Source organism: Emydura macquarii, unplaced genomic scaffold, assembly GCF_026122565.2.
Source record: "Emydura macquarii macquarii isolate MOO-44397 ecotype Brisbane River unplaced genomic scaffold, CSIRO-AGI_Emac_v2 contig_2205, whole genome shotgun sequence".
Lineage (NCBI taxonomy): Eukaryota > Metazoa > Chordata > Testudines > Chelidae > Emydura > Emydura macquarii.
In genome coordinates this window covers 37,937,552-38,081,730 of record NW_027132342.1, presented here as the reverse complement: position 1 = coordinate 38,081,730, position 144,179 = coordinate 37,937,552, and the positions used below count along the sequence as shown (strand labels likewise).

The 144,179-nt window shown below is 41.9% G+C and overlaps 2 protein-coding genes across 3 annotated transcripts; both read right to left on the bottom strand.

The window, feature by feature from the left end:
• Positions 1–55,543: 55,543 nt before the first annotated feature.
• Positions 55,544–60,986, bottom strand: PHLDA1 (pleckstrin homology like domain family A member 1). The gene has a single exon (XM_067559915.1). It carries the CDS (start codon positions 60,462–60,464, stop codon positions 60,024–60,026), a length of 441 nt encoding a protein of 146 aa, XP_067416016.1. The 5' UTR covers positions 60,465–60,986; the 3' UTR covers positions 55,544–60,023.
• A 14,556-nt stretch (positions 60,987–75,542) lies between these two features.
• NAP1L1 (nucleosome assembly protein 1 like 1) lies at positions 75,543–128,288 on the bottom strand. 2 transcript variants are annotated; one of them, XM_067559913.1, is made up of 15 exons: positions 128,170–128,288; positions 101,435–101,470; positions 100,370–100,458; positions 97,565–97,667; positions 89,241–89,382; positions 88,600–88,680; positions 88,186–88,314; positions 87,403–87,474; positions 86,459–86,598; positions 84,692–84,837; positions 84,589–84,608; positions 83,242–83,364; positions 81,592–81,624; positions 81,056–81,106; positions 75,543–76,263 (listed from the first exon to the last, which is right to left on the bottom strand). In XM_067559913.1, the coding sequence occupies exons 2-15, from the start codon at positions 101,449–101,451 to the stop codon at positions 76,228–76,230; spliced, it is 1,182 nt and encodes a 393-aa protein (XP_067416014.1). In that variant the 5' UTR covers positions 101,452–101,470; positions 128,170–128,288; the 3' UTR covers positions 75,543–76,227. The 2 variants fall into 2 exon arrangements, with proteins under 2 accessions (XP_067416014.1, XP_067416015.1); XM_067559914.1 differs by having other exon boundaries at positions 88,186–88,311.
• Between the last annotated feature and the right edge of the window lie 15,891 nt (positions 128,289–144,179).

Genomic DNA, 144,179 nt, shown 5'->3' with positions numbered 1-144,179 from the left:
TAGCTCTGAAGCCTAATGAAGACAACAAAATGCGCCACTGGGAAATCGTTAAGAGTGAACACAGACACGCAAGGGATGCGCATGTCCATTGTGCCTGGAATCATTTGAAAGGAAGTACCACAGGAGTATGGTTGCAAATTTAGTATGCAAATCAATGGCAGCCCTCGGGTGTAAGTCACTGCTTTTTGTAGGTTCAAGGGTATTCTTTAGCCTGTGACCCGGGCGGGGAAGGGGGATGTCAGTGCAGAACCACACTGGGGGAATTCTGGGAAAGATTGTGCCTCATCAATTCTGCTTCTTAGGAATGTGGGGGATTTCACCTGCTACCCTATTTTCTTAGGATGGGGCAGCACACACCCCCCCTGCATAGCTGCCCAGCTTTGGTGGTGGGCACAGAGAAGCCAGGCTGTGGTCTGCCTCCTCCAATCAATTTCTAGAGTAAGTTGTACTCAGGGGATGCTAGGAAGGAGCAATTGCTGCGTTTGAGAGATAACTACAGGTGGGAATGGCCCAGGTACAGGAGGAGGTTTCCTCTCCCTGCCCCCTAGCACATCTTTGCAAAGACAGCAGTGACAGCCTGAGCCTGTGTGTTTTTAGACACAGTGATACCACATCACAAGCTGACAGGAACACAGTGTGTGCAGGTGACATGCCACCAGTGGGTACCTCATGTTCTCTACTACTCCAATCAGTTTTGAGTATGTCTGTACATCTGTGCTATCCTAATTGTTCTTGTCTTTACTGCTTTCTTCATTTCCCCTCTGGGCATTTTAAGTCAACTCCAGCCTGTCTCAGCTTGGTTCTCTCTTTCAAAACTGACTGCTCGGTTTTAGGAATTGTTTTCTAAGTAACCTTGGCCCTTTTTGCTGAAGGAATCAAATTTCCATATGGAAATTTCCAATTCTCCTCCCTTCTGCTCTAATCATCTCCTATCTCCATGTGTACAAATATACATAGAGTTGTCCTGTACAGACTAAATGATCTTATAAAGGAAGTATTTGAATATATATATATAATGTGTGTGTGTGTGTGTGTGTGTGTGTCTATCTGCAGTGCTTGCTAGTCAATATAATAACTGTAGTTAAACAGAGGAAGGGAGTTGAATGAATCCTGTAGTTTAAAAAAAAAAAATACTGAAGTTGTAGCTTTCATTAACACACTCTGAGCATCTGGAAACTAACCAGATGGATCATTTTAATACATACGTTAAAAGCCACACACTGGTTTAAATATTCATGCCAACCACATTTCTCCTTTCCCCAAGACAACATTATATGCTTTTGTTTCCAAAAGCTTATATTTGCCTTTAAAAGTTTTGAGGCTGGTGTCTATTCTGTATGATGGATAGTTGATCAAGTCAGCTCCAAGGAAGCAGATGGAGGCTTGTGCTTCAAGGCACAGCTTTGATCGACACAGTTGACCACAACTGGTTAGCTGCAATTGTTATGCAGTGCAGGATTCAGCTTTTATGTAAAAGAAAAGCATTCACAAATCCCATCAGAAATCAGCATATATTCACAACTTTTCACTTACATTCAGAAAAATCCATTTCTGTCTGTTTTCATTAGACTGCACTTCAGACTGACTCAGCAATGGCGCTTATAAAGACAGTAATTAACTCACTCAGTGTCGGCACACAAATTACATGAATAATTCAGTGTACTACAATCTGTTTGATCTTCTGCATCACCAACTAACTGCTTACATTAACCACCCAGTGTATGTGTCACATCCATTCACAACTGATATCTAAATAAGTAATGTGTAATAGATCAAATATTAAGGGACATGTAAGTGGTTCATAAACAGAGTCAGTTGGGCCAAATTCCCAGCTAGTTGAGCTACACTGATTTACAACAGGTCAACTGCACTATAGAGATTTATACCAGCTGAGGATCAGGCACTTAGCCTTTAACAAATAAAGATAGCTAGAAACGCCAGCCATAATGTAGTTTATTCAAAAAATCACTTTAAGAAAAAATAGTCATTTTATTGTGTTTATTTATTTAGGGGCGATGGGGAGGGTACATGGGGCTACTTTCGGTACTGCATGGAAGAAAGAAGTTCATTCCGTCAAAACCCTAAACATATAGGGCCAAATCCTGAGCCATGCTTCTCCTTTTGAAGGCAATGGGAGTTTGATATTCTCAGCACCTCATGCGATTTGACCCATAGATTTAAGTTTCTCTGGACCTTTTCCCCCCAGGAGGCTGAATAAAGAATATGACAATATAAATAGATAAGTCTCCTTCAGGCAATACACTGTATGTAAGTTGCAGGTGGTGTTGGCTTCATTTGATTGTGTTTACTGTTTTCTGTCACCAGAGCAGCTGTAAGCACATTTAGCACATTCCCCTTTGAATAAAAACTACATTCACATTTGATTTGTGCACCTGGTTTCAGTTTCAGCTTTGGGCCCAATTCCGATGTAAATTTGCCTCAGTGGAGTAATGCCTGCTTACATTCGGGTAGGGTTTGGTACTTTATCTTCAAAGAGGCAAAGATGGTTTTTATATATTGAGAATACAGGGAACAGAGGGGGTATGCCCTGAGTTGGGAAGAAGAATCCAACTGACTACTAGCTATTAACGGAGGCATTTCATTTGATCTGTTTATACATGTTTGCTTTTTGTAATTGAAAAGATAATGTTTTTAAATAGATTATGGCCATTTTATCTCTATCCCAGTCTCTCTCGAATGGAAATGGTATAGTCCATGAGGAGTAGGGCCTGGGGGTGGGAGTGTGCGGCTATCATTTTCACCTCTGTTTTCTTTTTAAAAAATTGACATTTTCAGAGCTTCATGGGGAGGCTGGGCCTCACTTTTAGCTACTTTAAAATAATAAAACCCCCTTTTTTTGCACTTATAATCAAGTTTCCATATGGAACATTAATGGAGCTGTGCAGCACATTAGAGGCAGGTGTTATCCTTGTCTGTGAACAGGGGATAAACTCAGCGATTATGGGCCCAATCCAAAACCCACCATTATCAACTGAAAGATCCATTGGGTCAAATCCTGGCACTATTCACGTCCAACACTCCAACCTTGCATAAGGCCATTAGTTACATGTACAAAATTACCTCGGGAGCCTGTGATAGTCAGAAATGACAGTCAATAGTATGCTACCAACACAGGATTGTGTGATAAAACCCAGGGATCATGGTAGTCAAGAATGTTTTTTCCTTTTAACACCACAGTAAGTCTTTCTAGCATACTAATCAAACATACATATGTAATATGTCAATATATACCAACTGTTACTAAATTGAAACTAGCTGCTGCCTATATTTGCAGTTGAGCAGTGTCTGAAAGAGCTATAGGACTGTACAAAGACAGATTTCCTTAAGGCAACACATCCTACAAAACAGCAGCTGGGCAATGGCACAAACAAGCAGTACTGTTTTCTTCCTTTATGAAGTACCCCATCTTTTAGATTCTCTGTCTTTAAAGTATGTTGTTATGGGCAGCCTATCATTTTCTCCCTCAAGCAGAGAAATTTGATTCAGTCTGTGTGTAAGTGATGGCCTGTCCCAAACAGAACTACTGTAAACCTTTCTCTGTTGGGATTTTGTGATGCGGGCTACCATCTACTAGGAAGTGAAACAGTAAGTTCACTTTAGGCCATTGATTAAACTGAAACTCCAACCTCAGAAAAAACAGTTCATCGTCTGCTTTTCTCTTGCATTTTTTCCTCACCTGCCCTATCAGTTTGACTGAATGGTAATGAAGAAAAGAAGGATATCAGTGTAACTGAGGAACTAGTGCAAGTCACTTCTTTACGAGCCGTGAAGTTTACCTTAACACACTGATCAATCAGGTAGCCGGTTAACCTTTCACTTATGGTGGTGTCACTGAAATTGATGGAGTGACTGCTCTAAAGCCTGTGTACAAGCAGAATTAAGCCCAGAAGATCGTGCTGCAGGGATAAAATCCTGGCCCCAGGAAAGTCAAGGGTAAAACTCCCATTGACATCAATGGGGCCAGGATTTCACCCTGAGTGTTAACTTTCTGACTGAAGAAGCCTAATGCATTCATCTGACTTACAAACCAGAAAGCCCAGACACCTAAGAGTTAATGGGCCTAGGAATAGAATATTGAGTCTATTCATAACTGAAGCACAGTTTCAGGTTTTCCTGATAATGGCCCTGGGTTAAATTATTTAAACTAGACTGAGAAAGCAGTCATAATGGGTGTTAGTGATTTCTCACAGGAATAAAATATGTCATGTAAACTATATAGCTCAGACAACATTTTCCTATATAAGTGAATGTATTCTTGTGGTTACAGTTCCAGACACTAAGCAGAGAAGACAATGAATGGGTGGACAAGGAAATGAAATACCCTTTCATCCGGGAGAGGTCGCATCCAGGTCATGGTTGAGGTACCCTGCTACTGACAGTGTTGTACCTAATCTTTAAACAGAACAAATTATTTTTCAGTACTATTGTAATGATACCTCAGATGGGTCACTGTCCAAGGGGACTGAACCTCGGACTCTGGACCTAAAACAGGAGCTTCTACTACCCAAGCTAAAGGACCAGGCCCAGCAGCCCTCTCAAACAGGAGTGTGTGGTCTAGCCACTGGACAGGGACAAAGCTATGCTGCATTAAAGTCATACTGTCATTTCAACGAGTTTCAAATTCATGTCTAGGTCCGTATCTTGTAAAGATGATTTTTCTCCAATGATTGCAAAAGAATATTAAGGTATGTGGTTGTCAGGCATGAGACTCAGAACTTTTAGGCAGCAGCTTTTTGCTGCTGTTATTTATATATTAACAAACACATACAACTAACTCTGGAGAACTAATGAAAGAAGAGTTATTAGCTGCTCTTGTAGGATGTTTCACAACTGGCATATCATTCTCAAGCTTTTTCCAATACACGTGAGCACTTCCATCCTCTTAAGATGTAAGTAATAAATATTGAGAGTGGGCAGGCCCCAGTAGTTCTGAGTTCACTTGGAGGTTCAGATTTTGCAATTGATCTCGTTCTTCTCCATCCCCTCCAAGCAGATCATAAGGCTTTTCTGAATTAGTCATCGAGAAGTGGCTGTGCCTACCCCTTTCTCCAACTTGGCATGAGATGGTGACACAACATCAAGATGCAAGCATCCGGAAGCAGCTAACTCCCAAGATTCGGCTTCAGCTTGGCAAATGTAAATGCAGCTGGTTTGCATTTTCCCCCAAACTCCAGTCAGCCTAACGAGAAGGTCTGTCAACTAGAGATTAGACAAAACGGAGTTGGAGTTAGTATTTCTAGGTTGTTCCCATCTTCACCATTGACTAGTTGTGTTGCTTTGGTCGAGTCTGTAACCTCTGTTTCTCCCTTTATACCTCTATAAACTAGGCTGCTGTGCAAGGCTTAGAGCCCCAATTGTTATTTCATAGTTCAGATGTGGCCAGCTTTCCATTATAACCTTCATTTTCCTTACATGAGCCTGGTTCACTTTAAAAATAAGCTAGATTGGAAAGATTGCAAGGTCAGTCTAGCAGAGCTTTATGCAAATTACCCTCCTGTGTATGCCAACATTTCATCACTGTTGAAGCTGAATCAGCTTGTTAAGGAAAAGGATGAAAGTTTCATTCAAATGAGCAAAGGTGATCAAACAGGTGTCTTAACGGAAGATAAAGGAGGCATGTCAAAGAAAGCTGGGTGGTCTAATGATTATTTCAGATGTCTGGCATCTAGGAGCCTAGCGCTTCCACTAACTAGTTGTGTGATTTTTGGCCCTGTTCTGGATTTACCCAATTCTAAAGTGGGGAAAAAAAATCATACTTGCCTCATATGAGCATTGTGAAGTGCAATTAGTGTTCATAAAGTGCGTTGAGATCTTCAGATGAAAGTTACTGCAGATATACCAGACAAAGGAAAAGATGAAGGAGTGCTTATTAGGGTGTCAATAACATAAGCACAAACTGATTTGATGTCACTTCCAGGAGTGGAAAGAATAAATTTATATCCTTAATTTTGCATATGCACCACAGTACTCCCCTCTGTGGCCATGGTGTCAGATGCACATACAGGTACTTCTGCATGAGTATTGCAATACCAGCTGTATCCTTGGGTTACTTGGTACCCCTAGGTTTGGCAACAAGTGATACCAAATGGGAGGCTCTATGATCGCCATTCTAAGATCTCAGTGGTTTATTCATCGGCTCTAGTTGCTAATAGCAGTCGACCTCAAGGATATAAGAATGCCCTCACTACAACAAAACATTTACACTAGTTTATATCACTGCCAAGTTTTTATCTCTTGCTTTTCTTTTGGATTAAATTAATAAATATTTACACATCTATGCTCCTATAATAGAGTATTGAATGGCACACCATTTGCTCCAAAGGGACTGCTGAAATGAGTAACATAGTTGTTATGACTGAGTGACTCTGATTCCTGCTTAATGCTAATTAAAACTTTTGTCTTTAACCTGTGTGAAAACAAAAATCCAGAACTGGTTATGTTGCAGTGTTTAGCTGCACAGTTTAATGTCAGAATCCTGGTATCTGAAGTTCATACAGTCTGGGCATAGGAATTCAGAGTAAGAGTTTAAAAATATGACCAGTAACAGAATGATTAATAGCCCCTAAGCAGTGCTAGATATTAACCATAAGAAAGATGTAGATAGATTGCAGGCTGGACCCAGATCTTGTCTCTAGCAGCTAGGCTGTGCCCTGTGAATCATTCCCTCAGAGCATAGATCTATAGTGAAGCTGTTCTATGGCAGTTACTACCAACTCAGGGATCATGCAACATAAATAAAAATAAAATAAAAATACTAACAACATTACACTAGTTCCACCATCGATAGGATTTACCAATACAAGAAGTTCATATTTGATGAATGTTAGTAAATAGCAAAAAGCATTACCCAGAAAGGCCTTTTACTCAAAAAATAGAAAAAAATGGAAGTGAATATAAGAAAGTCCAAGTATGAGGCTCAGTCCTGCAACCATTACCCTGGAAAAACACTGTGTTCAGACTAAATTTCAAAGGGAGTGCAGATTAAAATGCCAGCCATGGGACTGAATACTGAACACGAACCAGAATATCAGAACTGCGGCTCTCTCTCAAGAAGATAAAATGGACACTTTGATGATAAAGAGGTAAAACCCTGAAGTTATGAGGCAATCATCACATCCAAGATTAAATAAACCCCCTTTCCTTGAATCTTAGAGTTTGCACCCATGACCCAGTTATTACCATATTGACGGAGAGCACCCTCGGGTTGTTATACAAAAATGCATTCTCCATTCCTTCACTCTTGCCTTCTGCTTGGCTAATAATGCCACTGCTGTGGTTTGCTATTGCTCTCAAACTTTCCCATCTAAATATCCACTAAAAGCATGATGCATCATTGCATTCGGAGGCTGTTCAAGGCAATCTGCTGCCCTAGGCAAGGATTCAGTGTGCCCCCCACTCACCTCATTGAAATTTAGCCCAGCTGTCCACCCCTCCCCATCTTGATGAGGGGAAGGGAAGGCAGTCAGGGCAAATATGAGTGAGAGGCATTGCAGCCTGGCACATTGCACTGCCACCCCTCCTTCATGACAGAAGGGCAGCCAAGCCAAATCTGTTGCCCTAGGCAGTTGCTTAGAAATCTGCCACCCTAGGGAGCTGCCTAGCTTGCTTATAGCTAGAGCAGCCTCTGGTTACACTAGATAACTTCCCAGTAATGGCTACTATTGTATGATTATGTATAGGAACTTAGAGTTCTCTTCTTTTAGGAAATGCTTGATGAGAGAGCACAGTAGATTTGGAGGAAGGGAAGAAGTATGAATGTAGCAGTGACTTGGCTTACTCCTGTGTAGGCTTGAAGGAGGATCACTCACCTCTAGCTCCCTTTTAATATCACAATCAAACCTTCACTAGACCATCTAATGCTCACCCATCTTTCACAACGGCTTGCCCCAGAAGAACCGTCACCCTTGCTTTATTATGATTGCTACTTAAAATCCAAGGTTAGGTAAAACAACAGAGGACGGATGACACATTGAAGCAGCCATATTTGTTGTTGATATGTTGTTGGGCAATAGCCAGTCAGAACACAGGGGTGTTCAATACACAATTGGAGTGGTAAGGTTATTGTAAACCATGCAAACCCATGCCTTACTGGCTGTTTCTCACACAGATTGCAGCAATTTGCAGCCTGGTTGAGAAACATTTGCAATTATAACCCATTGCCCAAACAGAAAACAGGGAATTAGAATAATTTAAAAGTTATTATATAAAGCTTTATAATATAAAGAGGAAGCATTGGGCACAAGTTCCCTTTTATAACAGCAGGTGGGCCAGGATGACTCACAAACTGTGCACATTATTACTTTTAGCCACCACACCAAGTTTGTTCTTTAAGGGAATGTAATGTACCTTTTAATAAAGTGTGTTAAAGGACAAAGCTCTCCAAAGAGAAACATTCTTTGTGATGAAAGATTGGGCAGTGTAAGCTGGTGGCACGGTCCAGCCAGGGCGTCGCGACCCTTCCTTAGGCCCAGGCTCCAAGGAAGGCCACAGCACCTTGGTCTAGGGGAACAAGTTTAGCGAATTACAAGTCTTTAGCCCCGGTCTCAGGCGGGGTGGGCTTCTCTTGCAGTCTGTAGCCCCCTGGCCCTCCCGTAGGGGATGGCTGGTAAGGAGTCTGGTGCCCCCAGACCTCAGACAGGGCGGGGCAGGTGGAGGCATCTATAGCCCCCCGCCTTCCAACGGGCAGGGCTAGCAAGGAGTCTGGTGCCCCTGGCCTTCCCACAGGGGGGGCTAGCCAACAGTCGGGTGCCCTGGGCCCTCAGGCAGGGCGGGGCGGCCAAGCAGTTTATAGCTCCCGGCCTTCCCACAGGCAGGGCTAGCAGCAGTCTATGGCCCCCAGTCCTCAGGCAGGTGGGGCAGGCGAATCAGTTTACAGTCCCTGGCCCACAAACCAGGCAGGGCTGAGGAGTCAGTCAATGGCCCCCGACCTTCCAGCAGGCAGAGCAGGCAAAATATTCTGGAGCCCCCAGCCTTGCAGGCAGGCGGGCCTAGTAGGGCTTGGTATCCTCTGCCTCCAAGATCAGAGGGTAACAAGCACTCCCAGAGTGGTTAGAGAAAGGGGGAGGAGGACGCAGGCCCACCCAACTCCACTGCATCCCAGCCCAGGACCCTGTCAGCGGCAAAGCCATTTGCCACCGAGTCAGCGGGAATCCAACCGTAACACGCTGACGGGGGGTTAGCCCCTGACTCAGCCACTTGCTAGTCGGCTGTCCCTGGGCCACTTCCACCCTGTCCCCAGGTACCTGCAGGTCATAGTCTCCCTCCGGGTCACTGGGGTACACAGCAAGCGGCAGTCCCACCAGTCCCTCACCATCGACTGGCAGCAGGTCCAGAAACTCCTGTGCATCATCAGCGGAGGGCAGCTCCTCCAGGTCCCAGGGGTTCCTCCGGTCCACAGGGTTCAGTCCGCTCCAGGGGGTTCCCGATGTCAAGCAACTCCTCCAGGTCAGGGCCGGCCTCAGGGGGTTTTTCCCACCCAGTAGTCTCGGGTGGCTCATCCCAGCTACTATGGCCCAGCAGCCCTACCCAATCACTAGGGCTCAGCAGTCCTCTCCAGTCACTCAGGCCTGGCAATCCTAACCAGTCATTAGGGTCCAGCAGCCCTTTCCAGTTACTCAGGTGCCAGCAATCCAGGTAGGCTTCCGGTGGGGCGGTTGCTCCAAACAGCCGCAGGGCCTGGGTTAGGCCTAGACCACAGCCTCTGGGAAGACACATCTGCCTCCAGCAGCAACTTCCCCCTGACTGAGCTGCTGGGCCTGCCTTTTGTACTGGCCCTTCCTGTCCTGGCTCCGCCCCTTTTCTCCTGGGTTGTTTGGCCTGCAGAGCCTTGTTCTGCCCACCAGGGGCATGCAACCCTTCCTTGGGCCCAGGCTCTGAGGAAGGCCACAGCGCCTTGCTACAGGAGGCAATGTTATTCACCCAAAGCAGAACTAACTCGAGATTTCAAACAGAATCAAGGTGTAGCAGGTACATTGCTTCCATGTTAGAGAGCAACAGACCCCTTCCAGAAAGTTCATAACATCACATCTTTTAGATTTTGTTTTAAGAGATGAGAAGTAACTCCCCACCACCACAGCTTTCGGAAGGGACTTGTGGGAAACCCATGGTATTAATGCCTTTGGAGAACATAACACAGATGGGAATCGGGGGTTTTCAGCCAATCAGAGTAACCCCAATTATGCTGAATATCACAGGCCAGGTTCTGATGCAACTATCCCACTCTCAAAAGAGAAACAAAGGCTCTATCTTGTCCCCTTTTCCAGATTATAAACAAGTTCCAAATAAAAAGCCTCCCCTTTCAAGGATAGAAGCATGATCCAACAGAAGCCAGCCTCACAGCTTTGAAATACAAGCAAAACTCCCTAAATTAAGTCCAGCCTCTTCTCTACAGTGGCAATGCCTCTCTTCTTCCACCAATAAGGTGTATAAGTGAGGGCTTCAAGGTTAACAAACCCCAGCTGCACTTGCCCTACAGCCACATAACTCCCTTCCTGTCTGGTTCCAAACCCGCTACAGCCCTGACAAGAAAAATGGTTTGGGGATGGGAGGAGGGGCTTTGGCTGTATCAGGTCAGCCACAGTCACCTACCCAGATGGATCATATACCCTCTCATACAGTGGTTGTTACATAGCCTAAAGCTTAGGCCAGGTAAATAGAAAGAGAAGCAGATACTGATCGTCACTAAAGACCTGATTCTGTGAGGTACTGAGTGCCTTGAACTCCCATTGACTTCAGTGGGAATGAGGGTGCTCAGCACTTCACAGGATCCAACACAACCCATGGATATCTTGTAGTCCGACAATATATTTTACCGTCTGATTGTATATCATTATATGTATTTCAGCGTAAAATAAACCTTGTCATTCAAGTTCTTTAGTTCAGAGTCCGTACCTGGGTCTCCTGGTTCATTTCTGGAAGCCGAGTTGAGCAGCTGTATTTCTCTAGCTCTGCAGTGTCTATTTTTAATCAACTTTATGTCATAAAATGTCAGCTGTTTATTTGCCATCCTCAGAGGCTTAACTGTAGAGCTGAAAATAAGAACATCCCGAGACTGTGTTGTTTTCTCAAGTGCTACCATCCAAGGAAACTGGAAATACGCAGGAACAGAAACAATTAGAATAAGTTACTTTTGGTTCTGTTTATTCTTCTGTACCTTGACATTTGAAACTGACACACCTGAGAAGAATATAATGATGGAGCTAGAACCTGCTGAGCAAATTAGACCAGTGAGACTTTTTACTGAACATTTGAAACTCGATTGGTTCAGGTTTGGATCTAATAAAAAGCAGGGATTAAAGCTGGCTAAGATCTACTTTCTCCAGGCATGCCTCATTCCTTTCTGACTTGTTGGCTAATAAAAACGCCTCTGTACAACAGCTGCTCATCCAAAAAGCTGTTCCTTTCTATGGTGAAATATCTTACCAGAGAACAAGGTCAAAGACTCTTCCCATCCCATAACTGCAACATTAGTGCTCTAGGTCCCCTTTGGTTTATTTTAATTCAGTGAATTAAACAAAACAGAACTTTTTTTTTTTCTGGGAGAATAATGCTTTCCTTAAGAAGCAGGAGTCACAGCAGTCTGCCTATTCAGATGTACCCATATGGGTTATTCTAATATGTGTTTTGCTCATGCAATCTATTTTAGATATTCATGTGGTATCTACAGTGTGTCCAGACACTGGGTGTTAAATCATTCTGTAATATGGTTCATTTGCCATTCAGCTGTAACCTCTGTAGGAGAGGATCTATGAATGACCTATTTAGGAGGACGTTGGGTAGATGACTGTGGATGAACCATAATTAAGATTACACTCCAGAGTTCCCTTTTAACCAGATCAGCTTGGAGCCAAAACATCCAAGGCCAGGCCCAAACGTGATTCTTAAGCTTGTGGCTGAAGTCATGCCTCTTTGGCAATGTATTGTCTCCACCACTCCTTGTAGCCAGGGTGTTTTGCTTATGCAGCATGATTTATTATCACCACCCAGCCAGCTAAAGTTCTCTAGCAAATCTACATTCAGGAGGGAGGGAAGGAAGAAAGAAAGATTTTATTTTTTTAAAGAAACTTTCACCAGAAAATCTCTCTTGACTTTTGGATTAAACTTTACAACAACTGAACTAATAACTAAAATGCTTCATGCTTCACACTTCCACAAGCCAGCCTGCGTGCTTCAAACAAGCAGAACAATGGAGCAGGTAAAACTTTGTATTTTATCTGTGACAATAAATCCCTGTGTTTTGGAGTTTCAAAGCTCTTGGTGCTTCTGGCTTAGGCACAGAGCAACTCACTGTCTTTTCTTCTGGTGACTCATTTAGCATTCCTCAGGGAAGAATGATCACTATCAGAATATCGAAAGCAGACTCTATTCATTACAGTGGGTCAATATGTGAGGGGAAATTCATGGGGGAGAGATGGAAATGAGCCACTTACGGGTGGATCAAGTACCAGTGGCCAAAGTAGGAGTCCAAGGCAGCACAGCTCCTCACCCTGTGCTAAATGCAGAAGAAGGGCTCCCCCTTCTCCCATCTTCATGGCTTGGGGGAGTGCTGCTCTCTCTCCTTACCTGGTGATGTTAGACTCACCATGCAGAGGAATCTTCAGTGGAAGCAGCAGGTCCTGAGCTAGTGGATAGTGTAGGAGCAGCACCTCATGGAAGGTGTCCCCACCTAGCATCCCCTATTCATAGCCTGTCCTCTGCAGAAACATCTGTCCCTCACTGTTGTGATGTGATGGCATTTTACACCCACTTGCCCTCACTGTGCAGGTGCTAACAACTACACAAGGCGGTGGATAGTCAGGTCCCATTCACCATCACTATAAGGAATAAAATAGAGATGGGGAAAAAATCAACAATACAGTGTTTTCAAAGGTATTAGCCCCTTAATTGAAGGAGATTTTTATCAATCATTTTAAAATGAAATATAGATCAGTGAACCTGAGGTATGTCCCATTAGATAAGTAATGAAAACTAATCGTTTGTCAGACCCATTCATTCCTTGTTCCTGCAGTTAAATCATGTGGAATGAGCCCCATTGTCTTCAGTGGGTCTTCACATTAGTGGAAGTGTCCATCCGCATGGATCTGACTGCAGGATTGGGACCTTCAACTGTGATCTATTGTTCATAGAATTTTTAAAGACAACCTAAAAGCAAAGTGGGAATGCTTCTTGAGATATCCTTTGGGTTTTAATTTAGTTCTAATTCTTGAAAAAGTGCATTTTTGTTTAAAATGCACATTTCCCCCTCACTGTGGTTTTGAAACCATTTTCTGCTATTTCAAAATTGTGACACACTGCATTAGGTGGTCTCATCCCATTGCAATGTGGAGTGGAAGGGTGGAGGGACGCTGAGCCACCCCAACTGCAATGTTTTGTTGATGTCAGTAGGGTCGGACTGACTGCCTGGGAAAGAAAGGACAGCAAAATAAGCGTGGGAAGGATTTCCAAGAAGAATTTGTCCAAACCATTTCTGAAAAGAGATGACAACATTATTACTCAAATACAGGAAGCTAAAGATTGTAATGAATGACGAAAGCCAAGTACTAATTACACAGGGTGGCGGAAATAGCTTAAATATGATTTTCCTCTTACTTTTTTAACATCGATTATTCATTATGGGTGATATCACTGTGCTTGTGTCTGTGTCTCTCTCCCTTTCACACACACCCTGGACTGGCACTCTTTCAAGTCCAATGCCTCAGGCTCTTTCCAAAGCTGCATATAGTGTCCTGTAGAGAAAACTACAACCATTGGTTCCTTACCAGAACTCAAACACTGCCACATTCAAGCCTCCCTGGCATTTCAGAGGTTAATATAGTGCCATCGGGAAATCAGATAGCAACAAAAGAGCACTTTATAAAGAGAAAGTCTCAAAAACATTAGGGCCTGCTTCAAAGTGTATTTAGTTAATTAATTAATTTATTCATTCAGTCTGTTTATATAAACTACAAATACCTCTGGACAGAACTTTATGCGCTGGCATTCAAACCCAGAATCCAGCTGTTTGAAATGACACATGCCTATTCCCACCATCAGCGTAAAATGCACACCGACCAAGCAGCTGAAGGGAAGAAGCCTGTCTCTCTGAGTGTGCAGTCTCCCCTTTTTTCAAGCCATTCTGCCAACTTTATTGCAAAGAGCAGTTTTGAAGTTTTGCGATAATGTGATGCTTCCATCTACATCTGCTGTCAATTTACAGCCATTTCCTGTGACACAGTTTAGCAAGTGAAAGAAGCATAGGAGTGCAGTGATTTTTTTAAAGTGAGCATACACATATGAAGGGTGCCTTCCTCACTGCCCTGCAGCCTGATGTCTTGTATTTATCAGTAGAACAAATGCATCCTGAGAGAGACAAGGTGGGTGAGGTAATATATTTTACTGAACCAATTTCTGACCTAAAGAAGAGCTCAGTGTAGCTCAGAAACTTGTTTTTTTCATGAAACAAAAGTTGATCCAATAAAAGATATTACCTGACTCCCACCCCCTTTGTCTCTCTAATATCCAGGGACCAATACAGCTACAACAACACCGCAATGGAAAATACATCCTGGGCAGTGGCAGTGTAAGCTTCCGCACAGAACCTCACCAGTGTGGCTCAACAGTGAGATGCTCCTGATGGTCATTCACTGCCAATTGAACTCCCTAGGACTGACTCTGATCCCCTCATGGAGGCATGCCTTTACTCAGAATATGATCATTGACAGAGTCAGTGTACGTAGGGCCTGATTCAACTCTCACTGATTTCAGTGGAAGTTAGATCACAGCCTTACAGAGATCTAGGAGGGTGCTTATTAAGAAAACTACCCAGTGCTAAGATAAAAGAAAATAGGAGTCTAAAAACGAGCCCTCTAAATCCTTTTGCAAGCATCTAAGTAAGTGATTTTATTTTCAAAAGTGCTGAGCACTCAATATTGAGCATTGAAGTCAATGATAGCTACTGGGTTGCTCGCCACTTTTGAAAAATTAAGCCACTCTTTTTGGAGTCTAAATATGGATTTAGGCATCTAAGTTTAGGGTTATAATTTAAAAATCTTGGTGCCCTCCTTCTCTGAACAAAAATACAACATAGCGGCATGTTCCTAGCCCTATATCCTCACATGACTCCCTGAAGTGAGTGTAGGTGCATGGTATTAGCAGGTCATTCACATGCAAAAGTCTGGAACATTTACAGACAAGTTTCTCCACATGCAAAAGGGTGATTTTTAAAAGAACCAGGGTGGCAGAAGAGAGCGAGAAGGGGTGAAGTTGGCAATACAGAGGCTATTGACTCAAATAAAAAAAAATCGCTCCTGAGACAAATCAGACTCAAGGTCTATTCAAGTTGGAAGTGGCCCTTTGAGAGCAGGAAACAAATGACAGCCAAAAATAGAAGCTCTCCAGTCTAAGATATCACAAGTGGGAGGTGATCTGAGGCTGTGTGATAACGTCACTTTAAAACAATGTTGTATAACCAGGAGAAGGGCCCAATCAGTTCAATGAACTTTAAGTAACTCTGAACCCGGGGAGATCTGTTGGTACCCAAGATATTTTCCCCGCCCAATCTGCCTCAGTATTAGAGCCTCCGAAGCTAAGCAGGACTAGTCTAGGCCAGTACTTGGGTCAGGAGCAGTGGATTATGTGCACCAGGAGCCAGTTCTGCCACTACAAGCACCTTCCTTAAATTCCCCGGGTGCCCACTATAATCAACCCTCCAGCCCTGATGATGATGTCACCAGCTTGATGCTAGCTCCTCCTCTCTTTGTCTTCCACTCAGTGGGGAAGAAAGTCCCTCCCACCCCTGCTGCGTCAGGTGTGTCTATGCAGCAAAGAAAAACCCACTGCTGGCCCATACCAGCCGACTTGGGCTGGTGGGGCTCGTGCTGCAGGGCTATTTCATTGCTGTGTAGACTTCCAGGCTCAGGCTCTGGGACCCTCCCACCTTGCAGGATCCTAGAGCTCAGGCTCCAGCCCAAGCCCATACATCTACACAGCAATGCAACAGCCCCACAGCCCGAGCAGGCTGGCACAGACCAGATATGGGTGTCTACTTGCTGTGTAGACATACCCTCAAAGGCTCCCCTACTGGCTTATCGTCCTTGCAGCATTTAGTAACGCCCCTGCAAGTTCCCCATGCTTTGCTTCCCAGCCTAGTGGGTAGCTGTTCTTGAGCATAGCTCCCTCATGCTAGTAACAGGCGGCTGCACTTGTGTTGGAGCTGAACTCACTTGTGGATGCAGGGAGGCAGAGCACATGACAAGGCTTGCAAAGAGAATGCTAAAACCTGAAAGACCTAATGAAGGAGGGGAACCAGGAGAGAAAGAGAAACGGCAGAGTATTGAATGGGGGAGAAGGGAAAGGGCAGTTGTTTTGTTTCATCCCAGAGATGGCTGCATTTCAATCCAATGCTAAGTGGTGTGCTTATATTAAAAATACATGTGTTGTGGTGCTATCCAGGTGATAAATTGCAGAGCCCACTGGTGAACTACAAGAGCTTAAAAAACTTGCCTTGGAGCTTCCATGAGAAGACTCTTAACTTTAACTTTTTTACTAGCCCTTTTCCCTATGATGACATTATAAAACGTTTTCAAGACTCTTTCATTGGTACCCCTCTATGTCACCTGACACTGCTGGGCATCTTGTAATTAATAAATCACCACCTTTAATTTATGCAAGAATAAGTCTGAATGGGGTGGGTGGAAAAGACCTGAAATCAAAATAATCACTCATTGGATCAAGCACTGGAACAAATTACCTAGGGAGTTGGTGGAATCTCCATCACTGGAGGTTTTTAAGAACAGGTTAGACAAACACCTGTCAGAGATGGTCTAGAAGATGCCTTAATGCAGGGGACAGGACTAGATAAGCTATCGAGGTCCCTTCCAGTTCTACATGTCTATGATTCTGTTGCAGATGTTCTTAAAATAAAACTAAACCCAAAACGTTGTAAAGAAAAATTCATGTCAATGCAACAGCCACTATTTTTTTGCAACTATATACAATTACTTTCCTCTTAACTACATGACAGTGGAGTTATCCCAAACAGCATTAGAGTGGATGATATTAGATAGGGATTATGGCATTAATGATATGGTTTGAAAGGGAATGTGTGATTTCTTTTATATCCTTTATGGCTGTGACTAATAATTGCTTCCTGTCTCACAGCTACACAACACCCAGAGAGTTTCTCCCTGATGTTTGGCAGGAATGTAATTATAGCATCACAGTGTAAAGTTCAGTCAAAGGAGTGTATTGATTTGTGTATAAATGAGATATCCCATCTTTTTCTAGCTCTATTTGCTGGAAATATTAAGTTCTTTTTAAAAAAAAGTCATAATCATGCAAAAATCCCTTATTTAAGAAAGGCCCATCAGCTTCTCCCAACATAGCATCAAAAACATATGTACACAAAATAGCATGCTGACTCTGATCATATGGAAGACGTTACAGAGATCCCCAGGGACCAACATTCTCACCTTCCCCACTGCATTTCATATCTTAAGTTCATCAGACCCTTTCATTTCATGTGCATGTGAAGAGTGACAATAGTTTCCTTATATAAAGTAATGTATCTACTGCAGCAGAACCTTGCTACTTCACTTCACTGACTAGACCCATTGTGAACTACTAAGTGTTGTAAATAAACCAATAAATAAAGCAATACCATACAAAAGCTAAGGGTATTTTGCTCTTCGTTTGAAACTAATTACTTTGCTCATTTGGAGAGAAATCCAACCCCCACCTCTCAGCTGAGGTTCCCAGGGCTGTGCGGCCAGTGTTGTTCTAATGTGAAAGAGCAGAAGAGGGGCTGAATTTGGGATGGCCAAATCATGGAAGTCTGATTCAAATCCCATTGAAATCAATGGAAAGGGTCCTATTGAGTTCAATGAGTTTTAGATCTGGTCCTATAAGCACATCCTGTGCATGGCATGGCACATGGGGCTCCCTGGGCAACAGTGCAGAGATGGTGGTCCAGGGAAAATGAAGTCATTTCCATAGCAGGTTAGCCTTTCATGAGGCTAACATTCTTAGTCTTCCACAGCTTGGATGGCTTGCAATGACACAGGGCTTGTCAACACTGCAAGCTGGGGTATGACAGTATAGCATACTAGCCTGCCATGTGCTAACTGGCCATGTGGACCCTGCTGCTACTCTCTCAAAGTTCTGTGGTGCACATTGATATACTGCTGAAATGGAGCACACTGAAGAAAGTCTGATTTGAACTGACATTCTAATACGTTTTTGTTGTTTCATTGTTTCAAGGAAGTATTTCTTCATACAACGCACAGGCAACCTATGGAACTCCTTGCTGGAGGATGTTGTGAAGGCCAAGCCTATAACTAGAAAAGTTCATGAGGATAGGTCCATCAATGGCTATTAGCCAGATAGGCAGGGATTGCTGTTTGCCAGAGGCTGAGAATGGGCAATGGGATGGATCACTTGATGATTACCTGTTCTATTCATTCCCCTGAGGCACCTGGCATTGGCCACTGTCGGAAGACAGGATACTGGGCTAGATGGACTATTGGTCTGACCCAGTATGTCCGTTCTTCTCATTCAGCAGTATTCAAATTACTGGTACTAAATACAGCAGAGCCGCAAAACTTCAGGCCTTGTCTACCCAGTGTACCATCAGTGTCCCACTTGATCTCTACAGGTATAAATAAAGCAGTATGGACGCAGTTATACTGGTTAAAAGTGCTTACACCTGTATAATTTATTACTGTAAGAGAAGGAGAGTAAGAACACAGCTACAAGCTCCCTAATGTAGCTGTTCTAAGCTGACTCTCCCATTGGCTTAACGACTCCAGCCCCTGGGAATGGCAGTAGCTATGTTGGTGGGAGAAGCTCTCCACACCGGTGCTTATGTCGGTGTAACTTATGTTGCTCAGAGGGTTGATTTATTCAGACCCCTAAGTGACATAAGTTATGCTGACATAAGCTGCAGTGTAGACATAGACTAAGCTAAACTGGTGTGATGCACCTTTATGTCAATCTAACTGCATCCACATTATGGACTGGTATAACTATTTCTGAAAAAAATAATCACACCCCTACCCACATAGCTATCCCAGTACAAAATCTGCATGTAAACCCAGCTTTAGATTGAACTAAATACCCACCACTGAGTATTCACTTGACATTGACTGGTTTGGGAACATTTATAGCCCCCTGACTTTGCCTGAAGCGCCTAACTATTAAAACTTATCTTCATCAGCTGAGAGGGAATAATTCATAAGTTATTATTGCATTAATGCTATTCGTCACACTGCAGGGTGGGTTTTTTTTTTTTAATTTATTTTGGTCTAATGAGTTACTTTCATATTATACATGCTTTCATGAAGCCCTGTCAGATGTTGTAATTAATGCATACTAACAGCCTCCTAGCCAGACTATGCTGCAGAAGGATTAGAAGTTGATCAGTTCTGACATGCCATCATTCTTGAACAATAGGCCTGATGACTGTTCAGAAATAAATGCAATGGCCCATGTGAGATCATTATGCATATCATGTGACAACAACAAGATGTGCTAGGATTGGTTGACTAGGATTTGTGGTACTCTGTTAAAAATATAGTTATAAAAATGCCTGATTAACTAATATAATTACCTTATCTCTAATTGCTCTTTTATTTGAGTAATTGCTTTCCCATTCAATCTCTACTGAGTAGGCCAATTAAGCAGGAAAAGCTATTGCAATAAAAATACATGAAGAGAGTTTAGGGAAAAAACATACAAAACAACATGTATTTCTTTTTTTTAAAAAAAGATTGTAATTTATGTGAACCAAAACAAAACAGACTGTGCAAATACCTTCAATTTCCAGGTAATAAGGCAGGGGCAGTTATGGACTGAGATTATTATAAGTGATAAATGAGCCAATACACATAATTGCTATTATTTATACTTTGCTGGCCAAGGTATCAGGCTGCATAAGTAGAGGGACAAAATCAAAGGCCATAATCCTGCAAAGGCTTATGCACATAAATAGTCCGATTGAGCTTGAAGAGACAACATATGCAAGTAAAGTTGCTTTTTTACTTAAGGGCTATATTCGCACAATTATTTAAGAACTTAAAGGTGCAGCTGAGCAACTGGAGGGATTTTTCAAAAGCACCTGAGCAGTTAGATGTCTAACTCCAACTGAAATCAATGGGAGCAAGGCACCTAACCTGTTTAGGTGCTTTTGAAATTCACATTAGGCATCCATCTGCATCATTAGGTGCCTAAATGACTTTGCCAATCTGGCCCTCAGGGCAGGTCTACGCTTAAAACACTGCAGCTCTTCAGTGAAAACACTACTATGCCAACAGGGACCTTCTCCCATCAGGGTAGTTAATCCATCTCCATAAGAGGTGGTAACTATGCCAACGGAGGAAGCCCTCCCATTCACATAGCACTGCCTACACTGGGGGTTAGGTCAGTATAACTGCATGGCTCAAGGATGTGGATTTTTCACACTCCTGAGCAACATAGTTATACCAATGTAAATGTATAGTGTAGACCCAGCCTAGGTGCATGCAGGATTGGGGCCTAAATTACAAGATGGGGCAATGTTTTCTGTAAAAAAGTATTAGTTAGTCCACATCTGCTGGTGTATATAGTTCTAGCCATCTTCTCAGAGGAAGGATTAGAGCTAGTAAATGCCTTAACAAAATGTTCATGAATATTCACTCAAGCAAGAAGATGAATTAATTTTTGCTGTGTTCATGTCCCTTTAGTGTTCACTTCTTCTGATCATTCTGTGAATTAATTTACTCATTGGAAAGTTCACTGAAACTGCAAATCTTAAAAGAACTTACAGAATATTTGCAGAAAGTGAATTTGAAATATGTAACTGCAAGTATTTGCATCAAATGGCTGAGCGGTTACACATATCCAATGGGAACAGAGAAACATGTCAAGTGACCTCTTTATCCAAAACCACAAAAGGGGATCCCAGGGAAGGACATAGTTGCGTCAAATTGATGTAAGCATTCAAATATTTGAGGGAGTGTTCTTTGTAGAATTACTCAGCTTTACCCTTAACACTATTTAGTACACCATTATATTCTCCTAAAGCTTTGCCCAAAGTATATAGTCATTAATATCCATTAAAGATCATGGTATTTGAACCTTTGTTGTTAACTGAATTCCAGATATCTGTGGCCAAATTCTGGAATAACTGTTCTGGTTTTACTTTGTTCTTATTCAATGAAAGGATCAATTTACATAAATTAGAGTTTATTCTGGTAACAAATGAGTAAAATCTGAGAAGGAACTTCAAGGATTTAGCCTCTGGACCTGGTTAGTAATGTTTACTCTGTAATTAATTTGGATTCTAATAGTTAGTGGTTAGGCATCTGTTCCAGCAAGCCCAGAGATAAACCTATTGCTTTTAAAGATTTCTTGCTCTGACAATAGGGACCTAAAGTTCAAGATAATATTGGGCACTAAAATACAGCCAGTTCATTCACCTTCCTTTCGAAAACCTTTCACCCTGGAAGAAGGTTAAAGTACTTTTGTTCCCTAAGAAGGAATTCGGTGACAACAGTTGAAGAAGGAAATCTGATATGGCATTAATTATCTGTCTACAAATCTAAATATTGCACAATAAAAAATGTAAATAGTACCATTTAACATTTAACTTGCATTTAAACTCTCAGAAACAGGAAAAGTATTTCCTTGTCACAAGACTTCAAACAGTTCTTATATGGACCAATTAGTGAGAGTAATGTGCACAACTTTGTGTCTTTAGAGTCAAAACACTTGACAATGTTCTAAGAAAATGTAATGGGTCATGAGGACATCAGAGTGAATGAGACAAGTTAGATGCTAAATATTATGGCAAAGATTTTTAAAAAATAGGAGCCTGCAGTTAGGTTCCCAGGTCCACACTTAGGCACCAGCCTGATTTTCAAATACTGCCTCTGACAGCTCCAGCTGAAATTAACAGGAGCTGTTGGGTGCTCAGAACTTTTGAAAATCAGGCAACTATCTGAGGATAGACTAGGGAACCTAACTAGGTTCTTATTTTTAAAAAACTTGGCCTACAGTTCTTGGCTTCTGAGGTGCAAATGTGGTGTAGTGGTTAAAAGCCAGGACTGGGAATCAGAACATCTGATATCTACACCCAGCGCTACCACTGACTTTCTGTGTGACCTGGAGCAAGTCATTCCATCTCTCTGTGCTTCCATTTTTCTATCCTGAAATGAAGATACCAATACTTACCTACCTCACAAGTCCATTGTGAGATTTAGGGTCTAGTCTTTCTCTACTGACATCAATGGGAAAATACCCAATGAGAGTTGGATTGTGCCCTTTATTCATACATTTATAAAACATTGAGAGCCTCAGATGGAAGACACTATAAAAGTCCAGAATATTATCTGAAGGCATAGGGCTGGCGTTAAGAATTTGAGAGAAACCAAAAAGAGAGAAACTATTTATGGGGAACAATACCTCTTCACTCTCTTTATATATGACCCGAATTTGTATACTTTGCTCATCACCATGGTAATCTGAGTCCTACTTAAATAAGGTATGTACCACTAGCAATGCAATGATCGGTGTGCTCACAAAAAAGACACCCCACCCTTCCCAGTCCCACATGAAATCTGGGACTGTTGCACAGACTGTGGCTGGGGGAGGTCTAAAAATCAGCTCTGTTAAGACATCTGGAAGTTAATATTACTGATGCAAATTATGGTAAACATAAATAATAAGCACAGGGGAAGGAAGAGAGAGAATCATTAAGCTCCTTGGCAATGAAACAGGAGAAGGAGACGTGCAAAGAAGAGAATGCAATATAATGCAAAGTAGGGAATATGGTGAGAAAAGCATGAATGTGTTTCGCAATGGTTTTCATGTCACTCGGCATCCAGAAGACAACAAGCTACATTAATGTCCTCATATTTAAATGCTGTCATTACATAGACTGCATTTTAATTGCCCTGAGATAGCAAACTATATCTGTTATATGTTGCCTAAAGGCATCCTACTCTAGTTTCCTTGCAACAACAACCTGCTATCAAGGCAAAGAAAATACATAAAGCAAACCTTATAATTAAGCAGATAACAGCTCCTCTAATCTTTTGTTCAAGGGGGAAAATAGACAAGAGATACATCAGCTAGCGCAGTCAGATGCTCCAGGCTAAACTGCATTTGTTTTTTTATACCATGGTGTGTGGCATATGACCATGCACCAGTGTCTACCACAGGAAAAGGGCACATCCTGGCCTCCTGACCCAAGGGTGTGTGCCTCTAGGGCAGTCAGGTTTCAGTATTCATGTGATGAGGAACAAAGAAGCCCTTTATGCAGCAGTAATTGCACTTTGGATTTCAGTTTTATTTCCAAATATGAGCTGAAAGCAGCCATAAGCAGGCTTTTTAATATGCCCTGGCAAAGATGAAAGCCAGAGAGAGAGAGAGAAAGGCAGTGTCTGTGGAAGAAAGGCTAATTTACATTAAATGATTATCGTTAAAGAGAGAAATAGCAAAGAAGTAATTTTTTAATTATAAAGAAATAATGTCAATCTGGAGAAATATGTAGAATTCCATCTTATTTTTTAAATCTGCAAGTTGCTTTTTTATAATAAAACCCAAACTAGCCAGTTTGGGAGGCAAAAAGTACCTATTTGCTATCATTGCTCAGAGCAGAATTTACTGTGCTGGTTGTGCTTTAGGAGGGAAAAGTGGGAAAATACTTTTGTTCTCTCAGTAGATTACTATATCTAAAGGATATTCTCTGCTCATCAGTGCAGACATAAATATCATATACATGAATGCTAGAAATAAAATAGTTGGCAGGTAGACAGAACTTTTTATCCTGAAAGATCCCAAAATATTTTGCAAACTTTACTGTGAAGATATAGTTTAAAAAACATTACATATAAAGCTATTCTAAACACATTGTGTGTGTTTATGCATACATATTCAAATGAGTGCAAAAACACACACACAAATTGGTATATGCTTCCTCTTCCTTGAGGGCATTTATCTATAAAAAAAGTGGCTGAAGAGATTTTTACTCAAATGTTCCAAAAAATTCACCTTTAGGCTGATACAAAGCATAGTAGTATAGACCCCCAAAGGTGACCTTTTTCAGAGTTCCAAGCATCTCAAGGGAGAGATTTAAAATGGAAATTGTAACCTGAGCTTTAGCTTTGGTGATACACAGAAAGATAAGATCCAGTGAATTCCCCATATCATATTTTACCTCTGATCCTTCAGATACCAATATGGGTGTGTAACTTTCAGAGTATGAGTAGTCCCATAGTAACCCTCATCGGCTGCTGTCAGTGGGACCACTCATTTGTAAAGTTACTGATATGTATTCGTGTTTGCAGGATTGGGGCCAAGACTTAGCCCATGCTTAACTTTCAGCTTTTGAGGAGTTCCATTGAATGAAATGAGACCACCCATATGCTTAAAGTTAAACATGTGCTTACGGTTCAACTGGATCATTTACATTGACAGAGCCAGGTCAAACACATCTGAAAAGCTATCAGCCCCACTCATGGTACAGCGATGAATATGGACCACAAAGGCCCAAATCCAGACTCCTTACTTACATGAATTATCCCTCTGAAGTCTACGGACTACATGTGCGAGTATAGGCTACAAAACAGGATCCTTTATATTAGTGCATTTTGCCAATGTGTGGAATGAAGCTCAGGTCTGAGAGCCTTTTCTGTATTTCATCCAACAGCAGGCCAATTATTGCATAAAAAATAATCATGACAACTTTTTAAAATACTCACTTCAACATGAATTTCATAGATTCTACGGCCAGGAGGGACCACTGTGATCATCTTAGTCTCACCTGCTATATATAATAGGCCATAATTTCTGCATCAAGCCCAAAACATCTGTTTGCATAAAGCTTATCACTGAGAAAGAAATCCAGTCTTGATTTAAAGATTGCAAGTGATGGAAAATCCATATCCCTAGGTAAAGTTGATCCAATGATTATTTACCCTCATTGTTAAAATTGTCCACCTTGTTTCCAGTTTAAATTTGTCTAGCTTCATCTTCCAACCACTGGATCTCATTATGCTTTTTTCTGATAGATTAAACAGCTGTTTGCTAATTATATCCATCCGCACTGTCAACTTTGTCACTTTAGAAAAATTCCTTTTCTTTCTCAGAAGGGAGATGAGAGGTAAGAAAAGCCAGCAGCACTGAGAAGCTGGGTAGAAGAGGAAATGAAGCAGCACCGATGGCAGGGAGAAAACAGAAGAGTTCCAAGACCTGAGTCCACAGAACATATAAAACAAATTGGCAATTTTAGAACAGCAGAGCTAAAATTTCACCAGTTGGTTCTGGTTACTACATAAACCACAAGGCCAGGTTGCTGCATTTATCCTTTATGATGTCAGGAAAACACTTCAATGAAATTATTTACAGCCCTATAATTCACAGCTGACTGTCTTAACTTCTTCATGGAAACACTGAAATACCATAAGAAATTATTGTTTCTCCCTTTAAACTAATCAATGCCATGAGTTCTAACAACTATATTAAGCATGATTGTTACCTACATAGGTTACTCAAGAATAATTTCACAGACTGTATCATTATGAAATTTTACAGTATTTCCCATGTACTGGTGCAGAGCTATATGGCTGCACCTGTCCAGCATTTTTTGTGCCCTGCAAAATATAATGGGCTAAATTCATTCTGGTGTAAGTCCATCAATACAATGCTGCTTTTTTAATTGCCCGTAGAACTTGTCCTTAAGCTGTTTAAGCCCCAGCGTTAGAAGGCTTTGAGAGTTACACAGTGGTATATGCATAAATCAGACTGTCAGCTATTAAACAATATGTGTAAGTATCACTGGAATGTGACGTTCAGGACTACGGGTTTATATTTACATCTGTAGAAATAAGGATTTGGTTTAATTAACTATATAGAGGACCCAGGAAAGTGTAACAAAAATTGATGCTCTTAATACATTGAGCTAATGAAGTTTAACTCGGGAATAAATTTGTTTCTTTGGGCCAAAATGCTAAATCTTGCTATTTTCTTCTTCTGAGTGTTCTCCAATTCATGTAATGACCTCATCTCTTCAAATACAAATATGAAACCAAAGTGGAAATGGAGGGAAAAGGGATTGACAGGGAGCATAGTGAGGGGGAAATGATCTCCATGCATTTAAAAAACTAGTAATTCTGTTTAGGTTAGAAGAATAAAAGGAAATTATTTTTCTACTTTTCAACATTCACTCTGCCCTTTAAGATGATGTCTGGTTTGGGCTAAGACCTTCATGCCAAAAACTTGGAATCTTTCCTCTACAAATAGGTCTTAATTTCCCTAAGTTACCTATTTTGAATCAGATTCAGGAGTAAGAGACAACTCCTGTAAAAGTGTATTTTTAATATCCCTGACTGGGGAGAAAATGGTGAGATTTGTATTAAATCTAGACACAGTGGACTTAAAAAACATCAGCTTATCAGTCATACATTTAGACAAGAAAGATGCTTCACTGTCATATCTCTAATACATAAATGCAGATGATAATAATCCTAGGAATCCCAGGTAAAAAACCAACCAAACAAGATTGGTATGGGAAAAGGTTCAGATAAAAAACGGAAAAGGAAAGCCTAAAGAACAAAGGTGAAATCTTGTCCCTGTTGAAATCAATGGTAAATTTACCATTAACTTCAGTGGGGCCAGGATTTCAACCCAAATCTAGAATCACCACACATTTCTAGGTTATTAGAAATACAAGGGACATCTTATCTTAGGTTCCTGATCCAGGAGCTATTTCTCTGAGTCTGCCCTCATCCTGTAAGGAAGAAAAAAAGTGGTAACTTACCTTTAACTAGACAAAGTGAGTGGACTATATAGATTCAGAAACTAACCCTTCAGCATACAACTAGGAGTCACACTAGTTTGCCTAGAAAGTCTCTGATGTTGGAGATTAAAATAAATAAAATATTCATAAATATTTTTATAGCCAGCTCATCAGACCACAGATTATTTTGCTCTTTCACTAATATAGATCTACATTTTCCACCTGTCATTGGTCAAGAATTTTTGACATTAATGGATTTTATTGCAATACTTTTGGACTTCAGCATTTTCCATCGTACTAAATCTGAAGATCTGAGTAAAGATACGATACAAAATAAAAGGAAAAATGTCCTGCAAAAAAGGACACATAACTGTTAGTAGAAATATATTGACCAAGAACAAGAAAGGTATACATCATTGAAAGGACAGAAGCACCAAGTAAATATTTTCCTAATGGCTAATGCTGGTGTTAATATGTCCTGGGTCTTGCGGGCTGTGCTGTACAATATCTATAGGTCTGATTCTGATTCTTTACATTATTAACTTACTCCTCATGTAATCTCATGAGTTCCTAAGGTCTTACTTCAATTTGAGGAGTAAGGCACTAACCAATGTGAGCAAGCATGGCAAAAATGGGCCTAAAAAGAGAGGGGAAACTTTGTTACATTAGTCCGCACTGAACACTGGAATCAGAACTGAGAACAAATCTTCCCATTAATCACATCAATTGCTATTATATTTCTGAGCATAATTAAGTTCATTTTTAAATGAAACTCACGGTTTCCCGATGAAAAATGAGCAGTATCAGGCAGCAGAAAAGTTGAAAGCCACTCTGAAAGTGTGCCAGCTAAATGGGTCAAGAGAGGTTCATGGTGGCATAGTAGCGATTGCTTCGGTAGGCGGTCGGGAAGGGTTAGGCAGTCCTTAAGGCCTTGATCCAAGGCCTACTGAAATCAATAGAAGTTTTTTCATTTACTTTAATAGAAGTAGTGCCAGGCTTTAAAGGGAAGCAACGACCTCAGTGGGAGTAGCAGGGAAACTGGTAGAGAGAGAAACTCTTGAAGGAGGGGAGAGATGACCTAAGTGAAAGTAAGGAATGACTGAGAAAGAGGTAAACTCATGGGGCTGCTAAGAAGCAAGGGAGGATCGTGAATTACCTTGAGACACTAATGGCCTCAGAGGCAGTAAGGAGGATGCCAGTAAAGGGTACCAAAGGGAGGGCGCACACTGGGCATTTGAAGGAGAGGAGTTCTCAAGTGGAATGGAAGCTTTGCTTCCTGCTGGAAGGTGATTTTTCTTTTATCTCCTACCTGTGCTTTCCTGACTGTAAAATGATTGTTATGAATTCAGGTATGTGCACAATTGTAGGCCAAGTGCTAACTGTTTTATGCATTATTAGTCAGTTAATGGCCATTGTTTCCCTAGGTTTCTTGTGGATGAAAAATTGCAAACACACTGAACAACAAAAATCATCCGTTCCATTACTTGTCATTTTCAGTACTTTACTGACTGAGACATTCCAGAGACATTTCCAAATTGCTTACACATTTTTCAGCAACTAGACTGGAGTTCCTGCAACATATTCTCTTTGTGCCTGTAGTCTGGGGCTTGGTTCCACTGTTAATTGCCTTTGCTGATCTCTTCCAGCACTAAAGGGAGTTATTGACTTATTCCTGTTGCTAGATTACCCACAAATATTTTGTGTATCTTCTAGATTCAGAACCTTCCTAAGCCCCTGTTCAAGAAAGCACATAAGCATGTGCTCAAGTTTATTCCTATTCAGAATCACACTTAAGCATGTTTAATTTTTAAGTATGTGATTGGGTCCCATTAACTTAACTCTAGCCCACATTTTAGGGGAAGATATAATGATCAGGACAGGAATGTGCATTAAAATATTCAGAGTACTAGAATTTTCTTCTCATTTAAAGATGTTAAATCATTATGGCCCAGATTCTGCCACCCTCATTCACTTTGAATAAAATCTGACTCAGTAAACCCCAGTGAAATCCAGAAGACTACTTAATGGTGAATGAGTAGGACAACTCAAGGGGTAAGGTACTACTCATCATGCATAACTGTGGTCCGATATAACAGATTGTTACATTTTTCCATTGTTTGGCTTTCTGAAAATGTAGATTCTTGTTTTCAAAAACATTCAGACCAAACACTTTTCTTGGATTTTCTAAAGTGTGCCCTGTTCCCTTTCCGTATTCTCCCCGTTACAATATTCCCAAAACTAAGCTCTGTAGCACCGGGGTTTTATAATCTATTTATCAGAGCTCAAGTAAAGTATTTGTTTATATGAATGGGGACAGTGATAAACTTAACTCGTAAGCTTTTGGGGCAGGGACCATCTTTTTATTTTGTATTCGTAGAGTGCCTGGCACAATGGGGTCCTTGTTAATGACTGGGGCTCCTAGGTGTTACAGTAATACAAATAAATCAATACTTAAAATATTAATAATAATAAATGGGGTAGGTGGTTGGAGTAGGAGAAGTTAACTGTAGCTACTTAAATCATCCTCAGGAAAAAAATCATAAATGAGAGTTTAGAATCTCTGCCAAAAGTACTATCACTTCAGTTATGTGTTAAATTGAAAGAGGAGCAATATAAATTGTGGTCACTGAATCAATATAACTAGCTACAGAGTTGGATAGTCTTACCAAATGGCACTCTATAAAAAGACTTGCTACCACATGGCACAGTCAGCTGCATATTTTAAATATGGGCATGTTTTCCGTAAGTAAAGAATGATCAAATGAAGGTACATATTGGTAAAACTTTCTTAGAAAAAAAATCATGTATATTTTAGTAGTTTATTGTTGAGACTAATGGATGATGTACTAGGAAATGAGTGTGAGATAATGTTTTCAAAATAGCCCAGGACAGTTTCCTGGTATTCCTATGAGTAATGTCCATCCTTATCAGCTTATTATGTGATTCATGCCCAGTAGTGATTGAAACAGTAACTGTCAAAATGCTAACAAAAAGATCAGTGACAACCCCATTATGAGGGAACATGGAGAAGACAGCTCAGGCAGGCTGTTGTCAGGTGAAAATCTAACTTTGATCATTCCTGGAGAGCAGTGGTTACAGTGGGTTTTTATGTTTCTCCCTGTGAAAGCTGCCATTGTCTTTAGTGGTTTCCCATTGACTGTTCTGTGATGGGGCAATGGTAGACAACTGAACCCAGCATTACATCACAGGCTAACCAGTGATGGGTGGCAGCTCCCTTCTGCATGAATAGGCTGTCACTAAGTAATATTACTTCCTGGTGACTTCTTTGAACCTTAAGTCCATAAGGGCATAAACTTCAATATAGTTACATTATTCCTTTAATATGAGCCAGACACACATCATTTCATGATTATTAACCTTGATAAGTTGCAAGCTTTCAATAGTGACCTACATGTTACCCTTCATAGATAAATACCCTGTAAGAAACGTATTTGATGTAGTGAGTTTGTCAGGTCTGAGACAAGAGTTGTTTGCAAAGAACAGGGAACCCTTTGCTAAGGGGTCTTTGTGTGACACCCCTTCAGCAGTTTTACCCTCTCTGTAATCATGGCTAAGGCTAAAATCTTGTCATGGTTATTTTTGGTAAAAGTCACAGACAGGTCATGGCCAACACATAAAATTCACAGGAGCCCGTGACCTGTCTGTGACTGTTACCAAAAAATAATGGGGGCTGGGGTTGAGGCCAAGGAGGGATAAGATCCCTATTCCCACTGTGGGACAGGGAGGGTCCAGCAATTGCTGCCAGCCCGGTCCCATCAGCACTGGGGCTCCAAGCTCCCCCTTGGTGGCTTGGAGCTCCAGGATCCACCCTTACCTGCAGCTGGAGGCTGCAGGGTCTGCCAGCTGAGGTTGGAGGCTGTGGGGTGTGCCCACCGCCCATGGCAGCTGATAGCTGCAGGGTGCCCCCGGGTCCATACCACCTGCAGCAGCTCGGAGCTGGGGGGCCGCACTGACCGCCCCAACAGACAGCAGCAGGGTACCTACTGCACCTGTGGCAGCTCAGAGCCGTGGGGTCCCTACTGCCGCCAAGTCCCTGCCAACCATGGCAGCTCAGAGCTGGGGGGCCCCTGCCGGCAACAGCTTGGAGTTGGGGGCCCCCTGCAATGGCTAAGAGCTGCGTCCCTCCCCTCCCACTGAGAGCTCTGTGGTCCTCGCTGCCTGTGGTGGCTGAGGGCTCCCAGGTCCCTGTAGCCCCCAGAAGCTGACAGCTTCAGCTCTGTTGTCCCAGGACACAGGGCGTAAGCTGAAGAGCGTAATTTCATGGCGGTGTCTGGAAGTCACAGAATCGCGACCTCCGTGACAGACTCGCAGCTTTAATCATGGTTAGGATAAAGCAATACTGACCATACCTTATGGTTTATCCCATTACCACATTACTGCCTCTCCTGCTGCAAGAATGTACCCGCACAGCAAAGCTATTATTAGCACCCAAATACTGTACAGTGTAGCACTCCTCTGCTGTGTTAAACATTCCACTGTCCTGGATGAATGTCAGGACTTCCATTTGCTCACAATAGCCAAATGAATGGTATAAACTATGACAGGGAGAGCTGCCATTAGTGTGGAAAAGGGCCAGGTGACTAGCTGGGAGGGCAAAGGGTGCATCCAAAATTATTTCACTGCCCTGCACACCCTGCTAAGCTGGATAAATGGTCTGACACGCTGCCCAGCAGACTGCAGACTCACGCAGACAGCTGTGAAAAGCAGAAAGTAAAAAACTGCTGAAAAACTGCATATGCTTACAAACCCAAATGTCACTGTATGCACAGACAGAGGAAAACAAAGCATCTGCTGATTATAATTCATGTTATCAATGTGCTGGTATCACATGACCTTGGAACCAATATTTAGAGCAGCAATTGAAATGACCTTCCAAATCCTAAAAATATAGCAGGTTATATCTAAAGGGGTATTTGTTTAATAACTGGTTACTCTAGACAGATAGAAAATATTTTGAATTTTAATCAGCAGATGCTTTGATTTCCTTTGTGCATGAAGTGACTTTTGGGTTACTAAAATTGTGTTTGTTGCATTATTCACAAGAAGAGAATTATTTTCTCTTGCATGAAGGAATTTATTAGGTAAATAGAAGTTTGCCATATCCGGACAGTCCTTCAAACCTAGATAATCTCCTACATGAATCACTTCCTCTGAAGTTAAGGAGATGGAGGTATACAATCATATCATTACACACATTCATATAAAAGGTACAAAAGGCCTTTTCTTTTTATTTAATAGCAGGAGAATGAAATAATCTTTTGAATAGAATAGTTTCATTGTTCTGCCCACATACTGTATTTGTCGAACTGACATTAGTACTAGTGAAGAGAAGAGGAAAAGAAAAGTGGATGAGAGCAATAAATGTATGTTAAATTTGGGATCTCCTTATGGAGCTCACTATCTGACTATATTTTGGTAAACTTGACAAACAAAAAGATCTAACCAATTACACAAACAACTGAGAAAAGTTCATTATAATTCTATTGCAAATCTTAATATCACTCATACATCACCTTCCCATTAATGATCATGAAATCCACATTCTCATTTTAATTTATTTTTAAGACTAATCCCTTAGGGCCCAATTTTGTGTTTTATGGAGGCAAAACTCCCACTGCATAAAAGTAAAGAATCAGGCTCAAAGCAGTACATGTCTGGCAGTGGCTTGTGGGAACTTGGTTCTTGGACAACATGAGAAGCTGATTAATGTCTCCGTAGAACTAAAATTCCTGGATGAAATTCTAGCCCCATTAAAGTCAATGGCAAACCACTCATTGACTTCAATGAGGCCAGAATTTCACCACACATTTTCAAAAGCGACTCAATCTGCCCTCTAAAATTGTAAGTGCAAATTCTCACATCCAAGATTTTGCCTGATCTAGCTGCATAACTTTTGTGTGCAAGTACACTTTGTGCACACAAATCTGAGTTTTTCCAGGGCACAGTAACTTAGAAAATGCATTCAAAGGTGCATTTGAAGAACAAAGATGAAGAGAGCCTATGTGTTGCAGTTATTTAGTTCAGTACTGCCAATCTTCCAAATCTTTAGACAGAGCATCAAATTCCAAGGACCACACCACGTCGTCTACTTTGTATCCCAGATCTTTTCAAGAAAACTTTTGGAGCTTTCTCAGAACTCCAACCCCACACACCAGAATTCAGATAAGGGCGGTATAATACATTACTGTATGGAGCACTTTGTGAGGTCAACCCTGATTAAATTACACAAGCACTAAGGTCTCAGCAGTCTCCTGCATGATGTTATTAGACATTCAGTTCAATAAATTCTAGAGACTACCAGCTATTATTCTTCCCTTTTATTTTGATGAGATCAATAACCTTTATAAAATAATTTACATGAATTAATAACTCTAGAGGAAAGCTTTTAAAATATTTCCAGACAAAAACTGCATGAAGAAGAAGTAAGGTTGAGAGGACATATCAGTCAACTAAGGGTAAATAAATTGCAAGAATATTGCACTCATCTGAAAAACAAGCATCACAAACCTAGGAAATTCAGAATTAAGCTTAAACTTAAAGGAAATCCAAATACATTAAGGTATAGAAATATGGAGTTAAGGCACCCAGACAGCCTTAACATTGCCCTGTAGTGACAACATGCAATAACCATCCAATCATTTTGGTGTTTAAATTATATTTAAATGATTTTAAAAGACACGTCCGTTTTCATATTTCCATCCCTCAGGACATGATTGTGCAGTGTAATAAAATTGTGCTAGATCATTCTTCAAGCATGCTGACCAGAGTAAAGGGTAGTGCATAATTGCACCCAGAATTCCCTGACAGTAGTTAAAGTAGGTTGAAACAGCAGGGATAGCTCTCACAGCACCAGCTGTGCTTTTAGCAGTGCTCCTTCTTGCTCCCCCTTATTCCTGCTCCCTGATTGTGCTGGGATGAGGGAGAGGGGGAGTGATTTGCAACACCTCTTTATGGAAAGCAGCATATGCTCCTTCTGCTTGGCTAGTCAGCTACAATGGTTGGCACCTGGAGCCAGATGGGGCCATGACTCCACCTGCTCCCTGCCCAGTTGTTTCAAAGGGAAAATACTTGGGGTCCCACCATTGTGCTCCCCTAAATTGTCAGAGTGGTGATTCAGGATGCACAAAGGACCCTGCTATGAGCCTGCATTAGACAAGGGCACAGTCTAGCCCTTAATAAATGTTGTTACTATGATCCTTTCTGTGGGTCAGACTCCACCACCCTTACTACTCATGCTGAGTCGCAGCTGCCTCTGCAAGTAATTCTAGAGAAGTCAATGGGACTACCTGTGAAGTAAAGTCCTGCTTGTAGAGTCAGGGTGGCAGAATCTGGTCCTGGGTTCTTACACCGATGCCTGGCATTAACATTAACAATAGGGCCAAATGGAATTAAAATCAAGTAAAACCTACATGAATTTTGGAGAAAATCCTCCAAGATTGTTGCAAATCAAGAGCCAGATCCCGCTTGCCTGACTCATTCAAATGATCTCGTTGAAGCCAGTGAGATTGAGGCTCTTGTAGAGTGGGATTTGGCTCTATAAAGGGAAATCCCCACATGTTCTGCCAAAATTCCTCAGTGGTTTCTCTATCCCTGCTTGTTAAATGCTCTCCGGTTGTAACACGATTGATAGATTAATTAGTGTGTCCAGTTTTGAGCAGACCAGCTGTCCGTTTTCAGAACATGAAATCCTTTGAGAATGCCTATAAGAAAACATACTCTGTCTTCTAGGAACAAAGCAGGTTTCTTTCAATATCCAGATAAACTGTAACTCATTTAGCTTATAATTCTTGACAACAGATTCCGGTCACTGAATGTATTGTTTTCATAGGCTTAGCCTTTTTTCTTCCTCCTCCTCTGATACCTTATACTTTCAGTTTAAATGTGAGACACAGCTGTCTCTGCCAGCAGGGGTTCATATTATAAACTTCACAAAGCGTTACACGACAGGTGTTCTACCAGCCCATTGCATAACCATTTTCCTCAGTGCAATGAAACAATGTACTGTGCAGTGACCAAAAAAAAAAAAAAGAAAAAGAAAAAGAAAACATTTGCTCATGAGATGTAAGACTTGACTGAGTTCCCCCTTAAAGGAAGAGTCTCTCTTACATTGGCTCCCTTACAAATGGATGGGTGAAATTAGTCACCAACCAAATGAAAAATATGCCTCACATTAGTATGATTGTGTAAACATGGACTAACTGGAGGGCATATTTCTCATGGAGAGAGTTTTGCTATGGGAGATACATCTCCCATTTATCCCATCATTGCTTTGTTTTCTCCCCTGACAACAATGATAAATAAACAAATGGAGCAAGGCTCTAGCTGAACCTTATGGGCAAAAGTAATGCTGAAGAGGCTTCCTTTCCTTCCTACAATGCTGAAAATGGCTGCTAACAAATACAGAGGCTGATCCTTTCTGTCAGGCCAAAGCAACAAGCAAACATTCTTTGAATGTCTTTATATACTGTGATTACGTACTGCACATCCAATATGTACTTAAAAGAGGCACATTTGACACTTGGTACCAAAAGCTCTCAACTTGATCAGATTAGGAGACAGGTCTACCAGCTCAAGCAATGGTTCAACACAGAACAGCATACTTGTTTCTGACCATTAGTCTCCAGGCCAACAGTGGGGATAGCAACCGAAACAGTAATTTCATGGGGAAATTCACTGAACTCTATAGGAAGTGATATATGAATTCTGGGACAAGGATCCAGGTCTCCAGCTTCTACTACATCTTCTGCCACTGAACTAAAAAATTTACTGTTTCTCTCTCTCACACGCACACACGTCTAGAGACTCTTGAACCTAATCCACAATTCTTCATGGGCTTTCTTTCAAGTGTATTTCTAACTATTTGACATCACTAACACTTAATATTGCTAATCCTCATCTGTACCTAAAGCCCAAGTGTTTACTTCTGTTTGCTTTTAACCAGCATTCATTTAATGTTAAGAATGTATTTTAAATTTCATAGCCCCTCCCACTGTAGCCAGAATCCATCAAAGCAGCTCCCCCACCATCCCTACCTTCATACAGGAAGTGAAACTAAGAGCTGTGAAATTCAATATGCAAGTCAGTTTGTCTTACCCAATGCCCATGTGGATAAAACAAGCATAAATTGGCCCTATTGTGGAAAGTTAATTTTTAAAAAGTCATGTGAATTTACCAACACTAGGGATTAAACACGTCTAAAAGCAAAGACAGGAGAAAATAAATAGTTGTTTGGGAATGATGGCCACCTTAAGTGTAATTAGTGGCTATAGCATCGCCAGCTTCATCCCTTTGGGCTCCACTGCCTTCACTAGACCACAGGACTCCTGCTGTGTATTTTAAATATAAGGAAGTGCCAGTCTCCAAACAGGGCAGTGTTAAATTCCATTCTTTCATTGGAATTGTTATTAGGTCACCCTCCACTCATACAGGAAGCCACAAACGTTGATTTCATTTAATATTTTCCATTTTTAAATAAAAACCTTCCCTCTCTTTGCCATATTTGGGCTCCCCTTGACTTGTCCCTCCCCTTTCACAGCTGGCTGTGGATTCATGGGCATTTAAATCACCATTAGCTCTATGGAACAGCTGTCCACATTACTAAAATCACCACACCTACTGGTGGACTAAGCATGGCCAGAGACTGATTGGGCAAAGAGGCTAAGTTATCTTCTTCTTCCTAGTAGCCAGAAAAGAAGCACATTAGCCAGGCAGTGCAATGAAGCTTGTGCTGTTATTGCTAGTATTGCACCTGATCTGCAGATAGACGCTTCTCAAATTGCCCATACATGAGCACAAAATTCTCAATAAATCCTTTCAAGCCTTGCTTTAACACTGGCTGGATGTATACTATCAATATAGATGTAGGAAAAGGAACTTCTCAATGTGCCTTAAAGCTTTCAGTGTGGTTGGGTTCTCCTTTACTTGCGGTTTGCACTTGCTGACAAGGAACACACCATATGGGATCCCATTGTACCTAATCTCCTCCCTAATTAGATTTTCTGTCTTACATTTACAATTACTGCCATAGGCCAGTGGCCTCATGATGCTGGAGTGCAAGGTCAAGTGGAAAGCCAAGGGTGCCTTTGGAACAATGTTTTGATTGATGTCCTATCAGGGAAACAGCTGGGACTATTACTTGGAAAAGCCTCACCCATAAGCTTACAGTACTTTAGTTAGTCAACATACTTCCCTTCTGCTTTTAGTGCCTTGAACCTCTGCCTTTAATTGCTGCGAATGACAAGATCTATTACAACACAGGAGTTTCTGCATGATGGCATATGGGCTGGGAGTATTTTCATTAAAGATGGCCTACAGCAAGTAGGGAAATGGCATCTGAATCATGTGAGGCTGTTTGAGCCAATCAGGTGCTGAGCAGCTGGATTTTGCTGGCTACTGCAATGTGCCTAAGAAGAAAGTTTAGTTGCACTCACTTCTGTCATCTTCATCACTTCCAGGAATGCAGGTGTCAGGCCCAAGGATAAGTCAAAGCATCCCTCTACTGTGCTAGTCAAAATGAAGAATTACATTACAAATCACAGCCCTCAACCAAACTGATGCAGCAACAGAAAGCAAGGAGAAAAGAAAGGGCCAGTAATAGTAAATGGGTCCTTTCCATAGTGACGCTTTATTGATTTTAGATTCTGTAGCTGAGCAAATCCTCTGAAAGAAATCGAGGACTAAACTTTTACCCCAGCTTCCAATATTTGAACTAAAGCTGCATCTCTGGTCTTATTCTAGGCATTTCATTGATGGTAATTAATCAGTGTTATGGCAAATGAACAATAATAAATGCATTAAAATAAATTGTGTGGTATATCCCTGTCCCTTAGCCTGTGTCTGTCTTCTCAGTTTAGATTGTAAACACGTTGGTGCAGGGATTGTCATACTCTGTGTCTGTATAGCACCTACCACGATGGAGCCCCATTCTCAGTTGTCACTTGGGCACTATCATAATAACCATAATGATAAGATGACCCTGCACTTTGCACTTATAGAGCAGTTTCCTGCTGAAGACCCCTTAGATATGTCAGTGTTCAGTGTAAATTAATATCAGCCCTGGAATGAACAGTAGCTTTAAGTGACATTGTGAATAACCCTCCCTTCACAGTGAAGATAATATACCACAGGATACCCTGACTGTAGTCATCTAAGCATGGTACCAATTGCTATCACCATCTCCCTCATCTGCATTCTTATTCAAGCATATTTCACCTGCAAGAAGACAAAAGCACTATTTGGGTCCAATAAGAAAAGGGGAAGGGCTTAAGGCTGGTCTGGCTCCCTGCTCTAGGCCATGTTGGGTTTAGTAGCCCACTCCCTCACATCAGTGAACTTCAGCACTGTCTGCAGAAGAGGCAGGTTTCTTTAACATACCTGTTATATCCTACAGTTCTGAATCGGTAAACTAAAGAAAGGTTTTGAGACGAGGAAGGTTAAATGATATCAGGGCCTTGGCCGTGTTGACTAAGGGTCAGTTGTGGCCCCGGGGGCTCCGCTTGGAGAATATCACTGCTCTGTGCTGCTTCTCACTGACTCACTCTGCAAGCCATGCTCACTGCTGCAACAAAGAGGAAATGATTCATAATTCCTGACCTTTACCTCTACTCCCCCCAATCCCTCCCACAAAGTGAGGCACTAACAGAACTGGAGCCCTGGCAATCACAGCAAGACAAACCAGATTCTGACAATGACCCTTGGCTGCTAGAGACACATTAGAGAGATGCACTGTTTGGGGGGGGGGAGGGGGGGGGGAATGCTGGTAAAAACAGACTATTTAGCCTGGAAGGAGATGAGACTACAGAGGTATTGGCAGGAACACAGCTGCCCCCTGCTCAGTTGCCTAGCAACCCTATGAGCTCAGCTGGGCCCAATAAACCCTCACTAAGTGATAGTGCTCCCTGATTGGTCAGAAGAGGTAACAGATCCTCATTTAAGCCCCCTTGCAACAGAAGCACTATGGCTGCTCAATATGTTCCATATCCACCCCAGCTGTGCCAGACCTACTTCCTGTCTAGGTTTGCCTGCTCCTCTCTAGCCTGCCTGGTCTCTTCTTAACTCACTAGTTTGTCTCCTGACCATGCCTCTGGCTCTGCCCTCACTCCCAGCTCTGACCATTGGCTTGTCTCCAGAACATGCCTCTGGCTATGTCTTCTGATCCTCCTCTGACCACTAGGCCAGACTCCTGCTCTGACCAGCAGGCTGCACAGCCTACCCCTCAGTCCAAGGGCACAGTCAAACTAATCTGTCCTTCCTTTTCATCCTTTTGCTTAATACCATTACAAGCTATACCTCTTCACTGATGAAGTTAAATGGAAGAAAATGTAGAGCCAATCAATGAAAAACATCTTTATGTAAGGTACAGTCAACCTATGGAACTCATGCCACAGGGAGGCCATCCATCATAGCAATCATACTTTGCACTTCTATTGCAATTCATGGGTGCAGAAGGATGAGGTGGACAGAGCCTGGTGACATCATTCTCTCTCGTTCCATATTCTCCTTGAAGGGCTTGAATGCAACAAAGCACCTAAGCAGGTGCTTAACTTTAAGCACATGCACTACTTACATATTTATAGTTAAATACAAGCTTACGTTCTTTGCTGTGCTGGGCCCTAAATCCCAAAACTCTCTTCCTCCTAGACAGAATGAAGCACAGGCAAGAATCTCCTCTATGGCTCAACCAGCTAGAGTTACTGACGTCTCCTCTTTTCTTCTTCTCCCAAACTCTGAAATGCACAGGAGCGGTAACAAGCTGGCCAGTTCTGATCTTACAGCGTGCTGTGTCTACACACTGCAATGTGTTACATAACTACCAACTCACACCACGAGCTATTACTGCTAATGAAATGTTATAAAAATGAAAACAGGTGAGCCAACCAAAGTGGTTTGGTTTGGGTTAGTTGGTTTTTTAAAAACCACACTTTCTAGCAAGGGTGCCTAAAGTTTGCACAAATGATAGTCATAGCCTTAAGGCCATAGGAAATCTTTGCACAAAACTGCATGGAATGCAGCTGCCTTTGTCTTTAATATAAAGGAATAATACATTTTGCATATATCTTTTTTACAAGCTGTGTCCCAGAACGCTTTGCAGAGCTAATTAATACAGATATATTGTTAAAGGAAGGGTAATAAAGTGAGAGAGAAACTAAAAGGAACCAAAAGAGATGGAAACAAGTTTTGAGTTGAGACTTAAAAGGAGATGAAGACTCAGGGTATGTCTACACTGCCAGGGCTGCACTGATTGATGCAGCAGGTTCGACTGAGTGGGCAGTGGAGACCCGCTCAATCGATCCCGGAACTGCCTTCTGGCCAACGCAATAAATCCACCCCACCCGCTGAAAAAAGTAAGGCTACATCGACCAGAGGCATCTCCAATTGACACAGCACAGGGGAGACACTGCGGTAAGCAAATGTAAGTAAGTCGATGGGAGATATGCAAGCTACAGTACATATCTCGTGTATCTCCCATCGACGGCCGTCGGCAGTGTAGACCAGACCTCGGTGAGGAGGAGAGGTATAGGAGTTCCAGATGGCAGCAGAGGCAGAGCAAGGCACTTGCACCAAAAGCAATGCTACTGGGCTGAGAAGCTCAGCAGAACTTTTCTGCTCAGATCAAAATGGAGGCCGAAAGCCTTTATTAAAGATCAGGTCAACTTGTGGGGTGCATAGAAGAACTGATTGCACCATACTCCGAATTTGGACTACATTTTTGCCATCCATCATACTGTCTTGATCCTCATTAGCAGTCTAGTCTCCATCAACCAACAAATAATAGACTAAGCATCATTTCCAAAAGGATTTCTCATGAACGGTTTACAGTTTAATGTCCCAAGTATGCATTTGGGTCTCAGAACACAGGAAATCAAAACACTAGAAGCAATAGCAACAGTAACCATATATCTACCTCTTCCCCATCTGATGCTGAATTTGACCCCCACCACTCAAGAGAAGAATTTCCAGGGATGCATAGCATGCCCAATAAAACCATAATCAGAAACATCTCATTAAGCAGGCAGAAATGTCACAGAGAGCTAGTGAGCAAGCTCTACTATTCAAATTTAAGTTCATAGAGTCTTCCTGAGACCTGCTGCTGCAGTGAATGGTAGTAAAGACAAACCACTCAAACTCCATTTTTAAGGTTTGCAACTACTGACCAGCTAGACTGTCTATCTGCCTAGTTTTTTATAAGTAAAATACAGTGTACATGCCACAATTGGTTGGAGCTAACCAAAAAGATTCTCAAACTTAGGATGTTTTATTCAATAACTTTTAAAGGAAAAATATAAAAGCTTAGATAGGCCAGTGATATGCATTTACAGAGCTAGGGAGAGGTAGTTGATAGAATGGAAAAATTAATTGGTGAAAATTTTCAAACAAATTCAAGCTTCATGTGTTCAAAATCTCCGAAATAAACCTAAACATTAGCCCAAGCCACAGAGATCTAGACGTGTATTTTAGCTATGTCATTTTTCAGGAGTCTTTCTTTGTAACTGGGAATTTTATTCAGCCCATTATAGAAGTAGGGGCCCCATGTAAAATTTGGATCTGGTTCAGATTGACTGTGGGGTGCGTGGAAAAATTGATTGCACCATACTCCAAGTTTGGACTACGTTTTTTGCTATCCATCATATTGAGTCTTGATCATTTGAAATCTAGTCTCCATCAACCAACAAATAATAGATTAAGCATTGTTTCCAACAGGATCTCTCATGAACAATTTACAGTTGAAAGTCTTGAGTATGTATTTGGGTCTCAGCACCACCCATCCAAAGCTCAGCACTGTTTAGGTGTGGGGCTTTGGTTTAAGTCTAATTCCACCTCTAAACAGAACTGAAACCTGCAAAGGTGTTTTTTCTATGAAACATGTAGCTTGAAAATTATGAGCCAAATTCAGAGGTGGTGTGTCAGGAGAACGTATATGACACTCACACCCACCTACCAAACTCAGTTCTGTCCTCAGTTACGCAGGTATAATTCCCATTGCAGCCAGTTGGGTCCTCCTAAACCTGAGAGAGTATATGCAATGTACACAATGAAGGGGGCTGGGGAAAAAAACACACTCCCTCTAGAGACCAGGGCTTAAGCATATTTTTTTGGGGCCCAGTACAAACTTGTAACACAGGCCCTCTCCCACACACATAATGGGGGTTGCAGCCTGGCCTCCCAGAGCCTCCAGGCCCCGGTAAAGTGTACCCTTGTCCCCCACTCCCCCATGTGGGGGCCCGGCTAGAGATATCTGTGAATTTGGCTTTGTGACTCATGGCAGGGAGAGCAATCCTCCCTCCTATCAGCAGTGTGGACAGGATGGGTGGATGGGAGCGGCAGTGGGGGAAGAAGTAGCACCAGACAGCATTGCTAAGGGCATTCATTCAAGTAGTGGTGCAGAGAAGGGCTGCAGCTGGCAAATGCTATAGTATGGGTAAGGAATGAAGTCAGGTATCATAGCAAGGACACTAGAGAAGACAGATCAACTTAGTGGAAGAAAAGAGAGGTTTTAAGTGGAAATCCAGATCTTGGAGCTGAGAGTGAAGTTTTGAGGGAAGGAGAAAAGAAGACGTGGAGACAGCTAAAGAGCCCAGTTGTGCTCTCAGTCCCATGAATGGGAGATCAAAGTAATGACTAACTTCAGTGGAAGCTGTCTGGAGTGGAACACGACTGTGAGTGCCAACCTCAGGGCAGACTGTCAACAAGCAGGACTGATACCGCAGACTGGAAGCATGATATGTTCTATAATTAGATTTCATCAACCCAGTAACAAATTTGAACGCCTGAAGCATTATAACAGTCTTATCATGGAGTTATAGCCAGTCCCCTTTCCAATCTATCTTTCCACCCAGGCAAGCTGGACTTAGTGATAAATGGTCACTTATGCCAAACGTCACAAAATGTTCAGGTTGCTCCGAGTCCCAAGAGACCAGTCACTTACCCCAGGTCAACTTGTACCTCAGATCTCACCCCAAAGACAATGTTTGTAGCCAATCCTGTAATAAACTAACTAAAGGTTTATTAACAAGGAAAAATAAATGAGAGTTATTTACAGGTTAAAGCAGGCAACATGTATTACAAATGACTTACAGTCCATGGTTTCAAAGGGTGACAGATGTAGTAATGTAATGTCTTTTAGGGCTCACCCAGAGGATCTCTGCTTTTGTTTCCTAGCTCCAGCCCTGTGAGAGTCCAAACAGCAAAGAGATGAAGAATTTTCATGCCAGCTATCTTTATGTCCTTCCAGAATTCAAGTTGATATGACAAGTTTCCTTGCACATAGTATCTTTATAGCTGTGAGAGGACCTAGCCCAGTCTTTGTATGTGATGATCCACAATGGGCCACTTAATTTTGATAGTCCTCTTGAAGGGTGGGGGAACTACTCTTCCTCCATGGATTCATATATTCAGGGCAAGCATTTTTACATTTATAAATCAAAACTGTATCCCTTATAGCCTGGGATACAGACATTACAAGTGAGATTAATGCATGTGGCAATTTACAAGCATTTTATAGAATCTAAACACAAAATATACCCTTACAGATCTAACATCTGTCTTGAACAATACTAATATGCTTGTCTGGTTCCAGCTATGAATTTGTCAGTGCTCAGCTAACACCTACAGTCTTGGCAGGAGTGGGAACCTGAACTACCAGCATCACAAGAGGTACTTAGGATTTACACTGGTATAAATGAGACCAGGCTCTGGCCCAAGAGCAGGTGTAGACTGTGGAGGGAAAAGAAAGTATAATTACCAAGATACATAGAGAAAAAACTTGTTAGGACCCTGTTGGTTGGTTTTATTCCTCTCTGGGGCTGGCAAGAGTAGCCAGGCATCTCATTTTAAGGATGGCTCCTGGAAAGTTAGCATGCTGGGCAAACTGTATGAGCAGGCTGGCCAGGAATAACATCCAATGGACTAAAGCTTTTGTAGCATTTCTTCCCCTTCATTCAGTACAGCACCACATCACAGTAGCTCTGGAGTCAGTACATTATAGATTTCCATTCCTCCACAATGTATTATGGAATTAAATTCCCACATACAGAGCCCTAACTATACACTCTGCCAGGGCAGAACTCTCTCTTTCCTCTTAACTGTATGGGATGCTTCATGTGCATCGAGAGAGAAGGTCGAAGAAGGCACATTCTGCTAAGCTGCAGAATCGTTCCATGCTATAGAGTTGACACTGAGGAATCCTACACGTGGATCCAACCACCCTGGATAGGCCCATCTCTGTATCATAGTCAGAAGACTAATAAATGCTTTTTCAAAAAAGCATGAGGAGCTGGTCATTCCTAAAGTTTTCCTCAGCACAAGTCTTGCCCCACAGGTGTCTTTAATTTATACAACATGCAAGCAAATAATGCATGCATGAGCTGGGGCAAAGGTATGTAGCAGACTGAGATGCATGAAGTTGACTGCCATTACTAGAAGTGCATTTTTAGCTGGGCTCAGGGAGCTAGTGCATGAGGATTTGAATGGACTTAACTTTAATGGGAGCAATATGGCTCAGTCCTTGTACAGTGAACATTCCAACACAAATGTTCCCCTTATATTAAAGCTTATCTGAAGTTGCTGCATGTTGTTACTACTATTATTTGTCAATGATGTGGCAAGAAACTCATGAAATTATATTAGCGGCACGTTATGTTGCCTTTTAAAAGATGATAAAGCCTGTTAGTATTGCAGGCCATGAATAGTGGAAAAGACGGCACGATTTAATAGTTTATGAACAATGTATATATTTTATTATCAAAAGCCAATTTTGAATGTGCACAGGAGATCTGGAAAAATGCAACTCAGTCGTCCATAGGTGCTGGTGCTGTTGGAACAACAGCGGAGGTCTAGATTCTCAAGTGCTCAGCACACACAGCTGCAGACAGATTTTAAAATCCTCTCCCACTTCGGCACCAAAACCAGAGCCAGATTTTCAAAAGTATTTCACCTCCAGCAGCTTCCATGGTGACATTTATGTCCAGAGAGTCAAAAGAATTCATCATGTCAGATGCTGAGTTTTTGAAAATCTGACCACTTATTGTGGTGCCTAGCTCTCCCGAACATCTTGCTCACAGAGTTTATAAGTTCTAACAGGAGACCAGATAGACTTAAAAACCATTCCTTTCTATCAAGCCACTGGGATTTGCTTTACAATTGACAAATGACTGTGTGTGTGTTGGTTAGCTTTTTAAAATACCCTAGAGTGAATGTAAGTAAGTCTCTTGTAACAAAAGCCAAAAAGAAAATTGCGTAATGAAATAAATTCTAATCAGCTTTCAGATAAAAAGCCAAATTGACATAGCAGTGTGCAGACTTTAAAAGACACTTTCAAGGCCACAAAGTGAAATGCACAGTTTTGATTGAGAAGATACAGCTCTCTGCATCTGTCTAGACATTTTCTTAACAAAATTAAATACCTTTTATCCAAACAGAAAAGGTTTCAGTTACGCAGCACAGGAAAGTCCCCCATTACATTCTCCGTTTTAATTCTGTTCCATGAAGTTAGGTTTAACAGTAGAAATCTTAAACAACAATGTATTCTTTATACAGGCTGAGAATATACAGTATCACACATTTCAAAATGAAATCTATACTTCGGGTGAAATCCTTGCCCTATTGAATTCAACAGAGTTTTGCCATTTACTTTAATGGGGTCAGGATTTCACCCTTAAAGCTAAATTAATCTATATTTCCCTGAATTCCCAATTAGCTTTCTTTGGCTGCTCCTTCTAAATATTTGGAAGGGTTTATTAATTTAATCTAGTTTTCTCCAAAGCATAGGAAATATTCTATAACTAAAATATAGAAACATTCATACATAAGGTCAGGACCAGAAAAACCTACGTGTTAAATGCTTTCAGGATTGTTTGGTTGATTCTTTTAGATTTGTTCTTAGGTTATAAATCCCACATTTCTGGGCTTGTTGCTATTAAATAGCTGATGGCATTCTGTAGCAAAAGCCCCCTCTATTTGTTCTTAGACATTTGGTGTAGAGAGCACATCACCTTACTGTAGATTGTAAATGACTGTCATTATATAAATCTATATAGCGTCCCAGTGGTAATTAGAAAGCCAGCAACTGTGGATTGCTTCAACTCTGAATACAATGGACCTGATTGTCCTCTAACTTATACTGGTGTAAATCAGGAGTTACTCCACTGAAGTCAATGGAATTAAACCAATGAAAGCTGGACTGAGAGTCCAAGTAATTTCTGTAGTCTCCATTTGATTGTTTTGATGTCCTTTAGACAGGCTCCCTCTTACACTATCACTGTATCTAATTATATTAATAGCAAGTAGGAGTGAGAGCTCTGGGGCTCCCGCAGCCTCGGGACTTTTAAATGAATAATCACACCATCTGGAGTCACAGTATGTCTTAAGCCATTTGACAAATGCACCACTCCCATCACACAGAACTGAAATGTTCCATGTGCTGCTGGACTGTAATAAGGAAAAGTATACAGCAAAGGAAACATTTATGTCCTGTTAACAGATAGTGTGTCCTTCCCCCTTAGATGGCCTGCTAGAGTAGGAGATCAAATTACTAAGGATGCCACATGGTTACTCAAAGCAATGGATGTGAACTCTTCAGCCTCCTCATTCATTAACCTTACACACACAATCTTTGTGTGAAACTGGAGAATGGTAGAACTCAGCAAAACAACACAGGAAAGTTTTTAATTCCTCCATCAGTGACACTGACGACAGCCTCTTTTCCGTTACCCCAGTAGGGCATCTGGAGTCCACCCGTGCTGTGCTGATTCAGTTATACCATTACCCAACATAACTAAATTACTTACATCTTTTGACAGAGGGCTGTAGATGACATTTATCTGTAGCCATCTGCAACAAGGCTTTCTACATTCCAGAAATAATTTAAACATTTGTCACCTTATCTTAAAAATGTCACACAGAAAACAGCACACAGAGGTGATACTTAACACTTTTTCTCAGAGAACTGAATACCTCTTGGTTAAATGAGCACAGGAAATATGGTTGCCCTGTGAAAACTAATATAAACAGAAAAATCTAAACTGCCAAAGAAGGTCTGATCTCCATACAGTGTCAAAAGAACTAGTATTTGTGGACTTCTCACTGGCATTATCCTCTGCTTCTGGTTTACCTTTAAGACTGTCTTTTTTAAACTGCAGAGGGGTTTGCCAAGCACATTTTATACTGAGGAGACTTATGGGCCCCATCCAGTCATTTTCAGCAAAACCTTCAAAATATTTTAATCAGCAATTGCTTTTATTTTGTGTGTGTGCGCACACATGCACATACATATTTACACACATACACTCTCTCTCTCTTATATATATATATATATATATATATATATATATATATTAGGCTTAAACCTCAGCACTAATCTAAAACTGCTTTGCTTTCCAATTCTTTATTATTTTCAAAGTTGAAAAAGTTCAGATCAGAAATTCCCTTCCCTTTTTGTGAGCAGCAACAGACTCACCACAGCTAAAATCTCTCTTGGGGGCTGCATATTTCTGGCAGTCTAACAGATTAGTTACTAGGAAGTCTGCACAGGTTAAAATAAGCCTCCAAAATCTTTGCTTATCATTTATTATATATTACATGGCTTCATGTGACCTGTTAGATGCTGCAATATAAATTACAAAATAATTATACACCAGATTACTGCAAAATATGAATGGCACTGGGGAACCAGATGGCCCTCACAGCACAATCTCCTCTTTCAGACAGCCCTCTAAGCACAATTTATTGTAATACAAATAGACAATAATATTTACAAATGTATATATTAGACAGAACCCTTTGAGCAATACTTTATTTTGTTGTTTCCTTTCAGCCCATTCACTGTTTATTTTAATTATTGCATATGTCTAATACACAGTGCAATGGTTTAGACTGAGGAGCAATCAGATCAGCTGATTAACATGTTGTGCAGGATAGTTATTACATCCCCACAAAAGTCAGAATGGCCGACAGCTAACTCATTAGGCAAACTACTGGAAAATAACAGCTAATGTGGCTTTTTACTGTTATATAGATAGCTTCTGGGTTCTGGAAGTAGCCTTCCTCCTTGTGCCTCGACACGTGAACTGTGTATTTATGACTCCACAGCCGAGATTCAGCATGATATATACATATAATCTTTGTGGCTTCAAAAGAAGTACTTGCATTTGAAAGTTAGGCACACGCTTAAGTACCTTGATGAATTAGGGCCCTTATGCCTTCCCCCAATTGTGTATTTCTCCCAACCTAAATATACTGCTATATTTATACTATATTATACTATGGCTTATAGTAATATTTTCTTTCCAAAATGTATCCCAAACCTTATGCATCGAGGTCCTGGCTACCACTGACTTCAATGGGCTTTGGATCAGGAACCTTTTGAGCCTTGTACTACTGCTGCATAAAACAAGAAGTTAAAGAAAGACAAGAATAAGGCACAATATTAGAAGAACTGTTGGAAGTGCCACATAACAAATAAACAGTGCTTTGAAAATCTTTCTTGCTTTCAGTTTCCCATAATTTATTGTTGCCCATGGCCATCAAAACAAAGAAAGAATATGACCACTGTAAATGCAAACCGGATTACGTCTTCATCAATAGCATTCAGGAAATAACATTTGCAGCTGTGAGAGGGGAAGAGTGAGCCAGTCTCGTTAGTATTTAAAAAAGCTTATAACAAACCCTTATATAAAGATGTGGAAAGGACACTAGCACATAATTGTCACTGTAACATTTTTACCTCCGCCAGTGTCACTTGATGCAGAGTTTTGATTCTTCTTTTGAAAGCCAGCGTAGTTATAAAGACTCGGGAACTTCTCCCTTAAGAGCAGGAGATGCCAAAAGACTATTCTAAGCCAACTTCCACACCTCCCAACCGTGAGCAAGGTGACATTTCTACTCTTTACCATGGCCTAAAATGTGGGAGGGTTGTGACAGCTGATTTAAGAGCACGTACCAGCTGTGCTGAAGTTTCATTTTTCAAGGGCAGACCTAATACACAGCATACCTGAGGCCAATCAAAATATACGATTTCTTTCTGAGACACTAATCTCATCAATACAACACACAAGAAGAGAGCTCGGGGACAGCAGTTAGCATTATGTGTTACAGACATCTCCCTGTACCTTGTGTGTTTAGTTCAAAGAGAGTAGGGAAGAGAAAGGAGGAAGAAAACAAGACATAGCCAAATCTAGGAGGAGACTGAATTATTTACTCCACACACATAAAATAATAATAATAATTTTGCTAGATATGAGGTTCCCAGCTAATCTTAATGAGTACATGTCATACGTTGATGATTTAAAAGCCTTACAATAATGTTATTTAGTTAGGAAAATTAACCATTACAACACCAGGCCATGCTGAGTGAAAGCTAGAGTTAGAAGGCAATAAGACATTTGACAATATGTAAATATGGACTAAGTGCTAGATTCACAAAAGGACTTAGGAACCTAACTGCCACTTTAGGCACCTGAATCCCAGATACAGGCCCCAGTGGGATTCACAAAGCCCCCACTCAGCTGCCTCTGAACCCCGTAGGCACCTCAACTTGCTTGGCTCATAAGTTTTCAGGGTAAAAGTTCCCTAAGTGCCAATGATTCAGCCTCTGGACACGTGCACCATTGCCTCACTATAGGCCTAAGCCCCAGTGTAATGCTTGAACTGGGGAGCCGATGCCGTTCCTCCACATAACTCACCTGCGGGCCCAACCCAGTAAGCATGTTCAGAACTCACCTACTGGATCAGGCCACTGTGGATGAGGTTACACCAAATAGCTGTGGGGTGGTGAGTCCCCCCCCTCATAATTTTTAGCCCAGTGGTTAGGGTACTCACCTGGGATGCAGGAGGCCCCTGGTTCCAGCCCCCCCTGTGCCTGAGACAGGATTTGAACAGGGATCTAACAATGATGGCATCTTAATTCAGGTGCATACAGTGTAAGTAAACGGAGTCCTTCCCACTCCTCGTTTTTATCCCCTCTCTGACTCATGAAAATAAAAGCATGTGTTATTACACGGCCAATCATCAGGTATCTCTATCTCATATTTACTAACTCTTCAGCGTGTGGTCTATTGCACTGATCATGCATTTTAGTTGTGCAGTGTCATTAATACATACTTCATGTTTATGATTGAGTCTCCAAATTGATTGGCAGATCAAGCCTCTGTATCTCCTTGTGCTCAAAATGGATAGTTTTCTTTAGAGAACCCCATACAAATCCCAGACTTTTCCCAGGCTCTCTCAGTGCCCTGGTTAAGAATGCTGACAATCTGCTGTCAAAGACTGAGGCTGTCAGCATTACTTCCCTATTGCTGATCTTTCAGTCATCACTTGTATAAAAGACAAGCATGCAGCCCACTGCCTTGTGACAAGAGTGGAGACTTTGTTAAAGAGCCAAGTACTAGGAATGAATCTCAGGGAAACATAACGTAGTGAAACAGGACATAATAACCATAAAGTGAGACAACAGACTACCATGTGCATTTGTGTTTCAAGACATCACTTCACGATTTGCTAACATTAATAAATATTGCTAAAAAAGCAGACTAAAGTTTAACTTTTCCTTTAAGGGATCTCTCAAGAATAATTTTTCTTATGTTCACCTTACTTATATGCAGAAAAGCTTCTAACAATGTCATCTGCACATTGCAAGAACTTCTGGCACAGGAGAAAGTCTGAAATATTTTTCAACTCTGCAGACAATTTAAGGGGCTGTTTCCAAAAGTGGGTAAGCTAGCTTTACAGAATTCCATTAACGTTCTGCAGTGGCTTAAGATAAACCTGTTGTCGACCAGCTACTCTAACCTCATGTTTTCAACTCTTTCAGGGAGAGGAAGGGAGGGAGATAAGTAATGAACTTTTCTGTCAAAATTAATTCAGCTCACTATTTTTAATTTATAGCTCAAAGCAAATTGGACAAATTTTGCCAGGTGAGTATTTAAACAAAACAAATAGGGAAAATATTCCATCTTTATTATTTAACTATTTTCTTTTTAGTTAGTTCAATCAGTTCTATGACTGAAAAAACAAGTTTAGGATAGAATTCTTATCTGAATAGTCTTTTGAAATTATTATGCTGCTAATAACCTCCACTTGTCTTTGGAATATGAGATAAATGGAGGGACTTTAATAACTCAGGAAACTGGTAATCATCTACAGGCCCTTTCAACCTAGTTCACTGGTTGGACAGTGGCTAGTGTTGGTAATAATCAGAAGCTGATTTCATAACCTAAAGCCATCTGATGATTGTTCTGAGTCTCATCTCCCTCCAGTTTCTAACAGACAGGTACCAGTTGTGGAAAATTTTGTGATACAGATACTTAGGTGGTAGAATCATGTAACTTAGGACCCAAACTAAAGACCTCTGATGTTGTGGGAGTCTTTCAATGGATTTTAGTATGGCCTATGGAACAGACGGTTAATGAGCATGGAGAATGGACTACTTCATCCCTGTGAGAAGAATTCACTCTCATTCAGGGTGGAGGCACATTGGCAAAGAAGGTCACATTGTTGCATGTCCTATGCCTGTTCGCTGGTTAAAGAGATTACATTATTCACCAACACTGAAGAAGAAGGATTATCTGGTGTCAGAGGTCCAATACTGGGTATCTAGAAGATCTGGGTTCTAGTCCTGTCTCTATTGTGTGAGGCTACCCCTGGGAGACCATGGGTAAGTGACTCAAACTCTATGCACCCAATTTTGTCATCTGTAAAATGCTACTATAAATAAGTGGGATGAGGGCCTTGCACTGATGTAAGAGAAGAGAATTATACACAGGGCTAATGCCTTGTGAAGTAAAGATCTTTGGAGCTGCCCTTTAATCTTTTTCTGGTCTTTGATTCAAAGAATTCTAGAACCATTATTTTTATCAGACCATGCATTTTATCTTCATAAATTGCAATAAATGCTAATGGTAAAAATGGACTGTTCAGTTACATACAACACAGAAAAAAACAAAACTACAATCAATTTGACAATCCCATTTTACACACACTCTGACCCAATACTTGACTGTAATAAGTGATGATCAAAAACATATGTCCAGTCATATATACCAGGAATATTTACAAAATAGTGCCAAGACTTTTAATACAAAAGTAGTGATTTCCTCATCTTACTGTAAACCGGGAATGGACTATGCCAAAATGTGTTGTAATGTTGGCTCTTTTACATACTAACCACAAAGTACAGTGTGTTTTATTGTAATGGTTTGTCATTCCATATATATTTGTTAGTGTAATCAGCAATACAAGATAAAATTGCAAAATAGGGTCAATGCAAATTGTTTTGTTTATGTAGAGATTCAGTGTTGTCATGGTACATTTTACACAAAAGGTAAATCATCAAAATATTATCCAAACAGACATTTCCTGCCAATCTCTGGATATCACTGGTAGCTTATGTATCAAAATGATTTGAAATTACATACAATCACTCTTTTTAAAGTGGCTGTGATTTATCTCTAGAGGAATAAATTATTCCGGTTAGGTTTGATTTTTTCTTTTTTTTACTATGTAGCTGAGTACCATCTTTTTGGATTTTATTACAAAGCCTTCTAGTGACAATTGAGAAGTGTGGCAATCAAGCCAGAGCATACACTGCAGTGCAGGTACTTCATGAGAGTTATATCTGGCAAAATGATTTCATTGCCCTGGAACTTGTTTATGAAATGATGCCACCCTGATACATCACGGAGGTAGTTCCTTTGTATATTCAAAGCATGCAAAGAATGCATCAAAGAATGCAAAATTTGGGCAAGCCCCTTAACAACCTTCAAAGTAAGTAGGTATTGAGGGTACACAGCTCTTCGCAGGATCAAGTCCTTAGCTCTTCATTTTTCCACACTCATAAGAAGAAAGCAGTGCTGTGAGCATATCAAAGTATAGCCAGTAATGTGTTTCCAGTGTCTATATTTCACAATCCAAAATCTCTAAATGAAAAAAATGGATAGAAACTTATTAAAAAACCCAAGATCCTTCTGTCTGCCCACAACATTTTTAATAACTTTTAAAGAAAATTGCTTAGAAGATCCTAAGGTATCAGTTTTTATTACCGTTGATGCTATTAGAAGAGTATAGGTGAAAAGACTATTTAGCTATGTTTTTAAAAGGGCAGAGTTGTTTATACTTAGAAAACAAGTCATTCCATGTTCCAATTATCTTTGTCCAACTTTTGCTGTAGAAATTGAAAGTAAAAACCCAGAATAATTAAAGTTAGTCTCATCACAGCATCTAATTGCAAACGAGTAAATCATGGGAAAAGTGTCTTGTTTTAAAAAAAGGAAGCCACCATTTTCACAATGATGCCAAAGTAATACTGAAAGCATGTAGGAATCAAAGTGTCACTGTTCTAAATTCCCTCATTTAGAAAATGATTGAATTTAAGAGATGATTTAATCATTTAAGTTCGCATAAAATATAAACAAACCAAAAAAACCCACACATAAATAAAAAGAATGAAATGCATATATGCATTTACGCATAGCACCAAAAGTGTGCTTATGGGGCCAAAGTCCATTTTAGTGAACCAAAAGTTTCCCATTGATTTCAGTGGTTTCAGATCAGGCTTATAAATCCAACCTTTACATCTTGCAGTGATTCATAATGTTTTCATATAGTGTTCTTTCCATCCTACTTTACATTCAAGTAAACTCTCTCTAGAAGGTATTATTAAAATGATAGCTATTACGGAGGAAGACAACAGCCCAGTTCACCTAGATTAACTTCATTCTGTGCACAACACCCACACAAGACCTATCTACCACTGAAATCTGATTTACAGCAGCACAATAGGCAGGGCCAGCCTTAATAGGTGGGCAATGTGGGTGACTGGCCAGGACACTGAGGTCATGGGGGATGCAGTGGTCAAGAGGCAAAAAGCAGAGCAGGCCTGGGATGCAAGATGGCAGAAGGGAGCTCAGAGCAATGGGGGGAGGCAGTGGGGGTCTGGGTCAATGGGGAGATAGGTGGGAAGCCCAGGGAGGCAGAGAGGGCTAGGGTGATAGGGAGAGCCCAGGGAAGCAGCAGAGGCCAGGAGTGATGCAGGGGAGTCCAGGGAGGCAGTAGCGGCCAGAGGTGCCAAAATACAAGTGTGGCCAAGGCGCCATTTTCCCTATAGCCAGCCCTGACAATAGGACTTACATGGGACTCCAGTGGGCATAGATCTTGTAAGTGGCAACTTACACAGAGACTAATGTCATCCTTAGTGGAGATACTGAAAATGACAAATAATTAATAGATTTTAAGGTCAGAAGGGATTACTGGGCTCATCTAGTCTGACCTTCTGCATGACACAGGCCATAGGACTTCCCCAAAATAATTACTCTTTGAACCAGAGCACATCTTTTAGTAAAACAGCCCATCTTGATTTAAAAATTGCTAGTGATGGAAAATCCACTACGAGCAACCCTGGATAAATTGATCTCATGATTAATTATCCTGGCTGTTAACAATTTGTCTAGCTTCAACTTCCACCCATTGGATCTTGTTTTACCTTTGTCTGCTAGACTGAAGAGCCCAATATCAAATATTTGTACCCAATGTAGATACTTGTAAACTCTGACAAATCACCCCTTAACCTTCTCTTTGTTAAATGAATAGATTGAGTTTCTTTTCTTTTATTATGTATTCCTATTCCTTTTTGTTAAGATATTTTTCTTTAAACATTTTTTAAGGTATAGTATTACAAGGTAATAACTGATATCGGCCTTTAAAAGCTATGAGCAACATTTTCAACCACAGGAGCTTAAAATTTAAGCAACTCAATCTACAGACACCTAAATAAAAGTGGCCTGATATTTAAAGTTGTTGAACACCTGCAGTTCAGAGGGAGATGGGGAAGGTTGGCACCTCTAAAATCATGCCGTTTATGGATCAAAATTCCTACATTTTAGCCTACAGTTGAAAAATTTGGCCTGTACTTCTCTTGAAACACACATTAGAACAGATATTTTTTGGTGATTCACAAATAAAAGAGAATGCCAAATGTGTGTTATTATATATGCTTATGAGAGAGCCAGATAATGAATTGTGTGACTGAATTTAATATAATTTATAAGGTGCTCAATATCAAAGGTCATTGTAACACAGCTTAACTTCACTCAGATAGCTCAACACACCTGAACTGTTCTCATTCCACAGAGATCCCAAAAGCAACAGCAGTAGTTGCACATTTTTCTTTTCACATATAGGGAACCAGTGCTGTAAGAAGATACGCCTAATGTTTGAAGTGTCCTTCCCGGGCTACTTAAAGGTTACTTGAAATTCCATGAGAGGCTTTTAGATGCTGATAGAAGAGCATCAAGGCAAATCTCATGCTATTCTTTAGACTCTTACTCAGATTCCCTACTTCATACACAGAAATTAACACACTCACTGGTAAAGATTACAGTCTTAAGAGGCTTCTGTCCTGCAATTTGTTGCATGTGGGTGGACTTCTGTGCCAGGCAGAGCTTCCCTGAACTCAAAGAGGCTCTGTGTGGGTGCTGCAATCCACCCATGCACAAGCTGCAACATCGGGTCGTTACTTTTCTATCCGCAGCACAGCAGAGGCGTGACTGGATGACAATGTTAATTCAATCAGCATTTCTTTTAGGAAAGCTTTACGTAGACAGTTGTTTTGAACTCATGTGGTCTTTCAAAAAAACAACCCACAAGCCTCTTTTAGAGCCTGTTGAAGCCTTTCATTGACGTCAGTGGGCTCTAGTTCCACCCCTCAAACATTTTTAAGCTAAGAAGCTATAGCCCCAAAGGATAGATCCGTCAACACGGCAACAGTTCATTTCAATAGATGCCACTTTATTTGAAATGGAATGCATTTTGAAAAAGATGAAAAAATAATTCACATCTCTCAGAAATCATTTGAGTCGTATTTACACACAAATTTGACAACACTGATATTGCAGCGCACAACAGGATATGCTAGAAAACATTTGGTACATCACTGCAGCTAATGGTCAGAAGCCAGCAGTTACATATCATGAACTTTAAAGAAGAGAAGCTACTTCAGGAGGTCATGGAGATCACATTTGGTTGATCTTGTTTCTGAATACAAAGTTATGAAGCTACAGAATGGTCACCACAGCTTGAATTTCCCTGCTTAATCCTGCCCCTCCTTATGCAGGCACATTCAGTTTGCACCAGTGTCTTCCACTAAGACATATAAAGGTTGACCACCTTATTAACCAGCTTTCCACATGGCTGCGAGCTATATTGAGCATCTCCTTTTGTTTTACTGGCACTGTAATTTATTTTCTATTTAATGCATTTAATTCCTATGCCCATTCTATCCTTCCTTCTTTAAAGGGCGGGGCTATCATGGTTACTTTCCTGGTGAACCTCGAATAGGATTATACATGGATGGCGCAGAACTCACTGGACGTATTTGAGTAGTTACCACTGACAAAGAACATGTAGGTGACAATCAATATTTAACTAGGTAGGGCCAATGAAAACTATTCAGTAGGAAAAGAACAAAATAAACGTTTATCTTTACATGTCCAGCTGAATTTTTGGTCCAAAATTGCTACTGTTTTCAAGAAGCCTGTAATAAATTTAGTACTTGAGAAAGTGGCCAGATTGAATGCCCCAGAGACTGAAATCTTATTGATACTGGTATGGTATGAGCAGCATGTGCAAGGTTGCTCTCAAACGGCCTCAGTCTTGACCTGAGGGAATGAATGCCCTCATCCCAGCCAAACACTGGGCCTTCTACTTACACTAAAAGCACAGATGCCAACTCAGAAGTGGATTTTGTGACATGCTCACCGGTCACACCAGCAATTGTGCTGACAGCAGTGTTTTAAAAAAATATAACGGGGAATAAGTAAAGCATCTGACAATATCAACAAGCAACAGTTTGTTCATGATAAAGATTATTACATTTAAAATAGCTATTCAAATAGTACAGGAAGAGTCTGTCTCAAACCAACATAAACCAAGAAATGCAACATGAAAGAGGACACTTTGATCTCAAGCTGGAGGGAAAATGTATCAAAGTGTGAGCTAATGATAACATCAAAATTGATTCTGAAAGTCTTGCCCTGCATTAGTTTGAGACAGAACCTTAAAGTTATTTAAACCTTATGTCCTTTTTTGTTTCTAAAGCACAAACGCTTGGAGGGAAAAATGATCAAATGAATGATTTAGGGTCTGATCCAAAGTCCACTACTGTCAATGGAAATCTTTCTACCATCAGAAAGAGTCTTGACTTCAGTGGGCCTTGAATCAGCCATGTGTAGGATAGGAATGACTGCATCTTCCAGGGAAATACGTATCTTGGATCACAGAGACATATTTTGAATAATTACATTTATTCTTTATCAGGTTCAATACGTGTTGTGGTAGGTGAATTTTCTGTGATACAGGTGTATATCTGAAAGGGTGGATTAGCTACCTGATAAACTGTAATTAATGGCTCTGAAAAGGAGGTCACATTTTACCACTAATCAATATTTAGGCACTTTTTGAAAGGTAGATGTTTTACACAGTAAAGGGCAATGGTTCTGAAGAAGCCACTACAAGTTACAGTCTATTCTGTAGGTCTCCGCTCTAGCACAATTATCTAAGAGTTCGCAGAATGAGAATGGCCAATGTATTGAGATGGGAAAACTAGCTACTGTACTTGCAGGGTATCTTTTCATCTCCTTTCTCCCCATGTCCCAGACTGAGGGTCCAATCCTGCAAGGTGCTGAACATCTTCAATTTCAAAGAAATGACTTTCTGAGGGCAATTGTAACCTGCCATTCCAATCTAGTCCACATATATCCTTACAAAGGACCTGATCTCCAATAGCCCCATGGAACTGTTCACATAAGGGTTTGCAAGACTGAGCTTAATTCTGCAAACACTTATGATCATGTTTAACTTCATTCACATGCATAGTCCCAATGACATGCATGGGTCTACTTACATGTTTGCAGGATCAGGGCTAAAGAAAATGTTCCTTCACCCTGGAAGGGGCTCAGCACCCTCAACTCCCCGTAAGATTAAGGGGAGCAGAATGAACTCAGCACCTTGCAGGACTGGACTCAGTTTGGGATGGGGAGTAAATTAAAAGACATCCTTCAAATGCAGCCGTCAGCTTAAGATCTCACTGTGTCATTTTCAGGTTTTTTTTTAGCCAGTTACTAAAAACAATATGAAGTAGGCATTTTTTTAAAGTGAAGCTAAGATTTTGTTTACATGTGTATCGCTTATAAATAGGCAGAGCAGTTTCCCTACCAAGTTGGTAAAAAGAAATAGTTCCATGGCTGAGGCTCTGAACCTTGACTTAGAGATAACAGGCCATATTGTACTATCCTATTTCTGAGAACTCAACATTTATTTCAAAACAGAGAGTGTTAGCTGTAGCAGTGCGAAATGGGAAATGAACCACCACATTAAGGGCCCAATCCAGTAAAGCACACAAGCACAGGCTTTTCTGGATCAGGGTCTAGTAGCCTCGTACTGATCCCGCTGAAATCAACAGCAAAACTCTGTGATTTCAACAGGAGCAGGAAAACATAGCCTAGCGCTTTATTTTCTAACTTCACTGGGTTCATTAACATAATACACACAAGATCCCAACACATCTCTCAACATCTGGTTATATTACAGATCTGCATAAACCTGTTTATCTCAGCAATACACCATTTTTCAGTTTATGAAAACTATGACTGAAATGATTCATTTAAACACTTTAAGACATTTACAAGATGGGCTTTAAACTGTGGGCTATTTCAATGCAAGCCATCAGAAATCTATCAGAAAAACGTGACTAAGGTCAAGAACATAGCCCTTTCATAAACCTTCTGTATGGACAGAGCTCTGAACTCAAATGTACAGAAGTTTTAACAAACAGTTCTCAGCTCTTACAACCATTTTCATAACATAAAATAAGCGAGCACATAAAACTGATATAATTTTAACATGACATACTCTCATATCACAAATCAAATTGGTCAGAGTTTGCTCTTTAACCGCTGCAGGTGATAAATGAAGCCAAGGTATTTTATCTAATAATAATGTATCAGATTATTTTTTCTGTGTAACTGAGATGCATATAACATGTAATACTCTTCCCACATATTTATGTTTAAAAAAGAATAACAACCTTGACAATCAGGTTCCAACCCTTGGAGAGAAGCAATTTCTTGCGCATTAAGATCTTCATCCTAATTCTAAACCATATTTTCCATTTTAATATAATGACAGTTCCTAAAATAATATTTTGGGTAGAAATGAAAACTGTTGTAGAATGCCATGTAGAAAACCACCTAAAATTCGTAGTCATTAAATCATTGGCTTCTCCCACAACCTCCCGCCAAAGGTTTGCAATAAAGTAGGGAGCTAAAGTGTGCTTTGAATTTTGATTTGACATTTGTTTTTTGGATAACGGCCTACATTCAGAAATGTCTTGCAAACAAGCCTTTAAAAAAATCCCTAATAAATAGCCATAAAATAAAATACTTAGAAATAAATTTACAGTATGTCATGTCTCCTAGAAGTCTCATCAGGCCAGATGATCGTTTCCAGGGTTCATAAATAGTAGTCAGAGTCCATATGACTCGGAAAGTTTTCCCCCCATCAAGGAACGGATTGTGCAGAAAACCAGCTGGGTTTTCAGGTTGTTAAACTGATGCTCTCTAGGCTCCCTGCTCTCCTTGGGTTGCCAAGTTTTTTGATCAACTGAAAGAGGTTCACAATAGACACGTGCTCAGGCTCACTTCCTGAAGCGCTGCTTTAATTCAACCTGTGATAAAATAATGCAGACTGAAGGGAAATCGGAATGAGCTGACACATGGTCTGCGCACAGACAGCCAACGTGTGTGTGTGTGTCAGAGAGTGTGTGTGAGAGAGAGAGATTCCTGCAACAGCGAACCAGGCAAAAATGGATGGGCAGGAGGCTGAGGATCATGCGGGCGGCCTCCTGGGGCAGGAGGAAAGTCCGAGGAAACTCTTCACTCTCTCTCCTGTCAGTAGCTCGGCACAAAAGGCAGCGCCACCCCGCCCGTCTCTGAAACGCCTCGCAGGGGCTGGGCACGACTGCCCGGGCTGGGAGCAGAGAAAACGATTCCCCTCGCTCGCACCCAGCCGGATCGAGTCCCCGGCTGGAAAGTTAGCCACGGGCTGATTTTTAAGAGGCTCCCGGCTCCTCGGGAGCCCACAACCGCAAGAGGCCGGGGGAAGCCTGCAGCCGCTCCGGCTCCCTGCTGGTCACCCCCCGCCCCGCCCGCGGATCCCAGGCTCCGGTCCCCGGGTCCCTCCGGCGCCCGCCCTAGGCGGAGTTGGAGGCGCTGCGGTGGCGGTGGCCGTGCTGCTGCACCAGGTGCTGCTGCTTCTGGCGGGTGGACTTGACGGCCAGGATGGCCTGGCGGTTCTTGTACTGCACCAGCTGCAGCGTGATCTCGGCGTTCCAGCCCTGCTCCTGCGGGCCCCGAAAGTCGATCTCCTTCCCCTCGGCCATCACCACGGTGAAGTACACGTACTTGCCCTTCCGCTCCACGCAGTCCACCGTCTTCATGTTGGAGAAGTGCAGCTCCTTGATCTTGGCGGCGGCGGCCGGGGGTCCCGGCGGCGGCGGCAGCGGCGGCTTGGGGGGGACGAGGAGAAGCCCTTCCTCGGTGAGGATGCAGCGCTTCTTCTTCCAGAGCTGCAGCAGCCCGTCGCTCCGCTTCTCCAGCACGCCCTCCTTCACCGCCTTGCAGCTCTCCAGCATCCTCCCGGCATGGGCCGGCTTCTTGCGCCTCTCCTGGCCGCCGAGCCTCCTCCCGCGGGAGCCGTAGGGGCGGACGGCAGCCGGCTCCCTCTCCTCCCCGCGCCCCCGGAGCGGATGGCGGCGAGCGGCCGGACTCCGGCAGAGCCGGGGCGATCCTGACCCTACCGTGGCGTGTGGGAGCAGCGATCTGCCGCGCGAAGCCGGGGCCCGGCTCTGGGCGCTCAGTCTGGCTGCCCGGGCTCCGCCAGCCGGCCAGGGCAGCTTTGCGCCTCCCTCCCCAGCTTTTCGCGGCGTGGTTTTCCCAGCGCAGAGTGACACCCGGCGGGCGGAGGGGAAGCCCAAGCCCGGCTCCGGCAAACGCCGCGTTCCTTTCTCACGCCCCCGCTTCCCTGGGTTTCCTTCCAAATATGGGGCTGCCTCTCTGCACGCTTCCCGGCAGGCGTCTCCCTTCGGTGTCACCCTGGAGCGGGGGTTGGCCCTAGTTCTTCTGACTAGAGGGGTCAAGCGCCCTGGGAAATCAGCTCACACCCTCCACCTTCAGTTCATCACTCACGAGCAGTCATGATTGAGTCCGGGCTATTTTAGCTCCTGCTCACAGTTTGCTACCAGCTCCATTTATTATTGTGTAGCGTCATCAGCGGCCTAGCCCTCCTCAGAAACAACTGAGATCAAAGGCTGAAAGCTCTGGATAAAAGCTAGGTGTCCTTAATACTAAATAATTACCAAGAGGCAGGGCTTAAGCCATTTACAGTAGGAGGGCCCACTCCTGCAAAGCTCCCACGTTCACTAACACGAATGGACATACTCCATCGAAGTATTCTCCCAGGGCACAAACCTTTATGCCTGGTTCTAGTTCACCCTAGAAATGGAATAAGAAACAAATGTGAAGTACGGCCATTAGCATTTACAATGGTGTTAATTAACATGTTAATTGGCCATCTACCATATGCTACAACAGGACCAAAATCTCCAGTCCCGACACAGCCTAAAAGTGAAAAGGGAAAGGAAAAACAGATTAAAAACAAAAAACTTACAAAGGGTTGCTCTACACTTAAAATTAGATTGATGTAGTTGTGTTGTTCAGGGTTGTGAAAAACGTCATGCCTTGAGCACTGCCATTATTAGGTTGACCTCACCCCTAGGTAGATGGAAGAATTGGTCTGTTGAGGTGTCCCACAATGCCCATCCTGACCACGCTGGTCAGCAGTTTGAACTCCACTGACCTGAAAGTACACAAGTATGTGCCTCTCTCCTCCTTCCCCTTCTCTCCCCCCCCCCCCCGTTTTAAAGGCCTGGGAAATTTTGAAATTCCTCATTCTGTTTGCTGAGCATGCACAGTTCACACAGCATCTTAGGCCCAGCTGACCATACCGGCTTTCCACAGCAGATGCTTTCCCGAGTGGAGTACACTGGAGCTGTTAGACCTGCTGAATGTGTGGGGAGAGGAGTCTGTGCAGTCGCAGCTTCACTCCACCCATAGGAACTTTGATACCTACGGGCTGATTGCTAGTGGCATGCGGGAGAAGGGAGACACAGTAGTGCCAGGCTAAGATCGAGCTGAGGCACGTGTATCAGAAAGCAAGGGAGGCCAACCGGCACGCTGGTGTGGTGCCAAAGACATGCCACATCTATAAGAAGTTGCATGCCATCCTTGGCGGAGACCCCACCTCCACCACCAAGAGCCCTATGGATACCTCAGAAGGACTGGAGCAGCAGCGAGCAGATGACGAAGTGGCGGACAAGGAAGTGGAGCTGGAGGACGATGTGGAGCCCAGGTCAAGGTCATCCATTGGCATGGCGGCTTCTTTTCTACTCCATAGGGGTCTAGGCAGGCTTAGCAGTCTGGCTCTGGCACGCATTATGCAGGAAAGAGGAGCTCCAATAAGTGCTCATTTTGCTTCGATACGGCACGGAGCAAAGTGCATTTACTGTGTTATATGGTAAAGGAGGGATAAGGGACAGAAATTAACAGAGCCTGTGCATCTACGCATGACAGAAAGTTTGTTAATGTACATGGGGCTGCCTCAGGAGTCCTCCATAAAGATCTCTAGGAAACTTCCCTGTAGGTATTCTGTAATCCTGTGCTAAAAGTTTCTTGGCAGAGCTGCCTTATTTCTCCCCCACTGTAGGAAACCTTGCCGGGCCACCTGGCAATTATTTCTGCAGGGACCCGAGTGGCACACAGGTGAGCAGCATACGGAGCCGGGCTGAAGCCACATGCATGCAGGAAAGTCACCCTTGCAGCATGAGTTACCCTTAGGAGTGAGCTATTGGGTTCGATTACCCTAGCCTGTGGGAAATGGTACCAATATTCAGAATACTCTCCCTAGCCACTTGTAGTAACCTCCTTCATAAACTACCCCCACCCGTTGGCCCTTCCTGCCAAGCCCCCCTTGCTACCACGCCCCGGGTGAACTTACCGTATTTGGGACTCAAGCCGAGCTGTGTGCTAGGCAAGGGACAAAGAGGTGTGTGTAACTTTGGTGATTCACGGTTGTGAACACCGTCACAATACTGGCTCTGTTCATTGTTTCTTTGGCTTATGGAGATGTGCCCTTGAGGACCTACTCCGCCACAGATGGAGCACCTCCGTCAGCTAAAATGGTGAACCAGGAGGAATAAAGAGGATTATTTTGCAAAGTGCTGCAGTCAACAGATACAGCCAGGGGTGTATGCAAGAATTTATATTCCAGCATTTCTGTGCTCCCAGCGGGGCCTAGAGGAGGGGAGGAACGCATGCCTAGACCCCAAGGGAGTGAAGCCACTCTGTGTTCCCATGCCAATTATTTGGGGGGACAAGTACCCCTGCTTGCCCCCTCTTGTGTACGCCCTGGATACAGCACATAGCAAAACAAGAGCATGAAGTGAGACAATTAATGAAAACCTCAGGCTGGATAGCCTGGAAAGGATAGGGGGTAGGCGTGGATGATAAACTCCCGGAGGGCCAGACAGAGCTCCTTCATTACGCTGCAGTCTGAGCACAACCATGCATGACGCCCCCTGCAGCCAATACAGAATTCCATTCCATGCCCTCCCCAACTCCCCCATCACATTCCTCGGATGTTCCTGCTCCCTCACAGTACCCCATGCACTCCATGCCAACAGAGTGGTTTCCCGCCGAAAGCTGGAGTTACATCACAGCTGTCAGAGCCCTAGCCCCGAGTCTGTTCCTCAGTGCTACGTCCCCCGTTGGACAAAAATTTGTATTTTGTCTTGTTATTAAATGTGAGTCTTTATAGGACACAAATAGAGATTTTATTTCAAACAATCGGTCAGTGCTAACATTCAAACAGTGGCTAGAGGTAGGAATATTTGCTTAGTACAAATAAATGTTCAGGAAGCCAGCACTACAGGGGTCATTCAAGGTGGAAAGTAAACATTGCCTGGCCGAATGCATCACATAAAAACACATTACTGGGAATCATTGTTAAAATGATTCAAAGCCTCTCTGATTCAAATAGCCTCCCCCTGGGCCCCTCTATTTGCCCTTGAATTTGGCTGGTCAGAATCAGCAGCCAGCCACTGAGTCAGTGGTCCACCCTTGGGGAAACTTTTGCTCCTTTGTTTTGCAAATATGCTGCGGAATAGAGCAGTCTGCAATGACCACTGCAATAGTTTCCTCACTGAGGCCTAACCAGCCAAAAAGATAGTGCCAGTGACCTTTTAATTGGCCAAAAGCACATTAAATGGTCATTTGGCACCTGGTAAGCCTGTTGTTGAAGCACTCCTGGATGCTGTCTAGGTTCCTGCTGTAAGCTTCATGAGCCATGGGAGCAAGGGATAGGCGGGGTTTCCAAGGATTACTATGGGCATTTCCACATCCCCCATTGGAATTTTCTGATCTGGAAAGAAAGCCCCAGTATGCAGCTTTCTATACACTCCAATGTTCCAAAAGATGCATGGATCATGCACCTTCCCTGACCACCCCGCATTGATGTCAATGAAACAGCCCCGGTGAGCCAACAGCACCTGCAAGACGACAGAGAAGTGGCTCTTTGGTTGATGTACTCCATCGCAGGATGATCTGGGGTCAAAATTGGGATATGCATTCTATCGCCTCCCTGCAGTTAGGGCATCCCATTGCCTGAAAGCCATCAATTATTTCCTGCACATTGGCGTGAGTCATAGTCCCTTGTAGCAGGAGGCGATTAATAGCCCAGTGCACTTGCCTCACCGCAATCTCCACAGTGGACTTTCCAACTCCAAACTGATTTATGACTGACTGGTGGCAGTCTGGAGTTGCCAGCTTCCACATGGAGATCGCCGCTCGCTTTTCCACAGTGAGTGCAGCTCTCATTCTGGTGTCCTTGTGCCAGAGTGCTGAGGTAAGTGCTGCTCCTGGTTCCAGGAGGTGGATTTGCACAGCTGAAAGTTCTGCAGCCACTGTTTGTTATCCCATATATGCATCACTATGTGATCCCACCACTCAGTGCTTGTTTCCCAAGCCGAGTACTGATGGTCCACCACGGAAAACTGTTCCATAAATGCCAACAGCAATCTTGAATTATTTGTTTCCATGGCAGACAGCAGGGCAGGCATCACCAATTCACTCTCTTTCACAGCTCATGAAATACTGCAGGATCGGCCACATTGTGTTCTGCTCAGCAGCTCAGGATCCATGCTGTCAGGCAGAGATGGCAGGCGCACAGTTTACAAGGGCTGTAGAAAAATGGCACAAAACAAAGTCAGAAGCGTCACAGGATGGCGAGCATGTCCCCACGCTATACCGTGATCCGTTCCCAGCTGCACAGGGTAACAGAGGGTGGTGAGTTGCACAGCAGGTTAGCTACCTACAATGCAATGCTCTGTCGATGCAAGAGTAATGACTGTGGACGTGTTTTGTTGACACAAGGAGTGTTGTGTGGATGTGCACAACCAGTAGTGTTAAAGCAGCTTATGATCAGCAATGTAACTTAAGTCAACTTAACTCTGTAGTGTAGACATGGCCTAAATTACTTGGACATACAGTAAGATAAAATTTTGTACAGCTGAAGACCCAAGTATTTACTTTCAAAGTGGAGCAAATTCCATGTTTCCTAGACCGATGTGTCGGAATTAGACAAGACTTTATGAAACAGAACTCCTTTACTGCTTTTTTAATTAATGTTTGAGAAGAACAAAGTATAACATTTAACTACACTGGATGCCTCAATACAGTTTTGATCTGTAAACTGTTATTCCTGCAAAAGTACCCACTCACACTGCTGTAATGGTGATGGTTCCCAGGGCACCCAGGACTGTGAGTTACCTTGTTACACCCGGCCTCCAGCGTGAAGGATTCGGTCTTGCTTGTACCTAACTGCGTGTTCCTAATATGACCAGTCTTTCAGCCACTCAAGCACTCTCCTCTGGGCTATGCCAGCCCTATATTTGCCTTGCAGGTTAACAGAGGTGCACCCCAGTCCTCAAGTCCCTTTGAATCATACCCCTGATATCCAGCCTGACAGTGGCTACTCACGGAAATTCCAGATCCTTCACACCCAAAGATGCAGCATATCCCAGTTCACAAGTTTTACTTTAAACCATCCATCTGGTAAACCACACAGCACTTGTGAGCACTTATAATAAAACAAAAACAGGTTTATTTAAGTGAGAATAAAGATTTAACTAGAAAAAAAAAGTGGTTGAAACAAAGGGTTACAATACAAAATCAAACTGCTAACCTTACAGATTGATCAATGTATATGAAGTAAGTTTTCCCTCCAAAGTTCAGTCTGTTATGGAGATGGCAGGTTTCACAAGACATAGGATCCAAACCTTCTTGAAAGCCCCCTGCTCTTCAAGGGGTTTCCTCAGTGAATGGATCCCAAGTGCTGCTCCCTCCTCTGTGTTGAAAATAGTCTTTTGTTTCTACTCATACAGGGCGAACCTCTATCTGTCCTCATCTTCTTTTTCCACTTCAAAGTGGTTTCAATTGTTTGTAGTTATCTCTGATGGTTTCCCACTGATAGGCTTGGGAAAGAGCAAGGCATTACCTCCTTTGCTAAACAGGGTGAGGTGACAAGTCCCCCTCCTTGAATGGGCCAGCACAGATACAGTGACTAATTTTTACTCCAGTCCATAAAGCACACTTTAAATATAAAGATGAAAGCTATTTGCAAGGAACAGGGGAATCTTTGCCAAGGGGCATCTGTGTCACAATTCTATCCAAAGCTCTACCTGTTTTACTGTAATTCTAACAAATCCTATGCAAGGTTTGTATACACTCCTAGTTTGCTACGCTCTTTGGATATAGATGATGTACAGATGCCTCCTAGCGCCAAACTTTAATACTGCACTAAGGAAGAATTTTGAACTTAATCCTTAAAAATATAAATGATAGGCCTTCTCATTCCTCTTGCATTTTCAATATTGCACCTGTGTACACAATATTATAAGACTCCTAACTTTGAAAGTCAGAGACCGATGTTCCTGAATACCTGTAGAAATTATTGTGAAAGCTTGTGGGAAATCTGGCAATTTTGTGGTATCTACAGAGCAGGTAGTCCAAAAAGACCACAGAAAGAAAAAGACACACTGTTGCCAATGTTTTCCAAGTGGTTTTGTATTTCCTCTTCAGATTTGTTTCAATGAGGGGAGTTGCTCTTATCTAGTTTCTTTTGGAGAAAGGGGATTTGGTGGTACAATGTATTAACTTGAGTTTCACTAAAGGCTCTTACTGGAGAGGCCCACGGTTTCTTCAAATGTTCATAAATATCTATTGTGGGGTATCATAAATGTGACTTGCGTGACAGTCAGATTATGCAGAATCCATGGAAGGGAAAAAAGAAAAGTTTCTAGCCCTCATAGCTGTAAAAATCACCTTCCGATTATGTAGCGAGTATAAACTGATAATGAAGTCTGCAGACAGCTTGAAACATTAAGTCAGATGTGTGAATTCCCATGTCCTGCTATTAACCACATTTGGGCATGAACTGTTTCACCCAGCCAATGACCCGTCAATATCAACATTAACTATTCCATTACTGATCAATTAAAGGAGATGTAATTGGAAAGTAACAGAGTGAAGTCTGCAAAGAATGTGCATGGGGAGTTGCTGGAGGGGGAAAAAAGCAGAGGGAAAAACTGGATACAAGCGAAGATAGAAGGAAACAGCTAAAGGAAGACGGAAAAGGAAGAGAAACAAAAGGCAGAAGCGGCATAACAAGAAGCAGTTTTTCTCACTAGTATGACAATAAGGTACAGAATAAATAAAAGTGTAGTTGCTTCATGAAATGTGGTCTCCTCTTGATCTTTATACAAACCTCCTACTGATGTCAGTCAGGCATCCACTGTGGACTGAAGAGGAGTAAGAATTTCTATATTTATAGCCCATAATCAAATCTGGTCCACTTCCCTGATTGAGTTTGATCCTCTTGATGTATAGACATGAATTCCATAAAACAAAATACAATATAAAAGACTTCCCATAGATCTAAAATATAACTATGGCCCTGCCAAATTCAGGGTCCATTTTGGTCAATTCATGGTCATAGCAGTTTAAAAATAGTCAATTTTATGGTTTCAGATGTTTTCATCTGAGATTGCAGGGTGTTGTAACCCTGATTAGATTATTTTATATGCCAAGCTTTGCTCAGCAAAGGAGGTGGTGGGATTTCTGGGAGCTGTTTCTAGCTCCATCTCCCTGACTCTCATGGCCAGCCCAGGCCCTGATACAACTTAAATTTATACTTAAAGTTATACCACTGGCTTGGAGGTCTTAATAGACCCTTCCACTTTGGAACTCCTACACCCTTAGTCCTGGTCAACGTGTGTACAATTTAGGCTTGGTCTATGCTTAAAATTTAGACAGCTACGTTGCTCAAGGGTATGAATAATTCACATCCTGAGTGCCATAGCTATGCCAGCCTAGTACTTGCTGTAGTCAGGGCTAGGTCCATGGAAGAATGTTTCCATTGACATAGCTACCGCTGCACGGGGCGTGATGGATTATCTACAGCAACGGAAAAACCTTTTCCTTTGCTGAAGGAAGCTTTTACATTACAGCACTCCAGTAACACAGCTACCGTGATATAGCAATGCTGCTATTACACCAATAGTGCACATGGCCTAAAGCTCCGTAATGGCTCCCTTAGCCAGTGAAGAAATGCCAGACCAGGGATTGGGGCAGAGGAGGGGGCTGTGACACAGATGCACTTCTAGGGATTCTCTGACAGAGTGATTCTCTGCTGGGCATTTGCAGCTGGGTTATGGTCCTTTTGCACCACGTGAGTGGTGTAGAGGGGTCATGTAACAAGGTTACTTACCGGTAACTGATGTTCTTTGAGATGGGTTGCTCATGTCCATTTCACTATAGGTGAGTGCACACTTCCATGCACAGTCCCCGGAACTTTTTTCCCCTTAGCAGATCCTGTAGGGCCAGCTCCGGCGGCCCCTGGAGCCCCGCACACATGCCGTGGTATATGAGACGCTGCCGGCCCTATGCTCCCTCAGTCCCGTCTTTCTGACAACTCTGGCTGCTGGGATGGGAGAGGATGGGGGAAGGTTTTAGAATGGACATGAGCAACACATCTTGAAGAACATCAGTTACTGGTAAATAACCTTGTTTTCTTCTTCGAGTGATTGCTCATATCCATTCCACTATAGGTGACTAACAAGCAATACCTTTGGAGGTGGGTGGGAGTTACCGGTGAGCTGCCCTCAGCACCGCTCTGCTGAATCCTGTGTCCTCTCTCGCCTGCTGGACAATGGCATAGTGGGACGTGAAGGTATGCACCGACAACCAGGTGGTGGCTTTGCAGATGTTCTGCAGGTGCACTCTCTCCAGGAAGTCTGTAGACGAGGCTTGAGCTCTAGTTGAGTGCACTGTGATGGTTCCCGGAAGCGGCACCTTCGCCTGCTCGTAGCAGAACTTGATGCATGATGTAATCCACGAGGAGATGCACTGGGTGAAGACAAGTGAGCCTTTCATCCAGTCATCCACTGCAACAAAGAATTGCATCGATTTCCGAAACGGCTTTTTACACTCGATGTAGAAGGCCAGGGCTCGTCTCACGTCCAGCGAATGCCATCTCCTCTCCTCCTCTGAACCGTGTGGTTTGGGAAAAAACACGGGGAGAAAAATATCTTGGTTACAATGAAATTGGGAAACCATCTTGGGCAGGAAGGCCGGATGCGGCCTCAATTGCACCTTGTCCTTATAGAACACTGTATAAGGGGGCTCTGAGGTCAAGGCCCTAATCTCGAAGACCCTCCTAGCTGAGGTAATGGACACCAGGAAGGCTACCTTCCATGAAAACTATGAGCAGAGGACATGAAGCCATGGGTTCGAAGGGGGGCCCCCCCGAGAGTCCCAAGAGGACCAGGTTGAGATCCCAAGGAGGCACCGGGTCACAGACCTGCGGATAAAGTTTCTCCACCCCCTTGAGGAATCTGACCAACGTGGAATGGGAGAACAGGGATCTCCCCTCTAGCAGCTGATGGAAGGCTGAAATGGCTGCCAGGTGAACCTTCAGCAAGGCCAGCACCAGACCCTGGAGTTTTAGCTGGAGCAGGTACTCCAGGATTGCCTGTATAGGTGAGAGGCTGGGTGGAATACCCCAGGACTCCGCCCAACAGGTAAATCACCTCCACTTAGCCCAATACACGACCTGCGTGGAAGGTTTCCTGCTGCGAAGCAGGACTTGTTGGACCTGCATCGAGCAGGCTCTCTCTGCCTCCATCAGCCACAGAGCCTCCAGGCCATGAGGTGCAGGGAGTCCACGTCCGGGTGCACCAGGCGACCCTGGTCCTGGGATAGAAAGTCATGCCTCTTCAGGAGCTCCAGGGGTGGGGTGATCGAAAGGTCCAGTTGCATGCTGAACCAGTGCTGTCTCAGCCAGGCTGGAGCGATGAATATAACCTCCGCTCTGTCCCTCTATTTTCAGCAGGACCTTGGGCAGGAGCGGAATGGGTGGGAACTCATACATGAGGGTCCCCATCCAGTCGATGAGGAATGCATTGGAAATCGACCCAGTCTTGCGACCCCGAAGCGAGCAGAACCTCAGACACTTCGGTTTCCGGGCCTACACAAACAGGTCCAGTTTGGGAACTCCCCACTTCTGGAAAATCATGGACGCCACCTCTGGGTGTAGCGACCAGTCGTGGTGTGGTAGAAATGACCTGCTGAGGTGATCCGCCTCGTCATTCCTCACTGCCGGAAGGTAAGAGACCATCAAGCAGAAATCGTGCCTCACAGCCAGGTCCCACAGACGGATAGCTTCCTCACACAGGGCTGAGGAGCGCGCCTCCCCTGCCTGTTTATGTAAAACATGGCTGCGGTGTTGTCCGTCAGCACCTGCACCACTCTGCCTGTCAGGAATCGGAGGAACACCTGGCATGCTAGGCGAATGGCCCTCAACTCCTTCACGCTGATGTGCAGGCACCTCTCCTCCCAGAGTGCCTAGGTTGGCGCTGATGTGGGCTCCCCATTCTACGTCTGACGCATCAGAAATTAGGGTGACCGACGGGACCAGTTCCCTGAACGGAACGCCCTTCATCACTGCTATGGGAGTCTGCCACCAGTTTAGGGAGGCTAAGACGGGTGGGGGAACTGTGACCACCCGGTCCAATGGGTGTCTGCTCGGAACATATACCAAGGCCAACCATGCCTGAAGCAGTCTGAGCCTCAGGCAAGCTAGTCTCACTACATACATGCAGGCCTCCATGTGGCCTAACAGCTGTAGGCAGTACCTGGCTGTTGTTGTGGGGCATCGGTGCAGTTGAGAGATGATAGAGACCATCTCATCGAAATGTGGCTGAAGCAGGTAGGCTCTGGCCTGGGAGGTGCCCAGGGTGGCCCCAATGAATTCGATACATTGCACTGGGGTTAATGTGGACTTCTGCTCGTTTATGAGCAGCCCCAGTCTGCTGCACGTGGAGCAAGTGAGGGTCACGCTGTCCTGCACTTGGGACCTGGACCTGCCGCTGATCAGCCGATCGTCCAGGTAAGGAAAGATTTGCACACCCTTTTGTCTCAGGTGGGCCGCCACTACTGCCCTGCATTTGGTGAACATCCTTGGAGTTGAAGAGAGGCCAAAGGGTAGGGCTGTAAATTGATAGTGGGAGCCAGCCACCATGAAGCGAAGAAAGCACCTCTGGCTGGTGAGGATAGACACATGAAAGCATGCATCCTTGAGATTGAGGGCAGCATACCAGTCTCCTGGATCCAGGGAAGGGATATGGAAGCTAGGGAAACCATGCAAAACCTGAGTTGTTTGACATATTTGTTTAGATGACGCAGGTCTAAGATGGGTCTCAGACCCCCCCCTTCACCTTGGGGATGAAGAAGTACCTCGAATAGAACCCTCTCCCCCTTTTGCCTTGAGGGACCATTTCCACCGCTCCCAGGTTGCTTTCCTGCAAGAGGAGTTGCTCATGAGAGGGGTCCCTGAAGAGGGACAGAGGCTGAGAGTTGCTTGGGAGGAGAGGGGGGAGAAGGGGGAAGGTAGATGTAAACTGCAGGGCATAGCCCCCTGAGACTATCCCAAGGACCCAACGGTCCATAGTGATTTTTGCCCATTCAGGGTAGAAGGGCCTTACCCTGTTTAGGAAGGGGCGGAACGGATCCAGGAGAGCAGTCGGGGTGCCACCTTTGGGCACACCCTCAAAATTGTCTCCTTTGATTGCCCAACCTCCTGAGGACAAGCTAGGGGGCTGATTTCTTCTTCTTCTAAACCCCCTATTTCTATCCCTATAGGGTTGAAAAGGCCTGGGCAGAGGCCTTGGTTGCTGCTGCGCCTGGGGCCGTGACTGACGCCTGGAAAACTGGGGCATGTAAAGGCCCAGGGAGCAAAGCATGGCCCTGGAGTCCTTAAGACCGTGCAACTTCACATCGGGCTGGTTCGAGAATAGGGCCAACCCATTAAAGGGGAGGTTCTGGATAGACTGTTGCACCTCCTGGGACAGGCGGAGGATTGCAGGCACGAGCACCTTTGCATATAGATGGCTGAGGCTATGGCCCTGCCCACCGAGCCAGCAGCGTCACAGGCTGTCTGGAGCGCTGCTCTAGCTACCGCGTTTCCTCCTCCACAATAGATTTATTCCACGGCAAGCCTTCAGTTTAGGATTGCCAACCATCAGGCCCCCCTGGGCAGATATAATTTCAACCTGTGGAACTCCCTCAGGCCATGCCCCGAGGCCCTGCCCCAGGACCAGGCTGCAGACTTTAATACTTTCTCCAAAACAAGTCCAGCTTCTTATCGTCCTTGTTCTTGGGAGTGGACCTGGCTGGTTAGCCACATCTACCACCAGGGTTCCTGGGGCGGGGTGCGTGAACAAATATTCAAACCCCTCGGCCGGGATGTAATATTTCTTCTCGGCCACCTTTGACACAGGGGCGACTGAGGAAGGGGTTTGCCACAGGGCCTTCACAATCTTAAGGACCCCTTCATGGATTGGGAGGGCCACTTGCACTGGGACAGCCACCGCCAGCATATTAGAGAGCCTATTGTGGCCTCTTTTAGCTCCTCCACCTCCAGTCCCAGGTTTGGAGGCCACCCTTTTGAGCAGCTCCTGGTGCACCCTGAAATCCTCCAATGGCGCAGTGATCCCGGGAGACTGCCTCGTCATGTGAGGAGGAAGAGGACTGGTGTCAATGGGCCTTCTCCTGTGCTGGAGGCATGGACTGCACCCCAGACTATTTAATGGATTGGGGCCCCGGCCCCACCTGGATACCCTATAGGGTCCAATAAGGCCATTATTGCGGCCATTGTCCCTGGGCCCAAACGGGGGCTGACTGCCACAAGTTCTGACGCTTCGTGGAGGTGTCAACTCGCTCAACAACTGTCCTCCCGGGAGACCCCAAAGCATCGTCAGTTTCAGACCTGGACTGGCAGTGCCATGTTCGTTCTCAGTCCCAAGCGCCTTTCCGTGCCGGGGACTGGCCTCTCAACGCGTCTGACCTGGAGGACGATGAGGACTGCTTCTGTTGCTGCAAGTGGTGCCGATGAGCAGGGGCATGCTCCAAAGGGCTAGAGGTACCAGAGCGTCGTCTCAGTACTGATGATTTCCGCTTCCTCTTGCCCTGTGGCTCTACAGACACCTTCAGTGACTGAGGTCAGCACCGTCCCAAATTCCTCTGTACAGAGCCAAGCTCTGGCGACTAGGTTCCACGCCACCTCGGTGCGGGCGAACTCATCAGTGCCGGGGATGTGGAACAGGAGCTGTCAGAGCACCGCCTGGCAGACCTCAACCAGTGCCGCCTCCTAGCACGCGCTGCCACAAGTGCCAGGGATCGATGTCCGTGCCGAGAGGGAGACTCCACATCCCGTGCCTGGGCATGTCGGCTTGACGCCGCCGACCTGGAGCGACTACTAGGGGAGCAGTTCTGCTCTACCTTCGGAGACCGTCCGGCAGGAGATCTTCCTCCCCGTACCAGAGATCTCCACCGCCACTGAGGGAGACCCAATGTGGGTTTCCCTGTGACACCGGCCCCTTCTCAAATAAGAGGAATAGTACTTGCTGTGAGCAAGGCTAGTTCCAGCAACAGTCACGGGCAGAGAGAAGGAACTGAGGGGTGTAGGGCTGGCAGCGCCTCATACTGTAGCACGGAGCCGGCCCTACGGGATCTGCTAAGGGGAAAAAAGCTCCAGGTAACCGTGCACGGAAGCATGCACACACCTATAGTGGAATGGACAAGAGCAAACACTCAAACTCCAAAATTTCAATGAGAATTGTCTATATGGTCCTCAGCTGTTGGTATCAATCTGGCTTGTAATATGTAATGCTACACAAGTCTCATAGGCTGCTGTACATCAATATATGTAGTGATACTTTTATCTTTACTCACCACATAGAGGCAATAAGAAATTAGTGTTGGTAAAATACTCTGACAGCCTCATATAAAAATGGCTATGACATATTAGAAACAGGGAGTGGAAGGAAAACAGTATTTCAGAAAGCCACAAACAGCCTGGATTTTACTTAGAGAAGAGGGAAAGATTGTAAAGAAAAGGCAGTAGTTGTACAAACATGGAATTCTACCAACTTTCAGTGCAACAAGCATTACATTTTTGCAGCCCAGTTTTATGAATAAGTAGTTTTACAGCTTGTGTTTCGTATAAGAAAATATTTAGTTTCTAGAACAGGACAGGTGAGAACAGCAGAAGAAAAAGGGGTGATTTGCTGTGAGTGGAGGAATGCCAAAAGTAAAACAAATAACATTAAGTGTAAATGATTAAAATTGATGCAGTAAGAATTGCAAAAGGGCAGAGGCTAATTTTATGAAAAGGGACACAGTAACGGTAGAGCCCTTTATGTCCCAATCTCTTCCAAATTGATAAGTCAATAAGGGTGTTTACTTTAAGCAAGAAGGGGGTGGGGAGGTAGAGCGCATGTGCAGACATGGACAACGACAAAATAGCTATTCGTGGAATTCAGGTGGCTCTGCTTTCATCCTCAAAAATATTCAACCTACCACACAGGTCTTAAGCTGCTGCTGCACTTCCTGCTAGCTATCTCCATATGTATCAACGGTGTGTATTTTTCTTATTCCTCCTATACACACACACATCGTTGCTATTGCACTCAGAAAACCTGAATCAATTTCCTGGATTCATAATTTGAAGATAAACAGCAGCGCTTGGAGAACTGTCTATACTGACTCATTAAAAGGGTTACTGTTTTTGCTATCCATGTAGTATTTAGGGGAATCTATACATTAGGTCTATTGAGCAATTTAAATATAAACCAGAGTTCATGTGATCAAGTGGTGATCTCTAAAGTGCACTAAGGCATTATGAAAAGAGTTTTGTACATTTTTATTCCATGCTTCCAGACTTGTCATTTGGGAAAACAAATTCAGTTTCAGCTGCAGTTAAATATCTGTATAGACACTGTATGTTGACTGTAGTCAACTAAATATGTAGCTCAAATTCACAAGTGGCAACATGACCTTATTATCCCCATTATATTGACACTGAAAAGCCTGAATAAAACTATCCAGGAGAATAGTACAGTTGAGCTGCTGTTTTAAATGGCTGAGTATTAAACAGTTTATCTAGTAAAAAAAAAACAAAAAAAAAAAACCAACTGCCGCATGTAAGCTGTTGGCATTTTACAAGTACAGATGTACACACAGCATAATAAAACAAGACTAACTTCTGAAAATACTAGGTTTTATTCACACCCCAGTGGTAAACAATAACCTTAATATGATTACTAGGTTTCTTTGTAGATCACTATGTCACATAAAATACAAAACCCATAGCATAAGCAAGCAGACAGTTATAACATTTAATGTGGTCTTGTTGAAAGTTAAATGAATTATGCTAGTCTTCTGAAGTAGTCAAATCCAAAAAAAATGCATCATCTCCTAGTTAGTACAAGTCACTGCCATTTCTCTAACAAAGTAATGAAGGCACAGCTAGTTCAAGCAGACAAACCCATTCAAACTACTGGGCTGAAAATACTTTGGTTGGTTCTTCAGGAGAGGATTTTCTCTAAACAAATATTGGTCTCAGTTAACAGTTCTGATAATCTTCACAGCTGCAGTCTAATAGCTACATGACGAAAGACTTCACAAGAACCAAACTATGTAGCAATGAATTAACATATTCATGCTTTAGGGGATTTACTGCATTCTACATATTGGCAGAAAATTATACTATTAAAATGCTAGGTAGAATGAACCTACATTTTAAAACGTACTTGTGTGTTTGATTTCATTTTAACAAATTTTTTATTTAATTCTACCAAGAAAATACAAAACATAAGGCTGTAAGTAACTAATAGTTGTTTAGGCTATTACAGTGCAGGTAATCCTCAAGGCCACATACACTCTGCTTCACTGCTGCTTGCATTCTGCTGGGTTTTGGTCCTTCTGTTGAGGAGTAAAAAAATAAGTCAGTGTACAGATGTCAAATCAAGTTATTTTTCTAAGCCACCTATCAAAGCTGCCAAGCAAGTGCTTTCAAGTTTCGATTAAAGCTCTAAGAATTAACAGCTTATCTTTTAAGAGCCTTGCACCTTCTCTCCCCTTGTCCCCACAGCACAGAGTATTGAGAAACTCTACCACATCCTATGCAAATCTCTGTGCACTAAGCAATTTAAAGCAATTTAAATTTGAACAGACAAATTCAAGAGGATACCTTCTGAGTTTTGCCTTTGGATGGGGGCTGCACCAGCCATTAGCTGCACAAACCACTCATAAGTACGGTAAGATGGTATAGTTTGGAAAAAAAATGAGGGAAAGAGAATGGGAACAAAACTGGCCTGGCACAGAAATGGAAGAGGTGCCCATACCAAGAGTCTGAGCCAAGGAGGACTTATTCTAACCTTATGAGCACAGGCAGCCCACATATGCAGGCTCACCCCAGGGGTCATCGTGCATTTGTATAATGACATGAGGGGTAACCTGGTGAGGGTAACACACTTAAGTCTCCATCAAGGCTCCCAAGGTATAAAATCTACAGAAATAAACAGATTCCATGATGTTTATGGCATCTACGGCCATATTTCTCAGCATCTGACATGACTGATGTATACATAAACCACTCTGTGGCTGCACTGTTTAAGAGTAGAGTTATTTTTGCTGTCATCCTGGGTTAACAGAGAAGCCAAATACTCCTTATAAAGGACAAACATTCACATTAATACCAGTAGTGGAGAGCTTAGTTGCTCTAATGTCTTCCCTCAGGAGACAAGTCACCCTTTAAAAACCTGGCTCATGATCTGCATAATTAAGAAAAGCACAAAATCCTGAAAATTGAGAATGGTCACTGAGATGACATGTTGAATATCCTTCACGTGTAAGTGATTTAGTGACCCAGCTGTGGGGTGATGGAACTAGATTGCGGCAGCATAGCTGAGTGAGCCAGCAGAACCTGGCCTCTAGACATCACAAATAGGCTGTTCGCTAGTTTGCTAGTGGGAAGTAGAGAAATTATTAAAAGAAAATTACAAACAATACAGTGGGGTGAGTAATAAGATGTGTAGTGGATTATATGACACTCAGAATCAGCCTAGGTAACACTGACAGTACTTTTATTATAACACTTAGAAGTCTCAATCAAGGAACAGTGTCAGTCAATTGTAGTGATAGAAGAACTGGGACAGAGCTTTCATACCCATCCCAGTAAGTTTACATGGATGTACTAAGCACAGTATCTAGGGCAGTGCATTGCAACCTTTTTTCGTGTACGGATCCCTAAACATTTCAGATGGAGCTACGGACCCCTTTGAAAATTCAACCTGTGATCCACAGAGCCCTACCATAAAAGTCTTAGATTGAAAACTAACTGAACAGAATTCAACTATAAACGTTGCACTTGTTTGGCACCGCATTTGACGTAACATGAGAAAGAAGCCCACAGTTTAGCACCCTATGGTAACGGGCAATGACAACACTTCTGGGTTTTGATCACATACTTTTGATTGATCAGAAAAAACAGAATGCCTTCTCTGGGATCTGAAACCTCATTTTCATAGCCACCTTTTGGGAACCCCTTAGACAGTCTCCGGACCTCATGTTGAAAACTATTGATCTAGGAAGATTGTAAATTGCTGCATTCTCTGCCTAGCAACTATATGCTAATGTTTAGAAAGGATGCTGGAGACTCAATCTACAGAAACATAAATGGAAGAGAATGCTTAAAGCAACTTCTTGCAATGTTATACTGGCCCCACCCACACTGGTCAGCCAGCCAAACATGAGTAAATAGACCGACCTGTGAAACCATAACAGAAGCAAATCTGAGATGAACACAGTCCTCTACAGTCAACCCAGCAACTGGCATAAACAACAGTTAGTGTTACATCAACATGCAGAGGAGTTGGTGAATGATGACAAACAGGATTGTGAGATTGCTCAGCTTTTGATAGTGATTGTTGGGCATTCTGGAGTGAAGCAGAGGCAAAAAACCCTTAATACTCCAGGTGCATGGGAGGATGCACAAAGGTAATTTTTCCATGGCTTCTCACTGTGTGCAGTTGATGGTGCATGTGGGAATGTCCTGTAGGTGTGTTTTAATATGAAGAGCAAGTACATCTTACCAACCTGATTCCTTTTTTGCTGCCAGGCCATATACAGCCTTCTGTTTTGTTTAGTGCAGCAGGTCTCCACCTGCCCCCTTTTTAAAGGGCCTACTAACTTCCCACCTTAGCCTCCTAAAGCACCCCTCTCCCCCCCTTTATTTATTTATTTTTGTTTGTTTGTTTAAGAATCTGGCTCTATAGCATCTATGTCTGGGGAACAGAGGTGTTCAATCCCACATCCCAATAGACAGACTCCCAATAGAATCCTTGACGACAACATCTCTCCCCCTTTACGTCCCCCGCATTTGTTAGTCATCCCCGTGGTCCTCAACCATAAGCCTTGGCCCTTGCCCTGTTTCTGTTCTATTTCTTGATGCTGCAGCAGTAGCAACTGCCATCTTGTATGCTCAGCAGTTAGCATAAGAGGGAGAGGATTTTCAGTCAAGTGTGGTCTACACAAACGTGATAAGAAGATCATTTACATATACAGATGAGATACTGAGGTTGGGCCTGCACAGGATCGTATGCAAAAGGCATTTGCATGTCAGTTTGACCACTACTCCCCCCTGCTAGCCTAAGCAACAAAACCACAGCATCCCTCAGTTTCCTCCGAAACAGCATTTGGACTCTGGCAACCTAGCAACAGCCAATATCTGACCAACATACAAGGTCAAACGAACAGTTAGCTAATTCGCATCTCACTGCAGGTGCATGAGCCCTACTTGTCTCAGTTTGCAAATAATCAATTTGTTGATTATTTCTGTTAGGGTAAATGAAAGCAGTTCAGCAGGAAGGGCATTATGTATTACTTTGCTCTCCGTAACAACTGCCTTTTTTGATCATGGGCAATGAAGGGTACAGTGGAATGCAGGTGGTTAGATGCATCAGTGCAAATGTGAAGCTGTTTTGTCTGACCTTATTTGATAGTCCAATAATGGACTATCTAATCCAAGCCCCGCAAACACTACTGAGACGCAAATCTGATATATCCATATGGCCTGCTGATCTTTCAGTGTGTTATGTCGACCCCTCCTTCACCTCTGCCCATGGAAGCTAGCACTCTGTATAAATTCTATGGGGTGGGTTGGTACTATCCTTGAACAACTCAACTTGCAAAGTTGGCTGATTGCTCAAAATCTCTAAACTGTGCAGAGTTGACAGGGAGGGAAAGGTAGAGTAGAATTATCTATAGATTTCTGCTACTGCATACCTGCAACAAGGAGAGCATCTCTAGTACCTGGCATTTCCAAGAGTATCCCATCACATAGCCTTTTTGCAGATCAAAGTAGATCTTGCCGTATTGTGGGTGACTGTCACTAGGTGACTATAATAGCACTAGTCCAAAAAGGATAATGGACATTTTTCAGAGTAATCTTGCATTTTTATATACAAAAATGTATCATTTGGGGAGAAAGTATGATATAGTTGCAAAAAAGGGGAATACTCGTCAGACAAAAGGCAATATTTGTTGTGCAACTAGCCTGAGCAGGTATCTAACCAATTACCCAGTTTCACCTGAGCAACAGTGGCGTTTCCAATGTCATGCGTATTTGAGTTTGGTTTGGTCATCCCTCACAATTAATGTACTTCCTATTACCCAATGGACACCATAATGACCCTACCTTGACTTTCTGGTGCTGCAAGCGCCGATCAGAAATAGCTGGATAAATGCTACCTACTATGACAACTAGGTTTAAAAAAATCTCAGTGGCTCATTTAGAATAAGGAACTGATCTAGAGTAAGAGCCTGCATTTTCAGATGTCCTGCACTGCCCAAACTAAATTATGAAAATTTGCATGAATTTTGGAGTATGCAAAACAAAGGATTAACAATCCCTGCTGCACATCCATATTGCACTCTTCTGAAGTTCTCCTGAAGTGTCTACTCTCTATATAGTACACATCTGTATTCTTTCCCTTTTTTAGGAAGGGGGGGGGGGGGCAGGGAGACTGGAATGAGATGGGCTCTCAGCCAAGCAATGTATTCCCTGCCACAAAGGAAGGGTTTACGTCCAGTTACATGTCAGCAGGAAAGCTACACCTATTTTCCTTTAGAAGACTGTCGCAGGTTCTGCTCAGTATAGGAGGATGATCATCTTCAGGAAAGACAGCCCAAATCCTCTCTTTACTCTAAGTCTTAAAATACAGCTTCAGCGCCACTCAAGAAATTTCACCCAAATGAAAGGGTATGTTCTCCTTGATGGTGCAACCAAATACAGGCTACATTTTGTCATAGTAAATAGCACCCAAAAAAAAAAAAAATCTTGCCCAACTAAAATCAAAGACGTTAAAAGTCCTCATTTAAGATCAGTTAAGTTGTATTTTCTTTATGAACAGGAAAGCTTTTACTTACTAAAAAAGTTGCTTATGCATATTTTTAAAAACTAATTTTGTGATCATACTTCAGTTTCTTTAAAAAGAGATCCCTGGCCACATGTATAAAGTGTTACTAAAACAAAATTAGAGTGACAAGTATGTTGCTTTGCAAATCTTAGAAGGTAAAAAGTGGAGTATATTAAAACCATTTCAGAGAATAGTTTAGTCAAAGCATGTTTTATGAATTGTATTATTGCAGATTAAATAGTTGCTTTAAATTATGCAACATATTTTAATGAAATACATTCAATGGTACTACTCACCTTCGGGTCATAATCCGGATCATTTTCCTCATCTGCTTCTTCCTCCCCTTCCTAAAAGGATAGAGCATCAAGTAGGAAGTGCTCTTGTTCAGATTAAATACATATAGCGCAGTTAACATGTTAAACATTACTCAGATGGTCATAAGTTTTCCTCCGTGCAGAAATGAAAAGAACTTTGAATGAGATATTTGTGTTTACCCATACTCCGCTTTTAGAGTAAATTTCTACATCACATTTAGGAATAAATTCTGCCCTTAAATATACTTGCTGCTAGTGCAAGTTGTGCAGTCTGAGGACAGACTAATGTCTGGCATGTTTGCTTTTATCATTGCTTCAGACTTCAGTAAAACATCTGAACCAATGTTTTTATACAGATTGGACGAATACTGCAGAATGTTTGCCATTTACAGTTAAATTAAACAAACTTAAGGAATTTGCCATCTGCTGCAGCCACCATCCCATCAAAGATGAAAAACTTCCTTCAAAATGAAGTATTCATATGTCATTTTATTTATCTAACCCATCTTGTAACTCACCTCATCATCTGCCTCCTCACCTTCTTCATCATACTAAGAAAGGAAGAAAAAGTTTATAGTACAGTATTATAAACATCATCCTAGATGTTAAGCAGGTTTATGTAAGTTGTGTGGAAGAAGAATTTCCAAGTTAAAATTAAGTACCAAAGGGGGCATTTAAGATAATTCAGCTTTGCCAAAAACCTTTCTAGATCATGGTTAAAGTGATCAATATACTTCATACTGAAGCCATCTTACTAAGCAGTTAAGAATTTAAAATAAGCTTTGTCAAAGAAAGCCATCTCCTACTTTAAGGATAAAACTTACTCTTAACACCATAGTTAACTGTTAACACAATTATATATATTATTATGGTGGGGTTAAAAGCCACACCTTTTGCAAATGTTACTTGACACTTCCACTAACGAGACCCTGTTTTCAGTTGCTTATAACTTTGCCAAACTAATATTCTGGATTGATGTTTTCAATGTCGATTGTCAGCCTGAATTTTTTAAAGAATACACCGAGGAGATACAGTTTTGTCAATGTTAATAAATGGTGACTTTTTCTTTAAAAAGTTCTCAAAGCTTTGGAGCAGATATTTGAAAATTTGGCAGTAGTGAGCCAGGGATGTGCCTTTTGTTATCTCCACATTTAGCCAAGATAAAAGTTTGCAAACTTCAATTTTTCATACACACTGTAGAAACTTGCTAGAGTTTAGTAAGTAGAATTTCCAAAGGCTCTGTCCTCACTGTGCATAGCTCAAGCTGATAGTTCCTTGTGCTGACCAGACTATACATGTGCCATGTCACAGGGCAGCAGTGCATGTTCTAGCTCAGGGCTACAGGAGTGAGGCTGAACTTTCCTTGGAAGTGCTGCTCCACACTGGGATGGGTGGGGCCAATCACTGGAATAAGAACAGGGGGGCTCAGTGACACTCCCTGCCACAGGCAGCCGTTGCTTAGGAAATAGCTTAATTTGGAAGCAGAAGGGAATAAAAACGGGACTGGAAATAGGAGAAGGAGAGAAAAGATTGAGACAATCTGGCGAAATAGGGACTGAAAGCCAGGGCATGGGGAACAGACTGGATAAGCAACTAGGGTCTGTGGAGGGAGAACTCAAACAAGCAAGGAGGCAGGCAGGGATAGGACAGGGGGAGAGGGAGTGAGCTTGCAGGGGGGCCTGGGCAAAAAGAATGAAGGGTGGGTAGGGGAAATAGGCAGAAGAATTTGTGCCCAGTAGAGCACAATCCCCTTCCACAGACAGAAGAGAAACCCAAGACAGAGTCTCACCACTTTTCCCGTGTCAGGAAATATCTGTGAACCCCAGTTGCAAAGTGTGTCTCATCCCCATCCAAGTGATGGTCAACAGAGGGTGACAATCTACTGCTGCTATCAGTTAACTTCCTCAGCACAAGTGGCAGTGGATCTAAACTTTGGTTACAACACTACTGATGATCCATGTCTCAATAATGGCCACAGGATAGAATTTGTTTATTTCGGTTTGCTTTTTTAAAAACTTAGGAAGCTCTGCACTAAAAAACTTGTTGAGAACATTAAGACTGCAAAGTCAAGAATTCAGGTTAAGAAGTGACAATTAAGATTGCTTGTGCAATCTTAATCTGACACCCTTGTGTGTATATATTATGATACAGTTTAAAACATAACTTACATCATCATCATCATCTTCAATAGCTTCCCCTGTAAAATACAATACTGATCGTGGGACTATACGCTCACGTAAAAAGTGGCCGATTTCAAAATCTGCAGCAAGGATTGCTTCAGCATCATCATCCTGCATATGATATTAAAAGAAACAGTCAAGTGGTAAATTCATAACATTTATTTTAGGAGTCTAAACACAAAATAAATGTCAGACTGATGTGACCAGGTATTAAAGAGCTCAGCACAATGGGCTTATGTTCAGGGACACCCACATTTATTTGATCATAACCACAACTTGCAAACTGTGGTAAATAGACCCTGCATTTCTCCACATTTAAAAAAAATAACCTGCATAAAGTCTGAGATTTTGTACAAATTAACATAGAAACCTCAATATATTAAGTTCCTTAGTTTAAATCAAAATTTTCATCCAGTCTTGTATTAAAAAGAAAGTTTCCCCAATGTTTTAGATCCTCCAGATCATTTTAGGGCCCTTCACCACCTTCCTAAAATTCTGTTAAGTACTAAAACCACTCAAGTATCTGACAAATATGGTAACTGAATGCTTTACAGACTCGCATCTTACTCCTAAAGTATATTTCTGTCAAACAAGTCAACCACAGTGATAGTATTATATATTCACCCATCATTCAGTTAACATGATATTTAAGTTGGGTTGTCAGCGTAAATCTAACTGTCAATGAGATGAGTAGGGCACTTGAAGCATTAAGTTTTCACTCCTGTTGTCTACAGATTCAGGTAATCAGCACTCCACTTGCATCTGGAAAACCACCTTCAATGTTTATGAATAGGTTTTCAAGAAATGTTATGTAAATATGGCTTTTTTTGGAAAGTGGTAGCCAAGATGAACACTAGAGCTGACAAAGTATTTGTGGGCACCTGGAGTTTCACCAGTTTTAGCAGTGGTGGAAAGAGTAAGTGGATAGGGTAGACAGCATTTATGGGGTAACTAGCAAAGTAGGTTAATTAAAATCTTTCTCCTTTGGAGATTTTAGTTCAACACTCACCTTAGGCTGGTATTATTGGTTCCTCACTTTCATGAGCCCCAAGTTTAACAGCTACAAGACAACTCTGGTTTATCCTTCACAAGTATCAACAAGCCTAAAATATACTAAGTAGAACTCTTAGTACTTAAGAGTGCTTTTATCTAACCTGAATACATCTTCCTGTGAAGTAAGCCAGAATATATACTAAATAGGATTTACTAGAGCAGTGTTCCTTATTACATGAAGAAATAGCTAGAATAGTTTAATATCTTTCCAAATTATAGCTTACATAGCACACATTCTTGCCAAATTTGGTGTATTGAATTTCTTCTTGGTATACAACTTACCAGGTCTCCACTTTCAGGAACTGCAAGAAAGAGGAGGAAAAAATAAGTAATTTAAAAGATTTTTTAAAATTTAAAATCGCAAATGAATCCAGACAATATTTACCTTCAGGTGGACTAAAGAAATTGAAGAAAGAGTCATTGGAGACAGTTTTTGTCACTGTTCTAACTGTTCCACGTCCCTTGTGTTTCTGCTTCTTTTTAATGGTTTTCAAAGTAACATTTTTTCCTTTTTTCCAGTCTATTTGGCACCTGCAGAAAATAAGGAAAATAGCTATTAATTGGGACATGCTTACAACTTCATGTTGTTTTTAGGTACTCAAGTTACCACTGCTCTAAGTTAATAATAGTTAATAATTTTTAAGTACAGCTAGTGGAGTATTTTAAAGTGATCCTGAAATTATTCAATATTTGGAGGAAAACTGTGGACTAGCCATAGCTCTCAACGGTACTTCATTTTGAAGTGTATCACTCATTTTAGTCCCAAAATTCCCTCTAATCCAGAGATTTCCCTGCATCCCCCTTCTTTTCTTGTTGAAAATATTTACATCAGAAAAAGAATGAAACTGAGGTTATAGAAAGATATTTATGCTTAGGGAGGTAATCCCACAGCACTTATTTCCTGTATGAATAATTTTTTGGGCCCCTCATACATTAGGTTTCACTTTTAAGCCTTGCAGGTGGAAGGATATGAGCATAGCTCAGTTTTACTCTAGAATAAGACTATGAAGCCCATTAATTTGCTCAACACTTTTATAAGACTATCCCTAACCCATGAACTTTGTCAACATTGACCAGGAGCCAAATGACCAGGTGCCACTTTTCTTTCATGAATCACTGACATGCTGCACAAAGTACTTTTTCAGGAGGGATTTGAATAGGGGCTGGTAATTTAGTTGGCACCAGTGTGACGGCTTTTTAATTATAAAGGTCACAAAAAAGAGGTTGAAACATGAGAACATCTACCAAATATGTTAATGATACTAGACTAGGGTGGAGGAGGAAAATGAGGAAAAGGAAATATAGCTGTGGCAGAGGTGTGCAAAATCTCAGGTGGCTAAGAATTGTTACTTGCTAATGTGTTGATTGCCTCTACAGCTGCTCACTTGCTTACATGTGTAGCCATGGCACTTTGTAGATAGTAACCATTGGTGCTAAATACACAACCTACCAAGGACAGACAAGAGATGAACCCCATTCAGTTTCTCTCTCTAAATAATGAACTTAAGACCCAAAAATAGTTGGGAAGGAAGACAGGGAGTTTAGGCAAACAGCAAAAAAATCAAATCAGTAAATGTTCGTTCTTGAAGCATTGATTGTATGGATCTCCATGTTTGATGGATATCACAGGTGATCCTATACTCAGAAATTATAAGTTTGAGGAGTCTCAATTTAACAATGATTGTAGTTCTCCTGAACTGCCTGTTTGATCTAGAAGATCAATTCAGGGAGTGATGCTGTATAAGATTTGGAAAGAACAATGGTTCAACATCAGAGGAGTAGACATGCAGGGTGTCAACATGTTAACTCTATTCATGTGTACAGGAGCCAGTTTTTCTTTTTTTTGCTTATACACAATTTCAGAGGTGTTTGAGGCTGTGGTTGTATTAAAGAGCTGGTTGGGGCTTCATGTGCCCCTCATTTACCCCATATTGTTCCCCCCCCAAAGTCAACAAGGTTCTGACCATTGTTGCCTACCACATCTGAAATTTTAGAACTGACTGGATGCAGTGTTCAAACGTTATATTTAATGCATAGCCAAACAGAGACATGCCAGCGAGTTGAGTGTAAGGCCACTGCAAGCTCAGCCAAATATTCAAGAAAACCACCTTTTCACAGTTTAACTACTTTCAAATTCCATATTAATACTTACCCTGTACAACCCATAATTTCTGGCCCATCAAAGGAGAAGGGATCAGAATCATCTGGCTCTGATCTCATTCTGTACGACTTTGTCAACACTTCATTTGTGAAGTAGTCATTTGATTCAAAGTGAAATTCTAACATGAAACTCTTAAAACAATTGCAGAAAGACAGCGTCATTAGCAACTGAGCAACATTTACTCATCTTTAATTTCAATCACAATGATGAACATCTAATATCCAAGAAACAAATATGCCACATCAGTGTACGGCTCCTTTCCAATAATAAAGTGGCTTAATGTCAATTCCGCCTAATAAATTTGACTGAAAATTTTAAAACAATTTCCATCCCCAAGTTAAGAAAACTTTAAATTATTGTAATTTCATACTGGCATCTAGGATTATGATTTTTATCTTCTGCCTTGCACCTTTTGAAGTGAGATCATCTAATGAACAGTGATCTTTATGTAGAGCTAATGTAGAGCTACGCCTATAGACTACTATAGAAATAATTAAAATCACTTCACTTTTTTGCAAACCATCTAATTTCTTGCAAGCAACACAGGTAATCAGTTCAAGGACATAATTTATCAGCAACTACGTTTTTGAAATACTGTCCAAATCTGAAAGTGAAACTTCTAGTTGCAAACACTGGCTAAAACTAGGTTTTGTATCTAATTGATTAAACTGTCATAATACAGGAGACATGGCTGTTATATATATATATATATATATATATATATATATATATATATATATATATATATATATATATATATATATGACTGTATTAACAGTAAATTGTGTCATTTCACAGTAAGGACAGACTAAAAATTCTTCAGACTCCAAAAGGCACCATCAAATATCTGAAGGGCACAGAGCCCCACTCTGCGCCCCCAAGTCAATTTTAATATCATGCAGAATTACACAATTTGTCTAAGATGTTAAACTTACCATAGGCTGACCGGCTTCTGAGAACTTTACTTTAATATCTTTTAAGTGTTTCAGGATAGGTTCATCATGTTCCTTTAAATAAAATTATTTTAAAATCAATACATGACATTTTTTCCACACAAACAGCATTTGCGTTAGCCACAAAATAAAAATAAAAAGCATTGGGGTGAAAGGTAAACACGTATATTTATGTATTTTTTTGGGGTCTAAAAACTGGGTGTTTATACAGTGGTTTTAGATTTTTTACCGTAAAACATTTTTTTTCAAATTTCGCCCCAAAATTAAGATACATGGGAGCGTCTTATACATGGGGATGGTATATTTAGGTTTTTTTTTTTTTTTTTTTTTTTTAAAACATTAGCTAAGAACCTGTGATGGGCTTTAAAAGTATTTTTATATAAATATTTGACCAGCAGAGGGCAACAGTAAAATAATAAAGAGGCAGAGTTAAGAATTAAATTATAAGACAAGCCTCTTCAATCTTATTCAAGCATAAAAGGCAGTTTTATCATCCTTTGATATGCAATTCATTGCTGAATATATGAAGACCAGTGTAAGGAATGTAACTGGCAACTAAAGAATAAGATATGTCAGGCTGAACAGGCATGAGAGCTGGTATATCATTCCATTGACAAAGCACTTGGAAATGGGATACAAGCAATTTTGAGTCTACCAGCAGAAATACTAAACAGCCAAATTATATCACTATTTCCATAACTTTAGGAGCACACTAGTACAAATTTTAAGACTTATGATTACATTTAACTTTAGGTCTCCACCTACCTGAACCATATCACTGAGCAAGTCAACATTCTTAAATACTGTCAGCCAAAACTCAGGAATTCCTTTAGGGTCTTCTTTTTCTTCATCTTTTTTCTCCTCTTCAAGTTTGGCCTTCTCTTTCATTTCCTCCTTGATAAAATAAAAATGTTAACCTTTCTAAAATTTAAAGAGAGCCATATCCCAAGTACCAGATACTCATTAAAGCACTTGATTTTATGCTAAGGTCAGTGTGCCCATAACTAAAAGCCAAGCTTCACAACTACTTTACAGTAAGCTTCATAGAGCCACAAAAAGCTATTATGATAACTTCACTGCTGGCATTTTTAATTTTGCTACTGCATTGGGTCTCCTTAGTGTGTTAAAGCCTGAAATATTCAAGCAATTGTTCTTTTCAGATATAGTGGAGATACTCACTGAAATTTCTTCTTCTGTATCTGCTTTCCATTCACATTCTTCCTCTGTAGGTTCATAAATTGCATTGATGATTTCACTTCGCTGGAAAATAAAACCATGAAGTCATAGTATAACTTTAATTTAAGTAAACCACCTGTATAATTTATTAATATTGTATCTGAAGTATCCAATGCCCATAATAAATCACTCCTCCCAGTAAGTTGTATGTTTTTGCAATTAGTAAATTTACTTTATCAAAGCTCATGCTTTGGGGGAAGATAATCCTTTTGCTTCTTGACCTCATTTGCCACTCAGTAACCTTACTTTACTCCTATCCCACTCCAAAATAACCACCCAGTGCAAAGAGAGGCCCCACTTCTGACATCTGGTGACAAAAGCCTGGATACAACGCTCAGAACTGAAACTGTTTTGGTAACCATGGGCCCTGAAACCCTTAAACACACTGGGTTAGGGTTACTCACTCGGCTGGTCCTACCGGAGTCAATTCACTTATAGGAGTGAGGGGTTCATCTGGCCCCACCTGGGACTAACACCATAGAGCTACAGATATGCAACATTGTTTATTCCCATTGCAATCCTCTCTTTTGGGATTTTAGTTAACTGGAGATTTCAAATAAAAGTCAAAGTAGCAGAGTCATTACCTTATCAAACAAAGGTTGATAGAGAGCCGCATACTTTCTTTCCAGCTCATGAACTTCCTCGTAGAACTTTGCTTCTATCTGTGCACACTTAACTTGAAGATTCTTGAGAGCATTCACACGTCTCTTAACTACCTTAGGCAAGCTGAAAGTTTGTTGTACAGTATTATGATGATTATTATTAACAGAAGTGTTCTGTAAACCCACTGACCCCTTCTTGATCATCCCCCCACTCCCCATAGCCACCTTCCATAGTACAGGTAGGTTTTGTTTTATGCTGTGTTGTTACAATACTTTTCATACTTAAGTTTTTGATAGAAGAAGAACTGAGAACATGACTTACTATACCAGGCTGATTCAGGGTTAGTGCAAACTCAAACTAATCTGAGGTTTCATTAAGGCGAGGGGCAAAGCATTCAAAAAACTGAAACAAACATTAAGTTTTATTACATACGGTTTTGACTAAAGATCCTAAGCAATATTAGGCTGCTATCTAAATAGTAGGGTATTAACTGAATTTAAAGTAATTAGATGATTTTCAAGGCATTGCTTTTCTTCCCTGCAGAGATAGGCCAATGTATCAAGATTACAAGCTACATTTTTTCTACTTCATTAGGGGAAATCAAGTAACTTCAGGATTTACATCTGTATATTAGCCAGCTGAGAGGCAAGAGGCTGGTGCAACATTTCAGAACACATTATATAATATTCCCACAAATGGAAAGGACTTTTCCTAGACAGACCAATGTGTTAAGTAAACATGTTGGACTAGTGTTGAAGTGACCCTGATGATAAAAGTCAGTTTCAACTCCTTGAATTGCTAGCTTTACTTGTAATGAACTGGGTGCTCTCCTTGCATCTGGGCCCCAATGATGATGTACATTAAAAAATGAAGGCCCAGATGTTCAGCTATAGCTAAAGTGGATATAGTGCAACTTATTGGCAAGGTGGGTTGCCAACGTGGCCTCAGAATTTCCCCAGTCCTGGACTGGCTGTGCACTGGGCCAGTCCCTCCAGCTTTTGGCTGAAGCAGGCTCTCTAAATTACACTGGCTAACTCCAATTGGCTTCCCCAGGGGAATCAGCAGAATGTACCACTGTCCCAGCTTTGCCCTCTAAGCGGTCATAAGAGTGTGCAATGTAAGAGCCACTATACCATAGGATCCCATTATGTTGCAGTAATCCACCTGGGACCACTTACACTGGCTTCATGCTTATGTCCCAATAGCAGAGGCGGACAAAGTGACCACACCACAACCAAGGATCTGGACCCAAGTATTTTGTGAAAACTTTAAGAAAAAAAAGGTACATTACTTGAACCTGAGAACGATGGGGTGTATTCTCAAGTAATGTGCTCAACTTGAAACAATTATACACATCAGTAATATTTACGCCACTGGGAGTATAAAATTAAAATTTTGCTATTTGCTCTGTGTGGCTATTCAAACTGTGTAGTAAGGCTTGAGGTTGTTTTCAGCTAACAAGTTGCAGGTTGAAATTCATTTAAATGGCTAACAAGCATACCTGAGCCTCAAGGACAATGGCTAGTGCAGTGTTTCTTAACCTGGGGGTTTAGAGGGGTCGCAAGTGCAGAGCTGGTATTGGGGGTGGCAAGAAAGGCAATTGCCTGGAGCCACAGGGGCGCCATGAAACTAAGCTACATGCCTCAGCCCCGTGGGGGTGGGACTCAGGCTTCAGGGGTACAGTAGTTTGGAAAGGTTAAGAACCACTGGGCTAGTGTAAACATCTGATGGCTCAGGAAGCCAGATGTCCTCTTAGTGATTCTAATTCCAATGAGAACAGCACATTTGCTTTTAGAATGTCGGTCTCTCCTGCCACCTATCTGTAAGGACCCCCCCCCCTTCTTCCTCTGCCCTACCCCCACCCCGAGTGTAGCCCTAGGATCCTTGAAGTAAGTAGAATGATTAAAGTGTCTTTGCATGTATGTAATGACTATTATCACTAATGTTCATTATCACTTGTTCTCTCAGGATGGGACAATGTCTGTATTTGTAAGTGAATAGATAAAGAATTTAAAACGTACTATGTAATCGATAAGAAAGCGTATATAATTGACCACTAACATCATGAAGTTGAAGCTGATTTATCAGACTTCCCGGTATCATGAATAAACCTGTTCAGTATGGTCTGTGCTGCCTGATTCTTGGAGAAAACACTGTAAAGCACGAAGGATTCTAAGTGTGAGATAATTAAATTTGTGGGAAAATATTTCTCAACACAGGACAAAAGGAAAAAAGTTAAAACCCTTTCATTACCTTCCTATAAGTGACAAAAGCGTGATTTACGCGTGGATATTTTAAAAATATTTTATGCACTTTTACAAAGAAAATCTGAAAGGCTATCTACACAAAAGGTGTGTGTATTTAAAACTATTTTAGGAACTAGAAAAGACTGAGGGGTGTTGACATTTGCCTGCTTTATTAAACTGGTGGGCTATATTGATCAGAATAGACTGCAGCCAGAATGCTTTTATTCTTCTTCTCACCTTCAGCTTAAAGACGACGAGACAACTCAAGGATCTGTTAAGCACTGGATGTTACAAAATTAAGTAGTTTGACAACATTGGTATCTAACCCTACACTACTCCCATTTTATTTACAGGTTTGGAGACTCCTGCAACACTAGCTTAGTTTTAAAATGCAGAATCACCAGCCTTCCTCACTATCATCCTTATGGTAAACCATAACATACCACCCCTGACTAGTAAGATCTCAATTAACATGAAACAAATGAGCTTCTCACAGGTCACCAATAATTCAGCATCTGGCTTTTGCTGAAGTAGAGATCTGCAATATTCACTATCCAACAAACTTATTCATTAAGGTTCAGAAAAAGTTCTTACCTACCCATTATGACATTTACACTCAGTTATGTTACTTTCATATTCTTTAAAAGAGATGTTCTAAAATTTAATGTCAAATTTATCACTAATGCTCTGCTGTAATTTGAAGTTGAAGGAACAGCAAAGTGAAAAAGCAAAATATTAGTTGTGTAAAGATATTACGATAAAAATAGTAGAAAAACTGTTGAGACAGCATATGATAATCACTCCTTTGATGCTATATGCAAAATGTTAGTCTAGAGTCTAAGGACACTGGACAAGTCCAAGCAACTGTACATAAAACATCAAGAAACAGATACATCAGTTTCTCTGCATTCAGAGGCTGTCAAGGCTAATAATGGACATCTAATGCAAATTGAAACCAGATTAATTTAATATAGGTTAACCACTTTTATGGGAGAATCTGGATTCCTGAGTATAAAACATATCTGATATAAAAGTAAAATGCAGAACTGCTAGTGCCAACTAGTTTCAAACCTCAACTGAGATTTATATATCCATTACCTTTACGTACCCTGGCTTTTCACATAGGCAGTGTCACCTATAAGCAGTTTTATAAAAAGATAACATCTAGGCAATAGCTCCACAGAAAGGCAACAGGTCCAAAAGAATCAAAGCGGAAGGAACAGAACAGATGGAAGAGGACCCAGTTAGCATTTGTTCCTCTGAATGCAAGCCAACTTAATAAACGTATGGTCAAATGAGAAGCAGTTTGACTATTTCCTCAGGAGCTTTGTCTGACCTACAGAAAGACTTCAGATCAGCTTGACCAGCAAAGCTTCACTGGCATTAGTATAAACATGGACAGGGAGCAACTGACTGGTTACAATAGAGTAAGTAATGCTTTTCCATCAGAAAATCCCCAATCTTTCAAAATCCAAATGTTCCACAGGAATGTATTGATTTCATCTGAATTCCAACAGAACTTCCAATGGAAGCTTGCTTGGTTTCCTGCCAACTTGCTTGCCTGCTCAGCTCTTCAGCAACTGGACTTCCAGACAGAGTGCATCAGAACAACCCGCCCAGAGCTTTGGAAACATTCTGAGAAGGTTGAAACAAAATGTTTCCACTTTTTCAAAACAGAACTTTGACATTCCTGTTCAGGAAATTTCAAAATTGTTTTTTACTCTGTTTTGAATAGAAGGGATTTTTTTAAGTTCCCCATGGAGGAGATATTCCAGTTTCCAGCAAGCTTTTACAAAGCCTTGGAGGAATTTGTAACCGTTTTGCAAAAAAATAATCATTTTGAGTGGTCTATGGCACCCATCAGCCCTTTGGAGGAAATCACATTAAAACGTTATTTGAAAAAGGCTTTGCTTCTCCAGTTAGGCTTGTCGCAAGCCTTACCTGTTTATTCTCATTCCCAATAGAGTACACTGAGAATACATGGACATAGGAGTTAACAGGATTTTTAGCCTTAAAGTTTCCCACCAGTTGGATAGCTCAAGGGGATAAACAGTAGTCCTTTAAACAAGATCCACTTAGCCAGTGTCAGCTTGAGTCCCACCATGGGTAGACATCTGGAAAAGTTTGGGAGGCATATTGATAAAATCTGTCAGTCAGGGTTGAGGGGAGGGGAAGAATAAAAGTATTTCTGTAAAAAACACAGACATGAATGTTTGCTGGCAGGGAAGGGGTATTTTAGGGGAAAATAGGAATAGGGGGTTTGGGGCTGCACTGAGAGAAGGTGGATAAATAGGGATGAGTGGTTGGGAAAGTAGGAAGGCTTGGGGGACCGGGATACTTGGAAGAGGGCATGACGGAATGGAATGGAAGGGGCCCCTGTCAGCCCTACATTCTCCCCTTCTGTTTACTAGGATCTGGGGAACGGTTGTCAGATCATCTCCCTGCCCCGCCCATGTGAGCTAGGATCTAGGGATCTGTTCCCCTGTGCGGTGTCTAAACCCCACACTCTGCCTCCAGGTATATCAGGATCTGGGGGGCTGCTCATCTATGGGGCTCTAACCCCCTCCAACAACCCACATGAGCCAGTTTCTGGGGGTCTGAGCCCCTTTCTCTGTCCCTGTGTGACAACCAGGATCTGGGGGACTCTGCTCCACATGTAAACCCAATTCTGAGGGCTTGTCTTTCTGGAGTGGTCTGAACCCCTCTCCATACTACCCATGTGAGCAAGGAGCTGGAAAAGCCCTGCTCCCCTAGGTGAGAAGCTTAGAACAGGCATGCTTGGAGCATGCAAAGATCATATTGCTGAGACAGACAAGCTGAGAACTGGTCTGCTTCACACACATCAGAAACTCTCCTGCACTGAGGGGGAGAGGGTAGGGGTAAGGAAACACTTACTGACATGGCTGGACCAGTGTCTCTCAGTTGTTTCAGTCTGTACTTGTCTCTACTAGGTATTCTCTTTCATCTGAGAGCATCTGATTGAGATGAGTCACTTAAGCCCTCTCAGAGCCTGCAACTTTAAAGTCTGAGACCCACTATGGGCAGCAGTCTGAGAATGAACTGTAAACAACTGGGAGGGGGGAGGGAGGAGAGATCTGCCTCAGATTTTTTTCTTATTGTTTCAGAGAAATGTAATCTGAGTACAGCAGGATATTCAGAAGATACTAAAACTGTTTTTCAGAAGAAAATAAATTAGACAAGTGAACGCTCACTGGGAGGAGAGGGGTGACTGGGATGCAAGAGTAGGTGGTAACGGGAGGAGGAGGCTGGGTCTGCATCAAGGGATTATGAGGAAGGGGATAAGTGGGAATCAGTGGTAGGGGAGGGAAGAAGATGGGAGGTTGGCAAATATGAAGGGGGGCAAAGAAAGTTGGGGGTTCAGGTTTGGAGGGGCCTGTCAGCACTGAACTCTCCCCCCTTCCATGTGTGTGCTGGGATCTAGGGAATCCCTAACCCCTCTGCAGCGGCCTGAGACCCTCTCTCTGCCCACTATGTATTCCAGAATCTGGGGGACCCACTCCTCTTGCGGTGTCTGAGCCCTTCTCCCTACCCTTCTTCTGAGCTGGAGTGGGGGGAATGAAAGCAATGCAAATGTAAGCATCTGAAATCCAAAAAATGACTAGTTAAGATATATATCAGCCTTGCAGCCCTGTGTGAGGCATAGGGGAGCACTGGCCAGAATATGGAGGGAAGGGCTGATTAGATGGACCTGGGACAAGACTGGCGAAGTCCGACTGTAGCACAGGCAGGAGTGCCAGATGGAGGTGGGTAGCGAGAGTGAGGGGCCAAGTTCAGCGTGCAGCTCAGGCTACGCAATAACCATGAAAGCGTGTGGCCCTCCAGTAAGCCTTTGCCCGTGATGCATGTGCAGTAGCATAGGTCAGGAGACAGCAAGGAGTAACTTCTTACAAGTTAATGGCTTCTACAGCAATAGCTAATAGCTTAATGGGATGGGAAGGAGAGGGGGAGCTGGAAACAAGGAGGGTGGAGAAGGACAGACACACCAGTCTTCTCAACGCTTTGAGGTTTGGTCTACACTACAGACCCATATTGGTATAACTACGTCGCTCAGTGGGTATGAAAAATCCCCCCCCCGAGCGACGTAGTTATACCAACACTCCCCTGGGTAGACAGCACTATGTTAGCGAGAGAGCTTCCTCCACTGACATAGCTTCTGCCTCTCAGGGAAGTGGATTAGCTATGCAGACAGGAGAGCTATCACGTCATCTTAGAGTGTCTTAATTAAAGTGCTACAGCAGCACCAATGCAGTGTTTTAAGTTACTATAACAACCAAGTAATAAGACTGTCAAGGTACTGGGACAGATTATGGATGAGATTTCTCACACTGGCCCTGTTTGCAACTACACATTGCAAACATTTCAAAGAACTGTCATTGTCCCCACAAAATATACAGGAAGGGGGAGAAGCACTGAGGAAATCACATAGCAACCATATGGCCCAGCGGAAAGATCATTGAGTGGGACTACTCCTAGCTTTGTCACTGGCCTGCTGGAGGAATGTGGGCAAGTCACTTAACCTCTTTGTGCTTCAGTTTCCCCATCTGTAAAATGGGGATAATGATGTAACTACTGATATATCATGTATCAACTGATATAGTTGATATCTACTATATAAAAAGCTAGATCTTTTGATTATTACTACCTAGCCACAGTACCTTATCAGCTGTAAACCTAGATAAAACTACATCTGCCCAAAAGGACCATTAACTCCTACCAACAACCATTTCATTCTGTTTTAAAAAAAAAAACTAGGCTATTAAGTAGCATAAATATCATTAACCCAAAGTTAAGGTTGCCTGGTGGTAGCTCATGCCCCTCTAGAATGTCAAGTTCAGGAAAAACCAACTTCTGAAAAAGAAACAGAGTCAAGGTAAACACCAATGCAACTTTAACTCTGCCCTCTTTGAGCAGTGCCCCATAATGCCCATAACTCATTCTTTGTCCCTCTAATGGACAGGCATTACTTGCACTTGCCATACACTCAAACACAGATTACCCCCCCGGACAGAATACCATGTTTTAACCACCACATCATACCCTTCTACAATCCACTGACACCTGCACATGCCACCCAAACCTGTACTTTCTCTGACCCATCATTACATCCACAGGCTGCTCTCATATCCCACCTGATGACAACACCCATTGCAAGACAAACCCAGTGCTCTGCTTCTGACACAACCTACTTCAATACAGAACTGGGTAATGCAGAGTAGAACCTGAAGGTACATATGTATCTTTCCTTTGACAATACACATGGGGGAAGGGAAGAAGGAAAGGGAGACAGACCCAGATCTCCTCCTATCACAATCACAGCTCTTCCATGCTGCTCCAACATATTTCTCCACCATTCAATACAGATATAACTAACAGTGAATGCAGCTGGAGTCCATGCAGATAATGCCCAGAGGCTATGGCTAACTCCAGGGTGACAAGAGTTAAGGCTGTGCGAGCATTTACCGTAACTATTTCCTGGCTTTCCAAAGTTTGAATTTTATTGAATTCTACATTCTGGAAATGCACGAGCTATCAACTTGGCAACCTTAACTCTGCATTAATGATGTTTTTTGCCATTTAATCATTTTACAAATCTTTCTGATCATACTGTAACAAGGATACTAGAAAACAATCACTAAGTGACCAGATTACAGAAACTGATCCACTTTTCAAAAAGTAATTCCAACTCTTTCAGCAATAGATACAAGACTGTGAAAGCAACCTCAAATAGAAAAGCCAAACTTAAAGTGATTTGCAAAGGTATGTTAACATGTCAGCACTACTTTAAACGCTTTATCAAGCTTCCCACCTTCCCTTCAAACCATAAGGAAATTCAGTTTCCGCTTTCTTCCATTCTAAAGGTTTCTGTATGCCTTCAGACTAAAAGTTAGTTTCTCTGATATATTTGGCGAAGGCAAGTAGCTTAGGGTGTGTTACTACTATTTGTCTGGAAGCGAAAAGACTGAATGGTGTGAACACTTCCACAGAGAGCAAGATTATAAAAAAACCAGATACTATAACTACTGAATGAGAACATGTACCTTTCTATATATCCTGTAGATGTTCCTACCAGACCATCAAGTCTTTCCTGAAGGGCTGCAAGAATCTGAGGATTTTGCATCATCTGCACAGTCAGCTGCCGAGCTAAGTAAAACCAAGAAGAGGAGAGATTTTGCAAATGCATTATGCTAATCTTGTAGCCAACCTGGAAATAAACTTATTTTAGTACTAGGGAAAGATGCCAGGTTGAATATCCTTGATATTCAAACCTTTTCAAAGGAAGTGCAGCACAAAGGGAAGCATTTCACACTTCCATTTTCCCACCAATGCTCTGCCTTAAATATCCCATAAAAATGTGAAGATTAATTTTATTCTTATCATTTTGAAATACAGCTGAGTATTTTGAAAATCTAAAAGTTGACCATTCTAGAAAAAGGAAGAAAGCTCTGAGGTCCTTATTTTTATGAAAAGTTACGAGTCATTAGAATAGAAGTTCTCGCTGAAAATACAGGTTTACAAAATGTCACCAAACATGCGGTCTTAAAAAAAATTTTTTTTTCTAAACAGATTTTCAACTAAATAATGCAAAGAAATTCATGATACTGAGATTTGTACTTTTTGCTTTGGGAAAGGCAGGGACTGTGCAATAAGTCAGTATTTCCAGTTTTGACAGTTATACAGAAATTAGATGTAATCTTTGGAATTGGATTCAGTAACTGTCCTACAAATCTCTAATTTAGACAAGATTTCACTGGAAAAAAGCTGGTGAAAATAAAATATAAGTGACATATTAAGCAGAACAATTTAATGTGCAGTAGAAACAAACTGCCATACCCAGATCAGACAAGCAATACAGTGGTCAACACCAGATTATTCAGAGGTAGGTGCAAGAAATCCCATAACTAAAAAAAAATTTAACCAGTGGAGAAGCACCTTCCTAACTCCATCAGACCTCGAATCATGGAAATTTATATCCTATAAAATTTATCCTGTCTAATGTATTTGTAAGTGTTCTCATCATCCATATTAATGTTAATGTTTTGACTCTTACCAAGCTCTTGGCCTCAATATCCTGGTGGCAATGAATTCCACAGGTTAATTATGCATTTTGGAATAAGAGTTTCCCTTTTATCAACTTTTTAAAAAAGTTACCTTTCCCTGAACCTCTGAAAATGCAAGAAGGATGTTAACTGTAGCTGTGTGTGTGTATACATCATCTTTGCATATTTTTTTCTGTCAAATACTTTATATTATAAACTGTTTGCTTTTTTGACTGAAATTATACATTTGAGCAGAATTTTTCAGAGAGCTGCCCACACCAGTAATCATCCAGTCTCTTTCCTGAGAGATTCTAATTTAGATACCAATGACATGCATTAGTTCAAGTTACTTCTCCAAAGGGGATTACCCTGCATTTGTCAACAATGACTAGTTTGCCATTAAGGTGTTTATTCAGACAGCTTTCTTAGGTCATCCTAGTTCTTCAGTCTTTTCTAGACTTAAACATAAGTAATTACATCTGCAATTTTTTCACATCAATATATTAAACACCAGTTCTAATACATTACTTTAGGGTACTCAACTGTCAATCTTTTACCATGTTGAAAAGTGATGAATTATTCCTACTCTCAAAAGTTTTTAGTCCCTGAGAGAACATCCAACTTTCATCCAAGACTTCCTGGTTTCCTTAGCAGAATTCAGTGAGAAGCTTTCAAACAGGCTCTTGAAATGCCAAATAATCTATGTTAAGCAACTCTTACATTTACTGTTTTGTTTATATGCTAAAGTTTAATAAGCAGAATAAAATTGTGCTGTTCTAATCTAAGTTCTTCTGGTTAGTCTTTTAGAACTCTACTTTTAAAATTATTACAGCCAAGTTTACCTAGTACTGAAATTCCATTAGTGCCTTTCTTACAGGTACTGCGCACATACATTACCTCAAAGTCCACAGCTATAGTAGCTGATTTTAACTTGGCTGTATATTTTTGTTAGCAGTTAAATACTTCACTCAAGTTCCTTGGGAACTCTTGGGTTCTATACTATCTGATTAAAGGAACGTATTACTATTTATCAGTTTGTTCCAGAGATTTCTCTTTTGATAGCCTTATCTCAGTGCCTCAACTTTTTCTATCCAGTAATAAGGATAACATTCTCTTGCTCAGCTCTTCATAAAAGTAATTCAGCTCATCCACAGTGTCTTCATCCTCCTCAACTGGTTACTTTAATCTGATATTTTCAGCAAACCCAACAATTCTACTGCAGGCTTCCTGCTTCTGATACACTAAAAGCGTTTCTTTCCATTTGTTTATATTTTTGCCTCTTTGGTCTCCTCAAATTCCATCTTCGCCTTCCAAACCTAACTATATTGCATGAGCAGGACCAACTTTTTCCACCTAGATAGTAGTACATTTTGCATGACAAACTAGATATAAATGGGTATGCTGGTTTCTACTTTTACCAATATTAGTTATTTATGGGTTTCTAGTAACTGAGACAATCATTTTGAAGTTGAATGGCTGTCTGTGAAATTAAGCGATGTGAACAGTAAAGTTCATTTGAGAGTATTGACAGAAGCATTGACTGATCAATGACTTTTGTACACATTAACATATAGAACATTTTCTGAACTGCTGTTGTCCATGATTTAGAAAATGAATGAGAGCAGACAAGCATGGAGTGAATGATCGTTAAAAATCCCTCTGAATGAGCAATACCCTTCTGGTTTCAGAATTTTAAAAGCATTAAAAACTATAGCATTAGAAATCATGTTTCATCAGGTGCATTCATTTTAAATTAAGATAAATCCCTTTACTATTTCTTTGGATTTAAGTATGTTACAATGTTACCTTTACTGTTGGCATCCTCGCCAGTTTCTTCTTCTTCCACTTCTTCCACATCTTCCATATCCTGTTGATCAAGTTCAGCCTGTTCTTTGCTATTCAAAACATTCAATTCAAGAGTTGAGGGGTTTGTTTTGTTTTTGTTTTGTTTTTTTCTTTTAAGCTAAGAGACTTGTGTTTTTATATAAATTTGTCCAAAAAAGTAGCAGTTACAGATGTTGTACAAGTTCCCAGTGTGACAACTAAACTGAGGTCTGTTTTGTGGTTAGATATTTACGTTTTGTGACTTCTTTCCACTGTAAAATTTGGCCAAAATAGTACAATTCAAATTAGAATCTTTCTACACTGACAATTTCACTTTTACTATCCCGATGAACATATAATAATTTAGTGGTTTACATACAGGACTAGGAATCAGCGTTCCAATCCAATCCTAGAGAGAGATGCCCTCTGTGAACTTGGGCAAATAATTTAAAAAAATCTTCCAATGCCCCAGCATTTCTCCCTCTGTAAAATGAGACTAACTCCACAGTACTATTGAGGGTTTGATCACATATAAACTGTTTTATACATAATGACATAAGTTACACCAGTATGCCTGTTTCTGCAACACTTCAAAAGTGATATTGCGGATTTAAAGTATGGTTAGTAACTGACAATATGTTTGAAGGAAGCAGACTGAAACACCTACATTTTGGCTTAGCAACACTGACAAAAAAAACAAAAGACTGAGAAAAGAAAGGTCATGTTCAACATTACAATGGAACTGGTGATGCTGCTAGTTTTAGTAATTTAGTGCATTAGTTGAATTCCAGCTAGTAGTTAACTAGAACATTGTTAGTTTACAATTTGCTTAAGTAATAGCTACTGCAGTTAGTCCCAAATGAACATGTAAAAAAAATAAAAACAAAACAGTAATCCATTTATACAGTCACTCATTTTATACCAGCCTAATATTATATACCTTAAGGGAAAAGCTATTTAGCGATCAACAGTTTAAAGTACAAGGTTTATCAATACATACAGAGTGACAGTTTTAGTCAAAGTAAGAGTCTAAAGGAATATACTTACTTGTCAATGTCAGCCATGTCCTCAGTCCTCAGAAAGCTTTAAAAAAAAAAAAAAAAAAAAAAAAAAAAAAAAGGGTTAGATTTTTTGTACAGAGACTATGTACACCAAATATCATGTATATTAAAAATGAAGTTTAGAAACTGCATAAGCTATGAAAACTACGATAGTATGGCTTATCAGTAGTTTACAACACAGTTACCATCCTGAGGTCACAGAAGTACCCATTTGCTATGTGTACACACTGCACAGAATCACAGAAATGTAGCGGTGGAAGGGACTTCAATAGCTCATTAAGTCCAGCTCCCTGCACTGTGGCAGGACCAACTAAACCTAGATCATCCCTGACAGGTTTGTCCATCGTGTTCTTAAAAATCTCCAGTGCTGGGGATTCACCGCCTCCCTTCAAAGTCTATTCCAGTACATAACTGCCCTTCAGAAAGTTTTTCCCAAAATCTAATCTAAATCTCCCTTGCTGCAGATTAAGCCCATTACTTCTTGACATACTTTCAATGGACATGGAGAACAACTGATCACCATCCTTTATAACCGCTCAATGTATTTGAAGACCATTATCAGGTCTTCCCTCAATCTTCAATACTAACCATGCCCAGTGGTTTTTTTTTTTTTTTTTTTTTAAAAAAAAAAAAAAAAAAAAAAAAAAAAAAGCTTTTCTACATGTCAGATTGTCTAAATCTTTTATCATTTTTGTCGCTCTCTCTGGACTCTCTCCAATTTGTCCATATCTTTCCTGAAGTATGGCACCCATAACTGGACACTGTACTCCAGATCAGGCCTCATTAGTGCTGAGAATAGGACAGTTATCTCCCGTGTCATATATATGACACTCCTGTTAATACACCTTACAATGATAGTCTTTTTTGCAGCTTCATCACTTTGTTGACTAATTCAATTTGTGATCCACTATAACCCCCATATCCTTTTCAGTAATACCACCACCTGGCCAGTTATTCCCCATTTTGCAGCTGGGCATTTAATTTTTTCTTCTTAAGTGAAGTACTCTGCACTTGTCTCTACTGAATTCAGACCAATTATCCAATTTGTCAAGGTCATTTTGAATTCTAATCCTCTCCTGCAAAGTACTTGCAACCCCCCCACCCCAGCTTGGTGTCATCTGCAAATTTTATAAGCATAATCTCCACTTCAAGGCATTAATGAACATATTGAATACCACCAGACCTAGAACTGATCCCTGCAGGACATCACTAGATACAACCTCCCAGTTTAAAGCAAACCATTGATAACTACTCGGAGTACAGTCTGTCAACCAGTTGTGCACCCATTTTATAGTAATTTCATTTAGACCACATTTCCCTAGTTTGCTTATGAAAGTGTCATGTTGGATCATCAAATGCCTTAAAGAAAAAAACGCCAAGATATCACATCTACTACTTCCCCATTAACCACTAGGCATTACTCATATCAAAGAAGGAAATTAGGTTGATTTGGGATGGTTTATTCTTGACAAATCCATGCTGGCTATTCCTTATAACTATTATCCTCCAGGTGCTTACAAAGTGATTGTTTAATATTTGTTCCAGTATCTCTCGAGGTATCAAAAGTAGGCTGACTAGTCTATAGCTCCTCGGGACCTCTTTGTTCCCCCTTTTAAAGACAGGTATTATGTTTGCCCTTCTCCAGTCTTCTGGGACATCAACCATTCTCCAGGAGTTCTCCAAGATAATTGCAAACAGTTCCAAGATTGTTTTAACTAGTTTCTTAAGCACCCTAGGATGATCTCAGTCCCTGCCAACTTGAACACATCTAAATATTCTTCAACCTGTTCTTTCCCTATTTTGGCTTGTATTCCTTCCCCCTTGCTGTTGAGTATCTCATCAGCATTACCTTTATAGTGTAGACTAAAACAAAAATCATTCAACACCTCAGTTTTCTTCATGTCATCAATTAGCTCTTCTTCTCTGCTAAATAGAAGACCTAAATTTTCCTTCAGCTTTCTCTTGCTCCTAATGTAAATAATCTCTTCTTACTGACTTTTATGTCCCTTGCTAGGTGTAACTTACTTTGTGCCTGGGCCTTTCTAATTTTGTCCCTGCATGCCTGTACTATTCTTTTATATGCCTTCTTAGCAATTAGTTTATGTTTTCACTTTTTGTAGGATTCCTTTAATTGCCAGATCATTAAAGAGCTCCTTATGAAGCCATATTGGCCTCTTACTATTCTTCTCTCTCCTTCACATCTGGATAGTGTGCAGTTGAGACTTTAATATGGTCTCCTTGAAAAACTGCCAGCTCCCCTGAACGCCTTTTTTCCTTAGATTTTCTTCACGAAACCTTACCTACCAACTCCCGAGTTCATTAAAAACTGCTTTTTGAAGTCCATTGTACTTACACTGCTGCTCTTTCCTTTCCTTAGAAATCATGAAACCTCATTTCACGATCACTTTCACTCAAATGGCCTTCCACCTTGAGATTCACTACCAATTCCTCCCTATTAGTTGGAATCAAGCTAAAATTTATGTCCACCTGGTTACTTCCTCTACTTTCTGGAACAAAAGTTGTCCCCAATCCATTCCAAGAACTTACGAGAAATTGTGTTTTGCCATATTACTTTTCCAACAAATTTCTGGGTAGTTAAAGTTCCCCATTACCTACCAGATATTGTGTTAGGGATCTCTTCTTTGTTCTAGAAATACCTCATCCACCTACTCTTCCTGATTTGGTGGTTTATAGTAGACCTCAGCCAGGAATGACATCACCCCTATTTTTTACCTATTTATCTTTATACAGAGACTACTAGACTGATCTGCCACCTCCCACCTCCTTCTGGACCTCAGAACAAGTGTTTATATTATTGATGTATAATGCAATACCGCCTCCCTTTTTACGCTGCCTATCCTTCCTGAGCAAGCTGTACCCCTCTATAGGAATATTCCAGTCATGAGACTTACATCATGTTTATGTACTAATATTTCCAGTTCTTCCTGTTTATTCCCCATACTCCTTGCTCCTATGACCCTGCTATAATTTTCCACATCCCCCAACAACCAGAAGTCATACATTGTTCTAGTGAAAGGTTGACAATGGTACTCAAACAAGTTGAGGTAAACCCACCATAATGGTTTGCTACATTTTTTCAATAAACCAATAATTATGTTTATACACTGCCAGAAGCTATAGAAATACACATTTTGAAAATGCTTTCCAATATGGAGATTACAAACTAGATTGCCTAACTGACTAAACCAATGAGAGCCAACTGACTCAACTGCAGCACAAAACTCAGTGAAAACAGCTCTTTTGATGGAGTGCATCTACTTATAGTAGCATAACTAATCAGCGCATTTTGCCAAATGGGTCTCTAGTTAAGGATGCCTTGAAGAAGATACATTTCTTCAAATTTAGAGACAGATATTGCTTTTTCATGGGTTGAACTTCAACCCCAACCCTCATTAAAGACACCTGGGGAGAACTGCTCAAAATGTTTACAGTGCCAGAGCATGTCCAGTTTCAGAGAAATCTGAAGAACTCAGTGGTGCTCAATGTCTTCCTGCCATGCTACTAAAGGCCATTAATTCCCATGTCTTCAAAAAACTAGAATCTAATCACATTTGTGAAGGAGTTTTCAAAACACCTAGATACCATGGTGATGGATGCATTCAAAATACTCAAGGTAGGCCTCAACTGTCAAAGCTACTTCCTCAGACACACCAGAAAAAAAAATTTAATTATTAATTTATTAGGACCTGAAAATGGACAATGCTCCCTCCATCAAGTCTGCATTACATAACCCATTAGAGTTTTACAGGGATTCTTGAAGAATGCAAGTATTAAGACATACATAAGTAATGGTACACTGCATTTACAACTAGCAAATTGGCATGCAAGAGTACTATATTTGACAAACTAAGATACAGGATACTTGGTGGTGACATTTTAGGGTTAAACATCGTTACACATTTAAATGTGTGCTGCATCATTACTGCCAGCTTCTCATTTAATAGCAATACTTCCTTATTTCTCAGACTGAAATTTTTTTTTTTTAATACAGTAACTTAGCCAGGTTGAGTACAAATCCACCTGAAACTATATGTATGCAGGAACGTATTAGCATGGCTACGCCATGCCTCCGCTGCTGCTACTCAGGCTATCATGGCAATACTACTATTTATAGTCATATTAGCTGTATTAGAGTTAGCTGAGTATGTACAGGAGAGAGGAATCACACTCCTAGTTCATAGTACAGATGTAGTCTTACTGTTCTGAACAAATTTGTCATGAAACATTGAATAAATGTCATTAATTCATTTTAAGCAGACCACCAACTTCAATGGTGTGTACACTCTAGCTTTGTTACTTCAAATGCTGTTCAGTATACTGAACAGTCTAATGGATTTTGCTCTGTATCAGAAACATTCTATTCCTTACAGCAACGTCTTAAAGATTTTAGTTATTTAAAAAAAAAAAAAAAAAACCAACAAAACTTATGTTCTAACGCTGAAATGGGAAGCCAGGACTATTCCAGGTTCCAGTAAGACAGGGACAATATGGTCACTTTAGGGATATTCATAAGGATCTAGTGAACTTGAGTTTACACTAATTTAGGTAACTGTAAATATGAAAATCACTTGAACAAAGTTTTGGACAAGTCATTAAATAAGTTCTAGTATTGAAGTCATCAGTAAAGACAACACTTTGTCCACATGGTAGAAATGAGGTTTATGGAACTGCGTATATTTGAGACTGTCTCACACAAATTCCCACTAACTTGCATCTGATGAATGTCCTGAATTTCATTTTAAAATTGAAGCCAACTTAGAGGTTAGAAATGTATATTCTGTAACAGTAAATTAGGTTAAAAACACTGATATTCAATGGCAAAACACTGTATTCACAGAGTTAAGGTTCATTTACCTGGAACTCATTTTTACTTGGAATTCACGAAAAATATAAGTGCTTAGACTGACATATCCCAGCTTGCTACTGACAATGCCCTCTAATAAAAGCCCCCGTGCTCTGCTAATTATATAATAAACAACTCTGCATTGAAATGATGCATACTGGATTCTGAAAGTATACATGCAGCTGCTCTTCCTTCTGTTCACACATCCAAGGTTGCAAAACACATTTACTTACATCATAATCACAGTTGTCACATACCTTAAGTAATCCATGCATGTCTTCATATCACAAAACAGACCTTTACCAAACAGACCCTACTACCGCCAACGCAATTTAGTGTAGGTATACCTACAAATATCTAACATTGAATGCACCTCCAAGGTATCCAATTAATCCTCACTGGCTACAGCCAGCTCCAGGAGAACAGAAGGAAGGTGGCATGGACAACCTTCCCCGCTCCTCCCCTCAATTCCATAATGTTAGATGGAATCTTGTGAGTGAATGAATAGGCTGTAAAATGAGGTGAAGAGCTGACACATTTCAGCAACTCTGGAGTTGGCAGAGTAAAGGTACGTATGTTAATGTGGTGTTCTGGGGCACTGCTGAAAGAGGGTAGAGTTAAGATTCTACGGTCAATTTTAACTCTGCTTTTCCTGGTTTTCAGAATTTTGCGTTTTGCACAGCTCAATGTTCTGCAAGGGAACACCACACCATACCAGGTGACCTTAATTCTACATTCATGGGGTTTTTTGCCATTGAATTCAATTGCTCTTAAACTGATTAGGAACAAATTTAAGTGATCCAAAATAAACCAAGAAAAACTGGTGTAAAAAACTGTATACAGTTAACATGATCAGTTAAAAATGGATGAGAGTTAATTTGGCATAACTTCTGTGTTTAGACAAACCCTTATAAGAAGGCAACAACTGTTTATTGTATTTAATTGAAAAGTTGTCAATTTATGATACATAAAAAACTACCATGTCCCTTGCTTTTTTATACTCTCTTTCCCTTCATGGCATTACTTATTTCCTATAAATAGATGGTGCATCTTTTGCATTTAATCCCTTCTCTTGCCCTCCAGCATTCCCATCTTTTTCCACTGTGCTCCTCTACCTCCTCCCTTTTCTTCACACACCATTCACTCACTCTTTCCCCACAATACTGTATATTCCCAGTACCTGCCTCTGCTGCCACTCTTAGCTTTCCCAAAAACACAGTGACACGAACCTGATCTCCTGTCAGTTTCACATGGGATTTTGAATAGCAGCTCCATCTTGAGAAAGCTGTGAGCAGCAACAAAGGCAGGCACTAGTATTAGTGCTTTGTAAAGTCTTCGGAAGGATGAAAGGACACAAAGATTTTGATAGTTGCAAGTTTTAACTCTTTCCATACTGGTAACTAAGCATGACCACCAGCACCCTACCTAGCCATTACTAATGGGCAATTTCCTCAAATCTTTGCCACTATTACAGTTAGACACTTACTTTTTTGGAACAAAAGTTTAGATTCCGTACATTGAGAACATGTTGCAGAATATGAAAAATTAACAGAAAAGGTGAATATTCTGCAACGTCTAAAATAGATCAGAACACTATTAAGAGTCACTATTTGCTATTAAATTAAATTTGTTTCAGGAAGACTGCTTATCTTCAAAATCTGTGTCTAAAAGCCATAAAATATGAAAGAACAATTCAGAATTTTAGATTGAGAACAGTGATAAAGTACCCTGACCATTTATATTCGTGTAATGCTTATTGCTCATGAATGACTAATGGGATTAACTGGATTTGCCACAAGACAATTTGTTTGGACGCCACTCAGGATGGTAGCCACCAGGCATTTTGTTTAAAGTGTAATATGGGATTACACTAGGAATCAGGAATTACAGCAGGAATTAGATTTTTCTCCTCCTCACAATCAAGCAGAATAATCAAGAATGCTTCCTTCTTCCCCAATCTCCTCCCACCCATTATGCCAGGACAAGTCTGATTTGGTTTTCTGCCTCATTTAGGCTTATTTTAAAAAATAAATTCTGGAACTGGAGGAACAATTTGTCCACAGTTCTTGAGTTTCTTCCCCCCTCCAATATTTCAAGTACTATTTCAGATAACTTTTAGTCACCTAATTAAAAACTCTTGTATTAAATTTGGCAAGCAGTGCAAAATCAGTTGGTTGTCTCAAGTCTGTTAGTGAGCAGATGTCCTATGTTTTGCCCATTAATAAATTAAAGTTTCCACAAGCAGTTATGTCTAAAATGCAGAATGTAGGGGATATCAGAAAGTTAAGGTAATGATGAAATCATGCAAAGATTTCCACTATCAAAAATATACTGTGGATAATGTGTTTTCCGGCGTCCCGTTTCCAATCTGGCATTAGTTATTATGGCTATTGCTGTGATTTAACTAACTTATGTTGCCCATGTGAATTCACTATATTTATTAGTTGATATGTTTTTACTCCACTAAAAAGTAGGAAATAGTATCAATTTCATTGTCCATAGTTCATCATGGACCACAGTGCCCAAAACCCCAATCCAGATTAGGCACTACAGTAGACATCAGTTACAAACACCAGAGTTACAAACTGACTGGTCAACCACACACCACAGTTGGAACTGGAAGTACAAAATCAGGCAGCAGTAGAGACAAAAAAGCAAATACAGTACAGTACTGTGTTAAATCTAAATGATTAAAAAAAATAAAGGGAAAGTTTTAAAAACGATTTGACAAGGTAAGGAATGTGTTTCTGTGCTTGTTTTATTTAAATTAAGATGGTTAAAAGCAGAATTTTTCTTCTGCATAGTGAAGTTTCAAAGCTGTATTAAGTCAATGTTCAATGGTAAACTTTGAAAGAATCATAACGTTTTATTCAGCATTATGAACAACTTCAATTCGAGGTGTTCATAACTGAGGTTCTACTGTATCATCCTAGACATTGTATGCAGTATAGCTCCTTCTACATTAGGAGTCCACTGGCCATGTACACTATGAGGCTTACTCCAAAATTAAGCACTCTAAGCTTTAAGTCACTCAGCTTTTTTGGTAATTTGGAATTGGATCTGCATCCTTGCTGAAAAAAATGTACATTATTAACTAAATAATAGAGTGAGAAGAAATGAAAACGACTATTCAAAATCATTTTTGATTTTTGTTTCAGGATCCCATTCAAGCATAAGAGACTGACTGTGACTGTATCTGCAACAACTTCAGAGTCATCCGTTGGTACTTTTAGCAGCAGTGCTGCAACTAAACATAAAGTATCAGTAGCAAGCAAAAGTTTCAATCATCCAGTAAAACCACCACCATGGATGGATTTGTAGTAAGGACCAGCAAATACCAACAAGACACCATAGATTAAAAGATTGCTCAGTTCATTTATGCCACAAATTCTCCTTTTCGCATAGTTATCAACAAACACTTCATTGGCATGGTTGAGTCCTTACAACCAGGCTACACTCCACTTGGTAGAGCAGACATTGTACCTAGCAACCTTCCACCAATGTAGAAGAAGGAACTTGAACAGTGTGCAAGAAATACTGAGGGGAAATTTTCCAGTTTGAGCCTTGATGGATGGAGCAATGTACACAACGATCCAGTAATGTGTGCCTGTGTGACAACAGAAGATGGGGTTGCATATCTTTCAGAAATAGACACATCGGGAAATGCCCACACAACAGAATATTTAAAAGAAGTGGCAGTGAAAGCTGCAGAACTGTGAACGAAAATTCAACTGTCATGTGCGCAGTTTTGTCAGACAATGCTGCAAATGTGGCAAAGATGAGAAGATACTTAGAAGAAGAAACAGAAGGATGCTCCTTAACATATGGCTGCAGTGCCCATTTAATGCATCTTTTAGCCAAATACTTTAAGTATGTCTTCTCCAGGAATAAAAGAAAATTGTTGCAGTCGCAAAACACTTCTGTAACAATCACTTTGCTTCAGCTTCACTGAAGAGAGCAGGAGGATCCAAATTAATTCTCCCTCACGACGTTCGATGGAATTCTATGGTTGACTGTTTTGAACAATTTATTAACTGGCCTATTCTCATAAAACTTTGTGAAGAAAACCGTGATAAAATAGATAGAAGTATCTCATCCAAAGTATCTAACACTGGATTAAAGAGGAATGTAGAGGATATGCTCAATATACTGAAGCCTATATCCATAACCTTAAACTTCAGAGAAATCGTTGCTGCATTGCTGATGCTGTCGAAATTTAGAAGGCAGTTCAAGAGACACTGAAGAAATACCTCACCAGAAAGTTAAACTGCAGGCAATAAAGAAGCAAATGGATCAAGCACTAACTCCACCTCATTTTCTTGCGAACATTCGCAAGCCCAGAAATAAGTGTAGATGCTTAACTTCTGAAGAGTCTGCTGCTGCTGCTGCCATGGCATGGGCATCTCAAAAAAATCACTCATTTATGCCAGTCATAATAAATTTCAGGACTGGAGCAGAACCATTTAAATAGTACATGTTTACTGATGTTTTGAACAAAGTCACTCTCCTAAATTGGTGGTCATATCCATGAAAACACCCACCAGCATGGGAGCTGAATATCAAGAAAAGGGTTTGAAGCATTACTTTGCACATCCTGTCACATGTTCTACAAATCTAGTTCAATCTCTCTCATTCAGGAATGCCAACAGGTGCTTAAGATATCCTGAACAATGCCTTGTAATTGAAGAGCAATTTCCATCTCCACTTTAACTACCACCTCTCCCAAATATATAGCTGACTTTCAGAGTAGAGAAGTGAATGTGACATTCAGGTAATGGTTAAAACAATGAGAGTCCTGTAGCACCTTAAAGACTAACAAATTTCTGCGGGCATAAGCTTTCATGGGCTGCAACCCACTTTGTCAGATGCAGCCCACGAAAGCTTATGCCTGTAGAAATTTGTTAGTCTAAGTTGCTACAGGACTCTCGTTGGTTTTGCTGTATACAGACTAACAGCTACTCCTCTAGAACTTTTCAGGTAATGTCAAGTCTCCCATGAGATATTATAAGGTTTATTAACAAAGGCTATAGAGGTTTTTGAAAAACTCCATTGATTCAGACATATTAAGGTATAGAGACAGTGGCAGATGATGTTTAACTTGTATGATAAATAAGTCAGGTTGGCAGAGTTAGTTTAAATTTCTCAAATATGCTGATTATCCAAGTATCCTCCAAGATCAGAGCCTAACTTCTGAGTCAGTGTGCACAGCTTAATGAAGGTTGCCTGCCCAGTGTGCAGCTGCAGTTAAACCAAGAACAAAGGGATATTCCGTGAAATTTAAGAGCAGTATGTTTGGAACAGGTAGTCATACTTCATACAACATAAGGTTCACTTATAGCAGCGTGGATAGCAGACACTATGTCCAGCTAGCATGGGTACAAACAGCAGTGTAGACGGTGAGGTAAGTAGAGCTGAGTGCCAACATCTGAACCCCCAGGGTATACCCTACATGGGCTCTCTACATACCCGAACAATACCACTCAAATCTACACTGCTATTTTTAGCAGTGCAGAGTCCCACTGCCAAAACCTTTCCCCACCACAGTAAAAGGCTCCAGCAGTAGGGAGGTAGCAGAGTGAAAGGCTGCCAGAGCTTTTCTCCACTGCAGTCCCACTAATGGAGTGTTTCACTGCAGCGTGTATCTACACACCGCAGTGACAAACACACCATAGCTTGCCTTTCACTGCAGTATGTAGACGCATGTGTAATACCTCTACATCTTGCCATAATTGTAGAAATAGCCATATAGTCAAACTTTTGGAACCAATTCCACATGAGATCACCAAGACACTGTAGATTCGTGTAGTTACAAAATGGCATAAGATTATGAAACTCATCTAAACCTCATGAGTGAGGTGAATAATCTGATGACCAGGAAACACCACCACATAGCCAATTGAGCAGTGCTATATAAGGTAAGTGAATTATTGGGTGGAAAGTTGCCTTCATCTGAAGCAACAAGTAATTACTAGTACTGGCATCAAGATACCAGAATAAGAGAATAAGTGGCAGTAGTCTGATATGGTACATTAAAAATCGTACTAATCATAGAATCATAGAATCATAGAATATTAGAGTTGGAAGGGACCTCAGGAGGTCATCTAGTCCAACCCCCTGCTCAAAGCAGGACTAACCTCAGCTATATCATCCCAACCAGGGCTTTGTCAATGAGGAATGTAATGAGGAACTGAAACTCAGTCCTGTTTCCTCTTCATGTTATTTATCTCTTAAATGATTAGCACAGGATATTCAAAGGCGCTGGTATATCCACAGCTTCCACTGAAATCCATGGGTGTTGCAAATGTTCTGAAAACCAAATTATATTTCCAACATATCCAGTTTAGTGCTTCAAGACAGATAACCACAAGTGTCTATTCCTCATTTTAACCTTCTCACTAGTGCTGACAGCTTCTGCCCCTTGCCAATGTTATGGGACTGGAGACTAAGACAGCAGTAACTTTCCTTAGCTTCAGCTCTCAAATCCTCTACAAGGAGACTACCAGTTAAGAACTCATGGAGTCTCAATTTCAGCTCCTACTATCAAAGGTAAAAGAACAGCTGCTCAGATTAACATAGGAGAAATATCTACATGGGGTGTGCAAAAAATTCTTCTTGAGAAACTCCTGGGCTGGTTCTAACAAAACGGTTTGATTTTTATCTGCATGAAAAAGCTGCTATCTAATGGAAATTTGCAATCAAAAACAGTTCAGTCAACAAGCACACAACAACTGGTCTGCTAGTTTGTAGCACACTGAGGCCAGGTCTACACTACAGACTTATATCACTATAACTACATCACTCAGGGGTGTTTATAATCCATACCCCTGAACAACAAAGTTATATCGACATAGCCCCCAGTGTAGACAGCACTGTGGCAGCAGGAGAGCTTCTCCCATGGACATAGCTGCCTCCTACAGAGGTGGATTAACATGCTGACAGGAGAAGTTCTCCTGTCAGCACAGAACATCTTCACTTACATGCTGCAGTAGCATAATTGCATCAGAGCAGCTGTGCTGATGCAGCATTTTAAATGTAGATCTGCCCTGAGTGCTTGTAATTTACTCTTGCTGGGAAGATAGGCTAAGACCCCAGACTCCAATCAAGTGAGTAAGGAAACTTACTACAGTATTAGTTTAAAACCACAGCAGACAATTAATTCTACCCTTTTATTCTATTACTGATTCAGGCTCTCTGAACTTGTTCTAAAATTGGGGTAATTAGAATGTTGGGACCCAGAAGACAGGCCACTCCCTACCAATACTTGCTATACCAAATGAGCTTCATTTCTATATTAATAGAGAAGTGTAGTCTAGTGGCTTAAAACTAGGACTAAATCAGAAACTTCAACACTAATTCCAGTTTTAACAGACTGCCTCGATTTCTCCATTTCCCCAGCAATAAAAAGGCAATAATGCCTATCATGATGGGCTGTTGTGGGGGCTAGTTACATCATGTATGAAAAGAACTTTGAAGTTGTCATCCAAAGACCTCAATGTACTATTTATTCTCTGATCAGATTTAATTTATTTTGCTACCATTCTTTGTAATGGCTTGGAGACTGACACTTTTGTCATCAAGACTGGGGTTAAGCAAGGTTGTGTTACTACCCCAACCTTGTTCATCTATTTAGCAGTCATTCTGGTCCTTGCTAAAGACAGTCTCCCCATTAGAGTTGACATTCAATACAGAATGGATGGGAGGCTTTTTAACCTTCGACATCTCCACTCAAAGTCTAAAATCCTTACGACGTCCATTATTGATCTTCAGTATGCGGATGATTTTGCTATACTTGGGCACACAGAGAATGACCTTCAGTCCACACTGGATCTTTTTGCACAAGTCTGCTAACGCCTAAGACTTTCACTTAATATCGAAAGACCAAAGTGCTCTATGAGTCTGCTTCAGTTCTTGCATGCAATCCACCACAAATTACTGTTGAGGGAGACACTTTGGAGACAGACAAGCATTTCTGCTACCTTGGTAGCCAACTTTCTCAAAATGCAAACATTGACTGAGATTCTGCACAGGATCCAGTACACAAGTGGTTCCTTGAGGAAATTGCTCTGATGAGTTCCCACAGATCGTGACTTACAGAAAGATACCAATATTCAGGTCTATAAGACAGCTGTCATCCCTACACTTCTTTATGGATGCGAAACCTGGGTGACCTACCGACAACACCTTAAGTGTCTGGAGAGACATCATCAATGAAGATCCTTTGCATCAAGTGGGAAGATTGGCACACTAATCCCAGCATCCTCACTGAAGTCAATGTCACCAGCATTGAAACAATGATCCTTATGCACCATCTACACTGGACTGGACATCGTTTGCGGATGCCAGATTTTTGCCTCCCAAAACAAGTTCTCTATTCTCAGATCACCTATCGTCAGAGATCTCATGGTGGTTGGAGAAAACACTACAAAGATACATTGAAAGCATCTCTCAAGAAAACTGATGTGGACATCATAAGCTAGGAGGAGCAAGCCACTAACCAACCCCCATGGAGTCATATGCTCCATCAGGCAGTGGCCCACTTCAAGAAGCCTTCAAGTTGAAAAGAGAAAGTAGTAAGGGAAAAGAAAGAACTTTCTCCCAGCAGGCAGCTGACCCACTGGGAAACATCTGTACCTATTGTGAGCGGATCTGTGGTTCCAGGATTGGTTCCAGGACTCTCAAATCCTGTGATACAAATAGTTGTCGATGGCAATCCCTTGATTCGAGGATTATTTATTCTCTATGTCCAATTCTTCAGAGAAGTTATTTGGGAGTTGACAGAGGTGCCAGAAAGGAATACATGCAGTGGAGCAATTTAATAAGGCAGTTTAGGACAGCAGGGTTCAGTTTAATAGTTTCATCTGACAAGATCGACCTGTATGTATTGCAGAACCAAATGAAGGGAAGGAAACTATATTGTCAGTTGGCTGTTGAGGTCACTTACAATCTACCACAAGAAGTTGGCAATTACCCGGATATCCACAAGCCTTTGGAGCATTGTACAGCATGAAGGTGGATTTTTTCCCCCCCACTATCCTATATTAAGCATATTTTTAAACAGCTGTACCTGAAAAATAAAGTTTTTAAAAGGTCTCAAATGTTGAAAAGTGCTTCAAAATTAAAGTACTTTGAAGAAGCGTTTTGGAACCTAATGTCTGACAATGCAGAAAATTCAGCAGCTCCAAGCCTGAAACCACTAAAATTTAGGGCTGGTCTACACTAGAGAGTTTTATCAACAAAAGTCAGCTTTTGTCAACAGAACGGTGGAGGTATACAGACTAAAACGTTCCTCCCATAATAGAACTACCTCAATGAGAGGTGTAGGGCTTTTGTCAGCTTAGTTAGGGTGAGGCAGTGTCCTTACATCAGCAGTGGTGCTGTCACTCTTCTCACCAGCAGAGCAGTGAAATTGACAAAAAAAAGTCCCTCTTGAGACCTAAGCAGCTGGACCCCACTCTGGGCTGCGAGTGGAGCAAGAAGCCTGGGCCGTTGGTTTCCACTCCCGGCTCTGAGAAGCCCGGGTGCTTCTCCACCCTCTCCCTAGAGGGAGTAGGTCAGACAGTGCAGCTGGACCCCACTCTCCAGAGAGAGAAGCCCCGGGCAGCTTCCCCCAGTTCCCAGCAGGAATGGGGGGCAGGGGGTAAACCCACCAGGAGTTTTGACAGGGAACTGAGACCAGGCTCTCAGATCTCCCCCTCCTCCCAACTGCCCCTCTTAGGTCAGTGCAAGTGCTCCTGGTGAGGACACACTCCACCAATCCAACAATGGTAGTGTGGACATCAGCTACGGCAGTAAGTCTACCTATGTTAGGTCAACTTATTTTTAAAGTGTATACAAGGCCTTAGAGTAGCTAACTTATCTACTGCTAGCTGCTGCTTATTCCTGTTCCCCTAGAACCCAACTTTTCATCAATAAACTGTAAACCTGATTTTAAAAAGAACCCTCTCCTGTTTTCAGCCACCAAGTCCCTGTTTATAGAATCAACCAAGGCAGCCAGCAGCAGTCCTGAGCTTTTGTAAGTTTCAGTTACGGCTGCCTGGAAAAGTCACTATTAGCAATAAGTCACAACAAAAGCAGGCACATACTAACTGTAAATGTCAAGTAATGAGACCTATGGCAAAATAAAAAGTGCATCACTAGTCTTAATGATGACTATGTTATGGCTTTGTTGCCGAGTACAGCTCAGTTGCTCAAAGTTTTAAAGGATTCTGAGGTGATTATGGCACATATCCTTCCACTATGAAAAACAGTTCTAGCATAACAAAGTATGGAATATAACTGAAGACTTTGGAAAGATGGGAAAGGTTGCAACACTTTTCCAGATTTTCCCCTCTCCCATCCTCACCTGGCCTTTATTAGCTTCAGTTTTCATGCCCCAAACACTTCCGGTTCACCGATCTAACAAATGGAGATAAAGAGCACTAATTCTCAAACTAAATCCCTGAGTGTTGGTGCATGGGGATGTGAGCAAAAATATCTGAAGAGCCAGTCATAACACGATTTTGAATTATCTGTAGTCTCACTCATAACAATAGTTCCTAAAATCCACTAGCTACCTAATATTCTGAGGTTTTATATTTTTCCAATTCATTACTACTGCTCCCTTTTTCATAAATATCCTGATTTGAGAATGTTAATTAGAATCAGAGAAGTACAGAACTGGAAGGGACCCTGAGAGGTCTTCTAGTACAGGCCCCTGCACTCAAGGTAGGATTAAGTATTATCTAGACCATCCCTACAGATGTTTGTTTAACCAGCTCTTTAAAATCTCCACTGATGGAGATTCCATAACCTCCCTAGGTAATTCATTCCAGTGCTTAGCTACCCTGACAGTTAAGAAGTTTTTCCTAATGCTCCATCTAAGCTGCTTTTGCGGCAATTTAAGCCCACAGTTTCTTGTCCTATCCTCAGAGGTTAAAGAGAATTTTTCTCCCTCCTCCTTGTAAACAACCTTTTATGTACTTGAATTTATGTAATTCGATCTTATTACATCCAAAAAAGTACATTGAGAACATTAAGGTTGCAAAGTCAAGTACTCAAAAGTTAGGAAATGCCACAGTTAGGCATGTAGCTTCCTTGGGCATGTTTGATAGTCTTCGATCCCATACTGCTTTTCCATAGGAGTTTTAAACCTCACATACGGTAACGGTGCTCACTGAATGGGTAGCTATCCATGAATATTTCTTTTTACCCTCATCATTCAATGTGTCCTCATTCATTTACTGTACACCACCCAAATCTTGCACTAATAAAAATTATTAATCTCCTCATGGGCTATATGGTACTCATCCTAGTATCTTGCTTCTTTATAAACATTAATCTTCATGGCACCACTTGATGTTAGGTGGTATTATCCAATTTTACATGTAGAAAACTCACAGATAAAGCCTGACAGATAAAAAGATTGTAAGAAGTGTCAACTAGTTTGGGATGCCTGATTTGAGACACCAAGAGTCTGATATTTTCAGAATACCAAGAACTATATAGCACTCCATATATTCAGAGCAAAACTCCCATTGACCTTGGTTGCAGGGGAGAGTGTTCACTGCTTTTGCAAATCTGCCTTCAAGTGGCTCAAGTTGGGTACCCAGAAAAAAAGAGGAATAGTGGAATCACCTGTGAAAATTTTTGCTCTGAGAGACTTGTCCAGTACAATACAGGAATTCTGTGCCAGAGGCAAAGACAGAATTCAGTTCTTCAGAGTAGCACTCAACTCCCTTAGCCATGACACAATTCCTACATTTCACCATCTCATTCACCACATACTTTTCAACTTCTGCACCAACTAAAGTAGGGGTTTTACAATAGGGCCCTATGAAACCTGCATTAATGAGAACATGGATGGAATCACAGAATCAAAACACAGAATCCAGGCTCTCCCCAGTACCAGGACTACAGTGGCAGGCAGAGTGGGCTGCATACTGAATGTAAGAGACCAGAGGGCACAGGGATTGGGGTGCAGGGGGCTAGGGCCACAAGGGAGTGCAGTGGCTAGGGGAGAAGCACTAGTAAATGGAACTTAAGGGCAGCTTCTAGGAACTCAGTTCCTTGCTGTGTCAGTTTCATGTCAGGAGTTGCAGCTGAGCAGGGGCACCATTTAGGGAGGGGAGGGGGGGAGCATCTCATCCCCCTTAAGTTTCATACCAAAGCAGAGTACAAACAGGAAAATGAACCACCGCTCTATGCTCTCGCCAGAAGAACCAGAAGCCCTTAGTTGTGGTCTGACAAGTTGCTGCAGGGCTGTCCCTGAGGAGCTGGACCATCAGCTCCCACTTCATGTTTCCCTTCCTGCGTCGGATACTCTGTGCCTGGGAGCATGAGAACTGACCCCCATTACCAGCTTCTGTAGCTAGCAACATTGCTAGCAGCCCTAGGACAAGAAGGGCACTCAAAGCACTTCATGTGGGTAAATAGCTCCTTATTACCTATCTGGCAGGATGAGCCCCAGGAGAAAGCAGTTTCTGGCTAGCCTTGGCAGAGAGAAGAGACCTGATGAGTACCGATCTCCTGAAGTCTCTCCCACAAGCTGATCATTTTTATTTTCAGTGTAAGAGTCAGTGCTTCCCTATATTTCAGTTGCTCCTGCTGGAAACCAAAGGAATTTATTGTATATACTTCTGTTTCCCAATCAGAAAATAAAAATATTTTCTCTCTTGCATTAGTCTATGTATCTCTAGATACGCCCCATCCCCATCCAATTCTTGGAGGGGTCTTAATCCTACCAGGTTATTACAGCCTTGGAACAGGTCTCTTTACTAATGTGCTTAATATACGAGAATGCCCCTGAAGCAACACTGTTTAGAGGGTACATTTTCCTAACAACATTTAAGACACATAGTGTCGTATTATATTTTCATTAAAGCACAGTTAAGAATCATCCAGCTGGGTCACTGAAGATAGGTACTCAAGATTTCTATTACATTATAGAACTGAACGGTTTCCAGAGGCTAAAACGGGCTTTTAGATCAGTTGTTTGTAAATGCAAGTTCACTTTTTAAATTAGTTTTTGTGTTGAATCTTTACATCTTTAACACCTTGAACTGAAGTGTGTTTTCATTGGTGCTGTAGAAATATCAATTGCATTTTATAAACAGATTATAATGTTTAAGACTTGATGACTAATTACTGAGTAACTTCTTAGGAAAATAAATTGCCATTGGAAAAAGGCGATAACATTTTTATCTCCTGGAAATACACCTTCAGGTGTCTTAGAGATGATAGGAAACCCATGTTGGCCAATCTCCTAATTTTTTTTTCCAATTATAACTTTAAAAGTTTGTCATCTTTCCTTATTTTATTTTATTTTTTCCTTTTATTATTAAAAGGTAGTGCCAAAACAAATTTGTTCTCTAATTTGTTAGTTATTCCATGTTTTAGAAGAATGTTTTGAGGGGAAACTACTTTAGACTTCATAACTTTTTAATGAGAAATGAGATATACAAATTCAGTATGCATATGTTTGCTTGCTTATAATTTTCCAGGAGGTAATATAAATGAAAATAAAAAAGTACGCAAGTATTTGAGGGTGACTGTTGTGACATTGTAAGGACAATGACATTGAGTATATATTCTGCATGAATTTTATTTACCAGTTAAAGTTATTAGTTTTTGTATTAAGGCTCCAAAACTGATACAGGAAAGTAAATGCAAAGTAATGCACATTGGAAAACATAATCCTAACTATACATACAAAATGATGGGGTCTAAATTAGCTGTTACCACTCAAGAAAGACCTGGGAGTCATTGAGTGAATGTTTTCAGAGAACTATCTACAATCTACAGTGGCAGTCAAAAAGTTAACAATGTTAGGAACCATTAAGAAAGGGATAGATAAGACAGAAAATATAATACTTCCATATATCCGTGGTATGCTCACATCTTGAATAATGTGTGCAGATCTGGTCACCCCATCTTAAAAAAAGAAGATATATTGGAACTGGAGAAGATACAGAAGAGGGCAACAAAACAATTAGGGATATAGAACAGCTTCCATATAAGGAGAGATTAAAAAGACTGGGGTTCTTCACCTTGGAAAAGAGACTACTAATGGGGGATATGATAAAGGGGTCTATAAAATCTTGACTGGCATGGAGAAAGTGAATAAGGAAATGTTATTTACTCCTTTACATATCACAAGAATTAGGACTCACTCAGTGAAATTAACAGGCAGCATGTTTAAACCAAACAAAAGTATTTCTTCACACAACGTACAGCCAACCTGTGGAACTCTTTGCCAGGGGATGTTGTGAAAGCCAAAGCTATAACAAAGTTCAAAAAAAGAACTATATGAGTTCATGGAGGATAGGTTCATCAATGGCTATTAGCCATGATGGGCAAGGATGCAAAACCATGCTCTGAAGTGTCTCTAGCTTCTGTTTGCCAGAAGCTGGGAATGGATCACTTGATGATTGCCTCCTCTTATCATTCCCTCTGAAGTACCTGGCATTGGCCACTGCTGGAAGACAGGATTCTAGGCCAAATGGACCATTGATCTGATCCAGTATGGCCATTCTTATGTTAGTTCAAGGCATGGGAGAATATCTTGCTCTATTATCTCCCGACTGTTCTAAACTTGCATATAATCGTAAAATATGGCTTTAATTGGTATTATACATTTATATATATGTACTGTAAACACACAAATACTTTTTTCCCCTTTCTTTATATAGGAGTTAGATAACGTTCCTATCCCCTAATTTCTAAGTTATCTGCCAAAAATCCTAGAGTTTTCATGTGCCCAAGTAGCCCCTGGAATCACAGTTAAAGTTGCCCTCCCTCTCCCTAAATCTGAAGTGGCACCCCTGCAGCTGAGGGACGTTGGTATCACATTAAGGGAGAAGCTGAAATTCCCTCAGGGCACTGAGTCAATAAAAGTATTTGGTGCTCAAGCAAGCATAGGTTCATTTCAAAGAATCTCTTCATGCTCCTTTATGTGGTATCAGTGTCCCCTCCTCAAAAACACATGTACATACAAAACAAGAGCATGTATATATGTATATGAAGGGATGAGTACCTAAAGTAGCAGAGGTTGCCCTACTTTACTTCCCCCCCCTCCCCAATCAGCTATGTAGACAGAGAGAAGCTTTAGTAAATATAAAAATCTACTTACAGAAAAGAGGGAATCTCCTTCTAAGGAAATACTAAAAGGCTATGACACTGTATGGAGTATGAATGACCAGTCATAATATTACTGGCATCAATGTCAGAGCTGCAATAAACATTGCATAGGATATACCATGCAAGGGACGGATGGAAATGTCATGATTCACTAGGATTGGCAAGCATGTTTATATGTATGTATCAATTTTCTGTTGTCAATTCTAAAGATATATGGTAAATCATTATTTCAACTTGTGTTTGGTTTCTGGAAGACCCCCTCCCCAGACAGGATGGCAGCAGCACTAAACCTGCTTAATGGCCCATCAAGGGAACTCAAAGGTACTATGAATCCAGTGAAAGAACCCAGGGGCTACACCTTTGAGTCACTAGGATATGTGAGAACATTCCCAGGGACAGGGGACTCTGAGGCTTTTGCCATGTGCTGTGTTTGAGGCAAGCCACACGGCAAAGGGACATAAAAGGCAGCTGCACCATCCCCATAAGGTGACAAGGTCTTCATTCCCGCTTCTTATCTCTGGATCAACTCATCTGCAACTGAAGCTGTGAAACGAACTACCAGGTGCTGGATGTACACCAGAGGGACTGTCCAAGCCTGCAAACTCCACAGTTCTACTGAGCATCTGATACATATATATAGATTTTACAGGTATTGTATGTATCTGATTGCTCTGACCATTTAACATTTATTGTTTGTTTCTTTCCTTTTATAATAAAATTTTAGTTTGGTTACTAAAGGCTTGGCTGACAGCATGGTATTTTGGGTAAGATCCAAACTTATATTGATCTGGCATTGGTGCTGACCATTTGGGATCAGAAGAACATTTTGGTAAAGGGAATAGAGTTTTAATAAATTCTCTCTCTACCAGACCTAGTTGCTGAGTGGGAGCTAGAGACTGAAATACAGGAAAAGGGGCTGTGTACATTTTTATTTTACTGTCTTGATAACCAGTGTGGGGAAATCAGAAGCACTGTTTGTAACTGGTTGGGGAATCTAACTGCAGTGTTTGCCACCAGTTTGGGAGAGTCTGCTTTCCTTTTTGCAGCCTGCCCTGACCCTGGCATTTTCAGATGGACTAGCCTAGGCACAAACAGGTCACAGGCTAACCACAATGTAGATGTCTGCCAGAGATGGCAAAAAACAACAACATTTAAGTTTGTCTATTTGTAATGCTACTCAGCAATAAACTGTTGAATTGATAGTTTGAAGTTATTTAATAAAATTTTAAATTAAATTAAGCATTCCTTCAGAATATAGGGAGCTTGAAAGTATGGCATTTAATTTAAAATGGAAACAATGAGTGCTGCAAGGTTGAATTATTTTTTGTTTAGTGCTTTTTATTTTGCAATTATTCAAATATGAATTCAGATAAATTGACACTAAGCAGCCCTTACTTCTGTGAACTACTTGTGTTACTGTTCAGCAATGTCAGTTTGACCATATTACTGAGTGTTACTTTTAAAAAGTGATTTTAAATGTATTATTTTTACCAGATACTGTATATCTGCATGATGTTTTGTTTAAATTGTAGGGTTTTTGGTCAAATCAGTTTTTCCCATTGCAATCCAATTCTGAACTTTAGGCATTTATAGTAAGGCTACTTAATTGTTGCAATGTATCAAGCAATTCTGATTAAAAACAAAGACAATTTTTTTTTAAATGGAAAAAAAGCCAGAAAATAAATCCAAAAATCCACAGTAATAAAATAGATTTCATAGGGCCCCACTACAGACAATAGCCTCATTCACTATACAATTCATCCTAAGCATAGTCCAGCATGCACATTGAAAGCAGCAAGTGTCATGGGAAAAAGCAGTGTGGGATCACAACGTCACTAACACTACAAGACCACATATGCACAAGGCATCAAATTATAGTGGCACAGGTTAACTTTAATTCTGGCATTTTCTAACTTGAATACTTTAATATTGCCACTTTAGCTTTCTTTTAATATAGTTTATGGTTACATTAAGTTTTTTTGAACTCTTACAAATTAAGAACAAAATATCATCATGCAGAACCATATTGACCTGCCATCATGGGTCATCCGCAGGACTGGAGTAACTGATAGCAACAGAAGACTTATCTTCTCTGTGAACTTGCCACTACAGGGGGATGGGACACTTTGCTAGTGGGTTTCACAGCTTTTTGCTAGACAGCAAGAGAGTCTTGAGATTCTGGAGTAACTGGTTCTTTCCAGATTCTATAGGGGAGGGATCTCTAATGGTTAAATCTTTCTGTGCCCATCTACCCATCTGCTCTGCTTTTGTCCCCCATCTCACCAGCATATGCCTCCTTTTCCTTACCCTGATTTCTCCTCCACACACCCTGTTCTCACCTCCATAGATTCAAGTCAGGCAGCTTCCCCAACTTCCAAATTGCCTAGGAGCCAGCAGGGCAACTACTGAGGGGAAGAGACTGTCTTACCACTCAGTTCTCCTGGAAACTGGAAAGAGCAATTGTATGGAATCTGTGCTCAGCCTCTGCAGTCCAGGTTGGGACATGTTCAGTACTTTACACTTTGTGTGGGCAGCACTTGCGCAGTAGATGTAAAGGGACAGAGCACGTTCAGTGCTTCTTCAGAGTATTTAGCTGCCAAACTTTAAGACGTCTAATGAGCATGTATGAACTGAGATTTTTCAGAGACTTCTAACTTGGCCAGATTTGGGTGGTTTTTCCATGGGAATAGAAAAACACACCCCTAACACCACAACAACCCCCTTGCCATATGTCAAGCCTTGCTCCAAATTATGGAGTTGCAACAGCTTCTGAACAAAACTGCTAATCTTTTTAACATGGAAAAATAATATTTCTCCCTACCTTGCTTTAGGAACTGGCTGAACCAAACTAACTTTTCAAAATACTCAGCTTGAAGCAGACGCTTAACATACAAAATTTGAGCCAAGCTTCTAAGCAACTGAAAACAGGATCTTATAGCAGGAAGGTGTAACATAACTACAGGCAACATTATTGCATTTAACTTAATACCCAGAGCATCAATGGTCATTTAATCAGAAGCTTAATTTCATAACACCTATTTTATAATCACAAATACCAGTAAATTGCTGAAGGACACTCCTTTCTGGAGGAGAATCTTCAAGTACCCTGTGGCAGATGACAATAGCTTGAGCATTGTCTCAGTGGAATAAGAGCAACTTAAAGGCTTTGAAACATTGCAGCTATACCACACACAAAAGGTGCAAAATGTGGGTAATACACCATTAGCAAACCGATAAACTTCATTAGCTCATCTCTAGCTACACAATGTTTCCCAGTTTTTAAGATGATGCCCATTCACCTAGCATGTAACACACACACTGGCAGGTGAAATTCAATGCTAAGTAATGTTGATTGAAGGGACTACTTTGAACTATTCACACATTTTAACAAGCTCTAAATAGTGCTGGCCAGAAAAAAATTCCTCCAAGAAAACTTCAAACCTGAAAGATGTTTTTGTCCTGAACTGGGACAAAACACCAAAACCATGAAAAGTTTCATAGGAAGGGTTTTCAAGAAAAAGTCTGGTCTGAGAACACAAAAATAGAACTTTTCAGCCCGCCCACCTCCCGCACCTTAGGCCCATGTCAATTCCAAAAAAAGAAAAAAAAAATGCTGCTGCAAACTTTCTAGTCTGCAAATTTAAGATCCAGCCTGCTGCCAAGTATATAAGGCCTGAGCTTTATAGTTACATTTCCCCTTTGCACTTATTTTTACTGCATCTAGGAAATCTGTTAAACGCATGCAAGAAATCTTTAGCAGGCTTCCCACATGTTTTTAAATCCAACTAAGTCAATCAGGAACTAAATACATAAGTCTTCAAGCACCTTTTGTAAAGTCTTCCATACATATATTGATTGGACTAGTATGTAAAAAGAATTTGTATATAAAAGCAAAAACCTAGATGGGGTTTAGGTGGAAATGAGTGTTAGTTCATTAACCGTAGGCTTCCACAGGCCAGAGACAGCTAAGTAGCATTAACTATTTATGTTTAATTAACTAACTTTAGTCATATACCACTTTTGAGTGCAAAGAATCCCAAAGCAATTTACAAACTAACTGATCTACAACATGTACTATCAACCACCCTTTTGGAGTGAAGCAGCTTTTATATGATACAGCAGATCAGAACTACAGTTTAGGATAAATGGAAAGTAGTCAGATGGAATGCAGTTACCCAAACAAGAAACTGACCAGACAACATGTTGAGTAACCTACACAAGAGCCATGGGCTCTAACCACAAGCAGTTAGGAACAAGTTTTCACATTTTATCTGGTTGCACCTTCTTAAGCCCTAGTGACAGGCTGAGGTATTGGTTCAGCATCAATTTAGAGGTGAGCATGCCACCCATTTTGTGGCTTAATCAGATTTTGTATATGCCCACAGAACAGTGGATGAATATTTAAAATACAATAAAGTCACCACTTTCTGGAGCATGTAACTGTTCCTTAAGATCCCCATACAAGTATTGACCAGACCTATATCTGTTTAGTTTGAGACAGAACAAGTGCACAGCTCAAAATAGGACTGCAGACCACAAAATCACAGACAAACACATAAATGTTTTTGAAACAACATCTGCTGGAGCATAATTGGCATTCCCCCACTCATGAATCAAAGATGGAAGCTGGGTCTTGCATCACTTGGGATAATGCAAACTAATCAGAAACTCAACCCCTCCAAAAATTGTCTTTATTGCTTTGACAGCTACTTAGTTTCTGACATTTCTCTGATAATGAATAAGTTTATTTCATATAGTTACTTTGTACTTTGGAAGTTCTGATAAGGGACAACTTTCTACCAATGTCATTGACTTGCAGAAATTCAATTTAGTACAATTTGATTACATTCTCAGGAATGTGGTTTCAGCCTACAATAGCCAAGTCTCAAATCAAAAGAAGTGCTGTGGGAAGCCTTACAACATACATGCACAATGCCTAGCTCTACTCAATGTCACCAGTTCACAAAAGTGAACAACTTTACAAATTTGTGTAAACAGATTAAAACAATAAATTTTCTAACAGTATAAACGACTGAAAAAAAACAAACAAGTCTGTTATTTCAGGGCAAGTTTAGTATAATTCTGATCAGAGCATGAAAAATTTACCAGACAAAATACATGCACAGGGAAAGGCCCTGGCGAGAAACCTAGCATCCGTACTTGCTAAGATGGGTGCTCTCATTCTCCCATACACTTTCCAGATCCACTAATCTGCTATCAGGGGAAGAGTCCTCACATCTCTCCCCCTGCAGCCTCCTGCCTGATGTGAAGAGGATGAGCAGAACTCTCTGATACTCTTCTGCCACTACTCACTCCAGTGTCCTGGTCTTTAGATTTCTCTTTCCCTTCAGCATCTCTAGTAGCTGCCTCTGCTGTTGCTAATCTTAATTTTTCCTAAGGAAAATATATAATGCAATACATATGATTCTTCCACCAAGTTCCAAAGAGCAGTTATAAATATAACAAATCTTATGAGTTTCACTGTCACTGTTGCAGAGGCTCTAGATGTCTGGCTACAGATTAAGGAAACATCAGCACATTGACTACCCTCTGTTCACTTTTGGAAAGTTATTTTACTAACCAAACAGGGACAATTTTTTTTTTATTAAAGCTGAATTTCTACAGAAACTGGTGTTGCAAGTGTCCTCCCCAGCTTCTTGGGGTAAGCAGATTTTTTTAGGTCTAAATTCTGATATTACTGGTAATATCATGTAAATGGTAACAGTATAAAAACAACCCCTCATCACTTCTTGAAACTTGCTCAGGTTGTGGAGGTTACATCAATTTTCCTTTTTGACAAGTGAAGCTACCACTCATCCCCTATAGTCACTCCTGATACTTTAAGCCAACCTTTACACTGGAATTGCGAGTAAGCGCCAAGAACCACAGCTAGAGGGGACTAGCATGCTACACTCAACCCACTAGATACCACGCATCAGGGAGAACCTATGAACTGAGCGCTGAGTGGAGTCAGCTCTTTGACAACAAGCGATCCATCGCCAGGCTCTGAATCTCTGGGTCCCCCTGTCAGTAACAAGTTGCAGAGCACATCAACCGCCACGCTCTCCGGGGACAGATCTAGGAGCCAGAGTTAGCACAAGGCACCCTACGCCACCCTCCCCATATGCATCATTCTCCTTCCCCGCCAACCAACCCCCCACCCTATACACATACCCCGCCACCCAATCCGGGCCCCTCCCCGTATACAGCACCCCCTCCCCCGCCCAATCCGCTTCAGCACCCCCCCCCTCCGGCCCGCACCCCGACCCCTCCCCCCCCCCGACCCTCTCTTCCCAGCACCGGGTGGGGCAGCGCCTCGGGGAAGGTCGGTGCAGCCCCCGTCCCCGACTCCACGTGATGCCAGGCAGACCGACCCGCCGCCTGGCCCGGGGCAGCGCGGCCTAGCGTGCGACCCCAGCTGGCGGCCATGGCGGCACCGGAGGAGAAGGCGGGTCCTGCGCTGCTCCCCGCGGAGGGCAGGGAGAGGAGCAGAGAGCCTCCACGGCAGGGGCGCCGCGCACCGCAGACAGCGGGAGAAGCGGCTCCATCCAGCCCGGCCCGGCCCGGCCCAGCCGCACCGGGTCCCCCACCCAGGGCAGCCCCTCCCTCCCTCCCGACCCCGGAACAGGGGCCTGGCCAGGCCAGGCCGAGAGCCCCCCCGGGATCGGCCCTCTCCCCCGCCCACCGCCGGGCCCGGGCCCCCTCATCCCGCCAGTGGCCCCCGCCGGGCCCCCCCGCGGTACCTGCGCGGGGCTGGGGCTCGCAGTGACTCAGGAGCGAGAAGGAGGCGCCGCGCGACTGGCGGTAAAAAAGACCCAAGCTCCCGCCGCTCGCGCTCATATAGAATTAGCGTCACCACGTAACCCCCTCCCCCCTCCCGCGCGCCCCTGTCCCCAGGCAACGCGCGCGCGCCGGGATGAGCGCCTGGGCGGGACCCCGGCCGGGAGCTGTCCGGCGCCAGCCCCGCCCCCTTCCGTCCAGCGAATGGGCCGGCGGCCGGACAGCCCGGGGCGCGCGATGAGTGATGAGGGACACACGCAGCTACTGGCCAAGCCTCTGAGCCCAGGCCTGGCGGGCGACACACACACACCCGAGCCAGGCCGAAACATGGCATGCTCCCGCCCCGGACCAGAGCTGATGACACACGCGGCCCTAGGCCTCCACGTGTCACACACATCGTGAACACACATCCCCAGGCCCCCTCACACACACACACACACACACCCCCACCCTGTGCATACAGGCCCAGGTCCCACGTGTGATCTCCCGACACACACCGTGAGATGAACAAACACAGCCACCAGTCATCGAGTGTGATCTCACACACACACAGCCACCCCGTCAAACCCCAAATGTGATCATACACGTGTGCATCTCCCCCAGCCGAAATCTGAGCATAATACACACATATATCCCCTGCAGGCTGAAGCATGACACACACACGTACACCGGGCTGAAGGGTGACACACACATCCAACCTCTTCCCCCTCTCCCTCCCCCCAAAACGTTACACCTGCACCCTAAGCTCTCAGAGCAAGGACTCCTCTCTTCTCTGTGCTGCTAACCTTGGCGCTACAGGGGTTTCCAGGTGCTACCATAGCAAAAAATAATAATATGAAGATAGTAGACCCAGGATAAACCAGGGAGGCACCTGTATGAGTTACATCCACATCAGCTAAATCCATTTGAAACCTGGCCAGCCACACCAGCTCCGCTTCACCAGACCAGTAGGTCTGACAGACCCACACCAAATTAGGCTAATTGTAATTATGGTTGTTTATATGAATTTTGGGGTCATGGTATTTGATGGAAATCTTTAAATAAAATATATTGCTCTTCCTGCTTCCACTGTGTAATACACCATTTAAGCCACCATAGTAGTACCCTGTACCAAAACAGACCAAACTCACCTGCATCAAACTATGCAAACCATATTCACAGGAAAACAACATAGTGACACTATTTATTTTATTATTTATTTTACTTAATATTTATGTGATGCTATAATTTTGTAAGGACTTTATGGAAATAAAAAATGTCCATGCCCTAAAGATTTTGCAGTCCAAATGAGGTTATTTAACAATGGAAATTACAATAACAGAGAATGACAGAGGAAGAAAAGAGAGGGATCAGTGTAACAACAATTAAGCCATCTGTTTTATGTATGAAGTTTGAAAAAACAGATGAAACATGAGAATCAGGTCATATCTACACTTTAAAATACAGGTCTACCTAGTTGCATGTGAAAAGTTCACACCTCTGATTGACATAGTTAAGCCCATCTAACACCCAGTGTAGTTGCCGCGAGGGCAACAGCAGAATTTTTCTGTTGATCTAGCTACCCCCTCTTTGAGAGGTGGATTAACTACAGCAACGGAAAAACCCGTTCCTACTCTATGTTACTACAGTGGCATAGCTGCAATGCTGCCACTGTGCTGCCATAGTGCCTGTAGTATACACATGCCTTTAATAAAAACAAGCAATTTAATCAATATTTATTCTGCAACATCAGCTATATTTTATTGTAAACATGTTCATTTTATTTAAATAGCTAAAATGCCAGCTGTACATAAACTACATACAAACTGGCTTATGTCACCTTGCTCTGGTGATTTTCTAACCTTCAAACACCCCAATTAATTTCTTCTTCATGGAACTTTCCATCCCAGAGCTGGTTCAAAGCATCTGTGAAGCTTGCAGAAGCAGATGATCCACAAGTCACAGGATGTCCTCAGTGGCGGGAGAAATCCTTGTTTACATTAATTAGGTAGTGCTAGCAACCCTGCTACCAAATAAATATTTGGAATGCAATCCTCAAGTGCACTTAGGGTTGCCAATTTTGGTTGGATGTATTCTTGGAGGTGTCATTACATGACATAGTCTTTAATTAAAGATTAATCTTCAATTCTTGGAGACTCCAGGACAATTCTGGAGGGCTGGCAACCCTAAGTGCACAGGAGCAGCACTGGCACACCTGGGAGGCAAAGGTGGCTGTAGGTCACCTTTCCACTCTCACTCCAACCCATGGCCAGCCAAGGGCAGGTCTATTAAAATAATTTAGAGCAGCCTCACGGATGCTGGGAAGAGACACTAGACCAGCCAAGAACTCTAGTTTAAACCTCAGTGGCAAGCAGAATCTTCCACTGTCTGTTTAAAGCAGTTTTTGTGCAGTCAGAGAATTGCAAAGGTGCCTTAATATGGTTTGAATCTGGCCCTCTTGTGGTTGCACAGTTTCAGTCCTAGGGTCTGAGCACCTCTTACAAAATGCTAGGCACCCTCAACAACCACCAAAGCCCCTAGTGTTTACAGGACTTAAAGCCTTGTCTGTACACAAAAACTACAATGATGTAACAAAGGGTATGCCTACACTGGATCTGGAAGGTATAACTTCCAGCTCAAGGAGACATACCCACTCTAGCTGTGATTGAGCTAATGCACTAAAAATAGAAGTGCACACATGGGAAAGGCTTGCCGCCTAGAGTACATGCCTAGGTCTCAGTTCTCCTGCTGCTTGCAATGCCACAGGTATGCATCTGTTTTTAGCATGCTAGCTCAATCAGAGCTAGTCCAGGTATTGAGCTGGAAATTACACCTTGCAGATCCAGTGTAGACATACCCTAAATCACTTTAGAAACCAACGTAGGCGTAGTCTATACACAGTTTTTGTCCCAGTATACCTATTTTGATTAGGGCTGTGATTTTTTTTTATTTATTTTTTTTTTTGCCAAAATAGTTGTACTGCCCTTCACTTTTAGGAATAAGCAATACTAGTATAAGAACCTTCATACCTATTTAACTTATACTGCTTTAACTATGCCAGTATAGTAGTACAACTTTTGTTTAGCCCTTAGTGCTACCTCCTCATGCAGCCACCCTTAAATTAATTTAAGAGCGGATTATACTGATTTAACTTAAATTGCTTCTTTTCCTCAATCTAAACCATTTAAGTTAAATTGGTGCAATTTTTAGATGTGTACAAGACCTAAGTTACCATCATTCATTAATTAGGCTAAGAGATGACCCGCCTGTGAACCAGCTATCACTAAAGAGGCTAAGAGATGAGCCACACTCTGAACCAATTGTGAAATAAAACAAAAAACCTCAAGGCCCACCAGATGTCACAAACAGATGCATTTTCCTCAGTTCTCTTTCAAAATGCCATGAACTGCAGTGCTGCAGTACTATGTGTACCTCTATCCAATGAAAACAATACATCCAGAGACAATGGACTCATAGACTTTAAGACCAGAAGAGACCACCATGATCATCTAGTCTGACCGCCTGCACATTGCAGGCCACAGAACCTCAAGACTTCAAATTACAGTGAATCCACCATTTACTCTAGTTTAAACTTGCAAGTGACCCATGCCTTAAGCTGCAGAGAAAGGCAAAAAACTCCCTGGGTCTCTGCCAATTTGACCCAGGGGAAAATTCCTTCTCACCCCAGATATGGCAGTCTGTTGGACCCTGAGTATTTCGTCAAGACCCACCAGCCGGACACCCGGGAAAGAATTCCCTGTAGTAACTCAAAACCTTCCCCATTTAATGTCCCATCACCAGCCGCTGGAGATATTTGCTACTATCACCAGCCACTGGAGATATTTGCTACTAGCAGCTGCAGATTGGCTACATGCCATTGTAGGCAGTCTCATCATATCATCCCCTCCATAAACTTATCAGGCTCAGTCTTGAAGCCAGTTAGGTTTTTTGCCCCCACTGCTTCCTTTGGAAGACTGTTCCAGAGCTTCATTCTGTTGGTTAAAAGCCCTTGTCTAGTTTCAAGCCTAAACTTATTGATATCCATTTGTTCTTGTGTCAACACTGGTGCTTACCTTAAATAACCTCTCTTCTCCTTGGTATTTATCCCTCTGATGTATTTATAGAGAGAATCATATCTCCCCTTATACTTCTTTTGATTAGACTAAACAAGCCAAGCTCTTTGAGTCTCCTCTTCTAAGGCAGGTTTTCAAAAAACAAAACAAAAAAAAATCAACCACATTCTTGTGGCAAAAGGTATGCATTTTAACATTTATTGAATCATTACAGTAAGTTACAAGGATAACCAAGTGAATAAATACATTTATAGCAGTTACTGTGTCTCCTGCTTATTATTTATTTTCAGATGGACTGTCATTTTTAGCAATGATGAAAGACCACTAACTCAGAAAGCAAATTATAGTGTATACACAATTTTGCAGATAGCATAACAGAAGCACTATTGAACTATCACATGGCATAGCTAGCAAAGTATGCAAATCCCTGTGTAGATCTGAATGAAGTTTCCCCCTAACTTTCTGTTTTGCATTTGCTTCTGCTGTTGTGAAAAGAAGCATATTTTCAGGCAGTGGAAACAGCAAAGTAAAGAAATCTACTGTATTGAACTTCTGAAATATAGTAATAGAAGACAAAAGAAAACAACATGGTATGGATGAAATGAAATGAAATGATGTAAGGTGATTATACACCTGTTGACATAATAGACTTTCACCATCTTTCATATTTTGATATTTTTAACTCTCCAGGGATAAATTGTGATTCTTGTCTTACATTACAAGGATTGCTCATAAAGATAGAAAGCAGAAGCTAAAAAGTAATAAAATAGAAATTGGCATTAGACATAGACCTGAGTAAATTTCTTTCTGTCATTGTAGATCAGGAATTCCCGAACTATTTTCTCCTGAGTCCCACCTGTGCCGCCACAATAGGTACTGCAGCTCACTATTACATACATATAAACTATAACTCTGTAAATAAACAATGCATATGTTTGCTTTTTGGTTTAAAATAAACAATAGTGATAAGAGAAATCCCTAGCAATATGCACTCAAAGAAATACTTCAGGATCTTTGAAACAAAACAGTTTCAGTAAAACTACACTTTCGAAACACGTTGAGAGCAAAATGTGGTGTTCAAACAGGGAAAACACATATTTATATAAAACTGAACTAGAAGCAACACAACAACATTAACAAAATTGTTAAAAAACCAAATTGTGTTATTTGATTTTGAAACAAAATAGTTGTCCAATTTTGAGCACTGTATTGTGTTTACAATTGTTTTTTTAATGTAAAATCTGAATTTCTGTGCTGTGTAAGTGAAGATCCAACCCTCTTCTCTACTAATTAGAAAAGAAGCCAATATTGTAAATAAAAATATAAAATAACTTACAGACCAGTCGTCTTCTTAATGGGATAGATGTGCCTGCTTCTCCTTGCACGATTTTTCCAGCTGGGGACATATGTTAGTGAGGCTCAGCCTGATCTCACCTTTAATTTTCAGCCTTTCAGCTAGCTCAGGGTGCAGGCAGGGGGTAGGTAGGAATTTTGTGCAGAGAGCAGGTGGCTCGGGGGGCAAATGGGTGTAGCTCAAGGTGCAGGGAGGGGCTGTGTCCGAGGGGGTGCTGCTGCTGCTGGGCCCAGCCGTGCACTCAGTCACTACTCGGCACAGTGGGGACAACTCCACTTGTGACTGTGTGCAGGCCGGGCCAAGCTGGGCCATGCCGTCCCAAACGGTCACTGTGGCCACCGGCACCCAGTGGTTCACGGGCACTGAGGACTACACCTGCCTGAGCCTCGAGGGTGCAGCAGCTGTTAACCAGTCCACGTAAGGACACTGATCAGGATGCGCAGAGCACCTGGCATGGCCGCTCATTCCCCTGAACATACCTCCACACTGTCTAAGGGGCTCAGGAGGGGTTGAGGGGGAGCAGCGATGGCAGGCGCTCTGTGCATCCAGGTCAGTTTCCCCACATGGGCTGTGTTGTGAGGCGTCAGCAGCTGCTCTCATGTCCCCTGGAGCTGCTCTCCTGCCCACCCGGTAGCCAGTCCACATGGGGAAACTGACCTGGCTGCACCAAGCATCTTGTGTCGCTCGCCCCCCCGAAACGCCACCCAGGATGGCAGACCACCAGGACCATGGCCTATAGTTTGGGAACCTTTGCTGTAGATAAGTTCCAGAGGGGTAGCTGTGTTAGTCTGTATACAGCAAAAACAACGAGAGTTCTGTAACACTTTAAAGACTAACAAATTTAATTTCAGGAGACATAAGCTTTCGTGGGCTTCAGCTCACTTCCTCAGATGCAGTTGGTAGAAATAATACACCAAATATTGGCAACATATATAGGAGGCAACATATACATATCCAAAGGCATAGACAACAATGGGGTAGGTGGATGAAAGCCGGGTACCTGAAGTCTAATGACAACCATTGTGTAGGAGGTGAGAATGGGTGATCAGAGCAAATTACTTCTTGTAATGAGATAGCCATTCCAAATCCCTGTTTAAACCCAGTTTGAATGTGTCAAGTTTGCAGATAATTTCTAACTCAGCAGTTTCTCTTTGACGTCTGTTTTTGAAGTTTTTTTGTAGAAGTATAGCAACTTTCATGTCAGAGACAGAGTGTCCTGGGAGATTGAAGTGTTCTCCGACTTGTTTATGGATGTTATTACTTTTTATGTCTGATTTGTGTCCATTTATCCTTTTGCGAAGTGATAGTCCAGTTTGGCCAATGTACATGGCTGAGGGGCATTGCTGGCACATGATGGCATATATAACATTAGTGGATGTGCAGGTGAATGAGCCCCTTATGGTGTGATTGATGTGGTTAGGACCAGTGATGCTGTCACTAGAGTCGATGTGTGGGCAGAGCTGGCAACGGGGTTTGTTGCAGGGATAGGTTCCTGGACTGGACTTCTTGTAGGGTGTATGGTTGCTGGTGAGTATTTGCTTGATGTTGGGGGGCTGTCTGTAATCCAGGATGGGTCTGTCGCCCACTGCCTGAGTGAGAGACGAATCATCTGCTAGGATAGGTTGTAGATCTTTAATGATGTGTTGGAGAGATTTAACTGGGGACTGTAGGTGATGACCAGTGGTGTTCTGTTGTTTTCTTTGTTGGGTCTGTCCAGTAGTAGGTGACTTCTGGGTACCCGTCTGGCTCTGTCAATTTGTTTCTTCACTTCTCCAGGTGGGTATTGTAGTTTTAAGAATGTTTCATAGAGATCCTGTAGGTGTTTGTCTCTGTCTGAGGGATCGGAGCAAATCCGGTTGTATCTTAAGGCTTGGCTGTAGACAATGGATCGTATTTGTTAGTCTTTAAAGTGCTACAGAACTCTCGTTGTTTTTGCTGTAGATAATCCACCTCTCCTAATAATTCTTCCATTGACCTAGCTGCACCTATCATGGGAATTAGTTTGACCTAACTATGTTGCACCAGGCATGAAAATTTTCACAGCCCTGAACAACGTAGCTAGATAGACCTGTTTTAGGTGTAGACCAGGCCTTACTCACTCACTTACCAATGTGTAGTTTACACACATACACACTCCTGAAAAATTACCTCTTAATTGACTGATTGAGTCTCTAAAGAGTCTATGTGGGGGGAAAAAACAACGAGATGCATCTGACGAAGTGGGCTGCAGCTCACAAAAGCTTATGCCCGCAGAAATTTGTTAGTCTTTAAGGTGCTACAGGACTCTCGTTGTTTTTGCTGTATACAGACTAATACGGCTACCCCTCTGGAACTTTTCACTACGGGGGGAGGGGGATTCTGAGATGTCAGAAGGGAGGACAACAGCAATACAAGCAATTAAGCAGGATGACGTAAGAATAAGCAAGTTAAAGCGACCAACTCCTACTTTAACTTATACCTCTTAGGATTTCTAGCTCTTCAGCATCATCTTCTCTTCTCTTACACTCAGACATTGCCAGAGAAATCAGAAATGTGCTCAGGGATTCTAACTTACATCCGAATTTTGTTCAAGTGCAAAGGCTGCAGTTGTGCCCCTCCCTTTCACAGTGGTGCACTTATGGAAAGGTACTTTTACCCTTCCCATTTTGCAGACCCAGGCAAAAGCAAGGCACAATCCCTCTTTTCCAGGTGATGCCCTACTATGTTTTGAAAAGAAACTCCTCTAACTGAGTGTGCTTACCGCACAGAAGAAGACAAGAACACATGGAATGGATTTTAACCAGGCCGCAACTTTGTCTGTCAAATTACATCCAATGTTCCTATTGGGGGACTGCCCAGTGCAGTCACTCTCACCCCATTGATGCTTTGCCAGTTCTTGAAGGCTTCTACTGCAGGGGGAACCAGTCATCACACTATGAGGGTCTCTGGGCACCTCCACTCAACCACTAGCATCCCTCCCATTTTTGGGAATTGGGACTAGAGGGGACCTTGCCCTCCAGCCAGCATCACCATCAGGTACATTGGTGGGGCGGTCCCCCTCAGGAAGTGTCCTGGCCTCTGGTTCACATTGGCCCTCAAGGGTTAGACACAATGACCCCATCCCATAAGGAGATGCCCTCGGAATACCCACTATGTTAGCTTTCTGGATCTGGAGTCTAAATCAGCAAATATGATAGGCGTCCAGCTTGGCTTAACAAAGAAGTCTTTGGTGAACTTAAACACAAAAAAGAAGCTTACAAGAAGTGGAAGGTTGGTCAGATGACTAGGGAGGATTATAAAAATACTGCTCGAACATGCAGGAATGAAATCCGGAAGGCCAAAGCACAATTAGAGTTGCAGCTAGCAAGGACCATGAAGGGGAACAAGAAGGGTTTCTACAGGTATGTTACTAACAAGAGGAAGATTAGGGAGAGCGTGGGCCCCTTACAGAATGGGGGAGGCAACCTAGTGACACAGGATGTGGAGAAAGCTGAGGTACTCAATGCCTTTTTTGCCTCTGTCTTCACAAACAAGGTCAGCTCCCAGACTACTGCACTGGGCGGCACAGAATGGGAAGGAGGTGAACATCCTGCAGCGCTGAAGGAACAGATCCAAGAATATTTAGAAAGATTGGACATGCACAAGTCCATGGGGCCAAATGCAATGCACCCAAGGGTGCTGAGGGAGTTGGCTGATGTGATTTCAGAATCATTGGCTATTATCTTTGAAAGCTTGTGACAATTGGGGGAGGTCCTGATGACTGGAAAAAAGCAAATATAGTGCCCATCTTCAAGAAAGGGAGGAAAGAGGATCCAGGGAATTACAGACCGGTCAACCACATCTCAATCCCTGGAAAAATCATGGAGCAGGTCCTTAAGGAATCCATTTTAAGGCACTTGGAAGAGAGGAAAGTGATCAGGAACAGTCCACATGGATTCACCAAGGGAAAGTCATGCGTGACCAACCTGATTGCTTTCTATGAAGAGGTGACTGTTTCTGTGGATGTGGGGAAAGCAGTGGACGTGATATACCTTGACTTTAGCAATGCTTTTGATACGGTCTCTCACAGTATTCTTATCAGCAAGTTAAAGAAGTATGGGTTGGATGAATGGACTATAAAATGGATAGAGAACTGGCTAGAGCATAGGGCTCAACGAGTAGTGATCAATGGCTTCATGTCTAGCTGGCAGCCGGTCACAAGCGGAGTGCCCCAGGGCTGGTTTTATTCAACATCTTCATTAGTGATCTGGAGGATGGGGTAGATTGCACCCTCAACAAGTTTGCAGATGACACTAAGCTGGGGGGAGTGGTAGATACCCTATAAGGAAGGAATAGGATACAGAAGGACCTAAACAAACTGGAGGATTGGGCCAAAATAAATCTGATGAGGTTCAACAAGGACAAGTGCAGAGTCCTGCACCTAGGATGGAAGAATCCCATGCATAGCTACAGACTGGGGACCGACGAGCTAGGCAGCAGTTCTGCAGAAAAGGACCTGGGGGTAACAGTGGATAAGAAGCTGGATATGAGTCGGCAGTGTGCCCTGGTTGCCAAGAAGGCTAATAGCATATTGGGCTGCATTAGTAGGAGCATTGCCAGCAGATCGCGGAAAGTGATTATTCCCCTTATTCGGCATTGGTGAGGCTGCATTTGGAGTATTGTGTCCAGTTTTGGGCCCCCCACTGCAAAAAAGGATGTGGAGAAGTTGGAGAGAGTCCAGCGGAGGGCAACAAAAATGATTAGGGGGCTGGAGCACAAGACGTATGAGGAGAGGCTGAGGGAACTAGGCTTGTTTAGTCTGCAGAAGAGAAGAATGAGGGGGATTTGATAGCAGCCTTTAACTACCTGAAAGGGGGTTCCAGGGAGGATGGAGCTAGGCTGTTCTCAGTGGTGGCAGATGACAGAACATGGAGCAACGGTCTCAAGTTGCAGTGGGGGAGGTCTAGGTTGGACATTAGGAAAATGTTTTTCACTAGGAGGGTGGTGAAGCACTGGAATGGGTTACCTAGGGAGATGGTGGAATCTCCATCTTTAGAGGTTTTTATGCTGCGGCGTGACAAAACCCTCGCTGGGATTATTTAGCTGAGGTTAGTCCTGCTCTGAGCAGGGGGTTGGACTAGATGACCTCCTGAGGTCCCTTCCAACTCTATGATTCTAAGTTCCTGCATTGGGCACCTGCAAAAGTTGCAACAACAAAACGTCTCTCACATAGGTGTAAACTGTGATTGGTAGGAGGGGGAGAATCCCAGCCCTTCAATTGCTCAAAACCCAAGCGCAGTTTTGCTGCGAGGAAGGGGGAAAAAAACAACCAGCTTACCAGCCTCAGCCAATCTGGTGGTATGGGGAAAAATTTCTTTCCAGTCCCAAAGCGGTGACTATCCCACAGCAACCTAGTAAACGGATGGAGAGTGGGCTGACTGCTGTTAACCAGCAAACAGGAAGTGGCCCTGAGCACCCGGCTCTTATCATGGCTACAAATCACATGCCAAATGCCTTGAGATCTTATCATTCATCCCATGCTAAATCCCATGAGATCTCATGGCTCTAAATCTTATGCAAATCCCATGTGACCTCGAGAACACCCTGGAAGTTCCACAGGGGCTGAACATCTCATGGGACCCAGCCCGCAGTGTCCTTTTAGCCCTCTTCCATCATAGAAGCCACGAAAACTCACCCCTCGCTAAGCTCGGTGCCTTCTGATATATCCTGCATTCCTGGCTTCAGATTCTCCAGGTAGAAACAGCAGCTGCAGGGGACACTAACAAGTAATTGGAACTAAAGATGCTCATGTTTTTTACATTGCCAGTGTAATAAGATCTCGCAACAGTTATTTTCCTCTAATGGTGATTAATTTACAATCAACCCACTGGAGTGTTTTCATGCATGCCTACAATGGGAAATGGAAAATCCTGAGAGTTTTATTTTGGCTGCTCCTACCACTCCTGACCTCTCTGCCATATGAAAAAAAAAAAAAAAGACATGCAAGAAATCAATTTTTAAAAAATAAATGAAGTAATATAGTCTCCTTCTTTAAATGACTTCAGACAACAGTGGGTCTCAAGAATAGTCTTCTTTCCATCCTGACTAAATATATCCAATCTCTCTATTCCTCGTCTGTTCAATTCAATGCCATTTTTACAGCTGCACTACTGAAAGCCCTGACATTTTGAGGACCAGAAAAATTCCAGAAAACACAGAGAATAGGCAGATATGAGCATTTCTCACTCACCTCAACAGTTCACTTCCTTAGCTAGACGTGACAGACCCTACCTGACTGAATGGTTCTAGTCCCATTTTCTGTCTGCTTCTCCCTCCTGCACTGTTGGGTGTCCTCTCAATACCTGCCTCTGATACTACCTAATTAGGGAGTTATTAGAGCTGGGTGAGCCTAGGGAATTACAGGTCCTGAGAAATTCTTACTTTTTGAAATTTCTCATGAACTGGGAATCCCCTCCAAAATTTTTGTTTAGGAAACCCTATGTGCCTCCAGTTCTGCTGTCCATATTTTAACCAGGATGTTGAAGAAACTAGAAAGAGTGCAAAGAAGAACCACAGAAATGATTAGAGGACTGGCAAAAATGCCTTACAGACTGCATGAGCTCCATCTGTTTAGTGTATCAAAGAGCAGATCAAGATGTGACTTGGTTACAGTGTATACATACATTGACAGGGAGAAAATACCAGGTTCTAAAGATCTGTGTAATCTAGCAAAGAAAGGCACAAGAAGAACCAGTGCCTGGAGGCTGAAGCCAGACAAATTCAACTTAGATATAAAGCACACCTTTTTAACAGGGAGGGTGATTAACCATTGGAATGAACTACCAAGGGAAGTGGTGGATTCTCTGTCTCTTGAAGTAAGTCTTCAAATCGAATCAAGACTGGATGCCTTTTGGAAAAGATATTTTAGTCAGACACAAGTTACAGGGCTCAATATAGGGGTAACTGGATGACATTCTATGACTAGTCAGGAGGTCAAACTAGATGATTTAATGGTCTCTTCTGGCCATAAAAATCTATGATTCTCTCTCTCTCTCTCTCTGACACACACACACACACACACACACACACACACCTCCCTTCATCTGCTTTTCCTTTTTCTCTGTCTCAGCTATGTCTACAATTAAACAGTGCAGCTTTAATGCTTCAGTGCAGACACTCACTGCCGGGAGGGGAGGGGGTCTCCTGTCTCTGTAGTTAATCCACTTCCCTGAGAGGCAGTAGCGAGGTTGATGGAAGAATGCTTCTGTTGACCTTGCACCATCTACATCTAAAGTTAGGTCAGCATAGCCATGCCTCTCATGGATGTGGATTTTTCACGCCTCCGAGAGACGTAGCTATGCTGATGTAAGTTTCCAGTGCAGACCAGCCCTTACCACCTCTCATTCCCTCTGTTTAAAAACTTTGTTGCTCAGGGGTGTGAAAAAAACACACACCCACAGTGGCGTACCGAGGGGGGGGCAGGAGGGGCCAGCCTCCTGGGCGCCGGCCTGCAAGGGGGCACTGGGCCAGCCCTTCACCATGTGCAGGAGGTTTGGGGGCACAGGAGGCTCTGAGGGGCACAGAGCCTCCTGCGCCCCCTGCTTGTTGTGAAGGGCCAGCTCAGAGCACACTTACCCACCGCTCCAGCTGGCGCCGGCTCAGAGGAGGCAGCCTCACCACCCAGCCTGGGGGGGCCAAGCAGGCCCTTAACGACACATGAGGGGGCACCCCGCCATCCACCCATCGTGAAGGGCTGATACTCACCCCCAGGCTGGGGTGGGGGGGTAAGGGTGCGCCATCCGAGCTGGCGCCGGGTTGCAGGGCTGGAGTGGCGGGTAAGTGCGGGGTGGGGGAGAGCGCCAGGCTGATCCTTCACGATGGGTGAGGGAGCAGGGGGTGCAGGAGGCTCTGAGGGGTGCCCCCCGTGTGTCATGAAGAGCAGGCCCAGCTCCCCTCCCTAGGCTGGCGGGGTGAGGCCACCCCATCCAAGCCAGCGCCGGGCTGTGGGGCTGCTGCTGCAGTGGGAGAGGCGGGCATCACATGACAGGAAAGTGTGGGGAGGAGGGAGGTGGTGGAGCCAAGCCTACATTTGCACACCCCCAATGTGCCTCACGCCCCCCCCCACAGGTACAGACCTGCCCTCCCTGGGATAGTTGGGGGGCAGCACTGGGACTCCTTCTGTCCCTGCGTGGGGGGGGCGCAAATGTAGGCTTGGGCCCCAGGCACCAGAGACCCTCAGTATGCCACTGCACCCTCCCCGCACTATAAATTTTGCCTGCGTAAGTGCAAATGTAGCCATGTTATGTCAGCGGAAGAGAGCTCTCCTGCTGACATAATAAAGGAGCGCTGGCTGCTATGTCAGCAGAGAGTGTATCCCAGCAACATAGTGCTGTCCCCTTTCACACCCCTGAAGGACAAAGTTTTGCCAGCATAACCGCACATGTAGACAAGCCCTAACAACCCAATTGTCACTCTTTCCCAGTATCTATTTCTCAGCTCCTTGTAATATCTCTGAATAATGGTTAGTCTACACTAGAGTTTTACTGAGGTAGTGAACACCTTTGTAAAACCTATTCTGGACACTTCCCAGTCATTTTTCCTAGGCTTCAAATGTTTTCCATAGGCTGATCCCTGGGGTCCAATCTATGGAGGGGCAACATGATGGTCTGGGCATTTAGAAGTAGGCTAATGAGTTGAGACAGGAAATATGTTGAAGGTGAAAAAAGGTTGATTATGGGGGTAAGTTTACCTGCTGTGATAGAACTGGATTTGCTTTCTAATAATTCATGAATATTGTATGTTGGCCTGGTTAGTGGGATGGCTTTGTGTGACTATGTTAGTTTAGGTAATAGGCGGCTATAATGAAAAGCAAGCCGGAAGTGAAAGAATGACAAGAAAAGACACTCCTAGGCAAACACTTGAGAGTTGTTCAGGTAGAGCCACTGGCTCTGAGGACTCTGGTTTGATCTCCTCCTGACCCTGCCGGACTCATTTTGTCCAGAAGAACCTAAGCCCAGGAACAAAGAACTACAAAAGGACTATAGCAGTTCAAAAAGGAGCACTCTCTAAAGAGGTGGGAGAAAGCAGACTGAGAGTCAGGGACCTCATCAGGATGTCTGAAGAAGTTAGGGTTGCTTAAGTTAAGCCAGACGTGCCTGAAGGCTGTTTGCTGTTTTAAAATCCCTTCTTCTAATGCTTTGTTTCTACTGTGAAATAAACAATACTTTGGTTTTAAGAAGGCTGCCTTATCACTGTATAGCACTGGTCACAGACTCCCCAAGGGAAGAACCATGGGTGCCAGAACTCAGCTGGGCTTGCTGGGTTAGCACAGTTGACACACGGAGAACTGCAGCCCAGAGCCTGGGCTAAGAGTGGGAGATAGAAGTGCATCTAATCCTGTAACGTCATCAGCTGACTGAGTTTGTTTGCTTTGGATTTTGTGATATCAGATAAAGGGCGCCAATAGAATTTTAGATGGGTGTGTTTTTTGATTGATTGTAAATCAAAATACTTCATATGTCCCCCACTACATCCCGTTGATGCTATCATGTGACAGTCTGCATGGAAATTACATGTGACATTAAATTTCTGAGGAGTGTAAAGCCTAACACATTGGCCATCCAACTCAATGAAACCAGTTATCTGATCCACCAAGTAATGAATGAACATCAGCTTTTGACCTAATCCAGTAAATTGTATGTTTCTGTTTTCCTATATATATAAGACATTGAGTTCAACTCCGCCAATGTATCTATATGGTACCATGATCTTTGGGATGGGGTTGGGTTGATAAATCAATCAGCAAGTGAAAGTAGCTTTAATTAGTGTGGTTTCTGTGAATATTTTTAGCCCACAGGCAAATATTAATCTTTAGGAAATAGGAGAATGAGGATTGGGAGATATAATTTAGATGCACAAATCTTCAGCAAGATGCAAGAATTTTGGCAAGGTCCATTTTGTAACACTTAGCCCCAAACATTTAAAAATGTAAATCAGATATATATTAATGTTGCTTTCCGTTTTGGCAGTCAGAGTTAGAGATCATTTATATTTTCAAAATAAATTGAAACCTAATAATTCTAATCTTGTAGCTACTCCTTAGGCAAGAATACCCACATTTTTTGGAAACAAAGAATAATTCTAAACATTCTACAAGTATCCTCAGAAGAACGGCCAATAGTATTTATTTCCATGCAGTGTGATTCTAAACTTCAGAACCTAGATTTTCCTTTGTAGTCAGTCATTTAAATATAATGGGCCAATTTCATCCATTGTCTAACTGCGATGAAGTCAATGGAGACTTAGGTTGAGGTTAATAGACCGAGTCTCCTTTTCTGATATTTGAAATTAATTGTGAGGTCAGTGAAATTACCCAGAGCATAAATTTAGCCCACAGATTAAGAAGAGATCTGCGTAAGCTCGAAAGCTTGTCTCTCTCACCAACAGAAGTTGGTCCAATAAAAGATATTACCTCACTCTAAATTACTAACCAGGCAGCCTGATGATGGTGGCATAAGGCATCAGATTATGATCATGAGTGATGATGATTCCACATAACAGCCTTTAGTTGGCATCTTTAAGCACAAAACTATCACTTGTGTTTTGGTCA

Coding starts and splice junctions, on each gene's coding strand:
- PHLDA1 (XM_067559915.1), bottom strand. CDS start 60,464: ATGCTGGAGAGCTGCAAGGCGGTGAAGGAGGGCGTGCTGGAGAAGCGG.
- NAP1L1 (XM_067559913.1), bottom strand. Junction 97,668..100,369: donor CGAGGATGCCAACAGTAAAG/GTAACATTGTAA, acceptor GGTTTTACTTAG/CTCGGCAGCTGACTGTGCAG. Junction 84,609..84,691: donor TTTCTTTAGTCCACCTGAAG/GTAAATATTGTC, acceptor TCTTTCTTGCAG/TTCCTGAAAGTGGAGACCTG.